Below are 144,179 nucleotides of genomic sequence, written 5' to 3'. Positions count from 1 at the left end.
ATAAAATATAATAAAGGGAGATAATAAAAAATGTGGCTCGACAGAGTTTCAGTTCTTGGTCACTGTACTTCCACTCAATGTCTTCTATCATTGTATGAAATATCAACTTAATCCCTTCATTAGTTTTCCAGTTAAGTTCCAGAGAAGCACTGTACCATATAACAAAGGGATATAATTCTAAAACGAAGACTGGCAGACTTATGGTTCATTTACACTGCACTGTCCCTAAGGTGATCTGTCTTTGTATGCAGTTTAAATAAATGCCCTTGCATACTTTTGGGAGTTATGCTTCTCCAGCCTTTGTGTGACTACATCAGTAATCAGAGTTAAAGTACAGATGACAAAAATCGACCACAGTTCGTTGTGTATTACAGCATACCGGAAATACACACACACAAACTATGTGCAGTTTCATGTGAAAAAAATATTCACTGCTATTAAATAAATAGTAACGATGAAATGGCTCAATGAATTGCTGGCCGAGGGTATTTAAAGCAGCATGCCTCCAGATCGTTCGAAAACAAAACAAAAAAATTTTTTTTAGATGTCTTAAAATAAATGCTATATTTCTTAAAAGGCTTTAAAACTTAATTACTGACAAACTTTCTGTTACGGAAACACTTGAGAATTTGCTGTTTTTACTACTTTTACGATGAAAATTGAAAAGCGTTTGTCACGCTTTTACTCCGGGTAAACTGTCTCGATTATAAATATCTATATTTCGAAGTCATTATTCACTACTTCAGTTATAGCGCTATTGGTTACAACGACGGGAAAATGTCATATTCTAACGTTCATAATATGATCAAATTTCAATTTGAAAGAAATATTATTTTTTAGGCAAATCTGGAAGCATGCTGCTTTAAAACTGACCTCACCGTGATAAATACCAGTATGTATACACACAGTAATACAAACCTATTAAGTATCCCGGAAAATTGTTTTCGAAAAGACTTATTTCAAATCCGAAACTTGCATCGAAAAATAAATGGCCCGTATTTTTTATATATGTATATTGTATTAATATTGGCTAATTGAATTATCATTAAATAATAAAGTTAAGATGTTCACATAGACGTTATCAGCTCCATCCATCATTTTTTGGTTCCGTCCTCGTGTTACACGTACAGTACGAATTTGGTTCCAAACTGTATTCACACTACTCGAGTTCTATATCAGAATGATAAGTACTCATGTATTTTCGGAGCATGTACATCCACGTAGAGAAATTCATGTCCAAGTCTGTCCTTACTTTTGTTATGTCCTTGTATTGTACATATAATTCTTTGACGTCAGAAAATCACGCAATTCACACTCCACATCAATCAAATATTCACTGTCTGGCAAATTTTTTAACATGTTTGAGAAGTCTACTTTCAAACTTGTCCTGTTCTTGAGATACGCTGTGAAGAATTCCATCCAAGTGTCTTCCGAAATTCCGAGATGTAATCTGCTTACACTTACTTCATTAACCGACACCTTGTGATGTGTCGGACACGCCTCGTTCAGCTCAACACTAAAGGAATTCGCCATTGTGTCAAATACTGCCGAGCTATTTTCCATCTTGAACATTAGAATGTAAGATGCAAACCTTTCACACGTTTATATAGCGCCTCAACTAAAAAAAAAATAGAAAAAGATATAAATCCGGTCTTGAAACATCGCCTTGCGGCATGCCAAACTCTTTTAAACGAATACAGTGGGGCACCGCCATGGAACTCAGTAACAAGTTTCCTTAACTAGTCTTTTTTCATTGTTCAGGATCACCCAAAGGTGGTACCCTACTCTGTTCACTTTTACACATGTCTCTTTTTCCAGTGGGGCACCGCCGTGGAGTGGTCGATGACAACATTTTGTCACTGGGCACAGTTTTGTATTTTCTTGTTGCTGAACAAACCAAGGCGGTATCCTGCTGTGTTTCCAGATAGTCTACTTGCATTTTTCTGTTTGCCCTTTCCGGACTTGCTTGCGTGCAAAATAGCCAAAATCCAGTCAGGCTAGTAATCCAAAAATGATCATTCCCGACAATCCAAAATAAATGGGGAAGTAATTGTTAGATACAACACTCCTAATGACTAAACTTCTTTTGTCTTTTTCATTGTTCATGATCAAGTGTTACCCTACTATGTTCACTTTTTCACATGTCTCGTTCGGTCTTGATTGCAACTCTCTTGCTCAGCAACCTGCGCTGTGTTGTTTTTTTTTTCTCATACTTTCACCGTCTCAATTTTAGCCTCATCACGCTCTCATGAGAGCATAATCACAAGCCTACCTTCTTGTACCATATTCTTGTTGTCATGTGAATCAATATCAGTGACAAATGAGCCCCCATTTCAAGGGAGTGGGGGCGGGTCTTTTTCCAGTCATTTTCTCCTCTTTTCCCGCACAAAAATCTCTCTCAAACACCCTACCTTTCCACACAAACATCCATTTCAATTAAACTTTTTTTTCTTTGGTAACTCTATGTTGGTATTTTATTCTATCTATATGGGCAAGATGATAAATATTTTTTCTATGTCAGAATCAAAACTGATTCCATTCGATTGATTGATAAGCTGCTTCCACGCGAAAATTGAAGCATTGCCACATACAGTTCACGCGTGATAGGCATGATTCCATTCGTTGAAAGTCGATTTAGCGTAGGAAGACATATTGTCTTAACTGTGTAACTACCGTATTTTAACAGCGAAATTCTCTTTGGTAATTTCTACTGTATAAGTAATATCACTCCAAATCCGTTTTCCAGCTGATATCGCAAATGCTTACGGCTGCTTTATTTTGTTAGCCAAGGACTAATTTCTTCAAACGCATTTGGCGTTTCAAATCTAAAGGCTTTCATCGAGTGTCCTCGGATTTTGCCTAACTAAAGCAAGCGGTTCTGGCGAACCCTTGCCAACAAACCAGTAAAACCCCTGATTACCGGTGAATCAAGCTTTTAAAGGCGTTTTTACACCTTCTTACAAACAAATAAAAACTGTCCATGTAACATTTCTGTGCTACTGATGAAATAGGACACTGAACTATGATATAGCGATCCGTATGAAGGAGAGCTTTTATTTTCGTAAGAGCACTTTTCTGGGTATTTATTGAACACCCCTCGAATATAATGAGATGTTTTATTTGACAATTTCGGATTTAGCACAGTATTGTTAATGAACCTAAGACAAACAGATCTCAGGCTTCTACTGTTGGTTGGGCCTTTGATGCACATCAAGTGACAGCTTGTTGTCTGAATTATTAATGCAAATTGCACCTGTTGCCAAAGGTTGCACTTTTTTTAAAATTATGGCAGTCACGGATATAATGCAAGTTTTTTAATCTGTTATGTAGGTGATGTCAATGAGGCTCAAAATCATCTGTTCATGCAAAGAGTAGGTTTATAGAGTGCATTCCTGCGTCGTCTGCTACACTTCTTGATCATATCAAAAATTGTTGCCTGTTGCGTTAAACAAGTTTATATGGTATCGAACAAGTTAATGCTATGTTAATATAATGGTACGTCAAATTTACAAGATAATATGGTCGGTAAACAAGACAGTATAGCAAATGGACAAAGTAACACAGAATTAAACAAGTTAATACTGCACGTAAACATAAAGCCATGCTCATTTGACAAGATAACATTGTCAGGAGATAAAACAGCAAAGTAAACATAATAACATGTTCTTTTGTCAAGATAACATGGCCAGCAGACAAGACAGTATAGCAAACGGACAAAATAACACAACTTTAAACAAGTTAATTCGGTAAGTTTATATCATGTATTGAAGCGTTAATTGACCCCCTACTTGACGTGAAAACAATAGACTTTTCGGCATATTTTATCTCGACATTGCGTTATCTCATGTATATATATGTATATCGTACGCATTGATTTACAGTCGTAGTAAGACGACATGCCTATATATAACGCGTTATGTTGCTAAAATATAAGTGAACTCGACTTATAACTAACATAGCTTTACTTCTATACAACAGACAGTCCCGGTGTTCTATAATAAATCATACAAGCTCTGATAACTTTTTCTTACGTAAATCAAACATCACGTGCAGTGACAGAGATTAAAAGCGTTTAGGGCAATTATTGTCAGGATCACTTTTCGTCCATTAATGAGACATTACCACGGAACTTGTAATTACCTACAAACAGTTTTACTGAAAGAAAAACGAATTGTTCATTATTGACATGTCATTTAACGCAGCTATTACAGAAGAAAATCTTCTACAGTTTCAGTCGAAAGGAAATATACCTCTGCCGGGAAACAACAAAACAAGCTGCTCTTATTCTTTCTATTTTTACAAGATACCATTCCACTAAAAGTACCATTAAGCCAGTTACAAATTGTAACACAAAACTACTCAAAGCGTAACTTAAAACGTTTACGTGATACAAGAATAAAAGTTTTTGGATTTGCGGCGTTTTTCAACAGTATTTCAGTTATCATACGATAGGCAACTAACCTAACCAGTGTTACTGATTTTCTGATTTCAATACCAGTACTAACTTACCTGTTATCCGCAGGTAACTGACATTTTCACACACGAATTAGAGGTAAAAGACGAACGATGTCTGACAAAAAGTCACATAGATCACACGTCTGTACTCTCCCCATTGAACTGTGTAATGTTAAAATGACATCCATCTCAACCCAGAAATGTCAAAGTGAGTATACGTTCTAAAGTATTTTTTTTATTGAAAACCAACCTACTCCCGACCATAATTCAAGCGTCACTTACTCTCTTCCCAACTCATAGGGAATGCACTCTGGTATTAAAGAAGCAGTGCTACTGGCCTCACCAGCTACTGGCCTCCCCAGTTAACCAAAGTAAGACTTCTTTGCATAAAGTTATCTCATGGGTAGTGTTGCTTCAATTGTTTGTATGTGATTTTTTTAATGTTCAAGCGTTTCCAGACACTGTTGAAATGTATTTCTATTTCCTAAGTTATCGCCCAATGTGTTATATGACTCGTTGACATTTAAGCTTGCTTTGGAAACATTTATTTTTGCATCACATACACGTGTCGCTTGGGAAATCATTGATAACACTTTCAACAGGCTGTATTTTAAAACTTTCATTTGACTCCTGTTTGTCATTATTTTAATAATGGAAAAAGTAGTTCTTTATTCCCATATGATTGTACTTCGCGTGTCTTCGTTACAACAGCTTTTACTTATAATTTTATTAGGTCAATAAATGGTCTATAACCTATACGAATAGACTTCTGAATTTTGCTCTAACATGGGATTGACCTGTCAAACAAATAACCGCTGTGCTCTGATCAAAGTATGAAATGCAAAATGGCACCACTAAAGTGATTATAGGAATAATATACGTTTCTTTTGAATTAACGGTCGCAAAAGTCAAACGGATTGTTAGTAAAATGTCAAAAGGGCTTCTGCAGACAAAACACAAACCATAAAACAAAAAATAGATGAGTAGTGTCGCTATTTTTGCACAAAAACGTGATAAGATGACTAAATGTTGTTTTTTATAAGGATATTCCGGTCAGTTTGTCGATACAGACAATATGATTGAAAAATCCATAACCGGGCTCAGAAATCAACAAGATCAATGTTTACAAACGACCGTTTTCGTTTCTCTTTTTTTACAAAATGGAAATCAACCATTTTACCTTTTCGTATCTCTTAAAATTCGGAAACAGGAACAAAACTGCAAGAACATTTATTTTCAGTAACGTATTGCTCTGCTTGCAATATCTATATGAAGTCTGTGTGAAATGGAATTAATACTTCCTCAAATCGTCAATACAATTTCTACAAATAAAGATTGCATAATCTATATGCAAAATTCAACAGACGTCATTTTTACTTAACGCCGAGAATTTTATAAGAGAGTAAACAAAAGAGTGAGTAAGCACATCAGCGGCTGGTTGGTAACTAATACAGCAAAAGATTGAATTAAATATTGAAAGACACGCCACAAAATAACTGTATTCTTTTGTATTTCCATTATACATAGAAAAATAAGGAAACTTCACAGGTCGCTCAACACGACAGAAACGAAAAATGTTGCAGGCTCGGTTTGATTGAGCCTGTTCATGGACGGTAGTGCATGCCTTGCATGAAGAAAATGGGAAATAACAAGTATGTAGATTAAAATTGACAGTGACATATGTAAGGCCAAGACAGTGCGTTTAATGTCTAAATATTGTGGCGAGATGCCTCTATCGGGATGTTTTTTTGATATAATTTAGTTACCGCATACCTTATAATTCGTACCTAGAATAGTTAAACCATATCATATTCGAACCGCCGATGATCCGTCATAATTCAATATTTTAGATGATAGACTTAAAGAAATAAACACTAATCTTTTATGAATTCCTATAAAAGAAAGTTTTATATACTGGTACGATAATTACGATGGTTGTAGGCTCTGACCACGGAAAATAAATAAATTAAGGACAAATTACGCACTTCGATGATCATTGTACTATGGAGCTTGATTTCGTCATAATCATTGAGCACTCATTAATTGCAGTTGGATAAAAGCTTATAAATACCGGGACAGCGCCACGAAAAGATCAGAACCTGCCTGGCTACCGAGGAGTCAACAACGTCAAAGTAAATATATTAAAGAATCTGCCCAGCTGCCTAGAGATACAAAATAAGACAAATAGGAAAATATTACCAAATACTATTAGGTTTTTGACGTCCTATCACAGAGTCCTTACTCAAAACATTGCGTTTCGTTTAAGGGCCACGGCGATAGGAACTTGATATCTGGTTGTATTTTGGTAAATTTATATATGGTACTCAGCTCAGGCATTGTTTGTTGTGAATCACCATACAACAAGATCCTATCCCCTAATTTTGAGTGCTCATCGTCATTTAAATTGAGACAGATTGATTCGCATTAATTATTTTACATTTAACCAATCTTTTTAAAAATCATTTGTTTCAATCAGTCGGCAAGGAAGCTCATAGGAAAATTTATACTATATTTTATATACTGAACTAAGCCGTGCATGCTACAATATACAGTGTAAGAAAGTTATTATTCTATGTTTATAAAACTATACTGAAAAGAGAACCACTGAATTAGTTTGCAGATGAAGTTGTGAAAACTCATTAATTCAGGGAGGGTCTAAACTGTCTACCTGTCATCTTGTGAAATAGCTGTATTATACCAATATTTTTCAGAGTGATTTGAACAATAGATAATATTTTTGTGTTAAACAGCCTTATTTCTCATATGTGTAATAGTAATGAAAAACTTTTCTGTGCATTTGTTGATTTTCAGAAGGCTTTTGATTTCGTTGTGAGAGACATTTTATGGTACAAACTTATTAGAACAGGAGTAAGAGGGAAAATTTTAAATGTTATTAAGTCTATGTATGAAAATGTAAAATCAAAAGTTAAACTCTCTAATAATGTCAGTGATATTTTTGAATGTCATTTAGGGGTCAGACAAGGTGAATGTCTTTCTCCTTTCCTTTTTAGCATGTTTTTAAACGACATAGAAGACACGTTCATAAACAAAGGTATAGAAGGTATTGATATTGGTACTATGAAACTCTGTCTTTTATTATATGCTGATGATATTATATTATTTTCTCAGTCTGCAGACGGTCTTCAGAACTCTTTAAATGTTTTGTATGATTATTGTTCTAAATGGAAGCTCACTGTTAATACGAAGAAAACAAAAATTATGATTTTTAGAAAAGGTGGTCGGTTGCCAGATAATTTAGCATTTACATATAATAATGAACAAATAGAAATTGTTAGCAAATTTAAATACCTAGGTGTTCTTTTTACGACAGGTGGTGCTTTTAACGAGATGGACAAAATGTTAGCAGGCCAAGCACTGAAAGCCACCTTTCAACTTAATAAGTATTTGTATAAGTTCACATATATCTCGCCAAAACATATATTGAATCTTTATGATAAATTAGTTACACCGGTTATGAATTATGCCTCAGAGATATGGGGTTTTAACAAGGGTACACATATTGAAAGAGCCCATCTTTGTTTCTGTAAAAAGTTGTTAGGAGTTAAAGTTTGTTGTCAAAATGCTTTTGTATATGGTGAAACTGGAAGAGTGACATATATTACGCACAGATATTTACACATTATAAAATACTGGTTAAAATTGTGTCAGTGCGAAGAGGTAAAATATGCACGACAGATGTATGTTCTATTAAAAAATGATATTGAATTACACCCTAATCATATAAATTGGGTACATAGCGTTAGAAATTTATTGTCAAGGTTAGGTTTTTATGAGGTGTGGTTAAACCAAGGTGTTGGGGACATCAATATATTTTTACAAACCTTGAAGGTTCGTCTTTATGATATATTTAAACAAAATTGGAACGACAGCTTACAGGGATCCTCTCGTGCCTTATTTTACAGAACAATAGCTACTTTTACTTTTCAGAAATATTTAAATGATGTCATTGTTGAAAAACATAGAATAAGTATGTCTCGACTAAGAATGTCATCACATAGACTAGAAATAGAAAGTGGCAGATGGAGAAAACCTGTAAGCGTACCTTTGGATCAAAGAAAATGTTTATTTTGTAATGTATTGGAGGATGAATACCATTTTATTATTGAGTGCTCTCTATATACAGATTTAAGGCATCAGTACATTAAAAGATACTATTGGTTTCATCCTAACTACACTGACGAGATAAAGAAACGCCTCATTCAAACTCGGTATACAATTTTTCGTTAACCGTGATTCAAAATTAGAAAAGAACAATTCCATTCGCAAATTAGATGCTTTACAAGAATTTATGGTCAATAAGAAATCATTTCATTGTCGCATTATGCTTAAATCTTGAATTTTAATAGCCCGGTCGGAGAAATTGCATTAGAAAAATCAGTAGCGCGTGTGCCCACCTCTGCTAGCAACCACAGCAGCAAGGCGACGCCTCATAGAGCCGCACCAGTTGCGTAACAGATACCGTGGGATTCTGGCCCACTCCTGGTGCAGCGCTGCTACCAGTTCCCGGACGTTTGCTGGCTCGGGTTGACGTTGGCGTAACCGCCGTCCGAGATAATCCCACGCGTGTTCAATCGGATTGCAGTCCGGTGAACACGCCGGCAAAGGTAAAACATTAATGTTTCTAGCCTGTAGAAAGTCCCTGGTGACGCGTGCAACGTGAGGTCGCGCGTTGTCGTGCTGATAGACTCATCCTTGACGTTGACGGAATAAAGGGACAACTACATGACGTAATATCTGGTCGATGTAACGCCTGGCTGTGAGATTACCTTGGCAAACGATGAGTTGGGACTTAAACCTATGGTTGATTGCTGCCCACACCATTACTCCACCTCCACCGTAACGATTGTGCTCCAAAACGCAATTGTTTGCGTAGCGTTCATGGCGTCGTCTATAGACACGGATACGTCCGTCGGCGTTCCACAAGTTGAAACGCGACTCGTCACTGAACACTACGTTCTGCCAACGCTGGCCGCGATGGTTGCGGGCCCAAATAAGACGTTGGTGACGGTGGCGTAACGTTAGAATTAGACCGCGGTAGGGCCTACGACAGGTAATTCCGCGTTCTCTGAGTCGATTTCTCACTGTATGTCGACTAATTGGACGTCCACGGTTACCTACAACTATACGTGACGTAGATTGCGCCGTCACAAATCTGTCACGTAAATGACGTTGACGTATATAATTATCCTGTCGTACTGACGTTACACGCGGTCTACCTGAACGTGGTCTATCGATAGATGTTCCCGTGTCTCTAACACGTAGAATAAGACGCACAGTTGTCGAACGAGAGACGTTAAAACGTCTAGCAACTTGTTCCTGCGTTCGCCCACATTCAAGCATAGCCAAAACCTGAGCCCTCTCTTCAGAATTCAGCCTCGGCATTACGAAAACTAATGTTTTTTTCAGAGAATAGCTGAAAATATGGTTGTGTGTCGTATTACACATGTACATGTGCAAAAATCGTTCAATCAAACCACATGGTTTACATGCACGGACTGCACGAGGAAATCATGACCAGGTACATGAAGTGAACAATTGGCTGAATGAAATCGCGCGAGTTTTTGTTCACTGTGTTTGTCGGTCAGAGTACATGTATATTTACTACATTTCACAACAATTAAAAGCGTTAGGAAAAAAATAACGCCAAATTTCAATGAGGCGTTTCTTTATCTCGTCAGTATATATCAAATTTATGGAACTAATCAAAACTGAAAATGTTAATGATTTAAGAAGACTTTCAGCGTATGTTTACAAGGCGTTTGAAAAGCGAAACTTGATTTTTAATTCAATGTAGCAGTCAGTAATATATGTTAAAAAGTCTCTATTATGATGTAACACTTGATATTTGTCATAATGTTAAATAATGCTCTCACAGTCTCTCCCTCTCTCAAAGATATAACATGCATTTGGTATGAAGTGTTCATCTTTTGATATATCTATTGTCATCTTGCTTACACATCTTATATAGTTGCATTGTTATTTCTTCTGTGATTATGTTATATTGATGCATGTACATGGGCCAGAATTGGCTTAATACATAATAAAGTTATATATTTGAACGAAGTTCATGAGGAAGGAAAAAGCAGGTCACTAGGTAGTGGTGGGTCTTTAAGCTAAATGTCTTTTTGATTGAAGAGGGGGAGGTCCATCTGCTCAAGAAATGTCATTCGACCCTGGTTTTACATTTAAAAAAGCATAAAATCATGTCCGAACAGCCCGTTATACATAATTTTTCTGCCGTTAAAACATGTCCAAATCCAGCGAAAACTTTCCAGTAGTTTTATGTATAAATATAACGTTTGCATTAAACTGATTTTACGAATGAAATCCTAAGTTTGACTGCAAATTTGTCAATTCTTTTAAAAGTTTAGTTAATAAGAAATACGACCAATACGACTGACAAAAAGTAGTCAATATTAAAATGTCTTGCAAGTTTAACTCGTAGTAAAATTTATCAAAAGAAGCTAAAAGGTGAATAAAACACAGTGTTATTGGATATTTGCATAACTGATAATTGAATTATATAAAGATGATTTTAGATAATACAAAAGAGGTGAAATGAATGAGACTAAAATGAAAAACTGTAATATAAAATTTCCATGTGTTTTTCCAACCGGGCAGTATCAGAATCATAAACCTTTTAAGCGCACTTAATGTCAATCACAGAAATAAGCTACCTACATAAACTAAATATGTAAGTATATGTCAATATGTTAGAAATATTTTTTTACTTAAATTTAAAGGATTGAGTCGACAAGTCTACCTTTTTGTATCCCTTAGAAGAATTATACATGAGTTGTTCATAGATCAATGAACACCATGTACATAATGTTTATTACTTTAATTAACCAGAACGGAAATAAACTGCTATATAAAATCATTAATTGGCAATCAATCTGTAGGTGAAAATTATTCTGTCTAATATAAGGTATTGTATCTTGTAAAATACGTTATATATTTCTTTAAAGTTACCAGCATATACAAAATAATAAACCTTACGTGACATTCAGGAGCCATAAAGTTGTAATATTATCTTTCCACTGTTACATTAGACAGAATATTCACCGAGAAAATAAACATGACAATAATTATACATTGTCAGGTTTTACGTTACATACACTTTATCTAAATCAAATATAATTTGGCATGTTTTTCCTAAAGGTGGCATTTCAAACAAGAAAAGCTGATTATGGCAAAATAATAGTCGTGACAACGTGACAGTATTTTTTTGTTGATTGTGTATATCTCTTGGGAAAAAACACAATTAAAATTAAACAGCTTTTAGTGCCGTTATAAATGGTCTAGAGTGTGAAACATGAGTGAAGTCCTGGCCGATGTTTGAATATAGGAAAGACATTTATGAATTCAAAGCATGAAACAATTCTTCGCATGCAAGTAAATTCTATGATTATTTTTGCACTGAGGTTTCTAACGGCTTTTATCAGAAAAAGTTCGAGTGTTAATTTTCCTTAATTCTATCGTAGCTTCTACGGCGTTTAATCTTAGTCTAATCATGTCTTTCATAGCGATGACCTAGTTGGCTTATAGCGTTTTTGCATTACCCGTCCGTCTGTCCGTCCGTTTCACTCTCATGCGTACTCCTCCTACAGATTCCATTCCACTGAAACAGAACACGGAATATATCATCATCAACAACGCATATTGTCGAAACTTTCATGTCGGATTGTTTTGCTTGTAGTTCTCGTCTTTTTTGGGACTTTGAAATTTTACAACTGCTCTACAACACTGTGTACTCAACCCATCCTACAGTTTCGATTAACTGAAATTAAAATTGATATACGTGGATGTGCTCGATTTATCGGAACCTTCATGTCCAAATACTAATTTTGGAATTACGGACAATTTACTACGTTAAACTGATATAACTACACACAGATTAACTGGTTATTGCATTAGATAGCAATGTTATGAGGTCGAGGCTGGCATGTGCTGGAACCTGCTTAAAACTGCATAATATTAAATCCTTATGATTAAACAGAAAGACGGAAAGAAAAAGCACTGAAATAGCAGCGACATTTGGAAAAGTAGCAATGAAGGAAAAATACAGAAACAGACTGACGCTCTGTAGGGGCTACAGATAAAGACAGTGATCTAGCGATGAGTGACATTTGAAATATACTAATTCCTTACTTTATGGTGTTAATAACGAGGATGTGACATTTGAGTGTTTTTAATGGTAAAGTGGATACTGTAAGCAGTAGCTGTGATCAGTTAGAAACAATTATGGAGGACAAACAAACTTCGCAAGCTTCGCGTGGCTTTATGATTCATAATAATTATGAACTATTGCAATCTATAAGTGGTCGCATAAAAGAGACTTTTTGAGAAGAAAATGGTAAGCTTTGAACATGATTTAAAGCAGTTGTTCGTGGCGCTTAATGACAAGAGATGCGAAGGTGGACGCTCGTGTGACGTGTTTGAAAGACAGCGTTGATGACGTTTGCGCTACATTGGATATTGGAAATACCGGGTGATAGAAAAGTGACATACTAGAATACATGAGTAAAACAAATAAAATACACAATAGACAAATACAAAGTGGGTACCATGCATCACTGAAGTAAATTCTACACGTGCAAAATTTTCAAAGTGATCTACCTACAGATTATATTTATTCACAGTTTCAGACTAGACACGAAACAGACTCTGTTTATCTTTGACCTCTAAGTGTGACCTTGACCTTTGAGCAAGGGGCCTTGGTCTTGCGCATGACATGTTGTCTCATTATGGTGAACATTTATGGCAAGTTATATCAAAATCCATTTATTGATGGCAGAGTTAGAGCCCGGAATTTACACGGACGTGCGGACGCACACACACACACACACGCACACGCACACGCACACACACCGACGGACATTGCGATTCGGGGGCATAAAAATGTATTCTTGTTAGCAGCTTAATGGACTATTCATGTGTATATAAAAAGGTATGTGGGATCATGGAGTCCATTCAATTGATGTGTGTAATTGGGTACCGCTTAAGCCGGTGCTAGGGGGCGTGAGAAGTGTTGCATTTTGTATTTATGTTCCTTTCTGGATTTCGAGATATTTAAATTTCTTACCATAAACAAAGGTGGGTTTCTCCTTAAAGGTGTTCACCTGTAGATCGTTCACTACAACAACAACAAAAAAGAGAAAAAACTTTATATATCAGGAAGTTATTGCTACAATGCCCTCATATATTTTACACGAAGGATTTGTAAAACTTATTTACTGACAGATAATATGTTGTGAAACCACATGCGAATTAGTTATAATTACAAAGTTTTTTTCACTTTCAAGAAAGCTTTAACTGTTAATGAAGACAACAATCCTACAAGTCATGCATCAATTCATTTAGCGAGTACTTGCCAACATTCAAGATTTTTCAAGATTTTATTTACAATAAATGCATAAGTCCCACTATAGCGGGAAACATCAGCAGTATGATATCATATATTTATATACATAATACATAATGGAAAACGGCTATATATTACATTTACAGACAATATATAAAGTGCATATAATTCGTACAAACGTATTTCAAACTTGAAACATATAAATGTATCATCTTAAGTATGTACAACATTTTACAGTGACAAAAACATGTTTACAATTTCACACTGGTCTAAGTAAAAAGGTTATCAAAGTTCTAAAGAAGAAAAAAAAAAGTCTTATTTGAAGTGTTGCGTAATCTTGTCACAGAAAATACTTAGTTTTTCAAGTTTCTTCATATTATTAGATGTTAACAAATTAATAAATTTAAACATACTTGGTCTATACCTACAGTAGTTATCTATATACTTTTTCCTTTCGGTTTCAAATGTTGGACAAACAAAAATATAATGAAATTCATCTCCTATATCTCTACAATAAATACATTTTCGGTCATGTGCCGGTATATTTTGCCATCGCCCCAGTTCAATCGGAAGCCGATGATTTCTTGTTAAAAATAGACACAACTTTTTAGATGAATAAAGAGGTAGTTTATCTATGTATGGACTTCTTGAGAAGTTACTCTTAATATATTTGTAGACATTTAAATCTGACGTATTGCTGATTTCGGATCTCCAGTTTTGTATATACATATCTTTTAGCTTTTGGTACGTTGCTTTTATAAGCCATTTACTACTGTTGAAACTTTGTATATACCAGATTCCAGAGAAACCAGTCTCAAATAGATATTGCTTTACATTTTCTATCCATAATGACTTCACTATATTTTTAGATTGTAATTCCCTTAAAACAATATATACTTTTGATGAAAGTTTTGTTGTGTCCTCATTATTTATATTATCAATAAGTCTGGCCCAGTAAGCTATAACTCTACTTTTGATATCAATTTTGAGTGGTAAAACACCTGTTTCTCCATATACCATGTATGACGGAGTAGACTTTTTCATGTTAAAGATATATTTATAAAATTTAAGCTGGACTTTCTCTAAAACATCAACATTTCCAAATCCCCAAATTTCACTTCCGTACAATAAAATTGGTTTAATTGTCTTTTCAAATAGTTCAATTTGTAGATCAAATGGTAGAGCCAACGACTTGATCTTTCTTAGTAATGCAAACATTGCTTTATTTGCTTGTTCGGCAATATTTATTTTTGATTTATAAAATGAACCACTCTTATTAAAATATATACCTAGATATTTGTATTCATTTACAATTTCCAAAACATTTTCTCCAATTGAGAATGATCTGTTACATTTTGAACGGCCTTTACTGAAAACAATGACTTTAGTTTTGTTTACATTTATGCTTAACTTCCAATAATCGCAGTATTCTTTGAATTTGTTTGAGGCTTTTTGAAGATCCTCTTCACTTTCACCGAAAATTACTGTGTCATCAGCGTAAAGTAGAATAAAAAGTTTTTAATAAACATGTGCTCCTTCGATATCTATATCTTTAGAAACTCCATTTACATCACTATTTTGTAAAAAACTTTCAAGATCATTCAAGAAAATTGAAAATAAAAAAGGTGACAAATTTTCCCCTTGACGCAAACCGACAAGGCAATCAAAAAAAGGTGTACATCCATCAGAGGTTATTACTCTTGACTTGATGTTATTATAAAGACTTTGTATAACATCAAAATATTTCCCATTTATGTTCTCTTGTCTCAATTTTTGCCAGAGTCCAACTCTCCACACAGAATCAAAAGCTTGTTTGAAATCAACGAAACAACAAAACAATTTTTTCCTGTTTGACTGTACGATATCAATTAGTCCTTTAAGGATAAAAATGTTATCAATGGTTGAATATTTCTTGCGAAAACCTGCTTGCGTTTCATGTATCAAGTTCGAACTATCTGCAAATTTCTTTAGTCTATGATTAATTATACATGTAAAAAGTTTTCCGAGACAACTCAAAAGTGATATTGGGCGATAATTTTCAGGTAATTTTGGATTTCCCTTATTCTTATATATTGGTTTTATATGGCCTATAGTCCAGCTTTCTGGAATAACCCCTTTATCTAAAACAATATTAAACAATTTCTTGTAAATGTTTAACATCGGACCAATGGAGTATTTAATTTGTTCATTTAAAATTTCATCTACCCCTGGTGACTTATTCCTTTTGAGAGTTTTTACAGCATCTAAAATTTCTTTTTCGGTTATTATACCATTGATTTCCCCATTTATTGTATCATTTATATTCACGTGATTGTCGTCTTCATTACTTTCACCGTCTTCGGCCATATTTTCATTCAATTTTTTGAAATAATTATAAAATTCGTGAAGAGGGGCTGTGTTATCTTGTTTAGCGGTTTTTCCATTTATAATCTGCCAATATCGTTTTGGGTCAGCATATTTTAATTTCCGTAACTTTTCAATCCTGCTTGCATTAAAACTATTGTTCGCCTTCCTTAACGTATTTTTGTATTGCTTACTCACAGACTTTAATAATTCTTTAAAATATGGAGTTTTATATTTGTTATAAGTTTTCCTAGTTCTATGATATTTATCTCTCGCGACTTTACACGATCTATCAAACCATGGAAAAATGTTCTTGACATTCCCGTATTTTCTTTTTTCTGCGTGATTAAACCAAAAGTACTTTTTGAGCATTCGTTAAACAATGTTGAAATATTCGATACGATTTCATCTAATTCGTTTTGTATTACAGTATTGTTTGCAACCATTTGGTCAAGCTTCATTTCAATTTCGGAAATTTTTAAAATATCAAGATTTTCAACAAATAGCTCTGACTTTTTACAATCCCACAACCTTGTTTTTGGCGCTAAAGGTTCACATCTTACAGCTGTGCTGCATGCACTACCCGACTTAGTTTTAATTGTAGCGTCTAGCGCACAATGTACATCAGAAAACAAACTACAAAACTCATGAACTTTAAAGTCAATGATGTTTTTAAAAACGTAAGATGATGACAAAAAATAATCCACTGTACTTGAATTCTTACAAGTTAATTTTGGATTTAAAGTATCGTCTCCAATTCTACCGTTCCATAGAAACATATTATTATTTTTACACAAGTCAATCAATTGATTTCCATAATGGTTAACAATAGTATCAGCACTGTTTCTTTTCAAAGGTACATCATATAAACAGAAATTTTTCATAACACAATTATTCTCGTTTTGTAGATCTTGTAAATCATACAAATCCGACATAAATGGGTCAACATTAATATAATCTGCAAGCTTACCACAACGTGCATTATAATCTCCAAACAACAGATAATGTTTGCTATTTAAGAAATATCTAAACATTTCGTTTTGAATCTCAAAAAATGGATCATTATTTGCAAATTTAGAGCCCGCGGGCGGTATATATACAATTCCACATTTCAAATCTTCGTCATTTGAATTATTATCCGAGCCGTATAATTCCTTAGATATAGTAAAACATTTTACTAGACAACATTCATTTTTGCCATCAACTCTGATATATTGAGCTATATTATCTTTAATTAAAAGTGCTATACCGCCTGATCGGTAATTTGTTAGCTTCTTTCTATTATACATATAAACAATGAAGCCAGGTACACAAATTGTATCAGTATCGTCTGTCTTGGTTTCCTGTAACCCTATGATATCATAATTGCTAATAAAAGAAACAAATTCAGGGCATCTTAACTTTGAGATAATTCCACAAACATTCAATGACAAAATTTTTAAATTGTTTTTAGCAAACACTCTGTCATGATTTCGGCAGTTAAAACTGTCTGTGTTATCATAACCGTTTCCCAATACCCGCTAATCCCTTTCACGGCTGACCTGTTGATCACCCTCCGCATTTGCACGTGGAGAACAGGATACATGATCATTATTACTGTCAATTGAGATGTATTGCGGGGGCGTAGGTATTGTGATTTGAGGCGATGGTTGGAGTTCAACACTTTGTTGATATGATGGAGACTTTTCTCGACTGTAATTGTCATTATTTAATAAAGATTGCGAATACTGAGAGTTAATTGTTTCTTGTGTTAGCTGACTAGCCAACAGTGTTTCATCCTCGCATTTGCTATCAATAATGTGTTGCTTCTTGAAGGTCGAGTCCTGCTCAAGAGGGGACGTGGCCTTCTTCTTCCCTGCATGTGTTTTGTGAGACGGTAACTCCCGTAGTGGCGTATTTACTTCTAGACCATCGAATCTGTTTTCCAAAGATATTTGAAACGATTTTTTGTTATTATTGTTCGATGCGCTCCTTATGCCATTTGTATCATACATTCTATTCTGGTTCGTTTCCCAATTGTTTGTATTTGTAAAATTAGAATTTCTGTATATTTTTGGTCTAGCACCATTGGCGTCTATGTTGTTTTTCTGTTGTTCGTACTGCATGGTTTCTGGATTATATAAGTTGTCATTTATGTATAGTTTGTCTCTGATCAGTCTAACTTTGTTGAATTTGTTTTGTCGAGCTCTTTTTGCAACTTCGTAAAGCATTTTACGTTTACTTTCTATTTCAGGCGGAAACTGTTCAGATACGCCAAATTTGGTGCCTGATAATTTTTCAGGTGCTGTCATCCTCACAAGTTCTCTGTCTTTGAAGAATGTGAATTTCACACATATAGGTCGGGGTCGAATATTTCTACTATTAAAGCGGCCGAGGCGATGAGCACGGTCCATTGGTATCTCTTTTTTAATTCCCATTTCAGTTTCGATAAAGGTTTGAACTTTTCCTTCGCAATTTTCTTTTTCTCCCTCTTCGTAAAACTTTTCAGACTCTGGTAGACCAAAAAATAGCAGATTTTCTCTCATGCTCCGCCATTTAACATCTGTAACATTTTCATCTGACTTTTTAATATGCTTCTCAATTTCTTCTTGGCTCTGTACTAAATCATTTAATCGTGTTTCTAAGTGCCTTATTCTTTTGTCTGTGTGATTGTTGTTTAATGATATGTCATCATACATATTGCTGTATAGTTGAACGGTTTCATCATAATCAGTTACTTTTGTTTGTAGAACTTTTATCTTGTTTTCAATATGATACACCTTTGTGTTTGTAATTGTGATGTTTTGTTTCAAACTTGCAACTTCCGACAAAAGACATTCCATTTTCTTTAACTTTTCATTTTGCGCAGACATAGTATTTTCAACTACTTGCCAGGCCTTTGTGTGATTATCAAGTATTGTTTGAATACTGTTAACTTGCTGGCATAAAGTTATTGCCCACGGCGGGATACCATTATCTGCCCCTGAACTGTTGTATGACTGTGTAAGCATGTGACGGTTTGAATTAAATTGCATCGAGCCTTGGTTAATTTGACCGTTATACTGTATCGGATTTATGTGGGGCATAAACGTTTGTCCTTGTTCTTGATCTGACTGATTAATGTTTACGTTATGAATACCCTGTTGAACATCTCCCTGGTTCACAAAATTTGTATTTATACTGTATAAGACTTCCCGAGATTGCCCTAGCATATCAGGTGTATTTGTTGTATTTAATGCCAATATTCTGTCTGCATCTTGTAGGCTTTGTACAGTGTTTTCCCCTACCTTTTGTGCTCCATTTTGTACTTTCCCTTGTTGTATATCATTCATATTTATGTGTCCAGTGCCTTTGTTTTGTCCTTTGTTTCTATTTCTTGTCGGCATTACGTTTACTTTACTGACGTTGAATTTGATGTTTCAATGTCATAACCAAATTGCATTTATTTTAGTTTACAAGTTCATACAAAAAAAAGTATATTCAAAAGCGTTGTAAGCTATATAAACTATACCAATTAACAGGATTTCACAAGTCTGTTTCCATTGTTCTGCACTATTCAATATTTTGAGACGAAATGTACGTAAATTTCAGCTTTTCTCCTTCACAATTTTAACTGTTGAAAATTCTTAAACATTTAATAATATTCCTCTCAGTTTTACATCACTTTTAAACTTTTAATCTATCCAATTTTTCAGTTTTTCACAGAGAGTAAAAATGTTCACGTTTAGCCGCCATTATGTCACGTGACTCAACGTCTTCAAAGCATTTAAGCTTCTTTATAAAGGCATACGATACGCAATTTGACACGTGAGTTCCTGTATAATAATACTAACACTTTTAAGTTCAATGACTGTGAAACAATTGTAACTGTCCACATATTTACACAGAAAAGGGAAGGCAGTTTTATATCTTTATTTACGTCTTATTCTTGCATACAACATATAATTACAGTGTACAATTACAACAAACTATTGCAAGACCATTCTATTAAAGAATTATAAGAGACTGCAAATGTAATATAATTTCTGTACATATCATATAAAATATTCAAAATATTTTACAGTTAAGATTTATGAATAACAAGACTCGACTTTTCACGGTGCTTGCCTCTGAATAAGAGCTTTGCCAGTAAAAGGGGCATACATCTCTCAAATTTCTAATCAGAACTATGGGAATTGTTTATTATGGTGTAACCTTTAATAGTAAACAAGTATTTAATTTTCAATTCAATAGCTTTGATAGCAACAGAGATCTTGGACATTAAGTAAGAGGTAAAGAAAAATCTAAGTTAAAAAAGGGGCATAACACTGAAATCAGAGTTTTGGGGATTATTTCTCCTTGGGTAGGTTTTGATAGTAGAAAAATATATGAAGTTCTAAGTCAAAAGCTTTCATAGCAACAAAGATACTTGACTTTATAAAACAAACTTAAAGAGGGGCATAAATCTTTCAAAATTCAAATCATAACTATGAGAATTGTCTCTCCTGGTGCAGACTGTGATAGATAATAACTATATAATTGTAAGTTCTGAGTCAATAGTTTTGATAGTAACAGAGATATTTATCAAAATCTTTAACCAACGGCACGCCAACAAGTATGCCAACACTGGTGTGAGTGCAATAGCTCTACATTTTCTTCGAAGAGTCGAGCTAAAAACTTTGTGTAAAAACCGAGAAGCTGGCATTAATCTGGGTCTTTCACTGGCCTAAAAACCGCCATAAAACGATTCAGTTACCTAAAAAACTGATAGGCCAAAACAACACTAATGTGTATCTGATAACAAACGGTTTAAAATAAAGTATTATAACAGATCAGATCTGTTGTAAACTGATTAATACCAGCCTCTCGTTAAAACATACTTTTACAACATTTAATCTTGTAAGATTGCAACAAACATGGTTTAAACAATTTATTGCATTACTAACGTAGCTTAACTATAAAAGTGGTATTTACATATCACATTATAGATATATTACAGTTAAAATTAACTAACATGAACCACAAAGCATCAAATTAAGATTTAGTGAATAATTGTACTGTTCAGTGCAAGACCCAGTCCCATCCACCAGAGAAAGAACAACACTGCCATGAATGGCAAAGCCAGCAATGACCGTGCCACGTCAGCCCCTAACATGACAAACCAATCCCACTCTGAACACATACAATCATTTGTTATCCTACATGCAAAATTATAAAGGACTTTAAATAATTCGCTAGATCACAGTTAATAATTGAACTTTTCAAAATTGAATATCGATCTTCAGTAATAGAAATTAACATATATTGATGTTTAATGGTGCATTAACTATACAGCATGTTGTTTCTGGTTTTTAAAATCATATAACAGGTTTTGGCACTTATTTTTATCATGTCTTCATCAGATAGTACAAATAACATTTTTTCTTCATCACCTAGGTTATTATAATTACTATTAACTTTACAGGCTTTGGTACATAGGTCAGTCTGGAAACTTTGATAGGCATTACAGTGAAATAAAACATGTATTTCATTTTCAACCCTATTCCTACAAAAAGGACAAAGACGCAGGTTTTCAGAAATATTCTCATATCTACCCGTTTCTAGTTTTAGAGGTGCAACACCACATCTAAACTTGGCAAATGCAGCTTTATGTTTAGCTGGAATAAAAGCACTAACATATCTTTCCGGTACAAAGTCATGTTTAAACATTTTATAGGTTCTCAGTTTATTTCTTCCTCTACCAGATGGACCAGAATCACAGTTAATAACTTCTTTCCATGATACAATAAACTTTTGCATGGAACATGTTACAACCCTATCACAAAAATATTTAGAAGAGGTTGTATTACAGTTAACAAGCATATCTGACAAATTTATATCATTCATATGTTTTCGTACTCTAAACTCCCAATTTTTACATCCAGAGTTACTCTTAGTATTAAAATAAGCAAAAATTTTATGATTAATTCTATCATTATCCATTATACTAATTCTATGCCAATGTTGCGCAACAGTCTTCCATTGTTTAACAACTGGAGGTTGTCAAGCAAGCTCCCCATACACAGCATTATTAGGTGTATAACGACCAACTCCCAAAACAAAGCGCATTGCTCGCAACTGTACAGCATTGATACATGAATAAGTTTGCGTTCCCCAAATAGAAGCCCCATATGAGATTACTGGCCAGACAGTGCTGTCATAAAGCTTAGTAAAACAACATATGGCATACCGCCAGCAGACTTATATTTAGCAATGAATAAACCGAGTGCTCTACCAGCACTTTGTGCAACACATTTGGCTGTGACATTAAAATCTAAACATTCATCCAGCAATAAACCAAGATATGTGTATTTGGTTGTTACTTGTAGACTATGATTGCCACAGATAAATTCAAATGAGGTTCTTTCAACTGACTGAGGTCTAAAATGAACAATTTGACTTTTTGAAGGATTAACCACCATACTATTTAAATCACACCAGGTACTCAAAATATTCAGCATAAATTGAAGGTCATCTTCTGTCTCTGCTATTAATACTATATCATCTGCATAAAACAGAATGCATATCTTGTCATTATCAACCATTATACCTTTATTTGCAGATTTTATAGACACAGCTAAGTCATTTACAAAGAGATTAAAAAGCAGAGGGGATAAAGAACAACCCTGTCTAAGACCACATTGTACATTGAACATATCAGTATATAATCCATTAATTCTAACACAAGAAGAAACACTACTATACAGTGAGTTCAGTGCTACAATCATTTTACCCCCAATACCAATATTTGAACTAGACAGTTTATTCCATAAAATACTTCTATCAATAAAATCGTAAGCCTTTTTAAAATCTATAAAAGCACAGAATGTGGACTGTTTCCGTTTCTTTCTAGTTTCAACAATGTTTGTTAACGAAGACAAGTGGTCAATAGTACTCCTCTTTTTTCGAAAACCATTCTGTTCGTCAACAATATTTTGTTAATTTCGGCCCATTTAGAAATTCTTTCATTTAAAATTGAACAGTAAAGTTTATACATTGAACAAGAGAGTGCAATGCCTCGATGTGAAAGAGGATGACGTGGATCTAAAGTACTAGACTTGGGGATAGGAGTAATAATAATCCTTCCCCATTCTGATGGTACAACACCAGTATCAAAAACAAAGACAAATATCAAACAGGGAATGCCACGTACCAAAATCGCAGCCTCCCCAAAACGAAACCTACAGCACGCAGACGTGCACACCACAAACACACACATACATACACGTGCACACACACAAAGCCAACACACGAGGACAAAACGAACAAACAAAGGAACACACACACACATACACGCGCACACACACAAAGCCTACACAAGAGGACAAAACGAACAAACAAAGGAACACAGTGGGGCACCGCCTTGGAACGGTCAGTGGCAAAAACACCACTGGGGAGCTTAAACCGGTTTATGATGCGCACCCACCCTTACCCCCACCATGTTCCAAAGACACGGGACAGTGTAAATAAAAAAACATATATTATAAAGCATATGAAGAAATGAAACACAACCATCATTATTCAGAACATCAACTGGTATAGAATCAATACCACAGGCTTTTCCTAATTTTGCTTTATTAACTGCTGTTTTGACTTCAATTAATGGAATACCAGCATTAAGAGAATCACTCTCAATTGTAGAATTATTACATTGTGGATTCAAAACATTATGTGCACCATCATTTCTTGATAAAAATAAACTACTAAATTCTTGTTTCCACTTCTTTAAAACTGTATCAACATTATTAGATACTAAACCATCATTATCTATAACTTCCATTGGTATTGGTTTCCTTTTATTTTGAGCAATACCTATTTTGCCTATGGATTTCCAGAACTCTTGCTGGTTATTTTCACATTCATACAAAAGTTCTGTTTGGACAGAGACCCAATATACCCGTTTACTTCTTTGAACTTCACGATCAAAGGCCCGTCTCGCTGTCATGAAAACAGACTTCAACCGTTTCTTAACAGACGCGTTATTACATTTCAACCAATCCCGTTCTGCCTTTGTCTGAGAAATCCATAGGTTAGATAGTGTTTCACTCCACCAGGGTTTTCCAACCCTTCTATTTTTAGTGTTAACCCCAGATAATATATTTACTGTTTTATGGTCTAATTTATCATACATTTCTGTTTTAATAACAGAACAAATGTCAGAATAGTCTGCATCAATATCGTGTTGATGACGTAAACTTTGTTCTAGTTTAAAAATTGCATCATGTAGTAGGCATGTTTAAATGCAGAAGCTTTGTGTTTGAAATTTATAGAAAAAAATGTGTCTGCCATGCCAGATTTTCAAATATAAATTAAATCATTAAATATAATTACTGTGAGAGAATCACAAAGTACTCTTGTTTAACTTTAATACGAAGTGTCCTAGTTTAAAACTATATGTCAGTAAGAGTGTGATGTTCCTTCCGATCATAAAAATAAATAACAAATGACGGACCGTGACTGTATTATAATGATATTACAGATTATAAATAAAATGACATATTCTACGAAAATATCATGAATTGAGGTACTAGTATGAAATGAAAGTTTCTAGTTAGAGTGCACAGAAGAAAAATGGACAACGCTATAATGCTGAAACTATCATCATAAGTATGTGATAGCCTGATACGAGCTTTCATTCCGATGCTTTTAAGAAAAAGACTTCGGACAAGATATGTGCATTTGACAACGAAATTGCAGTAATGGTAGCTCTGTATTTCTGAATAATAACATTATACAAGCCAACCAAGCCTAGCAAAATGACGTGTTTTGCTACACTTCAAACTATTCAGTAACTGACTGCATTTCCTACACTTGGCTGTCAAAACAAGTGTCAAAGGATACCAGAATTTACACAAAATGTATATAATGTCAACAATAACAAATAAAATCTACAGTACATAGTCCAATGAGTAATGACTTCAAGTTAGGGACTTCGAATTTTCAATTTTGTTTTTGTCATTAATGCAGGGTTTTTTTTATAGAGCGGTTCATTTGTTTCCACAATTGCGTGCAAAGATTAAATATTGTAAAACCTGTTCAAACAAGGCATATTAATGTAAATATAATGATCGTGATAAAGTGTGTCAAGTATAATCGCCAAATTCTTTGGTACATGAGTGTCTGCGCTATTGTGGTTTACGTTGTAGTGCGACTGTACATTATGTTTCCATTGTAAAGATTCATATATCTGTGGCTTTTTTACTCGAAATGTTTTATCTTTTACTTCATAGGATCCCATACGGTTGTTGAATTGAACTAATTGGTCCGGTTAACGTAAAAAGGAATGCTAAGAGTTCGAATATATCTATTTTTGTTCAAATGTAAGACGCGTTGCTGTCAAACTTAATAGCATTTTGTTTAGTCACTTCAATCCCTGAAAATGTTGAGATAGATGCAGATTACAGAATGATACTGCTTAACATTTCCCATCTTTTTTGCGAAAATCTATTTCTATAAATGAACCACACCTTAAGAAAACAAACATAGTGGCTTTGCGACCAGCATGGATCCAAACCAGACTGCGAGGTCAGGATTCATGTTGTTAGCTTTCAAAGCCTATTGCAATTAGAGAAACCGTTAGCGAACAGCATAGATCCTGACCAGACTGCGCAGGCTGGTCTGGATCCATGCTGGTCGCAAACGCACTATGTTGGTTTTCTCGTGGCGCGGCTCAAATATGAGTACGATGTTAAACAATATGTTACAGGGAGACATGTTTTAACCTTAATGAACTGCAATGACACAATTTCTATATAGACGAAAACTATGATTGTTTAATACAGACAAAGATATATAGTTGGTTATTTATCATAATTCTGTGACACTAAAAAGTGACAAAAAGATTTTGTGGAAGAACTCCTGACATTAATCGCAACTCGTGCCGCACAATTGACAAGATAGTGTACAGATAATATGAGCCGTGCCATGGGAAAACCATCATTGTGATTTTGCGACCAGCATGGATCCAGACCAGCCTGCGCAGTCTGGTCAGGATCTATGCTGTTCGCTAACGGCTTCTCTAATTGCAATAGGCTTTGAAAGCGAACAACATGAATCCTGACCTCGCAGTCTGGTCAACATTTTAAATAATACTGTGAATTTCCTGTACTCATTTGGGCGTCAATTTTCAATAATGTCTTTCGAAGTGTTTACAAACTAAATTATGTTTTCTGACCCACAATTTATTGAGCATATATGCTGTTATATACTTAGATGTACACAAATCAGGCGTATATAGTTGGTGTTCGGTTGTACGTAACCACTGGCACCAGACCAGAAAGGAAAAGAGTGATGATGTGCACATCTAAAATTACCCATATGTTTATTACCTATTGAATAGGAAAACATACTTTAAACCTTAATAGCCAATTCTTATTTTAAACGCGATGTTTGACAAATTTGTGCTCTGCATATTACAAAACTGATTGTTTATGCTGAATCATGCAAGTCATATTTTCCAAACTTACTTATCGCGCGTATTTTATGTTCTTGCACAAATACCTACTATTAACAACAACAGAGATCCGGCAGGGTGATGTGAAATGGCGTGTCAAGCCAGAAAGTATATGTCCAACAGGATATGCAACACGAAAGTGCAGTGTGAAATTTTAGATTACATAAATAGAGGAAAAGTACCATTGTTCGATTTTACATTCCTAAGACAGCTTTCATTCAAGTTTTATTGTATAACTGTGAATACTGAACATCCTATTGTTTGTTTGTTCTGTGTTTCGCCAATGTGCACGTGTTCGTGTTAGAAACAAATGAAGACTACAAATAGCTGATTCAACATATCGTACATGCAGTTCGCCAGCCAGTGAGTTGTCAGAGTATTTGATCTTAGGAATCGTAACCACTCAGCAAAATTTAGTTTGAAAGTGTCTATGTTCAGAAGGATGGAACTTTAAAAAAAGGATCCGAAAGTGTTATACAACAAGATTGTTTTCTTGTTGTCGTTTTTCTTTTTCGCGTGACAGCTAATTCAGCGTGTTGATGCTCACACGCTAAACACAGAGGAATTACAAAAATGATCTTTAAATCCTACTTTGCCAATATTAGATCCAGTGTTATGATATTACGGGCTATGAGAGGCGTTGCACATTTCATTACCTTTCATGAATGCTTGGTTGTGTTTCTTGCTTCCAAAGGATCTTAGATTCTATTAATTTTATTACATGATTTTCATATTAGGATTTCTTATCTATCACATTTTGGACATTAATTCAGCTTCCATTTATTAAAATAACTAGTCGGATACCTTTGATAAATTTTAGCATTGTAATATCCCCAAATGCTGATACTAAAGGACAACTAATTCGTTGTGATAATTTATCAAGTACCATTATTCAGATGACTAGAAAATTGACATTTTTCAGCGTTTACGGGTTTTGTATCACCTTTTTTTTTTCTATAGCATATCTGAACACCATTGTTTTATGGAAAGCAGTGTATGATGTTGTATCTCGGACGCCAAACCTTACAGGTATTTGTATAAGCATTTACGTCAACAGATTTATAACCACTAAGTGCTATTAGTTCAAGGGCGCTCACTTCTTAGCACATCTACTTGAACATAGGCCTACTTATTTGCGTGGCAATATATATTTGCTTTAGAAAAGCCATCAAAATAGAGTAAAAAGAAATTATCTTAATGGGCAATCTGTGACTGACATAAGAACTGATTAACGTTCAGTGATATGTTACAAATTTGTTTGTTAAAAAATATTGTCACAACGTCGTCAGTGTAATAATAGTTGCATGTTCTCATTACCTTAAAATTTATCAATGATATTTTTGCATACTTGATACGTTTAAAAGAACCAATAGTTTGTTGTTTCATGGAAAATTCCAGCACATTCATATATCAACAAGAATAAAAAAAAGATTCTGAAAAACAGAAAAATCCAAACCTTGAAATAATGATAACACGATGCAGACGTCTGGAAAACCATAGAGTACAAACAAGTTATTGATATTCATTTTGTCCGCATCAGATTAGCAGTAATCATTGAGGCATCACTATGAAAATTGATGACGTACAGTTTCTTAAATTGACATTTTTGTATTTTATATTTACAAAATGAGATAAATTTAGGTCAAACCCTACTACTTTTTTGTTAGTGGTTACATAGAATGAGTGCCTTTAGTGATGTAGCTTAGCGAAATGTTAGAAAACCCATGAAAAGACTTCAAGGAAATATAAACCGTAGAAATCGAAATTAAGCTTTTAAGCATTCGTTATTACGAACTAGTACATCGAAAATGATTTGATTGCTTTAAAGACAGAACATATTTAAATGCAAAACGTTTTGTAGATTTTTGTGGAAACCATACACAAATTCCAAAGAAAACTAAGGATCTCGACGTTTAATGATGTGAATGCTTAAGACCTAATTAGAGACTCAATGATAACAAGTTATACATCTTGCTGCAATCACAAATTAAAAGTAACTGACTTATCTATTTTTTTATTTTTTTTTGCAGACTGTAGACAGTTTGAAGTAAAAAGTCGTATGCACTGACACTTCTAAATGGCATAAAATGAAGTTTAAATGGTCATGGTATTTCTTTTTTAATCTAATATGAAAAAAGAAAACTTTTGCGCATTTGCAGACAAAAATAATCGCGCCCAATATGGGCAGAAGTAATGTCAAAATATTCATTTTCCTAGGTTTGATTGTCATAAATTGCATAAATCTTGTCTTCGTTTTGAGCAAAGTAATTTCTTTTACTTATTTTCATTTATCAGTATTTGCCGTATTCTTTGCTTAACTCAAAATATTTTAACATCATTTTGTTTATAAAATCTATAAGAATGTCCTTTTTCAAAAGTGTCACGCGCAAGCTAACTCGGTTTAATTCACGGATATAAATGAAACTATAATAAATACGAAATCGAGACCGTTCGTATATTCTTGATTGACAGATGATAAAACTATGCAAATGTTCAATCAATTAAAGATATTGTTGGATTTCACACAAAGTGACAGAACGCCAAAGCAGTTGCACAGGGTATAGCAGTTGCACAGGGTCACTTGATAGGAACGATGAAAGCTTCGAGATCTGAACTCCGGTGCTCAAAAATGACATCCTATATACTTCATTTACTGCCCTAACAAAATAACTTGTAGTAATTTGCTCGATGAGGAAAATCGAATTACCGTATTAATATATATCAGGATTTTTTTTTAATTTTCCCTGATACATTTTTTTATTTTGTTTGAGCCCCGATTGATTTGTAATGTCAAAGGTTTCAGTCTGAACTTATAAGGTAAAGATAATCGAATGTAATTTCAGAAGTACTGTGTTTTCATTCAGTTGTTGGTCAATATTGAAGCCACAAATATTGTAGAAATTTGAGAATAAAAAAAAGCAACATATTACTCAGATGGTGCGAAACCACAGTCAATCTCGGATGTATTTTAAAACTATTCCAATCCATACACTTTGACAGTGAGCAATAATCTACACTGACATATGTTATACTGTAATTAACAATATTATTTACAGTCAAAGAGCTGCAACGTCTGCAGTCACTTCCATTTAATACGCCCTAAGAACATATACTAATTTACAACCAAATGTACTTTACAGTGAATTACTTTTAAGTAAATGAGATGTGAAACCAAAATTTGTAGTCCTGTTTGGCGCCATATAACCTATACTGTGTTGGTGCGCCGTAAAACCCAAATAAATAAATAAATAAATCTTACAAACAAATTTGACGGCCTTTAAAAATACACATAGCCTATTAGATAAACCAAAATGCAACTTAAACGTCTAAAATACTCACAAACTAGCTGTCGCAACCATGACTACCCGCATACACTTTAAATCCATTTCCAGCATTTAGAATATTTCACAGTGACAGTAAGCTACTGTACACTACACAGAACATGTGACACTTAACAAGAAACTTACATCCACAATTTTGCTTAGACATACTCCAAATCTAAATAGTTTGTATCATTTAGTTCCACTTAAACATCGCAGCAAAAACATTTAAAGCATGTATTTCTTTATATCCTTGTGTTTAATCCCATTACGAATAAATGGTCAAGCAAGCACATGTACCTACCATCAATTACATTCAGCTTGCTTCTAATGACATAATCTGTTTAACAGTTTCCTTAAAACATTGTGATGTAAGGTGATCTATTCCTAGTATTGCTCTCATATACATTTGCGTGCTATATGCAATGTTTTTTTTTTTTTGTTTTTTTTTTTATACAATCTTGTATCTGTCTCATGTTTTGTATGAATACAAACTGAGAATTTGTTGAATAAAACTTGAAACCTGGGACTAGATTACTTCTCTTCCAAAGATCACTAAGTAACAAATTTGGAATCATCTACTGATACAGACAATTTTTTATGTCGTGAAATTTGAATTATTTGGAATAAATTACAACCTATATGACATTAAAGACCTCCTTTAAATGAAAATGTAGCTTTTTATGTCTGTCACACTGTCAAATTATCACAAGGAAGAAAAGTAGTTTCGGGAAAGGATTACGGACTTAAATCAGACATCAGCCACTTTTTCACACGATAAATTACAGAATGATAACATATTTAATTCAGTTGCTTCCTCTGTGCACTTCTTGCAGACATTAAGTAGTATAAAATACCTCTTTATTTGTAGTATTTAATTCATTACTATGAAAAGGAAATTCAATGCAAATGGCATTGTCCTTCTATTCCGAGACTTATACAACTTTAACAACTTCGCAAATATCACAGGAAGAAAAAAAGTTAAAACGAACTGCGAATGTATAGAACAATGTATATTGCTGCCACTGTTAGTAGCGTTTAAAGCTTCATACTCATGTTAATCATGTTCAGTAGGGGGCATCCGGGTAAATTCGGCGATTTTAACAGTTCGAGTTTGACAGGTTGCTGTGAAGCTAATTTTGATTCGCTGCTTAACAAACCCAAGCAGTAAGGAGACAGAATATCTACAAATGCGATATCCAATCATATTTAGGTTTGTAATCTGAAAATGTTGTCACACAATCGATTTCATTGGCCCTGCCCTCAGTCGGCATAACTCAGACGAGGTAGGAAAATTCGGACACATTGTAGGAATATTTCGGACATAATGAAATACGTAGGGATAAATCGGACACTAAAATTGTTTTTAAAAAAGTGAAATTCAAACATCTGAAAAATACAAAATGTTTAGATATTCATTATTATTTATATGCAGTCAAACCTGTCTATAAAGACCACCCTAGGGAGAGTCTTTATTAGGAGGTGGCATATTTTCACAGGTTAAAATGCACTGAAAATGCTGAAATGGGAAACAAAATATGCCGTCTTTAGAGCCAGGTGGACTCTGTTCAGAGGTGGTCTTTAACACAGGTTTGACTGTAACTGTTTTGGTCAAAATCAAAAAAACATAGTACAGGGAGTCTGCACTGTCCCTTAAAATTGCATGTTCGAATTTTTCCTGCTATAAGAAAACAGGTATTTTAACTCGGACACTTACACTTTTGCCTTATTTTAGAAATCCTTTGATTTTGGGGGAAACTACAGATATTATTGAGTTTTTAACATATTTATCTTCCATTCTGAATACAAAGTTAAAAGCAATACTATTATATTATACCCGATTCATAAATTGAAACCTCTTCGAAAAATTCCAGCCATTATATCTTTGTCGTTCGCAGAAAGAATGAGTACTACGTCATTACTTCAGTTGTTACGTTACATCCGATATTAAGATGTTTGGTGACTTAATTGTATTTTAACGGAGACATATATCAATTTCACAAAAGAGACATAAATTAGCCTTATCGGATGTGAGAAGATATAATTATAGATTTGACTTTAAAACTGTACGACTTATGCCGATGTCCGAATTTACCCGGACACCCTCTATATAAAGACATATTAGCAGTAATTTTCTTAAACAATGGGTTGTGTAAAAGAAGTTCAGAGGGAATGCAATAGCTAGAAAGAATGCCTCAGAATTACACATGACTTATGTACGACCAAAGCTGTCGGTAATTGAATACTTTGCTCAGTATTTGTTTTGAAATACCTTTTCGGAATTCATTTACAGAAATAGCAATATATATCACATATATCAAACTTTGTTTACTCAGCATTTTACGTTATCTGTGGGGTTTTGTAAAGCAAGCAAATGTTGCATTGTAAAGATGCTTCTGACCTTCTTTATACATATTTTTTTAATAATTTAGCAAATGTGATTTAACTTAGAATCATTTCCATTAACGACTTAATTAATCACTTTATAATAAAGAGGATGATAAAACGGGAGCTTTTAGAGAAAGCGAAAGGACCATAATATCTCCTAGTATTTGAGCCGTGCCATGAGAAAACCAACATAGTGGCTTTGCGACCAGCATGGATCCAGACCAGCCTGCGCATCTGCGCAGTCTGGTCAAGATCCATGCTGTTCGCTAACAGTTTCTCTTATTCCAATAGGCTTTAAAAGCGAACAGCATGGATCCTGTCCAGACTGCGCGGATGCGCAGGCTGGTCTGGATCCATGCTGGTCGCAAAGCCACTATGTTGGTTTTCACATGGCACGGCTCATTTGGTATTGTTTTATTTCCGGTCTTTTTTAATCGCGGGGTTCATTCTGTGTATCTCAACAATCGGATCTGCTTTAGTTTGCATAGCTGCGTTTGAATCATTTCATAGATATTATGACCATGCATCGCACAAGTTGGTAGTACATCTCTTCCGGAAAGCTGACACGTGAATCATCTAACTAACGCCGAGATTTCTTAAATCGTGACCGAAATAGCAACTTCGATGTCAGCTATAATTTGTTATGATTGCTGGAAATGAATAAAAGTTGAAACATTCTTAAAGTGAAATTATTTTTTCTTGAAACAAAATGCATTATTAAAATTATGGAATGATTCTCGTTACACTTCTGCAATACCCGCAATACAAAGGAAGCAAATTTATATATATATTAACCTGAAAATTGACAAGAAAGCTGAACTTACTTGAATTTATTTATTTATTTTTTTTTTTTTCGATGATGGTCAGGTTTCTACACGACTTTACAATACTATACACAAAATTAAATATACATGTACAAGGGAAGTATGAAAAAATCGTGGGTAAAAACGTTGCGTTTCTAGATATATACTGAGCATTGTATCAGGTATATCTGACTATGATAAAAATAAATAATAAATTGATATTATATTTAAATCGCGTCAAAATGTATATGTGTGTGTAATTAGAACTCCCATGTTCCATATAGTCTCGATACTTTCAATAATAAAATGCAGTAAAGTTTTAGTATTGTCAAGGATATGTTCGGTGCTAGACGAACTGAAAAACATTGTACAAGTTTAAGTTGAACATCTGTAATGTTTTGTTATGTAATGGTCTGGTAGGAAAATGCATGATACAACTTCGTTTAAAGCATTGTGTCAGTTTATAAAAAATACATGACAAGACAATGAATAACCCCCTATGGAAATGTCTGTTTTTAAAGATCTAGTGTCTATCAAATATTTCATTCTTTCGATTACAGTTGATCTGACCGCATTGATATTTATTCATACTATTACTGTTTTCTAGTCATATTTGCTATTGTTTTGTATGTATTAAATAGTTAATAATAATATGGCGGTTTGTTATTGAGAAATCCCTTCTCGACATACATTGCTCTTGAAGAGATATATGTGTAGTGCTGCACTGTATGCGTACTAACTTGTAAATTGAAGTATCGAAGCCGAACAGCGCAAGCACACACTGAACATACTGAGCAGTTTGACATATTAAAAGAAAGAACATAGTTCATGTTCCAGTTACTTTTGTTAGTTTGATTTTTCGTCGCAGCAGTATACAACCAACCTTAATAAAAAAAAAGATTGAAAAATCACTGTAATTAATTGTGATCCCTGTCGATATAAAAATAGTCCTATCTACGTATGTGTACTTTTATGTATGTAGTGATAATTAGCCCTAATTGACGTCATTGCTCATAAACGAAAGTACTTCTTTGTCAAATGTATCTCACAAGATGTAAAATCATGTATTTATTGTGTCGTATAATAGTTATTAACCTCTGTTTTTTTAGTTGTAATCATGTAACTTGAAGGAATTTATACCGTCTCTGTGCATTTGTGTGTGGTTTACGGCGTCTTTTACTACAAATATATTACCATTAGCTTATCTAGGTCACATAGTTGCGTCTCTGTATTGATCATGACAGAAAACTCAATGGAGTCCTTAGCAAGGTTTAAAAACATTAGATGGTCAACACAAACATCATTAATTTTAATTAATCATAAACAGGAATTTTGTTTTGTAATTGCTAAGAAACGTATTTAATTCTGTTTTCATGTTAACTTTGCAGTTACTTCAAAAACGAATTTATCACATGTTTGGCTAATAACGAAATGGTTAGAATGTGACCACGAATGTCTTTGTTTCAAGCTTGAAAGTAATACTACATTGAATCTCTCATGATAATGATAATTGAGCCACACTATGAGAAAACCAATATAGTACATTTGCGCAGTCTGGTCAGGATCCATGCTGTTTGCTTTCAAAGCCTATTGCAATTTGAGAAACCGTTAGCAAACAGCATGGATCCTGACCAGACTGCGCGAAGTGAAAAAGTAAGCTGTTGTGATCATCTTTTGTACGTCGTCCGTCGTCCGACCGTCCGTCCGTTCACATTTTTCTTGTGAATACGATAGAGACAACATTTATTATTTGATTTTGACAAAACTTGCACAAACTTATATATACCTATGATATCTCGGTTCCTTTCAAAAACCAACCATATCACCTTATTCGTCTTAGAGTTATAGTCCCAGAGATGGCAATAATTACTGATTTTAGCCTTGTGAACGCGATAAAGACCATTTTTTTTTTGTTTATTTTGACTAAACTTGCACACAACTTATATATCTATAAGATCTCGATTCCTTTCAAAAACAACCGCATTGCATCATTTGACTTGGAAATACGGCCCCTGAATTGGCAAAACAATACTGTTTTTATCATTTGTCAACACAATGGAGACTACATTTGTTATTTAATTTTTATTAAACTTATGAACGATCTCACTTCCTTTAATAACGGCCATATCGCGCCATTCGTCTCGGAGTTATGGCTGAAATGGCAAAATTTGCTTATTTTAGTCTTGTGAAGACAATAGAGAGAGACCATATTTATTATTTCATTTTGACCAAACTTGTATAGAAGTTATATATCTATAACATCTCGGTTCCTTGCGAAAACCAGCTATATAGCACCGTTTGTCCTGGAGTTATGGCCCTTAAAATGACAAAATTTGCTGACTTTAGCATTGTAAACATAACAGAGATCACATTGGTTATTTGATTTTGACCAAACTTGCATTGAAATATTATATCATTAAAATCTTGCTTTTTTTCCTCGAAGAGTAGCCACATCACACTATTTGTCTTAGAGTTAGGGCCCCTGAAATGGCAAATATCGCAAATTTAATAACATGTATAATGTAGTATTACTCATGTGAGCGATAGTGGGTCATGACGACCCTCTTGTTGATTAGAGGGATATTTCCGGTCAGGTTAATATCTTGGTACAGGTTTGTTATCTGGCAATTAAACTTGGCAAGAATAAAAGTTATCATGACCGGTCTGTTCATAGTACCATGGTACTACATGTACATATCACTTATAAATTTCCCATATCGGTTTTGGTTTTTTAAAAATTTCATTTTTACTAAATGCATATGCATATGTATGATTAAAGGGGAAGATGCACACCACATGCAATCCCTGTTCAACTTTTATAATCGGTAAATCGCTGGTTGTATCGCTTCAATAACAAATAAAATACACTAAAATCAAGATCAAGGCATTCTCAGCTAACATAGAAGTCTTGTAAAAGCTTGTTTCCGTAGAACACCGGGTATATATACATTTATAGCGACTAGCTTGACTATTCTTAGACTGCTCATGGCTAGTGTTCTGATCCTGATGTCGTCGGCGTCCGCGGGTTCGCTGCAAGATAGGTTTTTCGTTTTCGTTTTGTTTATCTTTGTCAATTCGCATTTTCTTGCCAGTCCTGGTGTCTGCATTCGGGTCGGAATTTCCAGAGATATTGTGTTTCTCATCCACCCAGTTAAGACTTTACGTGTATCGGTGCGTTTTACCAGACCCGTAAACGAACGTACGAGTGTAAACTCGTATATGAGCCAGGGTATAATTTCAATTGAAATTAATGGGAAGAACTAACCATCGGCTAGAGTGTCAAGGGACGAACGTTCGAGACCGGGTGAAAGCTACTCGTATCTGTTGCGATTTTCGCCTATCGGTGCTGTTTCAAGCTGGGAAGTTGTCTGTTACTAACAAAGATACTGTTTACTGATTTTAATATTATTGACATTTTATTATCATTATCATCATCATCATCTTCATAATCATCATCATCATCTTGGACTGGTCCGTTGTAGGATCAATGGTAAGATTATAACTGCCCTAAACTGTATTACCTAAATACTGTTGAAAACAGGCGCTCTGAATCCAACAAAAAACATAATATTCATCAAAATCCATTCTACAGGGTGCCAAACTTTGAGACGTTTGCAGTAATAAGTGAAATATGATCACTACAGATTGTCACTAAATGGTGGTTATTTGTACCAAAGTATTTGGAAATCTGACTAAAGCGAGTTATGATCTGGACACAAACGTATATATTACAACAAAATAACAAAACAAATCTTAGTTCAAAGCTGTGACCTTGATCTTGGATATAGCAACATGGATCATGATCGCAACAAACCTTCTATCCATGCTGATCATTTGTACCAAATAATTTGAAATCTAATTATGCATGGGCAAGTTATACCAAGGACAAGAACCTATATATAACTGCACGAACGCACAAACTCCGCTATTTCACGGCGGGATTATAATAAAAGAAGGCCTATTACCTCTGAGGCGGGCTCAGTGGGGTGAGGGTAATAAAAAATAAAGTGTAATTTCTTAAAATCTCATAGACATTAGTCCGCAGCACAAGATCGGCCCCTAGACTTAAGGCTAACGACTCCGTCCATGACAAGTTATATATAATTTGTCCCACGACATAGCAACTTCTGTTTGTCACCCAACTTGAAACAGCTCTGGATAACGAAAGATAGCTACATATGTTGACGCCACCGGGTTCGAGCCAGTGACCTGAGCCTGTAGGTCTACATTTCAGCTAGTCGAGGTAACAGTAGAAGTAGCTGAAGTTGTAATCATATTATAGTGGTAGTGGCAGTGGATGCAGAAATGATAATAAGAATTGAGCCACGTCACGGGAAAATTGGCATTCGGACATTTTCGTGAATTTCCGGAAAGTCTATATTCAGGCTGACCTGTGCAATTTATGCATCTTAATTAGGGTCAGAAAATTCCATTCAGGTAGAATAAGCCTTCCTTGAAATAACAGCGAACGGTGTGTTCCCGTGATCAGACTGCGTGGATGTGCAGGCTGATCTGGGCCTGATTTGGGCCCACAATGGTTGCAAAGCCTCGAAGATTCCCGAAAGCCCATTTTCTCATGATGCGGCTCAAATAATTTATGACGTCGATGACGACGAACTTGTGATGGTGCTTATGGCAGTCATTTAATGATGTTGCGATGGCAACCGACTGATTGAACATTTGCAATATAAAACTCAACATGATACATATGTGCTTCTCATGTCAACCCCCATGTTGGACAAACACATTAGTAACACATTTTACCTGTTACGAATGAGATCGCATACGTACGAAATCTGTTACAAATGTGATCTGTTACGAATGTGGTCCTACACGGCACGTATAGCTAAAACTAATAGGACCAGATCATTTGTTATACAGCCAGCCAAATATGGTTAATGAGACACTGGTACAGATTTGTACTGTCGTGAGTCTGTATATGAAAGTTTGAGATCACATTATTTGTATTATACAATAGTTGTTCTTCTATATATTCTTCTTTGATATTATTATAAAAGTGACGGACATCAAACTTGGATTTTAGTGTTGGTAACCGTGAATAATCTGATCCTTCAATTTACCGTTAAAGTCTTCTGTTTAGCGGCAAATGTCAATATTCAAAGAATAAAACTTTATTATCTCTCATATGTAACAGCTTAATAACTTAACTAGCTCGATTATTCAAAGAATATACAGAGCTTGCGTCGGCGTCGGCGTACCGATTTGGTTAAGCTCTTGTAAGTAAGCTGGTATCTCAGTAAAAATTTATACCCCCTTTTCAACTTTTATATCCATTCAATTGACAAGGATCAAAACAATTTCGTTGTGGTAAAAATGCTACATATTTTCCAGATAGAACTAAATATTTACTGAACATTAAAAATTACCACTTAACGGTAGATTGTAGCTAACTTATTCACCCGGACACATATTTCCTCTCGTAATGTCCAATGTCAGTGTGAATTTGAATATAAGTTTTTAGTAATACAACCATCTTAGAAAACTGTTCATTCTAATGCTTAAAGAAAAACGTTGTTCTTGTTAAATAACTCAGAATATACTATGTTTTCATATGTTTATTTCTTTAACATATGTTTGATATGTTTTTGGACCATGAATGTTGTTCGCAGGGCCACGATGGAATACCTCTGTTTGCATGACAAGCAGTTATATGATGTTGTATGTCAACGAATCGATGGCCGTATGGTGCAATGAGTTCAAGGGTGCTATATTACTCAGTGAACCTACTTGAAAGTAATTATGTTCATTAAATGTGGTATTTGCTTTAAAGAATACATCGAAACACAGGAAGGTAGAGATTAACTTAATGGATGAAATCTAAATACATTTAGAAGCTTTTAGTGCAAACGAGATTTTACTTAGTACGATCTAGAGTCGGTGAAGGTTACAATCGAGCACCTAATAAAGTTTTATTGACGTGTTCATAACAGTTATCTTTGGAATGACTGGAAATGTACTAAAAGCTCTACATTTTAATATGGTGAAAATATATCTTCAAAACACAAATATTTTATAAACGAACAACATCTTTACCGACAGTCTACCTGACCATTACATTTTCTGCCGTACTGTCTACTTTTGAAAAGAATACCATTTGCAAAGAAATGAAGATAAACAGATGCTGAAATCTATGTTCAACTCAGTTATTTGAAATTTTAGCACTGGGACATTATTGCAAATGCATCGAAATGAAGATATTAAACAGTTCTTTAAAAATGCTTAAGTTTTGAAGGCGCTGAACTGTCCGAAAGCTTGGCCCCTTTATAGCCCTTTTCCGGAATTCAATGTATATATAAGAAAACTGATAGTTGTTGCGTTGTGTAATATATAGTTTTATAGCTGATAAATTTTCATGTGAAACAACCCTTTCCTTCTATGATTTGGTGTTGTTTAAATTTTTTATCTCAAAATGTAAGGCTAAGTCTTTACAAATCTAATCTGCCAGATTTTGAAGCGCAATTAAAGATTTACGTTTACAATTCGTAAATGGTAATCCAGAAGCGACAATGTTTTTTAAAAGAGACAACATCAACGTACACTTCGCATAATATTATCACTTCAATACTCTTTATTCACCTATAGCGGAAATAAATTATGTATAGCATATTTGATTTCGATAACCTGAAAATATGATATGAAGCCGCATACATATAACAAGGACTGTATTGATAGGAACTACCTTTGTTCTAATATATGTCTTTTATTAAGTCGGCATAAAATCTAACGCTTTACTTCTGGATCTGTAAACTCCTCAGACATTTCATAAAAACAGTAGTTTCCTTTTTTTTGTATTTTGCTGATCTGGATTAAACCATCATATCTACTTAAGTACAAGTAGATATATTTGTGTATATCATGACACCAATTACCCCTAAGTGTACTTCCGATATTTGATTACGTTCAAACAAGCATACGTGCGTGCGAACACATCATTTCAACTTTACAAGGACGGAAGAATCAAGCCAGCTAATTTCGAGACTGATATAGACAAACTTTCCTCATCTAACTAATTTTAAATAAAGGAATTTATGTTCTCTTGAGAAATAAATCTATGTTATTTTTCAGTAGGTACGCATGAGCTATAATTTCTGCTTCTGTTACTCTAATCCAGTCCATATAATATAACGTGCCTCGATTAATCACTTTCACGCAGAGTGGTTCACGGGTGGGTCGTTTTGATCAATTTTATATTTCAAACCGGTTCATTCCTCACAAATAACTAAGCAGGCAAGTCAACACTTCATGTATAAAATAAACCACCCTCCTCACCTAACAATTTTTGGAAAAAATTCTGCTCTCGTGTATATATTTTTCAGCGCCAGTACACCAGGTCATGCCACATACTGCCACAACGGTATACAGTGCCTTTTATGGATATAAGACAATTATTCCTTCCAAGAAGTCAAACGTTCGCCACCATGTATATGAAGGCTTCTTATGGATTGTATTGCTCATGCATAATGAAAGTGCTTCAATCTACGAAATTCAGCGTTTTTTCCCCAGTTTATTTAAGTATTTATCGTATATTTATTTGTCCAAATGTTAAGACCTGGCATCATGTCCAATTTCATTTAATACCAGAAAAACGAATGTTATAGATCAGAAGTCGGGGGGTGGAGACACCTTTCTGTTTGCAGCATTTGGACATCACTACCTCCCCCCTCCGCCCTTCAAATTAAGATAAATAACTAAAAGATGAGGGTAAAAAAGATATATAAAAAGGAGTTAGGGGTTAGGCCAGCCGGCTCGCAGTTACTCGACTTCCCTTTGAAATAGTCCTGTTAACAAAATGAAATAGATTCAGCGAAAACTTTAAGGTTGTGTAACAAAAGAAACTTTTTGTTTTTATTCAGTAAAGAAAATATTTTATTTTGTAGAATATGGAAATTATGTTGTAATCAAGTAAACACGCGGGCAGCAGCGGACTTGTTTATTTTGCTGCAAAATATCATCTTCTTATGAGCAAAAGAAAAAAATAATCATTTTAAAGACTTAAGTTTTAATTGTAGTCGTGACTTTGTTCACTTCGTGGCTGATATATTGCTGCATAAACATGCAAAAATATGGTATCTATTTGGCAGTTTTATTCTAATTATATATTCTCTGCACATGCACCGATTCATTTTTTTGTTTCCTTAAAATCCATTATCATGATGTTGAGAATTCGTTGAGCATCTTGGCCTCGGAATTTCGGCAGCTGGATTTGCTAGCAGAATTTGCAATTTGCCTTCTCCTTCCATTGTCTAGTACATGTATACTTATCATAAATTTAGAGCTTCAGCATCATAGCGTGCCTATTTTGTTTCTATGCATTTTTGGCTAGAAATCTATCATTTCATGCTTCATTTCATGATACTTCTATCTCATACAATATGCCATGAATATTTCATTAATTTCTGTAATTGATATTATAATAATAAAAGTCACGGCCTTATCCCATTCAATCAGCATTTGTTATTTATTGTCAATAGTCAGAAGCGACAGACTGCTCTTACTGATATATGGTTAAAATCTAGGTCAGTTCTCGTCATGGTTAAAACAACATGTCTCTCAGAGTGCGGGCGAGTCTGTCGCTTCTTATTTTCATGTCCTACGGATAAAATAAATAACTACCTCTACAACAAATAGGACAAAATTTTCACCAGACGCCGCAAAAGACGACTTTCTGACAAATTTGTCTCAATATCAGCAAGAAGTATCTTTAAAAAAGATGCACGGCCGCATTTGTCAATGCACACTTTAAGCTACTAAACGTGCTTCTACATACGATCGAGTATTTATAAAGCTTTTTAAAGTAAAATGTTCATGTTTATATGAAGAACATATTTTACAGAACGCATATTTTACATCATAATTATATTGATCTAATATCAAGACTAAAAAGGAGGAGCCGAAAAGTGGGGGATGAAATGACTAATTTGAAATGGTCAAGAGATATGAAATATGATCAAAATGGGTGCGAGTTGACTGTAAATCGCTTATGAAAAATCACTCCAAATCAGAGTGGCGGAATTGTTTCACTACCGAGGGGATTCAGGTTTATGACGCAAGATATACAGCTCAGAGCCCCTGCATACCCCTTAAACATACCCCTTAAACATCCCCATAAACATACTATCTATTCCATTCGAAAACATGTGGAATTTTTCATCCACCGATAAAAACGTACAGTTTTAATCAGCTGTTAAGTGACCTTCATCCCGGATATTTACAGGAAGTAAAAGTGAAATCAATACCGGCCTGCGGCCAGACAAATAAAAACAGATATGAACAAGCAAATTCGATGAATTGGTATCCCCCGCCGAAAGGGTTTGTGGTGAGGAATGGCAAAAAGATATATCCAGCAAAAAGTGAAAGGATGTTAATAAGAAGCAAATAATTTCATTAGTCAAAATCAATTTAACAGAAAACAAATGTTTAATTAAAGAGTATATAATAAATGTATGATACTTTGATCCTGACTAAAGAATTTATTTTGAATGGGATATGCTTACTGTAATAAGCTTAGCTTTTAAAATTAAATGCAGTTAATTGAAATTTGAGCTTGAAGTTTAACTGGAACGAAATATTGTCTCGAGTGGTTTGGCACCAGGTGTTGCTGTTTAACATGTACATTTGAACTTAAAAGGACATTTTCCTTAAGAGAACACAGGTAAGATATCTTGAACATGGCTGAGGCAAGGTTTGTGCGGTCCACAACTAACATGTTGAAGGTTTGAACATTTAAAAAAAAAAAAAAAAAGGAATGGAATATATATATGTAATATACATATATGTATAATATTTATTTTTTTAGGGGGTGGGGGTGCAGGGGAACAGGACGAGGAAACAAAATTTCACATGCTGATTATAAATATTGATTGAAAATTAAACATGAAAAAAAAAGGGTGAAGTTGGTGGGGGTGGGGGGGGGGGGAGAGGATGCATGATCAGTGGTGGGCATGACTGTTGGAGAAGTGAGGTGGGGAATGGTACAACTTGGGAAGGTTTGAAAAAAATCTAAAATAAGAACGAAAATTTTTAAAAAAATTTTTTTTTTGGGTGGGGTGGGGGTTGAGAGGGGGAGGGGGTGTGACCAAGGCAAGTGGTGACCAGGGTGTGGTGCGCAACTTCACATGTTTATAATAAATGTTCATATAAAGAATGAAAGAAATTTAATGATATTCTGCCAAATGGTAAGTTTGTTATGTACAAATAAATTATGTGGATTTTTAGACAATTAAAGGGCAATAACTCTGAAGTTACAAAAGAAATCCGTACAAAACTGTCTGTGCACAACCACATTATAGTGCTCTAAATTCTGTTAAAGTTTCATAGTTCTCGGTAAAATATATCAAAAGTTACGATGCAGAAATTGCCATATCTATAGATCTATAGTACCCTATATAGTTAACACTAGAAATTTCTAAGGGCCATAACTCTGGTGTTACTTGGCAATCTGTCGAAACTTGATGGGCCCCATAACCTCATAGTGGTGAACATGTAATATGAAGTTTGTTTGAAAAAATCTAAAATAAGGAATTTTTTTTTTTTTTTTTTTTTTTTTTGTGGGGGGGGGGTCGTGGGGAGGTGTGTGATCAAGGTAAGGGGGTGACCAGGTGTGGGTACACAACTTCACATGTTTACAATAAATGTTCATGGAAAAGAATGAAAGAAATTTAATGAAAATTCTACCAAATGGTAAGTTTGTTAATGTACAAATATGTGATTTTATACATTAAAGGGCAATAACTCTTAATTTACAAAATAAATCTGAATGAAATTGTGAGTACACAACCACATTATGGTGATCTAAATTCTGTTTAAGTTTCATAGTTCTAAGTCAAATATATCAAAAGTTATGATGCAGAAATTGCCATATTTATAGTACCCTATATAGTTAATACTAAAAACTTCTAAGGGCCATAACTCTGGTGTTACTCGGGCAATCTGACTGAAACTTGACGGGCCGCAAGAACTCATAGTGGTGAACATGTATATGAAGTTTTAAATAAATACTCCCAACCATTTCCTAGATATGGCTCCGGACGGACGGAAAGACGGAAGGACGGACGGACGGACGGACGGAAAGACGGACGGAAGGACGGACGGACGGACGGACGGACAACGCCAAAACTATATCCCTCCGACTTTCGTCGGGGGATAAAAAGACGAATAGGATGCAGTTTGTAATGAAACATCCATAAAAGTCTTATTTTTGCTGGATTAGGAATACTTTTCGTATCTCCCTTGTTTCTTAAGTTTGTAATCAATCAGCATTTTTCTTAATTCTTCATGTATCTCAGTTTTTCGGAAAGATAAGATAAAAACTTACCATTTTGTGACAGGAAAGGCCGTACCGGCGACAGTAACCATCAGAACAAATCAACACCCTTTACAATATTTACAAATTTATTTACAAAAGATGATTATTAACAATGAATAGATATGAAAAGAAAAAAAAAACTGATTATAAGAAAGAAAAAAAAAGAAAGTTCAGTATCTCTAGATACAAAAGTTCTTATAGTTCCATTTCTAATCTGACGTGGTACAGTTCTTTAATTTAATTGCGAACTTTAAGTAGCACAAACAAAACGTAGCTCAAAATTCAGTCCCTTTAAACCGTGAATACGTTGATTCCGTGTTGGCTCCCTATGGTGGTAGGTGATTGCATCCCTGAGCTGACTTCAGAGGATAACAAAATCATCGTCTTTTTTTGGGTTTACGGCAAAACCATGGGACGAAACGCTCGCGCTGGGAATATCACATCCAGGCGAGTGAAGACAAGTGAACCTCGGCATTGTATTTCCGGTTATGACGTCACCAGGAAAATCGTCTGGGGGAAGAACTAAAAATATATAACATATGGTAAGCACCATGCAAAACAAATAAGTCAGGGCATAAAACTGCTCCTTTGGGAACCACCATCCCCTCCGAGGCTCCCATAAATAAAAACGTGCTATTTAAATACAAAACATATGTGCTACTAAGTTCAAACGTCACATGATTAAAATAGTCACTTATTACTTCCATTATTACAAAGATTACTTACTTAAAAGACTAAAGTTAAAGTATGAAAAGATATGAAAAGTATATGATGAAAACATTATAGTAATGGAAATGATAAACGCAGCTATTATTTACAACTACAAATTAACAAAATTCAATGTAATCAAACGTTATATGATAGTTGGCATCCATATAAACTAATGCCATACACTAAAACGGACATTGTATGTATATGCAATAGACTGGCACAAAATTTAAACAAATTACAATAACATATTACATACATGGTACTAGACTTGCCATATAGATTTATACTAACAATACAATGCAGTAATGGCGTTCCATAATTAACAAATGTTTGACATAAGTTTTTAAAACAGTGCTTTACAATTACATTTATACCAAATTTCAGTAAAAATCTAACATCTTATATAAACGAAACGTTTAGACCCCTCTTTTCTAAATAATTTACAAAGTCTGAAAAATTAATAAATCATCCTGACATACCGAAACTAGCTGAAAATCATATGCCGAAAAGTAAATTTACAGAATTCGTAGAATGAACAAAAATTTACCAATAAAAAATCGTAATGCAAAAATCATACAAAAATCTAACAAATAAATTTCTCCCTCGATCGAGCATAAATTTCTAGCAAGAAAATTTAATCAGACATGATTCGTCTATAAAGTCGGAAGGGGGTGTGCGCAAGGCAATGTAGTCCAGTCTTTAAAGGGTAATGTCCCGCCAAATACAAATTTCATGGATTCACGGCTAACCCGTGGACTCCGACTATTTGTGTTTCCACGGGATTCACGAATAGCCGGGGAATCTAACTCTTGGCGCGGATTTAAATTGACAATTTGGGGCCCATTATAGTGGTTTGGGGATAAAAACATAAATTACTGAAGTTTATAAAATATCAACTTTCTTATTACTGAACAGAATTTAATGAAATTTACATGGCATTTAAGTTGAATACAGAAAATATGAGAGGTATTTTTGGCGTGAAATCTGACATTTACCTCATAATTCAAAAATTTACAAAAGATGATGCAATACCTGCATTTACACTACAGATAAAAAAAGGGCCCCGTATGTCAATTTTGTGACACACGTCCCCCTTAAAAAGAAAATTTATAATTTTCTTAGATGAAACAAAAATGACATACTGAAAATAGCAAACACAAAAAAAAACACACTGTCACTATCTGTACACCTTTATAATATAGCCACCTGTCTACACTCTACTTAAATAATCTCCCGCCTACATTTTCTCTACCAGGAATTGCTCTAATACTGATCCTATATGGCTGCAATGCCAATGCCATCTCATCACCTGGAGTTGCTAAGTTTCGTTTTATTTCAAATAAGTGAGCGGCTGATGATCTGTCTCTAATACAAAGTCTTTACCGAACAAAAAAAAAACCGGTGAAACTTAGCTACTGCCCATACTATCGTTTAAAACACTCCTTCTCTATCACTGAGTACTTTTGCTCCCTAGGTAGCAATTTTCTACTAGCATACGCTACAGGAAATTTTTTCTCCATCACTTTCCTAAAGCAATACGAGCCTAAACCTACATCTGAAGCATTACTCTCAATATAAAAGTCTGATCTAATCTGGCAACTTCAAATAGGCGGACCCTTTAAAGCTAGCTTCAAATCTGGAAAGCCTTTTCTTGACTTTCACCCCACTCTACAAGTTTTGGCTGACCCTTTTTCGTCAAATCTGTGAGTGGAACTGCAATGGCGGCAAATTTGAGATTAACTTAAAAAATATCATAAAAATACACATACAAAATAAATATCTGTAAATACATTGAGAACTTGTCTAACAAGTTACTACTTCCTGTTATATTCTACGGGTAACTCTGGTTTTACCTCTACATCTTTGTACGTTTCTGTTACCCTGCTTTATAGGACACAAAACTATATCCTTTTCTACCTACTCGAAAACTCATCACTACTTTCATTCGGATCTAATCTGTCATAATCTCTCTGTCCTCCTCTACACTAGCTGCTCCAACCTTACTTAAAATACCCTTATCTGGTAAAACTTACTATCATCCTTCCTTTCACAGTACTGTTTCAGCTGTTTGCATGAAACGTTTTCAACTTTCCGTCTACATCTATCCTGTAATCTAGTCTATTACTACCTCTACTACTACGTAAGGCCCCTTCCCAAATGTAACAACAACTTATTATGTTTCGAGGTAACAAATACAAGTACCTTACTACCTGCCTTAAACCTCCTATCTCTAGCCTTCCTATTGTAAATATTTCTTGTATCTACACACTTTTTGCTAACTGTTGCTGACTATCTTACACGATCCTCCAAATTTTCTTGCAAATCCATAACATACTGGTAAGTGGTTTTAACCTCATCATTCTCCGTTTACCAGCCCATAACTGTTTTTAGCACAGTTATCGTCCACGGATTTTTTCTGCCGTAAAGTAACTCAAAGGGAGAAAATCCCAAACTTTCTTGCGGAACTTCACGGTAAGCAAACAACATAGCATTCAAATACCTATCCCAATCTCTAGGTCTCCATACACATACGCTTCAACATTTGCTTCAAACTACCGTTAAAACTTCTCTACTAAACCGTTACACATAGGGTGATACGGTGTTGTAGTTAACTGCCTTAATGCAATAACCTACTAATTCTGCCTAAGGCTGACGTAAACCTGCGATCCACAATCGGTAAGCATTTCCTCTGGCACTCCTAATCTACTGTCCATATCTACTATGCCTCTGCTACTCTCTCAGTTTCAATAACTGGGTAGTTGCTATGGCTTCTGATATCTAATAGCATAACACCATAGTCAAAATGTACCTGTTTTTCCTATCAGTCATAGGTTCGATCGGACCAACGATATCGACAGCAACTCTCTTAAACGGAGTATCAATCAAAGGCATTTTTCCTAACGGAACTTTACTTACTCTACCCTTAGCTATAGTACGTTGACAAATACTACATGACTGACAGTACCTCCTAACCTCTCCCAAATTACCCCTGGCCAGTAAAATTCACCAAATACCCTATCACTAGTTTTCCTTATACCTAAATGGCCTGACAGTAACGAATCATGTGCAAACTTTCATTACAGTTTCTCCTCAAGACATTTAGGTACAATCAACTGTCTACTTTTGTCTAAATTCAGGGCGGTATAACTCTCTATATAAAAAATCTATTCCTAATTCAAACCTAACGGGAACCTTTACCTCTACACTGCTTAATCGTACCTTTCTCAGCCTTCTTTCTACAAAAATCTAAAGTGCTTTTTTGTGTTGCTTTTCTAAGAATTCCTCTCTAGATACATCTAAATCTGGAGACGGAACTTTAAGCTTTACTTGCTTCTTAACTTTGGCTTGCGCCCTAGTTTCTACTGCTGACGCTAAACTACAAAAACTGAGTTCTACAGCTCCCTCTACATTACCAATTATAAATCATGGTAGGATTATCTACAACCAACGCCTTACTGTACCTTGAAATACGGAAAATCAATATCTATTCTAGCTACTCTAGCCTATGTTCACTCCCATCTATGTACTTACATTAGGGGTTTTTCTCTAAAAACTGACTTGCTTCTACTTCCGTTTCACATCACACATTTTACAACCTGTACCCCGCATTAGCATTACACCCCCCTACCATTACAATCCGGGGTTTTGTAGGACATACTTACCTAAGCTACCTAACTCCCCTCACCTTAGTTCCTAAAACTATTCCACCTCCTACCTACTGACTACTCCTATCTCTATCTCTATTTCTTCCTCTACCCCTACTCCTAGATCGGTCACGGCCTCTACCTCTATTTTCCTTACTTTCTATTCTCCCCTTTACTACTTTCCTGTTTTTTCTCTCTACCTCTAACTCTGCGCTGCATTGGCACTATTACCGCCGTACTTTCCACTCCTACAGTAATATGAGCTATGTCCTATAAAGACCACAAATTAGTACACTTCAGTACACCAAAGGGTTGATACCTCTACCTCTATTTGCAACATTGCTACTACCCCCTATTACTAGTGCCTACATTACGTCTAATAGGATAAAAGTCTCTGGGGGTATTTCATATGGTTTATAGTTCCGGTCCTTATTGGTTCGACTCCCGACATACTTCGGGCCTCCACGAGTCTTTGCAAAAAAAAATCTGCATCTCTGCTACATCCCTAGCTTAACCAACCCTTTTTTACCTACTCAAATTCGGTATAACTCTCTATTACATACATCTAACAAAAATTTGGGCCTAAGTATAAAATCTAATAATCCTTCGTAACGTTTTCTCTAAACCCTTTCTCAATCTAAGCAAACCAATCTAAAATAATTACTTATCTGGCTAGAAACATCACAAAGGTCTCATTATCCCGAGGCTTTTCAGTTCTAAAACTTTTTCTTATAGCCATCGTCAGTGAGTTTTGGACACTGACGTAGCAAAGCGGCTTTCAGTTATATAATCCTTCTATCTTCCAACGGAAGCCCATCAAAAACCTCTCTTGCCGTACCCTAAGAAGGAACGGTAAATTAAGTGACCATATTCTTTAACCCAATCCTTCGCAACAGCGTACGTTTCGTACACATTCAAGTACCATCCATGGGAATCAATTTCTCCTAAAGGGAGACATCTTAACCTTACTTTTTCTTAAATCATCTTTCTAAGTCTGTCTTAAACTTATGCTCTGTTTTCTAATTTCTACTTTCTGCTTCCTCCTTTCTGTTTCTAACTTCCTAGCTAAACATTAATTCTCCTTTTTCCATTTCAACTTATCCTGTTCTAATTACGTCCGTATTCTAACTATTAATTCTAACTTACGTTCATATTCTATCTTTTCTTTCGCAACCTAGCTTCTAACCAACCTATCTTTCCTCTTCTAATTTACTATGGGCTTTCAAAACGCGTTCCCTAGCCTGCTCTTCCTTAACAAAGTTCGTAACTCCTCTCCCTTCATAACCTAACTCCTTTCCTACCTTCGTTAACTCTACTACACTAGTCATGTTAATTACACTAGTTAACACTATATAACACTACGCACAAACAGCTCCTAAACAACCTGAGACACTAAATAAACAATCGTGAGGGGGAATACTGACTACACTATTTTCCACTAAGGCCCTTAAACAGTTACCCACGAAGCCAAAAACAAAATACTTAACACTGTATATACTACACAAAACGTCCTCACTAAAAAAATTTAATACACTAAGTTGGGGCAACAGTACTAGTGTCAACAAGGTTTTGCATAGGCAACATCAACAAAGTACCAGTGACAGTAGGCTGTAACAATTCCTAGCCTTATCAAAAAAATCAATAAACTGTAACTGGTGTTACCACTTTAAGTGTAAAAAATAAAAATAAATCAACGTGTTTTTATCCTAGGATAAAGTTAGGTATAACACAAACTGTGTAGGCACTAAAACTTAAAAGTAGTAAAAGTAAAATTGGGAAGTAAACAAGCGTTGCTAACCCACACACAAATTAAAAAGATACTGTATCCCGGTAAGTATACAGTACACTTAATTTAAAAATAGGATCACTGGGAGAAGTAGGGCGACCCCACCAGTAAGAGTGAGTAGATAACTCTCCTTGTCAAGGCGGTCACTCTCAGCACAGATATATGATGGCTTAATCATAGAGTGACACAAAACCCAAAAAAAATAAAAGGAACGAACTCACCCCAGAATCCAAGTGTCGTAAGCAACTGTCTATCAGTCTGTGACCACTAAAGCTGGTTAGCTGAAGCTATGGATCTGTCTGTCTTGTCTGAGGTAGACGTCACTCTGAAAAATAAATAAAACTATTTTTTGTGTACCAATAAACAAAACAGAGGAATCTTACAAATTTTTGCTGCAGTTAAATGGGTGTTAATAATTTTTCGAATAGCTACTGTGTCTGGTCGACCAATTCCCACTTCTGACACCATTGTGACAGAAAGGCCGTACCGGCGACAGTAACCATCAGAACAAATCAACACCCTTTTCAATATTTACAAAATTTTTTTACAAAGATGATTATTAACAATGAATAGATATGAAAAGAAAAAAAAACTGATTATAAGAAAGAAAAAAAAGAAAGTTCAGTATCTCTAGATACAAAAGTTCTTATAGTTCCATTTCTAATCTGACGTGGTACAGTTCTTTAATTTAATTGCGAACTTTAAGTAGCACAAACAAAAACGTAGCTCAAATTCAGTCCCTTTAAACCGTGAATACGTTGATTCCGTGTTGGCTCCCTATGGTGGTAGGGGATTGCATCCCTAGCTGACTTCAGAGGATAACAAAAAATCATCGTCTTTGCGGTTTACGGCACAACATGGGGCGTAAGCTCTGCGCTGGGAAAAATCACCTCCAGGCGAGTGAAGACAAGTGAACCTCGGGCATTGTACTTCCGGGTTATGACGTCACCAGGAAAATCGTCTGGCGGAAGAAGCTAAAATATAAACATATGGTAAGCACATAGCAAAACAAATAAGTCAGGGGATAAAACGCTCCTTTTGGGGACACCATACCCCGTAGGCTCCCATAAATAATACGTGTACTATACAAAACATATGTGCTACTAAATTCAAACGTCACATGATTAAAATACGTCACTTTTACTTCCATTTTTACAAAGATTCTTACTTAAAAGACTAAAGTTAAAGTAAGAAAAAGATATGAAAAGTATATGAGAAACATTATAGTAATGGAAATGATAAACTGCAGCTTTATTTACAACTACAAATTAAAAAATTCAATGTAAATCAAACGTTATATGATAGTTGGGATCCATATAAAATCTAATGCCATACACTAAAACGGACATTGTATGTATATGCAATGACTGGCACACAATTACAAATTACAATAACATATTACTACCCTGGACTAGACTTGCCATATAGATTTATACATAACAATACAATGCAGTAATGGCGTTCCATAATCAACAAAAAGTTTGACATAAGTTTTTGAAACAGTGCTTTACAATTATCACTATACAAATTTCAGTAAAAATCTAACATCTTATATAAACGAAACGTTTAGACTCCTCTTTCTAAATAAATTTTCAAAAGTCTGAAAAATTTAATAAATCAATCCTGACATAAACCCAAACTAGCTGAAAATCATATGCCGAAAAGTAAATGTTACAGAATTCTTAGAATGAACAAAAATTTACCAAATAAAAATCGTAATGCAAAATCATACAAAAATCTAACAAATAAATTTCTTTACCTCGATCGAGCATAAAATTTCTAGCAAGAAAATTTTAAACAGACATAGATTCGTCTATAAAGTCGGAAGGTGGTTGCGCAAGGCATATCTATCCAGTCTATTTAAAGGGTAATGTCCCGCCAAATACTAAATTTCATGGGATTCACGGCTAAGCCGTGGACTCGACTATTTGTGTTCCACGGATCACGATATAGCCGGGGAAACTAACTACTTTGGCGCGGATTTAAATTGACAATTTGAGGCCCCCTTATAGTGGTTTTGGGGATAAAAACATAAATTACTGAAGTTTATAAAATATCAACTTTCTTATTACTGTACAGAATTTAATGAAATTTAAATGGACATTTGTTATGAAATACAGAAAAATGAGAGGTATTTTATGCGTGAAAACTGACATTTACCTCAATAACTCAAAAATTTACAAAAAGATGATGCAATACCTGCATTTACACTACAGATAAAATAAGGCCCGTATGTCAATTTGTGACACATTTACTAGGAGGGGTACTTTGATAGTCTTTCAATTTTCACATCTTTGTACATATTTTGACAATGTACATGTATGAAAAAAGTAATCCACTGTAGATGTAATGACACATGAAACAGGTCATGAGTTTTGAAATTATGTTGCGTTTTGATGAAAAAAGCAACCATCTTGCAGATAACTCCAGATCTTTTGCTGTCAAAAAGCTGCGCGGTTCATCGCGGAGGAGATCTCAGATATTTGTTGCAATAGTTGAAGGGCGTTTTGTAGTATTTTAAAGCAAAGCATTTGGCTTCGTAAGATATGCTAGAGTGGTAAAACTAGCTTAAAGAAAGACGGACATATATGCGATGAAAGAAAGATATTTTCAAATATCAAAATATCGTAACAGGTAATGAAACATGGATTTCACTCTACGAGCGTTAGGTGAAAATGGCAACAGGCCTCAAATTGCAAATGTGTTATATACGCTTTATTTTATTTTATTTTATTTCGATACAGGTGGTATGATAGCCCAAGTTTCTGCCCCTGAGCACAAGACTGGCACTGTGCTCATTTTACGCCGAAAATGTAAATCCAGGAGTGATGTGTCACTACACGGAGGTCCGTCGGGGTGCATAGTTTGAGGATGTGTCACTACACGGAGGTCTGCCGGGGTGCGTGGTTTGAGGATGTTTTACAATGCCCAAGCTCATGTCCCACAGTCGTGCAAGAATATCTGACTTCCGAGGGTCTTTAAACTTTAAATCCTTAATTCCTTAAGTGCTTCTTTATTTATATGCACTTAGAACTCTCTCGCATTCACCCCTCGACTTATATTACTAGTTGTCCCAAATTTCATTCATGGATCTCTATACTCATCCAGAAATAGGGTGCATGCATACAAATATTCAGCACGTGCGAGCCAAACGGATATATGCTGCTGAGGTCAAATTAAGCTACTAGTAGTTTCACGAAATTTTCACAGCATGTAGACAGGACATACCCTAACGTTTTGACAAATTAAATCAAAGAAAAATAGTTATATAACACTTTACACATTCATCTCCAAATCACAACATAACATTAAGGATTTCATTATTTTTCGGCATGGCATTTTACACAAAACTATAATAAAATGATAAAATTTGGAATTCCATTGAATGCACCAATTATACTTTTATAGTAAGTTAAAGTAGTTTTTGAGTTCCGTGTTTATTATCATACCTGGAAATTATATAGGTCACTAGCACTGTGTGTAATCTGGTTTTAAACTTGTGTCATTTTATACTGTATCAATTCAGAAACAAAATTAAAGTCTCTGTACACACGTATTTTCATTTAATATCGGCCCGCCTCGGCGGGACGATATTACGATAGGAATTCTATATGAAAATCTACGATAAAGTCCGAAAATCTTGCGTGTCATCTAATAAATCTGAGTCGGAGAATTGTGCCTTTTTGACTAAGGTCTTCTAAACCAAATCCAGATGTGCAAGGTTGGGGTACTAGCGTACCCTTTTCTAAATCACGCTCATTACCGATTTCTGGATTTAGGTCCCGATTAAGTTCCTTTCTCAAGTTTTTATCAATTTCAGTTATCAAAAATGGTGTTTGCGAATGCAGCCGCCAGTCTGGTTTGTCGTGCTGGCATAGTTTCAGTTGTTGTATCTCCCAATGTTTCTGGCTTTGTATTGCTTGGGTTTAGCTGCTTTTCCTGACACTTTGGCTTTCTACTTACCAGATGGTGATTCCACAGGAAACCATGCTTTACTGTTTGGAGTCATGTTTTCTGAAAGAGTTACAATGTTAATTTTTATAAGTAGCATTCAAAGCAAAAATGTGTGGAAGTGCGAGCTCATGTTTTTATCTTTATGAAACCTTCCACAAGACTACGATAAAAAAGCTAGAAAAAGGCCCAATATGATCCAGGTAGAATACATCAGTCAAATTATGAATATATGGAGCTTCATGTCAGATTATAAAGATTCCTATTGTCCTTGGAGAGATATTGTTTTCTTTTTTAAACCAAATTTTTGCACAGTTAATATCTCTGTTTTGTGTAAGCAAGAAGAAAGTGTTTTCAACAAAATATACTCAAACGCATAAGAAAGTGTGCACTCAGATTTTCGAAAACTGAAGTAGATTATGTTGCCCGAAGTAGATTATTTTGTCCAAAAGTATGTCATGTTTGGTACCAAAATTTATTGCAGTTTATGGCCAATTTGAGGTGATTCGATTATTTTCAAAATTTTGTCAGATGATTGAAAACCTGTCTGTTCCTCAAACATATTTTTGTTTAAATATCGTGTGTGACCACCTCTACTATTTATTCAAGCATTGATATGGCAACGCTTAGGCCTAACGTAACAGTAGAATGACGTCACGAGGAAATTTATTCCATTCTTGAGTAGCGGTTGTCACCCGAGGTCTGCTGAATCTATGGCGTACGGTACAGCAACACGACAAGTTTGCTGAAATTGCTGGTGTAAAATAATTATGACATTACTTTGGGACTCAAAAGTTCTGCTGACGTAAATAACGTTGTCACCCCGTTGAAGCATTATAAATGCTTAAATTCGCTGAGTTTCACTAAGTCGTGGCATTTTATTACAGCACAGATTTGAAACTAATGTGCTTTTCCTTTCACCAAAGGTATAAGAAAATTGACAAAACACATTTTTGTAGACATTGTACATTTCCTATGGGCAGCACGTGCAAATCGTGCACAAGTCCACTATCACTAGTTATCTTGATTCCACCGAGTTTTTATCGTAAAATTGAAGGATGATCAGTAGTACATGCCTCGAGCAAAGTATGTTGCATATTGTAGACGGATACCTCATTTAGAGCTGAGAAAATTCAAATTTAAGGTGATGTCACTTTTTGAATTTCCGATGAATAACAAAAAAAAAAAAACAGAATATTCAGTTATTTTCAAAAACCGTTATATTATAATTCAACCAAATAGTTTCCTTTGTCTACCAGAAAGGAACAATTCTTATATCTTAATATTGAGATTTTATACCTTTATAACAGACAATAAACTAAAACAATAGAAATTCGTATGTGACTACGGTGAGCTAAACAAAGCAATTTCAAGCACAAATATTAATGTGAAATGTAAAGTAAGTTACACACTACAATATCCGACCAAGATACTTTCAAAAACAATGCATTTGCAGAATAGAGAGATAAAACTAATTTGACAGCTCGTGAAAACTAATGACACATTTTGACAGGTATATGATGACTCATGACCTAATTAATTATTTTCTGTTATTTCTAACTTCCAGTTTGATTTTCATAAAATGGGTATTCTATATTGTAGCTTACAACTCATACATTAAAACAATAAAAGAATATATTGTTACCTCACTGTCGTTTTGTCTCTCCATCTCTCGTACGAATTCCTATTGTTTCAGTCATTTGTCAGTAATTAGAGCAACTCACAGTGTTGCAATCATACAAAACACATCCCTTATTTTCACATAGATATTGAGGATTTATCTAATGAGCACATGTATTGGAAACACAATTTCAATACCGACTGTGTATTGTAATATTGCTAAACTATCTCAGCCGTGACGTGTCCTTAAAAAGTGCACACTTTCTTTTGCGTTTGAGTATATTTACATTCGCCCTATTCTTTTCCATTGAAAATTATGACGTTCATTTCGTATGAACAGCAAGCAAAAGGAAAGGCGCGAAAGTTTACATCATCGCTGCTTAGTGATAACCGACCGCTGTTTTGACTTCGTCTGCGTATAGTCAGGGAGAACGTTCCTTATATGACGTCGTAGTTGTTCCGTCTGGTGAACGTCTGGCGAAGCTGATTTTAATGTTAAATATCACAAAGTATGTGCAATTTATAATATTAGCTTGATTACAAATGGAAATGAAATATAATATAAACATAAGAAACACGGGGGAGGAACTGTTACACGAGACTCGGTTGTGGAGGATATCATGTTACAGCTTTAGGATGCTACTGTTACAGTATTCCTGGATAACGTTACAGCATTCGCAGGATAATAATAGCTGTCGGTGTTTTGTTTGCCAAAGAAATGGTAAAGATTTATCTCTTTTTTGCAAAAATAAAAGTTGTATTTCTAGATCAATGATATGCACGTCTGTTGAGACATGGCTTAACCAGCGAAACACAGTATATTGGTGTCAGTCAAGCGTTTTATTACAAAAATCGAAATTTTGATGGAAAATTATCTAAAAGAAATTGATTAAAAGATATTCCAACCGTATTTCATGCTCATTTGCATTGATTAAAACCCTCTACAGGCATGGACTTATAATACGAGGTAGAAAAAATACTGTTGGTCTAATTTTTCGTAGTTTTATAGAATGTTGCAGTTTAGCAGGATATGTTACAGTTGTGGGATGCTGCTTCTGAATGTGTTACAGATTTAGGATGATACCTTTTTTTCATCTTCAGGATTCTGTTGCTAGATGTAAATACTGTTAAACAACATTTATTTTGTCATTTGAGGCAGTCAGACATGTACTAAAGAGGCGTTGCTGTAACGACGTTTAAAAACACAGGAAAGAAAAGCTAGAACATTCCACCTAACGGGAGAAGATGTCGGTTGTGATATGTCAAGAATCACATATGATGAACAGTTGATAATGCAAGTTATGCAGAGCAAATCTTCTATCCCTCCTTCATGCAAATTGACCGATCATTTGAATAATCTCTAAATACATCGGTTGTTAAATGTTTTCATAACCTCAAAATAAATCACCGGAGATGATATCGAAAAATGTTCTAAGTGTTTCTTTATTTATATTCACATAGATTACTTTCGTTCTAATCTAAGAAGACAGCGAGTTACTATGGTTATAAGGTAACTCCTAATTTTCGGACAACCCGAATTTAATGCGCTCGTGCTCGCGTTTACATAATGCCAGATGATGGGCATTGCAGTCCTGAGACATGCCTTCGAATGGTACACAGTCCTGAAAAGCCCTTGACACCGGCATACATACAAAGACAAATACGCATATATTTGTAGATAAAAATCCTGAAACATTATACATTTTAACTATGAGTTGCGTATAAAATCCTCTGTTAAATGATATAGGCTCCATACTGTGACCAAACAAATTAAATGCTTCAGATTAGCCAATTTAATTGTGCACGCTTGCCAGATCTTCATTGCGCATGCATATCTGCTAGTAGGCAGCTACGCGCCTGCAAGCAGACTATGATTCGATGGTTGAATCTTTTGTTGTTTGAAATAAAGTTTTATTGCACATGTGCGAGTTGTCGTTAGAAAAGCCAATTAATTTCTTAAGTTCTCCGTTACCGATTCCGAGAGGATATTTTCTTTTAAGCATATTAGTAATTGAAATCGTTGTTAAAGACACGCATTTCCAAGCTCTTCTGAAGCTAGGACATATCGTTTGCTAGCATAGTACACATGTAGCATAAACAGGTATACTATTTATAAAAGATCAGCCTGTTAAAGTGCAAACGACGATTCAATGCAAATTGGTGATTATGGTATTATATGCATTGGATATAAAACACTAGCTTTCCGCTGAAAATGTTTATATCATTTTATTATATATAGATGTTGATTTAGAATTTTAAAATTAGAAAAAATGCACTTGGTATAATATATTTGTTATATCTGAAAAAAAAAAAATCCCGTATAATTCATGATATCTAAATTTTATTTACTATCCTGGTATTGTATATTGTCAAAATGTATTCCAAAAAGTATCATCCTAAATCTGTAACACATCCAGAAGAAGCACCCCACAACTGTAACATATCCAGCTAAACTGTAACATTTTATAAAACCACGAAAAAATAAACCCACAGTGATTTTTCTACCTCGTATCATAAGTGCATGCCTACAGAGGATTTTTATCGATGCTAATGAGCATAAAGTATGGTTGAAATATATTTTAATCAGCTTCTTTTAGATAATGTTCTATCAAAATTTCGAATTTTGTCATTAAACGCTTGATAGACATCTTTATACTGTGTTTCGCTGGTTAAACCATTTCTCAACAGACGTACATACCATTGATCTAGAAAAACAACTTTTACTTTTGCAAAAAAGAGATAAATCTTTACCATTTCTTTGGCAAACAAAACACCGACAGCGATTATTATCCTGCGTATCTAGGAATACTGTAACACTAGCATCCTAAATCTGTAACATGATATCCTCCACAACCCAGTCTCGTGTAACAGTTCCTCCCCCGTGAGAAATGAAACTTTTTTTTTTCGCTGTCCATGCGAAATGAACGACAGAATAGATCGGCAAATCCATGAATCGCGCTACGAAATTTGCGTCTTGTATTTCTGGTAAATGTTTTGTATTGTGAAAAAGTAAGCATCTGCAATATCTAGATAATGTCTGAAGCTCTATGATTTTCTTGTAACTCCAAAAAATGCCGGACATGGAATCATAATATGAGCCGCACCATGAGAAAACCTGCATAACAATGATAGCTATAACTACGGTCTGGTTTTTCCTTTGTCAGTCATGTCACATTAATCAGTTTTATTCTTCTTTGTTTCCTATGTTGCTAGAGCATCATAGATTGTATATTTTACACTAAATAAACAAAGTATAGGGTCTCCATGGTTACTGGATCATCATATGAGCCGCACCATGAGAAAACCAAAATAGTGCATTTGCGACAAGCATGGATCCGGACCAGACTGCGCATCCATTCGCGCAGTCTGGTCAGGGTCCATCCTGTTCGCTTTCAAAGCCTATTGCAATTAGAGAAACCGTTAAGGCCCATCTAGACGGTACTCCTTGCTGTATAAACCTGAGGTGTACTTTTTTTAAGGAGTACAACTTGTACATCTACACAGCAAATCATGGTTTATGCAACTCATTATACGTTATTTAATTTCCCTCCAACATTCCTTTTGCACAATGTAAATACTTGAAGAAAACCTTTTGTTGTATGTTTGTTTAGTAATAATTTGTGTTACTGTTAAGCAAATTAGAAGGAATAATTTGATAGGAAGACAATGAATGAGGTCGGGATAGCCAGGAGGGATAAATTTGGTGCTTATAATGCACTGTTACTTGAACTTGATGCTGAAGATCCGACAGCATTTAAAAACTTTATACGCATGGACAGACCTTCATTTCTTGAACTGTTGGAATTAGTCACACCCCTTATCAGAAGTGCTCTTTGTCTGCAGTCTTTCTTGGAATAATTAGGATTTCTTATATTCCATAATTCTTCTTCCCTATGATAATATTCAGTTATTTTTTCTGTGTCTGCGATGCTCCAACTAGCCGACATTTTTGTATATAATCACAAACAAATTCATAAATTGTACACTTTCATACTCTCAATACTTCTGGAATGTCATACAACAACACTTTAATTCGCTTTAATTCAATGTACCTGGTAAAATAAACAAAATCGGCACAGCCAAGGTTTACAGAAATAGAACATGCTCTATTCTAAAAATTTGCTGTATACTCCCAGAGAGGTTTATAAAACAGTGTAGTAGACCCCATCTACACGGTAAACTTTGATGTATAGATCAAGGTTTATACATCAAGGAGTACCGTCTAGATGGGCCTTTAGCGAACAGCATGGATCCTGCCCTGGTCTAGATCCATGCTAGTCGCAAATGCACTATGTTGGTTTTCTCATGTTGCTGCTCATATGATGATCCAGTAGCCATGGAGATCCTATACTTTGGTTATTTAGTGTAAAATTTACAATCTATGATGCTCTAGCAATATAAGAAACACAGAACTGTAAAATTGATTAATGTGGCATGACTGACAAAGGAAAAACCAGAACATAGTTATAGATATCATTATTATGCAGGGATGAAAATAGCATTGACTATAGCAATGAAACCGAGCCTGTAAATACCACCCTTACTACAGCAACATGACTGATATCACATACAATGTAGTAATAGTGTAGCTGATATAACATATTAATATTGTAGCTCTATATATAGGAAAACTGGACGTGAAATATTTTAGTATTTTATGCCTTTCAACGGCCAGATGTTTATTTGCAGATGTTTGTTAATTAAGCACTAAAGCACTGTGATGGATAAGCAACATTGGACATTGTGGGTCACTAGATATATACAACAGATCGGACAGATTATACACAAATTAGTTTGACTTAAACAATGCAAGGGAAATAAACTCTGCAATCTGTTTTTTATTATAATCAAAAGTTATTGTACTTACCTTGCACTTTGTTGTGTTGTGGCAAAAAAAATGGTAAGTATAAATTATGATCAAGTTCTCTTCATACCCTTTCATTGTCAAGAATTATGATATAACAGTGTTATAGGTTTTAATTAACTAAATCTGAATCTTCTCCGTTACATGTTTGAAACTGTCAGATACATTGCAATTTTGTAAACAAAGAAAGCTGTAGAAATGAATCGATCGAACACACACACATTTCAAATCTTGCACTCTTCTTCAGCAATGTTTAATACTTAAACATCGATGGAAATGCTGTTCTTCCTTAATAGCGAAGATCGAGTGGACGAAATGATATATTAATATCTATAGATACACTAACCGTATTATGAGACTATAAAGTATCAAATCTAAAAGCAATCCAAAAGCAAAGAATATGACTTTCGAAGGTGTCGGAAAGAAGCCTGACCTGGAGCCAGAATTTTTATTTCAGTTTATTCTTTTAATATGTTGTTTTTGTGTTTTGTTTTTAAATCCCAGACCCTAGCCTCCCCCCCCCCCCCCACCACCACTACACACACATCATCCCTACTGCCCCCCCCCACCCCCAACAACCACACACACACACACACACACAAACACACACACACACACACCATACCCATTATCAAATGAACGACCCTTGTTTTAAAACATCATGACCATCTAAAGTTTCAGAAAATTGAATATTATGGAGGCAGGTATTTCGAGGTGGATGACTTCATTTACATGCTTATACATATTTACTGACAAATAACCTTTACATAAGTCACTATAATTCTTGTAATATGTGAAAGCAAGGTAAACATTACGTAAATCCACAAAAATGTTTAAAGCCGCAGTTTTGTTTAACTTTCATGGAAACATGGAAGTCATTTGACTGTATAGTTTTTCTCAAAGCTTATAGATCTAACTCCGTAATATGCAAATGTTTACATGATTATATGACAACATTACACGGTGTCAAATAAAAGACAAGTAGCCTTTCTCTGTAACTACCAGATTAAATATGGACCAAGAATACTCACTGGCTACATGACATTGGATGGAATATATAAAAAACTTATACAAGTGTGATATATAATCAGTTGATCCCAAACAAGAGGGGGAATGTTTGAATGCAAATTGCTATTGCCTGATAGCATCTCGGGCTTTGATAAGGAAATAAAACTTAATCTTAAATGTCATATAATAGTGCATTTAATATTAGTTATGTCCTTTAAGCATTTTTTCAGCGGTCATTCATAAAAACCTCAGATTATAGTTGAATAACTTCCTGTCAATGAGGAAACGAAACGCAATAGATGCAATGTATTAATATCCGCCGGACAATATTTCATATCTCTTAAGTAAAGTGTCATTATTTTCTGAAATTAAAAACAAACAAATGAAAACAGGAAAATAAGGCTTATTTTATCTAAGAAAGTAAGTTCAAACATTATTCTCATGTTATACCATTTATTCTAGCGTCGCAAAATTAATGCTGAATGAAAATTTATATGTTACAAACTTTTTGTTTTATGCATCTTAATCAAGGCCGCTTTTCAAAATGACATAATTTACTAACTTTGTCAATTCCCATTGCGGCTGTGAAATATATTACTTTCTGTACTTGATTTACACAGTGTCTAATCGTTACTTTGAAAAACCGGATCAGTAACGTAATATGATCTCGGATCAAATGGAGCGGTTTTGGTAAGACAATTGTCTTTTCCAGTTATTTGGAAATTATTGTCAAGGTGTTCTGAACATTATGGAAAACTCGTAAGTAGTAGCTTTCCTGCAAATCTAAGCACTTTTCTCAAATACTTTAGGAAACCATACCAAAATAGCAGGTAAACAATGCCATGTCTCAGAAAATGCGTTATTTCCAGTACGTTCTCTGATAAACATACAATATTACCAACTGCTTGTTGTCACTCATATATTCATGTAACACTTTAATGCTACAAAAGATTAATTAAATGACTTGGAAGGCCGATATAAAGCAATTCATGACTGAACTGATCAGTAACGCAGGAGCCAAAGGATCAGCGGCTGCAAAATGCAGTAACGCAGGAGATTCGGACTTTTCTTCTGTCTTCGTTTTCATCAATTTCCAAGGAAACGTACCTTTATTCACTTAATTTATCTATCAGAAACTTTGACAACTATTGTCTCCTGATAACGTTCTTGCCTAAATAGGAATTTATTGTTATTCTTTTTTTCCATATAGTTAATCATTCTCCTGATGAAACCTCGTGTATTACATGAACTATTGATTTAAGGGCAGGTATTCGGTAGCACTGTGGTCAAAATGCTTTAAACAGAACAAGGCATGCATGTACTACATCCTGTTGTCTATATATTTTCTATGTAAAGTAAAAAAAATTATGTACAGATAGCTTGCCCCATTTCATATTATATGCACGATGGCGAGAAAGCCATTTCCGAGAGATTTTTCCTAAGATCAACATTAAAATACTGTGACTTCGAACTACTTTTCATACTAGAGTGTAAATTTATTTCTCACCTCAGCACATCTAATAATGCGTTTCTACCAATATGTTAACTTTTTGGAGGTGAGTTGAAAAGAAAAACGTGTTAATGATACCCTCATGGCAGCGCTATAATTACCAGAACTATAGGAGTTCTAAATGTAAGCAAAGAAAGAGGGTGAGTCGTTGCATTATTCTTTCATTATTATGGCTTCATGTGCTACATATGCTATCAAACAAAATCAACAAAATGAAACCTGAAGAGACATATTAAAAGGCACAAAGACAAACTTCGCCAGTGTAACAGATGTAATAAATCATTCTACTGTGCTGGCGAGCTGATGTAAACCTTCATGGAACAGGGAACCCAATGGTATTTCTAAAGTGTGGAATGTTTTGTTTATTACAAACTATAAGAATCTTTCACTGGTTGTAGGTGCAGATGGGAATATCCGGCCTCGAGGGTAACTGTTTAGGCGGTAACGTGGCTCCCTGCCGAGTTACCGCCTAAACAGTTACCCGGGAGCCGATATTTCCATCTGCACCTATAACCAGTGACAGAATCTTTTTCTTGCATACCGATATCAAGAAATAAAAATAAAATCAATTGAACGGCTTTCTTTTTAGAATTATTTGTTATAGCAGTGTATTTAAACAAAGTGCGGGAAAGCAACGTCCGTAAACAGGAAGTACGTCATGACGTTTCAAAACAAATAACAATGTTTAGTTTCGGTTTTGTTTTATCAGTTACAGCGTAACGTTATGAATTTTTGATAAAATAACGTGATTTGAATCGAGAAATATACTATCAGCAACCAATAGGAACTGTCAAGGTATTGAATTTTTATTCCATTTTTAAAAATAAAATATAAATTACTACATAAATCTTCTACATATATGTAGTTCGTAATTCATCATTTATACAGCACGAGAGTCATCTTACACCCCGGGGTGTAAGCTGGATTTTTCCAGCACCGGTAAAAATACTGGAAATCCCCGTCTGGTATGCAAGAAAATATAAGCGGCATGCCTCCAGTTCGTCCGACAACAAAAAAAAATATTTTTTTTAGATCTTGAAATAAATGCTATATTTCTTAAGAAGGCTTCAAAACTTAATTACTGACAAATTTTATGTTACGGAAACACATAAAAATTTGCTGTTTTACTACTTATTACGATGAAAATCCAAAAGCGTTTGTCTCGATTATAAATATCTATGTTTTGTAGTCATTATTCACTACTTCAGCTATAGCGCTATTGGTTACGACGACAGGAAAATGTCTTTATTGCCGCGGCGGTCCGGGGTTCGATTCCCGACGCGGTCATCTTTTTCTCTTGATTTGGAATTTTTTAAATATTTTAGAAACAAAAATTCATATTCTAATCTTCATAATATGACCAAAACTTCAATTTGAAAGAAAGATTATTTTTAGCCAAATCTGGAAGCATGCTGCTTTAAGAATCAGTACTCATTCTTAGGTAAGTTGGAGCCGTCCTGTTTGTTCAAACTCATCTTTTTAATTTTCATATGCTTCAATTTAGTAGCAACATATGGTGACGTGACTCTTACCAGAGTGGAGCATTAAACATCTTTTTTGATCATGTTGTTCTTCGTGTTGCCACTACGCATCACTGTTTTGATAGATGAATAAAGTGAATAAAGGTAAGTTTCCCTTGTAAATTAGAGAAAACGAACACAAAAGAAAACTCAGAAGCTCCTATATCACTGCATTTTGCAGTCGCTGATCCTGTGTCTCCTGCATTACTGAACAGCACGGTCATGAATGTCCTTATATTGGTCTTCCAAGAAATATAAGTGGAAGTTGTGTTTTTGTCGAATAACGTACTGAAATTAATTTTTTTCTGATCGTTGCATTGTTTTCCTGCTTATTTTGCATGGTTTTTCAAAGTAATTGAGAAAAGTGCTTAGATTTGCTGGAAAATAAATAGCAACGAGTATTTCATAATATACGGAGCATATCGTGTGCTATATGCCGTCCTTGACAACAAATTCTAATAACAGAAAGATATTTTTCTTACCCAAAATCACCAAAACAGCTCCATTTGATCCGAGATCATGCGTTACTGATCCGGTTTTTTAAAGTAACGATCGGACACGGTGATATAGGAAGTTAAAAGTCAATATCAAGTTTTGATATTAGAAAAATGACAATGCCTTTGACATACGAAAGTTAATGTGTATTTTAGGGACGGATCAGCTATGGATTAGAAGAAACTGTATCATACATAACTCCTTTGGATTTTGATCAAATAACATCGATTATAAATCCGGCTTTTGTGTATATACAAGATGTTCTCCCAAATCAAACAAAAGATTAATAAATATAATATTATGGAATTTTGGCATCGTAAATAGCAGAATTCACTCATCATGTGTTCGTCTAATTTCTTGCACACCAGACGGGGATTTCCGGTATTTTTACCGGTGCTGGAAAAATCCAGATGACTCTCGTGCTTTAAATGACGATTACGAACTACATATATGCAGAAGATTTATGTAGTTATTTATATTTTATTTCAAAAAACGGAATAACAATCCAATACCTTGACAGTTCCTCTTTGTTCCTGATAGTATATTTCTCGATTCAAAACACGTTATTTTATAAAAAAAAACCATAACGTTACGCTGTAACTGATAAAACAAAACCGGAACTAAACATTGTTATTTGTCTTTGAAACGTCATGACGTCTTTCCTTTTTACGGACGTTGCTTTCCCGCGCTTTGTTTAAATACGCTGCTATAAGAAATAGTTCTAAAAAGAAAGCCGTTCGATTGATTTTATTTTTATTATTATTTCTTGATATCGGTATGCAAGAAAAAGATTCTGTCACTGGTTATAGGTGCAGATGGGAATATCCGGCTCTCGGGTAACTGTTTAGGCGGTAGCTCGGCTGGAGCCTCGTTACCGCCTAAACAGTTACCCTTGAGGCCGGAAATTCTCATCTGCACCTACAACCAGTGAAAGAATCTTATAATACTATATATAGTAACATTACTAAAATAAGTATATAGAGGATATTTGTTTGTTTTGAGTGAATATGGAATATATCTCACTGAGAAGTGAGAAAAATTTCAAATATTTTCACGAGCGCGTAGCGCGAGTGGAAATGTGAAAATTTTCTCACTTCGAGGTGAGATATATTCTATATTCACGACAACAAACAAATTTTCTTTTTATTTTATGCTCAATTACGTTGAGATTTGCATTTTGCAACTATTTTAATCTCAACGCGGCAAATAACGACAGTTTACAATTAGAAGGTTTTGATACAATGTTTCGTAAAGACAACACCTCTTATTCTGGGGGATATCTAGTCTACCTTTCATCTTTTTTGAGACCAAAAAGAATATTAGAATTAGAAAATATATTACCTGAATATCTTTGGATAGAAATTAAAGATCGTAACAATACTTTCCTTATTGGCACTATTTACAGACATCCTCATTATACTGTTGATTTTTGGGACAGACTGGCTGTATGTATTGATAAAGCTACTTAAATATCAAATAACATTGTTCTTGTTGGAGATGTAAATGAAAATCAACTTAGTGACACCAATACAAAATTTAACGACTTGCTCATGATATATAACATGACTAATTTTATTACAGAGGCAACTCGCGTCTCAGATAACTCTAGTACCTTAATCGATCCTATAGCCGTTTCAAATGGCATTTCGGTGTTCCAGGCTGGTATTTTGAACACAGAAAATTACATAAGCGATCATTACGGTACATATGTACATTTTGAAATTAACCGTCAACGTAATATACCTTTTAAAAGAAAAGTATGGAATTATAAACGCGCCGATTTTGAAATGTTTAATAATCTGGTACAAACAACTGATTGGTCCTTTTTATACGACGATACTCTTAATAACGCTTGCGACTCCTTTGTTAGTAAATTTCTAGAATTAGCAAGAACATGTATACCGTCATCTTTTGTTACTGTCCGTCCTAACGACAAGCCTTGGTACAATTCAAAGATACGTAAAACCTCGCGACAACGTGATCGACTGAAAACCACCGCAATTCGTTCCGGAAAAGATTCTGATTGGCACAAATATAAATGTACACGCAAAAAAGTAAATAATATGATAAAACATACAAAAGAGCTATTTTATAGTAATATAGAATTTACCTTGAATGACCTCACCAACACAGATCCGCGTCAATATTGGAAAATTGTTAAAATGTTAGTCAAAGAAAACTCAAAAGGAAGTAACATTATCCCAACCCTTGTAAATAATGACCAAAGATTTTCTGTGTCTGATACTGAAAAGGCAAATACTCTGAATAATTATTTTGTGTCTATTTCAAATTTAGATGATTCGAATGTTTCTCTTCCATCTTTCATTGCCAAGACAGACTCTTTGCTAAATGATATAACAATTTCAGAACAAGATATATTTGATGTTATTTCTAACCTGCAATTAAACAAAGCATCTGGACCCGACGAAATAAGCCATCGTATGTTAAAAGGAACAGCATCCACAGTTAAAAAACCACTTACTATTTTATTTTAACAGGTCCGTACAAGAAGGCATTTACCCAAACTGTTGGAAACAAGCTAATGTTATGCCACTTTTCAAAAAAGGAGGAAGTAACACCCAATCTAACTATAGACCAATCTCTTTAATCAATTGTGTAGGTAAAGTCATGGAACATGTTATTTTTAAATACATGCACAATTTTTTAATGTCAAACAATTTAATATACAAAAGTCAGTCAGGGTTTCTACCAGGACACTCCACAGTTTTTCAACTCATAGATATTTATAACCAAATCTGCAAATCTTTTGACGAAAAAAAAGCAACATGTATAGTCTTTTGTGATATATCAAAAGCATTTGATAGAGTTTGGCATAAGGGTCTTATTTTTAAACTTAGACAACATGGCTTTTCAGGCAAACTAATTGACTGGATTACTCACTATCTTTCAAATCGCAGCCAAAAAGTTTCGTTAATTCCTCTTTCTCAGACTCTAAAGAACTTAAAGCTGGCGTTCCCCAAGGCTCCGTGTTAGGTCCTCTTCTCTTTCTAATATACGTTAACGACATCGCAGATTCACTTATAAGTACGACACGATTATTTGCAGATGATAGTTCTCTAGCCGCTTCGTCTTCCGATATACACGAAATTGAACTTTCTCTAAATTCTGACCTTATAAACATATCAGAATGGTCAAAACAATGGCTGGTTACATTTAATCCTACAAAAACAGAAGCTATGTTCTTTTCCCTCGCGCGTAGACAATGTCCTAATCTATTGTTTGAAAATACTCAGTTAAATTTTGTCGAACATCACAAAAATCTTGGCATAACACTCTCTAAAGATGGATCTTGGCACGAACATATATCTAATATTGTAAAGTCTGCAGCAAAAATTCTAGGATCTATGAGAGCGCTGAAATTTACACTTAGAAGGCACACCTTAAACAAAATCTATATAGCTTACTTGAGACCAGTTCTAGAATATGCCTCTGTTGTTTGGGATAACTGTGCAAATCATGAAAAAGGTCAATTAGAAAAGATTCAACTTGAAGCAGCGCGTATTGTTACGGTATTAACCCGTTCAGTATCAATAGAAATACTTCTTAACGAAATTGGATGGGTTTCTCTTTCTGACCGCAGAAAAATACAAAAATTAATTTTAATATACAAAGGAAAAAATGATGATCTTCCAACATATTTACTAGATTTATTTCCATCAATCGTGAATGACTCAAACCAGTACAATTTAAGAAACAATGCCGATTTTGAAATTTTAGCTAGGCGTATTGAAATTTACTCCCAGTCTACTATTCCCTCTGCAATAAAATTATGGAATGATCTGAACATTGAAACTCGTCAGCTACCAACTCTTTCGGCTTTCAAAAGTAAACTTAAAGAAATTTTCAAGCCTCCACAATTCCCTACTTTTTACTTAATTGGTGACAGACGATACTCTGTGTTTCACGCTAGGATACGAAACAAGTGCAATAATCTAAACGCCGACTTGTTTAATAATCACATCAGAGAAAATCCAAACTGCGACTGTGGATTCGAAACGGAAGACGCAGAACACTACTTCTTTAAATGCACTCGTTTTTCACATCAAAGAAGAGAACTTTTTACTAAAACAAGATTATTTCATCCATTAAGTGTCAATAAGCTATTATATGGCAATGATAATATTTCTATAGAAGATAACACTACTCTTTTCACAGAAGTTCAAAACTATATCAAACATACAAGACGTTTCGACAGTACATAATGTATTTCTTATGTCCTCTTGTCATTATTACGTTACTTTGGGACAGGGTGTTTGTGATTACTGGCTCTCGGGGATATAGAGCAGCATATATTTCTTTTTCTTTTCTTCTCTAGCTCATCTATAATGATTACAACCATAACTTGACTAATACTAAAATTTATTAATTATCATTGTGTAATTATCATAAATACTATTATTATTATCATTTTGTTACTACATCATCGTGTAATTATTATCATAAATACTATTATTGTTATCATCTTGTTACTACATTGATATCATCGTCATAATATTTCCCTTCTTCTTCTTTTTCTTCTCCTTCATCTTTTTATCTTTGTAGTTATTAACACTATCATATATCTTTATAAAAGGAATGCTTAATTAAACTAATACACTCGTTCATTTTTCATTTGCTATTAATGTTACGCACTTGGGAAGGGCTGACTTCTAATGTTGCAATAACTTGTAGCCCAACCCATTTGCTTTTGTTACTTATTATGTATATGTGCTATGTATTATGTGTTCAGAAGCAATAAAATATTATTAAATCAACGCGGGAAACAGACACGCGTAAACAGACATGGCGTCAGACGTGCTGTGACGTTATAAAGACGCATACAACATAAAGTTCCATTTTATTTTATTTTTTGCTGCATAACGTTATGAAATTCTCTTTAAGTAAAATAATTTGAATCGAGAAATAAACTATAAAGAACAAAGTGCGACTACAATTTTCATCCTGTTTTAAGCAAATAATTTAAAATTTATACACAATGTAATGAGGGGTGGAGCTATATCTCTCACAGTGTGAAAATATAGATTTCATATTTTCACAGTGTGAGTGATGAAATATGAAAATATTTAACTGATAGAATGCAGTATTTAATTAGTTAGCATAAAATAAATCATGTGCATCAATATCAAACAAGGAGAAAAACAACAGTTGCATCATGTTGAGTAACACTATTGTTCATTCTTGCATAAAAAGAACTTGTTTCACTCTAGCCGCCAATGTATTAACGGCAGAAAAATCATGTATAAACAAGGCAATTCACGTGCTGTCAATACATGGTTTTTTTAATGCTTGCCAGGTACGTATATGTATTTCTGCGCAGATGAACATCTGGTATCTAAGTCTTGTTTCTTCGTAAATAACCTTTTTTTTGTAGCATAAAGGATGGAATGTTTTGCTGTATCAGTTATTAACAGTTATCTGAACACACTGCACACTCCCCTACAGAGTCAGCATTATACTGTTTACTCAGTTTTTAACTCAGCCTTCAATTTTGTCGATAACAGTGAATTTATTGAATCGGGTGTAACGTGTGCGCTTGTTTGTTTTTTAGGAATCAAAGCAATGTTTTTGGGAAGTATCAGTCGGTATGTTTTTATTTAAGTTTTCACAGAATTCGTACCAATCTTGAAAGCTTGTCGTACTTATCCTTATACAAAATAAGTGTTCGTACTTTTAAAATAATTCAGATGTAAAACCATTATCCTTAAAATTGTGTCCCTGTTTACCGAATGTTTAAGTAATATGCAAAATTTTGGATATTATCATGTTTGTAATAAAGAGAAACAAAAAAAAAAAAAAAAAAAAAATAAAAACAACAACAACAATTGTTTAAAAGCATTCAATACATGTTTTTGTTAGTGTTGTTGATTTGTGGGCCCGGGTTACGGATATCTAAAACATGTTTACCTTTCTAAAGAATAACAGAAGGTCAGAGACCACCAATCCAAAAAAGTACAGGGAACTTACTGGGAATGAGGTAAGTGTATACCTGGGAATAAGGTAGCGTCTGTGTGTTCTGACTGGTCAGTCATGTAAACAAACCCAAGAAGTGATTATTGTTTTCAAAATGAAATATTTTTACTGCAGTAATAGTATTTCTTTATTCATTTTGACAAAATTTGCCACATTTTATGTGTATTGAAAATAAATTTCATCAAATGAATTTCTCCCGCCATGACAACGATGTAAACCGGGGGTCATCTCATTCACACGAAAATTACTTAAATAACGTATCACTATTCATAATGTTTTTCGTCCGATATTTTGGTGGAACTAAGATAGTTCTTGAAATAAATGTGATTTGATATACGTGTTTCGATTTATGGAAGGCCGTACACACCATAATGTTATAATGGAGATCTATGGGAAAACAATTGGTGTTCTCTAACCAGAATGGTAATTAAAAATTGTACTGGAATCGTAAAGTCATCACATATGAAAACAATACATTTAGTCTTCATGACATGCTTTTTAAGCAAAAATGAAGACAATACACTTTTTTACATTAACGTCTGCAGAAGTCCTTGTGATATGTTTTGTCGCAGGCTTCTGCAGAAAACGTGTATAATTCCTATAATGCCTCAATCGATCGTATATATTATCAGTTTGTTTTTACATAAAACGATTCATAAATGTAAACGCTGTAAGAAATACTAAACCATTGATTGTAATTCATAGAAAAAAAGAAACTTGATAATTATCTCCTGTACAATATGCTATGTTATGATAACTAATTAAAGTATGTGATATGCACCGATGCCAAACAAGGAAAAAAAGATAGTTGCATCTTGTTTAGTCGTTCAACAGTTACTTTATTAAATTAAAGGAACGATAGTTCTGACAAACATTGTCCTTGATAAACCGTCACAGAAATAACGGGCGCAATCTCACAAGGTGGATTTTATCTATGAAAATCTACGGTGTCCCGTTAGGGCCATCGTGCTATCTCTTTCGCCCCAGGTACGCGCGATACCACGACAAATCGATGACACGACGGTGATGACACGACAGCTCGATAGCACGATGACGATGAGTGAAGGCACGATGACGAAGACTCGAAGGTTTGATGACAAAGACGCGTTAATACGATGACACGATGACGATGGAGCGATGCTACGACAGCACGACGACTAGACGCGATATTTCTTCGCGTCTTCGTCACCGTGCCTCCGCTCCGTCATCATCGTGCTATCGTACTGTCGTGTCATCACTATCGCGTTTTTGCTGTCGTGTTTTCGCCTTCCTGACTGACATGCGCAAATAAAGGTAAACAATGGAAGAAACCATTTATTAAGGTCACAAAATGAGCTTAAACATCATAAATTTTTTTGCTCGGGGCATAACTAGATAACCATGAAAGGCACTGACTTCAAACTTTGCATGTAGGTAGGTGACGATGTGATGATGTGCAGGGCACATAAACCGGATCTGTAGGCAAGGTCACTTATTGAGTGCAAAGGTCAAATCTGTCTGTAACAGCAATGTATGGATTTAGCGTCACAATATCTTCTGCGTGGATTTAGCGTCACAATACCTTGTGCGTAATGCGTAATTACTCTCCTTTGAGACTGCGCCGCCATTTATATTGCGTTAGGCGAAAAGAGAAAATCTCCGAATTGAAATGCGTTTTTATCGAGTTAAATAGGCCCAAAGAGGTATAATATTGTTTCAATATTATGAGTCTTAATATGGATTTGTAATTTTTTAGTGTAAGATTATTTTTTGAGAATTAGCTGGAAAACTGAAATTTATCATGCGGATACCCTTTGGCTTTACTACTTACATAGGAGTAAATGAATGTATTTTCAGTTCGACGTGAACTGAGGAATAAAGAATTATATAAGAAGATATTCTTGGTTCTCTGTGCGGCCTTTGGGTTTACTCGTTTCACTACTGGTTGGGAACCATTTTCCGGACACATTTTAATATTTCGGTTTTATTATTCACTAAAAAAAATATTTGACATAAATGAAGCCCACACTGCACAAACTTCAGCTCCTGCCGCATCCAATGTTGTAATCAGCATCGCGTTGTGGCGTAAAATATGGGTTCCATGGGTCCCCAAATGCAGTCACTTAAAGAAGTTATTTTCCCCGTCAGGTAAACCAGTTTCCAGACAAATATTTTGACGGTGTTTTGCAGTCAATTTGATATCAAAATAAGTAATTAAATTATTTCTACACATTTCTTTATCATTCATCTCTTCAAAATTGCCCTTGAAACATATCCCGACTTTCAATAGCAGCTACGAAAGCAAACCGAGGTTGACTATGAAAAACTCGAATTTCGTCTAACACGAATTCTTGATAATTCCGATAAATATAGAATAAAATTAGTGCAAAAATCGATAGCCCTGCATCTTATGTAACTTTTACCGTGAAATTTAAAGTAGAACATGTTATCAGCAGACAATCATTATGTAGTTTAATTATTTCTTCCCCACTTGATACCTCGGCTAGTGTGAACTACTGCGCATGCGCAATGCAATTTTCATGCCCCGTTACGACAGAAAATTGTTTTGTAAACGCAGATGAGTTATCATCAAAACCCAAACATTATACATCCTTATAATACAGTGGTTTGTTGTAGACATGAAGAACAAACATCTTAATGATCTAGATGAAACAATTACATGAATAACAACGAAATTAAGCGGATATTACATGTGTCTGAAAACTGGTCCTGTCAGGAAAATGGTTCCCAACCAGTACGACATGCGTGTGCGGCCGTCATACTGTCCGTCATATTTCGTGGTCGGCGCATAACTTATAAACCATTCAAGGTATTGGCTTGAAGGTAGGTAGTGATGAGACAATGTGTAGAGACCCCACCCAAGTTATGCTCTAGACACGAAATATGATGAGCAGATTTGACCTTGCTGTGGCCTCGATCTTTGACCTACCTCCCTGGTTGATTTACTCTACATATCGACTTATCACAACCTACCTATATCCGAATGGCGAACAGCTATTACCTTAATCTTTGATCTACAAACCTACGTGATGTGCTTTGCACACCGACACATCACTACCTACATACATGCCAAGTTTGAGGTCAATATTTTGCATGGTTATATATGTTCCAGACAAAATTTGATAGACGGTTTTGACCATTAAGCTCAACTTGTGACCTTGACCTTAAACCTACGGAGCTGATTCAAACGCTCTGCACGTCTTCATATCGCCATGTACCTAAATGTTAACTTTCAATCAAAACCTTAAATGTTTAAAAAGTTATTATGTATCTATTCCCTTTTCTGTGCTCAGCAGCATCTGTATGTCCATGTATGTGTACCCAGACACAAAAGTGCCCCTAATACAGGAATAAATGCATTCTTTCATTGTTTACCTTTGTTTGCGCATGTCAGACAGGAAGGCGATGATACTAAAACGATAACAAGATGGTGATGATATGACATTACGATAGCACGATGATGGTGGAGCGAAGGCACGATGAAGAAGAAGCAGCGTGATATCGCGTCTTTGTCATCGTGCTTTCGTAGAAACGCTCCATCATCATCATTGTGTCATCGTACCATCGCGTCTTCGTCATGAAGGCGATAACACGACAGCGATGAAACGATCGTGATGACACTACAGTACGATAGCACGATGATGAGGGAGAGAAGGCACAATGACGAAGACGCGAAGAAATATCGCGTCTTCGTCATCGTGCTGTCGTTGCATCGCCATCGTTTTATCGTACTAACGCATCTTCACAATTATACCTTCGCGTCTTCGTCATCGTGCCTGCCCTCCATCACCATCGTGCTATCGTACTGTCGTGTCACCACCATCGTGTCATCGTAGGCATAACGCGTACCTGAGGAGACAGCGATAGCACGATCTATAGCCCTAACGGACACCGTAAGATCAGAGTACATCATGTCATGATTCAGACAGTGCATATATAAACGACTGTGATCAGATTTCATTGTATGGAATCCCATGTGCCTCAATCGATCCTACACATTGCGCTTACAACTATTCATAAAACGTGAAACACTGTAAAAAGTAAACGATTGATTTTCATTCATTGAAAAGAACAAAGCAAATAAAATATCTCTTGTACAATATCGTTATATTTTTGCTGAAGTTAGCAAGGTCAAAATCAGTGGAAATAGAATGTTAAAAGCTACATGGTTCATTTTTCATGTAAACAAATATTAGAATGCAGTTTGTGGGGTAAAGTTTATGGCATGACAAAATAGCCGAAGTCTGGTAGATTTTATTGTTGGATAATGTTTAAATGACTTGTTCCAAGAGAAAGGACGATTCTTTCTTTAACTGTTCTACTTAACCAAGGTAAGGATACTTCATTATAGTTTTACACTGAGAAATGCAATAATCATTCTGCTGACTTTTCTTCTTTCTTGGTTGAAGCTGTTTCATATTGCATTACATCTATCTCTTTTCAAATGAATGGACCATTGTAAGATCGTATATGCCATGTTTATGTTGTAATTTTTGTAATTACAATAGCAACGTAAATGTATTTCTATCACTATTTTGGAGACGACATTTTAGGCCCAGATCGCGTTTGCCGAAATACATATCAAAATACATATAAAATCTTTTGTTAAATAGGAGAAATTTCAATATTATATCTACTGTCTGATGCATGTTAAGATAAAATGTATTTCTATCTGCTGTCGCCATTTCGAATACGACATGTAATTTTGTTTTGGTCTTGTATAAAAGCAATACCTTGCCCCCCCCCCCCGCCCCCCGCCCCTGAGATATTTCCAAATCATTTTGAGGGGATAACACTCGATTATATGTGTGACTACATTTTGCCAACATCTGTCGCTTCTGCATGTTTATCCAACGCAGTCTGTCATCAATGGTTTGTTTGAGCAGGTAACATAACCCTGAACAATGTCCCATTGCTAACTGATGTAAGATATAATCTGTAAAGCATCAAAATACAAAGAGAAGACAAAATCGATCATCGTACAGGAACATTAATTAATATGGAGAATTATATTTAATATTTCATAACTAATTTTAACTACTAGTATTCATTATACTACTCGATAATAAGATATTAATTTATTGCTGGGCGCTATGATATTTGCATATACAGTCAAACCCGACCGCAAAAGCCTCCCTTGGGGACTGAAAATGCTGGTCTTTGTAAAACGGTGTTTTCAATACCGGTAGTGTGTTAATTTTTGTAAGCAGGTTTTGTGTATCTGGAGATTGTCTGCAACGCGGGTTCGGCTGTATTTGTTAATGGGATTAAGCATAGAGAAATAATGAGAAAATGTTAAAGACAAAGCTCAAGCTAAGATGCATGGAATCAACAAAGCGATTGTGCAGAAAACTACTATAATAAGCGCAAAATATACTAGACCTAATTGGAAAATTTAGACTCTAGTTACTAATGATAATGCATAGGTATAGAAAAAGGAAAGTAATGTGTTTAAAATATATTTGAACTTTGAATGATGATGATAATGATAATAATAATAATGATAACGAGATAATGAGAAAACGTCAAGGGAAATTGTAAAGGCATATCCTGTTTTCATGATGTAACAAGTCTGTTGGGCTTGAGTAATCGTTTTACCCAGAAATATTTAGTCTGTTGGCTACTAAACTATGTGTTTTTCTGTTATTGAATCTATTTGAAAATGTTGGGCTTTTAACCGTCACATTATTGCGAGACTACTATAGTATGTTTAAACATTGAAATTTCAACAGAATATATTTTATTGAACTATTGACTATATCATGTTCAATTTTCTTGGTAAGCAGGTGAAGGTCAAGATGCAACAGTCTCCTGTGAACGGCATTTCGTTCTGTCCAAAAGAATACAGCTTTAAGACAGCATCAGTTGCCGCAGATTCTCCAGAATGCTCGGAAATTGGAACGTTTGTACCATTTTCTTTGAACAACGCATTTTTTATGGCAGTAATATGCTTACTTGAATTACATATGTTATTACATGTATCTTAAATGAAAACGGCCTGTTTGTTGAATTTCTTTGAACTTATTTTGAGCTCTGCATTTTTTTTAATATATGATATATACTATGTAAAGTTTGCAGCAAAGAACATGCTAAATACTTTTCATGTTAAAAGTTTAAAAAACTAGATGCTTGTACATCAGCTCCTGATATTTTTATTATAAATCTACTTAAGCATTCATCAAAAAGTAGAATTTCTTAACGGAGGCGTTCTCAATGGTTGCAAATTTTATTGTGACGCGTTTCAGTATTTATAGATTACATGTCTGATCGAACCAATAGTACATTATACTACAGTACCAATAGTACTACTACTGTACCAATAGTACATTATACTACAGTACCAATAGTACTACTACTGTACCAATAGTACATTATACTACTGTACGAGAATAAAACTGAATTTATCGAGACTCTCCCCGACTTCAGGTCCATAATGAAAGACGAAGGCGGAAGCGCTGTAGATGCAGCAATTGCAGCTGTGTTATGTTCAGGGGTATATAACGCACATAGCTGTGGTATTGGAGGTGGAGCTATCATAACATACTATAACAGGTTGCATTCTTATATCTTAAATATTTAAGTAAATGTGCATCTTTCAAAACTCCGACTTTAACGACCAGGAAAGAATCACGTCCGCGTAACTTAGTTCAGTTAGTGTTTTAATAGTTTTGTTTAGAAACTTGACAATATATCAAAATTAAATGGTTGTATCACATTTTAGACCATATGATTTACACAATGAAATATCTAACAAATAAACGTATAAAGGGACAATTTAGTTCTCAAAGTCTTTAACAATCTAAGTATTCATTGTTATTGTAAATAACTTATATTGATTGTATGTGATCTGCTGAAATATTCAAAAACACATATAGGGCGTTTGTTCGATAGATTTTTATGTATTTTAATTTCAAAGTATTCTAAATTTGGAGCATAAGAATTTATCTGTCTGTTATAGATCAACGAGAGAGGTGCACACTATCATTGGGAGAGAACAGGCTCCATCGGGGTTACGAGCCGACATGTTCATTGACGATCCTCTATCTCAAAGACTTGGTTAGTTTCATACGAACATTCAGTTCACTGTTCAAGATGATAAAAGTAGACTAACACGATATAGATATACGTACTATTCAGGAGTCCATTAAGGCTTAAATATGTCTGTTATATATATTTTCTGTTTGTACAAAAACAATCTAACATGTATATATAGGTACTTCTGGTTACTGTAATCTAAAGAATCTAGTTAAAGCTACCCAGTGCACAGAAGCACTAAATTATTAGCATTCCCCGTGTTGGTTCATATATTATTCAAATGTTTTCTTATTGTTTGATTTCTTTTAGCATTGTTTAGTTTTAAAGACACTTGGCAAAATATAAAGATATATATGAGATTAATATAAATAATTCTCATAATAGTTTAAACATCCAATTTATGCAATGACTATAACGGATTAAAAAATAGCCAACTTATTTTCACAATACTCCAACTGAAATTGACTATCATATTTCTTTGAGTGGTACAAAACTAGTTTTGAAAAATATAAAGTACCGCATATGCCAATTTTCTTTATTACTTTCATCTGTCAATCAAACGAAAACAGCGTATTATAATTTGATTCGCGTTTTATTGAATCTGTTCTAATAATTCTGTCATGTACTGAAAAGAATATTAGAATAGTTATAATGACCAGTGATCAACATTTAGATACAAATACTGTTTACAATTTTCCAAGGTTAACGATACTGTTTACAATATTCCAAGGTTAACGATACTGTTTACAATTTTCCAAGGTTAACGATACTGTTTACAAATTTCCAAGGTTAACGATTTTGCTAAATAATACATACTTGGACAACAAAACAAGAACACAAAGAACTACCGCCTTAAAATATTGTCGGCAGTAGCTCAAATTATTATCTCGCTAAAATGTCATATATGTCGTTAGCACCCTTGTGTTTTTTTTCTGCTTTATTCATCAACGTATTTCTTTCCTCTGTAAAAGATGATATTACGAAACTATCATCAATACCTTAAATATAACACATTTATATTTCAAAAGGCGGATTGTCGATATGCATACCTGGAGAAATTTTGAGTTTATATGAGGCTTGGACTTTGGGTGGCCGATTACCATGGAAACAGTTATTTCAACCAGCAATAAATTTATGTAGGAAAGGAGTCGTAGTTCGAGCAGCTCTTGCAAATGCAATTAAAGAACTGGAAGAGGAAGACATGGCTGACTTAAAAGAAAGGACTCATGAATTCATGTGAGTACCTCTTTTCGTTATTTGTTGTAAAGTCTGCACTGGTGATAAACATTATTACCACAATCTTAAAGATAAAATTCTAACAGGATGTGTAGCATTAATTATGTAACTGTCGGTACGTTTATTGTACAATCTCGCAAAGCATACATATGTTTTTGACAACACAGAAAATGACGACTTCCGCTTTTCCCGGAAGTAAAGAAAATGAAACTACACAGGCCTATCTTGAAAACGATTCGTAAATACCTAGACTTAAGCCCAACATGTCTGGCGGAATAAAAACACAAATAACACAGGAGTCCGTAACAGAGCAAGAGAATGATATTCTATCTGCACATACAACCAGTGAAAAGCAAATTCCTTGCACAAAGTTTACTACAAATATTAGGAAAAATAATCGTTGTAAGAGTAGATCTATTTTCGTGAAAGAAGTGAGTCAGCTTAGGTTAACATTCATAAATATGGGTCATCCTATATCCTGGATGTCTGGTATGCAATAGATAAATTATCTTCTACTCTTCAATATTAAGCATAAACAGACGACGAGTATGTTTGATTTTTGTTATTGTTAAACTTCAGAGTCTTCTTGACAAACCCGGAGACTGGAGAACTGTACAAACAGGGTGACACGATGTACAGACCAATTCTAGCTAAAACACTGGAGAAAATAGCAAATGAAGGCCCATATTGTTTCTACAAAGGCAGTCTGGCGGATGACATAATTTCTGATATAACAGATCAAAGTAAATAGACATTTATTTTATTTCTGAATATAATATAATCTGAGAGATGATATATCTGCAAATCAATGTTTACTACTATATTGTAACATTTAACTCTGAGCGGCATAATTGATAGCTATAACATCAGACTGAATTCTTGTGTGGTTAGTTTAATTTACATTTTATGTTATCATGGGTTGCATGCACTTTATATACATATTTTCTGGATATTTTAATACCGAAACAAATGAGGGATGAAAAATGCATTTTATACCATGTTTGATACAGAACAGAACAGAATTTTATTAAAGACTTGTACATGGTACATCGTCATGCATAATAAACAACATATTTTGATAATACAATGTCACGTTAACATGATCTTTCAAACATATGATAATTATGAATAAGATAATAATTAAACAACAAAAAGTAATGCTTAATGATGGAGGATGAACAGTTATAATATAACATTCATAATATATTTATAATAATTCTATCAAAAGTAGGCTTAAATGTGTTGTTAAAGTTGCTAATAGAAGACGCATATGTTAATATTAATTGTTAGCATTCATAATCATATTTCTAGTTTTAACAGATTCTTTAATATACTTTGCAAGATTTAATAGTATACTCTTTTTATTTGTAGTAATAAGTTCAATGAATTTGTACATCGATGGTCTATTATAATAATACTTCTTAATGTATTTTCTTCTAATATCTATATAACATGGGCATATTAAAATGAAATGATATTCATCTTCAATATCTATAGTGTTACAACATAAACAGTATCGTTCATTACGTGGTATTCTATTTTGTCCGTATCGACCAGTTTGAATTCTAAGAGTATGTGCAGATATTCTTATTCTTGTAACAAAAAATCTATAACTTTTAGGTAATAAATCTAAGTAACATCTATATGTGAGAGTTGTTATACAATTTTTATAAAGATCTAACACGGCACTATTTTCAACAGATGCAAACCACTCTTGCATGTAATTATCAATAAGTCTTTGTTTAAAAATCTTTGGAAACATTTTACAATCTATCAAACTAGTATTATTGAAATATTCAGAAAAGCCATACATATCTAATACGTTTTTAACATTCGATACCCAGTTCTTTTTACCTATATTACAATCAGATACACCTAGTTCATAGACTTTCCTTAATATAATATTATCAGTATTTATTAATTTGCACCAATATTTTATTATTCTCACATATCTATCAATATATAGAGGGTGCCTACCTAACTCACCATAAACACTTGCATTACAAGTGCTACTTCTAACATTTAAGATTCTTTTACAAAATTTAATATGTACACGCTCAATATCTTTTGACTTATTGTGGCCCCATACTTCAGAACAGTATGACAAAATAGAGCCTACAAAAGAATCAAACAACTGACATAATAACTTTGGTTTAAAATCAAAATCTTTACAGTTATACAATAAAACGTTTAAAGCCTTTAATGCTTTACCAATCAAATGTTCTTGGTTTAACACAAAACTCCCTGTATAGTTAAAAACTGTACCAAGATAATTAAAATAATCTACAACTTCTATCGGTTGGTTATTGTAAAACCATCTTTCTCTAGCGAAAGTAATTCCCCTTTTCCTAAATACAACAGTTTTAGTTTTCATAACATTAACTTCTAATCCCCATTGTATACAATATGTGTGTAATAACTCAAGACTATTCTGCAGATCTTCCGGAGTTTTACCCATAATTTCCATATCATCGGCAAAAAGTAATAGAATTAATACAATGTCGTCAATCAATAAACCAGAACTAAAATTGCCTTGTAAGTACAATTCAAGGTCTTCTACGAAGAGAGAAAAGAGTATAGGCGAAATTACCTCCCCTTGACGTAAGCCTATTGCATACTGGAAAAAATCAGAATATGAATTACAGCATCTTACGCATGATTTTACTTTATCATACATATCCTTTATAATGCGCAGAATTTTTCCTTGAATGCCACACTTGTACATTTTCAACCATAGTGAATTTCTACAAATACTATCAAAACAGGATTTTAAATCAATAAATCCTACATATAAGCGTTTGTTATTATTTAGGTAATGTTGTATAACAGAGTGCAGAATAAATACAGCATCAACAGTAGACTTTCCTTTTCTAAAACCGAATTGGCAATCAGAAATTACTGAATAATTGTTACAAAATGTTTCAATTCTATTACTTAATATTGTAGTAAATAACTTAGACATACAACTAACTAGAGTTATTCCCCTATAATTATTTACAACTTTGGGGTCACCTTTTTTAAATACCGGTACAATAATACCCTCTGTCCATTTGTCTGGGAAAAAACCAGACTCTAAAATAGCATTAAACACATCACAAAGATGTGAACACAATACGTCTATAGATTCAATAAAATACTCGTTTAAAAGACAGTCTGAACCTGCAGCTTTGTTTAACTTAAGCGACTTTACAGCCTTCTGTATTTCTTCACATGTAATGGGGACATTCAATTCTTCATAACTACAGTCCGAAGAATTAAAATCATGTTCATTACAAAAAGCTTTACATTCATCATTTTGGGACTGAAATACATTGTTCGACAAATTTTCGAAATAATTTTTAAATTCATCTAAAGATATATCATCTTTTGTACCAGTATATTTATTTTTCTTAAAATGTTTCCAGAATTGCTTGGGATTACAAAACCGTAATCGTTCGATTTCAGAGTATTTCATTTTAATATAAGCTTTCTTTTTTCTACGAATTCAATCTTTATATTCCTTTTTACATCGACAAAAATATTGCCTACTGGCTAAATTTTTACAACTATTAAAAGCACTCAATGCATCTAAGTATGTATTTTTTAATAATCTACAATCAGCATCAAACCAGTCTGCATCACTTACAGAGTAACTATCTGCAAATGTAACACGCTTTTTACTTATATAAGTTTTGGAAAAAAGTGGATCTGCTACTTCACTAATCAGACTTGTAAAACTATTTAACATAGTATTAATGGACATGCGATCATTTTTATCAATATCGCTCATAAGGCGATTAAGGTCAGGTAATTTTGCAATCAGACCTACCCGGAAGGTATTTTGTAGGTCATTTACCCATTTATATCTAGTACTAACACTTTCTTCTAGAACAGGTGTGCTATAATTTGTGTATAATGAAAAAGTAACGGGAGCGTGATCACTCCATTCGTTTATACTTTGTATACAAAAAGAACTTATATTTGAAAAATTAATTTCATTGGTTATAACATAGTCAATAACGGACGCCCCGTTTTGCGAAACATATGTATACATTCCAGTATTACAATCACTACCTAATCTCCCGTTGACTAAGCGGAGGTTATTTGATCGACACAGGTCAATTAATTTAACTCCATGGGTATTACAGGTCTTATCCATTGAGGCCCGGTCTATGTACTTGTCGGGAACATAACAGTCATCATCGAATGACTGATTTATACGATCACAAATAATAAAATCATGTTTATCACCCACTCGGCTATTAAAATCGCCTGCTAAATATACCGATTCTAGGGTTTCATAAAGACTAACATCATTTTCAAGGCAGTCAAACAGATCAACATTTACTGTATTGTAAGCCGGGGAATCTTCTCCCCAGAGGTACACACCACATATATAAATATCGTTTTCTGTATGAAAAAAAGTTTTATCTAGTTTAATCCAAAGTAGAGTGTCATATTTATTTTCAACAATAGAAATGCCATCAGCAATTGACTCCCTATAATATAATGCAATTCCACCACTCGGTCTTTTTGCTCTACGATGCTAGAATTTTCTATAAAGATTATGAGTTACATAATCAGATAGAGCAATATTACTGTCTTTGGTAGCAAAAGTTTCATACAGAAAAATAATGTCATGTTTTGATAATATATCTACAAGCTCAATACTGTCTCTTTTGGCTTTACCTAGCCCATTTATAATCCAGGAAAGGATCTTAAGTTCATCCCCAGCGAACTCCTAGTCTCTGACAGGTTTACCGTCGATGTAAAGGGTGTCGTAGGATATCCATAAGGTCTTACCTTGTTCCCGGGCTGCTTTCATCTTTGGGACGAGTTTCTTTCTCTTGTCGACAACTTCTTTTGGGAGTTGTTCGTTTACAAAGTATGATGTACCAGATAGGGCCTTCCACTGTTTACGTACTAATTCCTTCTCTTTGTATAACTCCGTCGCTATTTAATTTGGTGTAAAGTATATGTAATTAATTTTTATCAATCGGGTTAACACTTGAGGACGAGAAAGTTAAAATCTTAAAATAATACCATGATTAGCAAATATGTTCTCGTTAAAAAGTCTTCAGAAATGTACATTTATATAATTAATAAAATCTATAAAAAGATCCTTTGGAAGCATAGAATGCAACCAAAAAAGAATAATACCAGACTCAGTTTGATTGAGTCTGTTCATGAGAGGTTAACACTGCTTATCAGTAATAGCACAACACATCACACAAATAGAAATAACTCGATATTATCCAGATATTGTCAATTTTATTGAGGTCATCAAAGCATCGAAACCCCGCCACATTATTGTGACACAGGCAGTATATAGCCGTTGCGCAGTGATATCTGATATTGTTTTGTATTTTTTTTATTGGAAAGTAGGATAAAAAGATATAATTGGACTTATTATGACACTATATACCCTAGACTATAAGTATGCCTTTAATTAGTCTGTATGTCCTGTCATCATCTTTTATTTCTAATGTCATAACTAATTATGAAATCACATCTTTTTTTTTTGTAATTTATCATAAATAAATTGATACAGTATTGGGAGTATAAAACATAAATGAGGTTTATGAAACATGGATTTTCAAATCATTGATTCTTTCTACTGGTGGAGACGTTTAAAAGAGAGAGATTAACCCGTAATGAATAATTTATACAAATATGCTCAGCCTTTATGGAAACAATATTCACATTTTTCTGTTTGTGTCTCATATCACACTAAAATGTCACGGGGGACTTTTATGTGTTATGGGTTCTGTATGAGGAAGTCTGGAAATATATATATAATATATTTATTGCTATACAATGCCTATCAATCTATCTATTAGATAATGGCGGACAACAATAACAAAGGGGTTTACGTAAAACATTACATACGATTTCCCATTAAAAACATAATACAGCTGCAGTATAAAACAATGTATGACTTAACTAAGACATTACATATATAGTGTGTATTACATATTATATGAACGTACCTGGAAATATATATATAATATATTTATTGCTATACAATGCCTATCAATCTATCTATTAGATAATGCCGGACAACAATAACAAAGGGGTTCACGGGAAGGGTTATGTGACGTTATAGGATTAGTATGGTACGGCATACGTCAGTAGATTATTGTATTGGGATGTATAGGTCGTAGAGGAGAATGCATCATAAAATATTGGAATATAATATATAAATTGTATTGATACTATAGACCTTTGACAATTCTTATTTTATGACCTATGACATTATTCCCTCCTTTGTGAAAATGTCGTCCTCGACATTGTATTTCAAAATTCAATACGGCACGTCCTGTAAAAGAACATAATTAATTATAATACAATTTCACTTTAAATGAAATCTGATCTGCATATCATATAAGTCCTAAACATAAACATTAGGACACAATTTTACTGTTTACAGTAAAATCCAAACAATGATATGAAGATTAAACATTTATTTATAATAACAGAATTCATACTTGATTAAGTATAAATTGATGAAATTGTACAAATGGTATGGAATGGAATGGAATGAAATGAAATGGAATGGAATGGAATGAATGAATGAATGAATATATGCAAATGAACTAATGTATTTGACTGCATATGTAGCGTGAACTAAAAACTATTTCCATTACTGCGACAGAAGTATCTTATATAAAGTTACTCTAATACTGGTATATTAGCATGTTATTTCCAATATCATTTATAACAGTCAAGTTCAAGCACAGCTAACTCAATGTCGCGTCGTATCCAAACGATAAACATACATAATATTGTTGTAGGTAGATTTAATAACATCAGATCGGTAAAAACACTGAACAAAATGTCTTTTTCTTAAAAACATGATAGATGATTGTGCATTTACAACTGTCTCTGCATATCATTTAAATGTTAGAAGCCTTGCCGTTCTACTTGTTTGGTTTCCTCCAGTCGTCTCCTGAATATCGTTCCGGTTTTCGACGAATACGTGTCGGCCTACGAATAGGACTTTCATCACGACTGCTGTCAAGGTTCCGTTGAACGGTTGAAGATCCATGGCTTTCTTCTCCGTGATCTGAGTCGTGAGAAAGATCAACATCACGGAAAGCCGATCCTTCTAAATGTTCCGGATCCTCATCTGATGATGGCTCAAACACTGAGGAATCAGGCAAGTATTCTGATGGTTCCAGCGGAACTGGTAAAGACATGAAGGGAAGCAACATGTTTCTATGAAGAAGCTTCACCTTTGCTCTAGGTACACCTTCTGCTTCCACTTCAAAAACAGGGACGTCAGGATTTGGTTGGGACTTAACCAGGTAAGTATTTTCTTCCCATTTGTCTGAAAGTTTATGTTTCTCTTGGAAACCAACTTTCTTAACCAACACTCTGTCACCAGGAAGAATTCTGTTGTGACGAACATTTTTGTCGTAATGTTGTTTGTAACGGCGGCTATATTTCTTTGTTTCTTGTTCGGCTTTTTGATAAGCAAACTTGAGACGAGATCGTAGTTTATCTATATAATCGTCATGACTTCTCGATCCTTCGTCCATAGGAAGACCAAGGAAGGCATCGATGGCTAGACGAGGATGCCTGCCGAACATCAGATAGTATGGTGAACAGTTTGTGGTATTGTGAACTGCAGCATTGTAGGCATGCGTCATTGTGGAGACTTGATCCTTCCAGTTCTGTTTCTTATGCTCAGGCAATGCTCCTAACATGTTTAGTAGTGTTTTATTGTATCTTTCGGTAGTTCCGTTACTCATCGGGTGGTATGGAATCGTTCTGCTTTTCTTTATTCCTGTTAGTTGACATAATTTAGAGATGATCTTTGACTCGAAGTTTTGACCTCTGTCACTATGGAGGCGGGCTGGAAATCCATAGTGAATGAAGAAATTTTCATAGAGTGCTTTGGCTGTTGTCGTTGCCTTTTGGTTTCTTGTTGGAATTGCCTGAGCGTATTTAGTAAAGTGATCTGTTATCACCAAAATATTCTCATAGCCACCTTTTGATTTTTCTAGGGAGAGGTAATCTATGCATACTAGTTCCATAGGACTTGAAGATGTGATTGGAACCATTTCTGCGGCTTTGGTAGGTAAAGTCTTTCTCCTTATACATCGCCCACAATGCTGTATACTGTTCCTTATGTATTTATCCATGCCTGGCTAAAAGAATCGCTGTTTTATCAAGGATAAAGTGCGGTCACGACCTTGATGGCCTAGATCGTCATGGTAAGCCTGGAAGATGATATGGCGTATTAGTTCAGGTACAACAAGTTGATCGTATTCACAACCATTTACAATCCTTTGTGGAACAAAATACCATCTTTCACGAGAAGTTTGTGACGCATGGATAATATCTCTCTCAGCTTTATTTGTCTGCACTTTGAGACTTGACGCTTTGACAGAATTTAATGGCCGATAAACAAATCATCTTCTTTTGATTGAGCTTTGATCCAATCTTGTTGTGTCAAAGCAGTACTTCCCAAAAATGCAGGAGGAATATCTTCACATTGGGATACTTCAATTCTGTTTGATGAAGATGGATCTGCGACCACTAAACTGTAAACGACTGGGGATTCGTCAGAAGATGTTTCGATAGCTGATGAAACTGCTTTGAGTATGTCAGGAAATACAAGAACCTGTTCATCTCCTTCATTGTACATGTATTTCCGTGATAGGCCATCGGCATCAGCATTTAGTTTTCCGCTTCTGTAACGAATTTGGCATTTATAGTTTTCTAATTCTGCCATCCATCTATGACCGGTGGCATCAAGTTTAGCACTGGAGAAGACATACACCAACGGGTTATTGTCGGTTAACACGTCGAATGTAGAGCCATATAAATAATCATGGAATTTGTCCACAACCGCCCATTTAAGTGCTAAATATTCCAGTTTATGTGCCGGATAGTTACGTTCCGATGGTTTTAGGCTTCTACTAGCATATGCTATAACGCGATCGTATCCATCTTGCTCTTGGTAAAGGACTGCTCCAAGACCAGTTCCAGAAGCGTCCGTGTGAAGCTTAAACAGCTTACTGTAGTCAGCATATGCTAGTATAGGTGGATGTGTTAATGCGTCAATAAGGTTGTCGGATGCTTGTTGTTGTGTTGGTCCCCAAACAAACGGTGTTTTCTTCACTTTATGGCTCTTTGTCTGCTTCTTGCTCTTTTTGGTGGTAGAAGATCCGACTAGAAGATCGTTAAGAGGTCTTGCTTTGCTAGCATAGTTCTTGATGAAGCGTCGATAATAGCCAGTGAAACCAAGGAATGCTCTAACATCTTTGACTGATGATGGTATTGGCCACGACTTGACTGCAGTTATCTTTTCTGGATCAGTCTCAATTCCGTTTTCAGACACAACATGACCTAAATATGTGACTTTTGATTGAAAGAATTCACATTTTGATGCCTTTAACTTCAGGTTGTGTTCTTCTAGACGTGTGAAAACAGCATCAAGGCGTCAGAGATGTTCTTCGAAAGTTTTTGAAAATATTATGACGTCATCCAGATATATTAGGCAGTCTCGAAGATTCATTTCACCCATGCAACGTTCCATCACACGCTGGAAAGTCGCTGGTGCGTTGCAGAGTCCAAACGGCATCCGGTTGAATTCGTAAAAGCCAAGTGTACCAACTTGAAATGCAGTTTTATGTTTGTCCTTTTCACTTATTTCTATCTGCCAGTATCCGCTTCTAAGATCCAATTTTGTGAAATATTTTGCGCCAGACAATAGATGGAGTGTGTCTTCAACGCGAGGAATGCCATAAGCATCTTTTATTGTCAAACTATTGAGCTTCCGGTAATCTAGGCAGAAGCGAATTGTGCCGTCTTTCTTGCGGACTACAACTATATTTGATGAATATGGACTTTCACTATTTCGGATGGCTCCAGCTTCGAGCATTTCTTTCAAATGTTCTCGGACTTCTTGAAACAATGACGGTGGTATGCGACGATGGGGTTCTTTAAATGGTTTGTCCGTTTCAAGTTTAATGTCATGTTTTGACAGATTGCAGGAGCCTAAATCAGTGACGCTTTTCGAGAAAATATGATCCCATTTACTTAAAAATGTACTGACTTCTTTAATCTACATGTTTAACATGTTTCTTATTTTCTTTTTCAGATGCTGCTTGCTGCTGGACTTGAGCCTTTGACGGAGGACTGATGGGAGCTGACCTGAGAACATCAACTTCGTGTAGTTCACAGATATTAGCTTTCTCTGGAATGGTTATAACTTTAGCTGACATATTAAATATTTTAACAGGAACCCTTGATGTTTTTCCTTGTTCTTTCAGCTTGACGACTCTGGGGCATACATTGACTTTACTAGAATATCCATTGTCTGATGGTTCAGTAACAACTGCTTCACATGATCTCATATTTCTCACAAAACCTGACACTACAGTCGATTCATATGGTTGTAAAGCGACTGATTTTGTAGTTTTCGCAATACCTGCTCTAGTTGTACAAATTGAAGTAAATGCATTGCTCCATGCTTCTGGTATATCACTTTCATCTTTTAGCTCTAATCTTGCTTGTCTAATAACATTTGTGCCAATAACTAATGGAACTTTTCTGTTGTAATCAGTCATAGACACTACTAAAGCGGGAACAGAAAACGCAGTGTCTGTTAGGCATGGTATTTTAACATCTATCTCAACATATCCTCTGTATGGAAGTTTCTCTCCGCTAGCACTGGTTATTTCTAAACCAAAGTCTTGTAATGGACGTAGTTGAGGTACAGGGTCTAAGGACTTGTAAAAATCTACTGCTATTGTAGTTACCATTGAGCCGGTATCTATAAGTCCAACTGTTCTATTTCCTTCAACTTCAATTTCGTTTTCATTACACGATCCTACTATTCTTTCGTACAATTCATTCCTAGGGCTTTGTTCATGGGAGTCTCTGGTCTGCCCTGCTACAGAGACATCTACCCGTTTAAAGGTTTGTCCTTCTTGTAGGTCTCTTTGTCTTTCTTATCAGACTTTTCAGATTTCTGTTCAGACTTCTCTTTCGGGGTTCTTTCATTTTCTGATTGAAGTTTGTTTCTATTTCTATTTTGATGCGATGGACTTCGATATCCTCTACCTCTGTACCGTGCACTATAACCAGCATTTCCTCTGAATCTGGCTCTACCTCTTGACTGCGAGTAACCACTGTTGTATCTTTTCTCCTCTGAATTCTGACGTCTTTTCAACTCCTTTACCTCCTCTTCCAATGCTTTCATTTTCTCTAGTATCATGTCTAATTTCGAGTCTGTTTCTGAAGTCCTTATCGGTTGGTGTATTTTCGGCTGTGTTGTTTTATCTTCTGTTATTTCACCTGGACTTGCTTCTTTCCTATTTTCTTTTCCTGTATCTATTTCAACTTCCTCTAATCTTGCCTTTTTCCTTAACTTCTCGAAAGAATCGCTAGACTCATAAGTCACTCTTGTCGCATTCTTCAATCTTTCTGAAAATAATCCTCTCCAAAATCTCTCTTTTAGTTTGCCATCTTTTCTAGATTCATCAACTTCTTCTTTATCAACGGCTTGATAGAAAAGTGTTTCAATTCTGATTCCCCAATCTGTACAAGATCATTTGATGACTGTTTTGCTGAATAGAAATCATGAATAAGAGAATCTCCGCTCTTTACATTTCCATATACGGATTCTATTTTTCTTAGAATTTTCTCTTGCAGAAGCACCAGGCTGTAAGGTAAGTAAAACTCTTCTAGTCTTTCTTTGAGAGAATTCCGAACTAACTGGGCAATCAGGTAATCTGGGTATAATCCTGATTTCAATAAACAAGATACTTCTAACTTCCATTCCTCGAACTGATTGCCTTCAAATGATGGTAAGTATGGTTTTCCGAGGATAGTCTTCTCAAGCTTTGCAAACACATCTGTTTCACTTGGAATCTTGTTTTCTTTCTCAACACTGGAGGTTTTCTTTTTCTCTTCTTTTTCATGTATTCTCTTTTGTATCTCCTCTTCTTCTTTGTTCAGTTCTCTCAATCTTTCCTTCATCCGCTGATCTTCTAATTCTTCACAACTCTTTTCTGTAATTCTTCTTTTGCATTTTCTTTCTATCTATATCTTTCTCTCTTATTTTGAGTCTTTCAATACGAGCCATAATTTCTCTTTCTTCTTGTCTCTGTTTCTCTCTTTTCTTCTCCTGTTCTGTCTTTTCTCTTTCTTTCTTTTCTTTATAGATCTTTAATACTTGTCGTATTTTCTCTTCCCTTTCCGTCTTTTCCTTCAATAACTTTCTATCTCTTTCTAATGTTTCTTCCCTTAACTGTCTATCTATCTCGTCTTTTTGTTTCTGTAACTCCTCTAATCTATTCGGTTCTGTTTTTACTTTAACATTTTGTCTTGTCTGACTATTCTGTTTCTCTAACATGCCTCTATCTATATCGTTAACATTTCTAAGAACACTTTCATCTGCTCTTTGTTTATATGTTTTATGACTTGATGGCTGTGAAGGTCCTTTGGTACTTATACCAATCGTTGATTCTGTCTGAAACCTTTCAACATATCCTCTACCTTTATTCTCTTCTCCTCTTGTCAACTGTCTATTATTTACTTCCTCTAATTCTTTTCCTAACTCTTTCCATCTCTCCAACAATTCAGCCTGTGTGTAATTCACTTTTGTTGCTTTCGAGTATTGATCTATTTCAACATCTTGTTTCTTAGCGGACATTTCTATTGCTATTTCTTCTTCTAGATTTGCAATATCTTCTTCTATTCTACTCCTCTGTTGGTTTCTACTGTATCCTGTCTGTACATTGTCGTTAAGCATATCTCTATCTATTACAGGATTTTCTGGTTTTTGAGTCATTTTATGACTTATGTTGTTTGATACAGTTTCATTTGGCACTTGATCTTTTTCAACATATTTATTTGTTTCAGCTTCAGTATTCTGATAATGGATTTGTTCAGGGTATACTTTGAAAGTATCTCCAATTTCACTGGTAGATATTTCTTTTTGTATAGTAAAGTCTCTTGAATCAGTATGTTCATCTTTATCATTTACAAAACCATCCTCATGTCTGAAGGACTGTAACATTATATCAAGCCTTTCAATTTCGCCTGATAAATTGATTTCTTTCTCTTGATTTTCTACACCTGAAAGACTCTTTGCAATACTTGCTTCTTCGTGTGTTGAATTACAAAGTGCTTCTCCTTCTTCAAAATCTAATTCATCTACAATTGCTAAATCATCCAGGGGTAAACCGTGTTCGCTCAAATACTCATATATACTTTCTTCTTCATTTGGGTTTATATCCTCTTTAACTTCTCTGTCGACTCGCAAGTCTCTCCTTTGTTGTATTAACAATTCTCTTTGCATTTGAAGGTTTTTCAACCTCTCTTGTTTAAGCATTTTCTCCCTTTCCTTTACTTCTTCCTCCTTTCTAATGGCTTCTTCTAGAAGTGCTTGTTTCCTTCTCCTTTCTAGCGTAAGTCTGCGTAAATCATACAGCCATCTCTTATATATTCTAAGTTCACAACAACCTTTCACAATGTCACTATCAATTTCACCAAACCAACCGATCACTATACTGTTATACACGTTTTCTTTTTTACGCTTGTTTGTGTTCACTTTAGTTGCTACTGATTATGCAAAATATCACATCACATTCAGTGTACTTATATGACTTCACACAATATTCTGTTCAAAACTTGTTGATATATTATAGATTCATAGATTCCGGTAACTCCAACATTTGATATTTCACTTATGTTCCTTTTTCAAAGTGACATATTAAAGTTTTCTCATAACTTCATACAGCAACACTTATATGCTCACTTTGATCAATTCACTTTCTATCCACTTGTTTTTATTTTCAGCCTGTACTAATTGCTTTATGTTCACTTTTCAATTTCACTTCAATTCAGTTTCATTCAGTACTAAGTGATCAATGATCAATAATATTTCCTTTCACTTTGCAAAGCCTATTTATTGTACATTGAGCTTTCACTTTCATTCAGTCTTCAATTTATTCTACTTCTATACACATTTTATTCACTGTATGCACTTTCAGCACTGCACTAATATTTCATACATTAGTTTTCAAGTTTTTGCTGTTTCTTTTCAACCTTTCAAATTTCACCTATAAAACACTTTTCAGCACTATACTAATATTGGCCTATCATTTTCCAAGTTTCACTTATAAATGCTATTTATTCACTGTATGTACTTTCAGCACTGCACTAATATTTCACAAATTAGTCTCCAAGTTTCAAATATTCCTTTTCAACTTCTCAAGTTCCACTCATAAATAATTTTTATTTATTGCATTTAAATTCAGTACTGTACTAATATTTCACATTTCAAATATTTCTTTTCAACTTCTCAGTTTACAATTCCTTTCATTCAATGAGATTTATTTTCTTCAAAATAGCAGTTTTCAAGTATTCAACTGAAGTCTATTTCATTTCAAAACCCTTTCAACATTTCATTCACTTTCAGGATTTTCAGTTTCAATGTTGTGGTTTGAGTATGAAATATATATGTGAAAACCTTGTATGTATGTATGTATGTATGAATGAATGTATGCATCAAGTGTAAATATCACAACTTTGATTATTGTTTATTTTTGAAATTTGAAATTATGTATGTTTTGTTTTCTTGAAGTGTACAGATACGTGTGTGAATTAGAGAGAAAAAACTCCTAGGATCCTTACAATATGTCCTATATAACCCTATGAAAATATCAAAAGATATTCTTCATAGAGAAATATAACAGTTATTATAAAATTAATACAGAATATATACTTCTGTATATATTTAGTACACAAAAAAAAGCAAAAAAAGATATTTTCTCCGACTGAGATTCGAACGCGCGACCTTTCGCTTCGCAGTCCGACGCACTATCCGCTGAGCTACGCAGGCTGTGTTATATACACTTGATAAATATCGACCGCATTAACGCGCCCAGATTTATCGAGTGCAATCAAATATCTATCACAAATTTCCAATAATGTGACTATATTAAAGAACAATGTCCCGACTGATATCGAAAGCAATGTTCTAAATTATTTATCTTCTTATAAGATATTTTTCTCTGAATTCAATCAAAAAATAATATCTTCAGAAAATAATAAACCTGTCTTGTACGAAAACTCCGTGTTCAAAATACCGCTGTGATCACATATTTGTACGCGCCGGTAATGAATTTATTATCATACAATATAATTAAATTATATCGTATGATACTACTGTATTGCTTGAGATAATACCTTGATACACACAGAAAATAAATATTAAAAAATATTGACACACAAAAAACTTTCAAGGCCCGAGCTGGAATCGAACCAACACCTACTGTACCTCAAATCTGTTCTCAACTTTTCTGGACAACGCTCTAACCGACTACGCTATGGGGGCTTATGGATTATACACCAATAACTATAGGATTTATCGATAATATTGGAAAGGTAGTGTTTTGAAAGGCAGGTGTTAGACGTTTTATTGTGCCAGTGTACCTTTGCAAAAATTTATCAGCCGCCAACAAAAACTATAACACTTAGCAGATATTCTAACTAAATTTTCAACTATAAGCATCAAATGCTATACTATAGTGTTTATTCACACAGTCACATGAGGGTACAACCACCTGTCAAATTTTGACAGCCTAGTGTCAAAATCAAGTACGTTTGTAAAATTATAATATCTCAACTAAAACTTCTTACCAGTTGCAGTATATCCATCAATATGTAATCCATAAAAATATTTCTAATCCAGATTTATACACTACACACTGAATTCAAAAGTTTCAATGTCATTGTTTATGTCACACCTGTCAAAGTATCAAACTTTGAAAATCACAATGTCTCCATGGCACGAATCCATTCTATATCCGTTGACGACGACTGTGAGGGCTCCATCGACGAATAAGGCCGTCAAGTACGACGACGGAACGACAAATGCTGCAGCTGCTTACTTCTTAGTTCGGGTACCCAACGATTCAAATCCGTGCGCACGAGTCAATGTTTACAAATATAGGGAATTCCGTATTATCCGGTATATGGTTGTGACGTCACTAGTCTATATATGATCTGGGGAAATCCAGGTAAACACAGGTGTAGGGGGAAAACCCAAAGCTAACCTGTCCTTTTCCAAGTCTAGAATAGTCCATAATCTTGATAAGTCATAGTATCGTAGACTTTGCTCATACTCCTTTCTTGAGCGCCAAATGTCACGGGGGACTTTTATGTGTTATGGGTTCTGTATGAGGAAGTCTGGAAATATATATATAATATATTTATTGCTATACAATGCCTATCAATCTATCTATTAGATAATGGCGGACAACAATAACAAAGGGGTTTACGTAAAACATTACATACGATTTCCCATTAAAAACATAATACAGCTGCAGTATAAAACAATGTATGACTTAACTAAGACATTACATATATAGTGTGTATTACATATTATATGAACGTACCTGGAAATATATATATAATATATTTATTGCTATACAATGCCTATCAATCTATCTATTAGATAATGGCGGACAACAATAACAAAGGGGTTCACGGGAAGGGTTATGTGACGTTATAGGATTAATATGGTACGGCATACGTCAGTAGATTATTGTATTGGGATGTATAGGTCGTAGAGGAGAATGCATCATAAAATATTGGAATATAATATATAAATTGTATTGATACTATAGACCTTTGACAATTCTTATTTTATGACCTATGACAAAAATTTGGTAAACTATATCGAGCAATAAATGTTTAGATATACCTTCATGAAACATTTATCATAAAGAGGAAACACGCGTCTCTTGAAATACAATAAAGAAACTTTTTCCAGAAAACTGGACGGAACGAAAAGATCATCATGGTATACAGACAATGAATAGAGAAGTGGCGCATAATGACGGATTGAAAGAGATAGATTTATCAGTTTTATTTGCTCGTTAGAGCCTATTCGTAACTTTCTTTGCAGTTATTTTGCTGAGATAACGTGAGAAATTTTGTTTGATTTATAGGCAGCTTTTTCATTATGAATTAATAGTGTCACAAAATCTATCATGGAATCTTAGGTCATAGATCACTGCTACTATTTAGGATCTCAATTTAGATGATTTTACAGTGTGTTTGTTTTTTCCTTCATCATTATCCCTATTCTTTTAATATGCATTCAATATTTGCAAAAACGTTTCAAAAAGAAACAAGTTACAGGCATTTAAAGTTAGTCCAGTACAGGTTTTTTTTCAGTTTTATAAAGAAGACGACCAGGTATTTAGTGTATTTATGCCTTAAGGAATCAGGATGACCCTGGAGCATTCATGAATGAATCCGCTTTACAAAGTTGAGCTTTAAAGAATGTTACTGGTATTACTTAATTCCTGTTAAAACGCTAAGTTGTGGTAATATCCGACTCGATGGTAACTGTTTTGGCCGTAGCAAAAGCTTTTGCTAAACCAGTGAAAAATTCCTATAATATTTTGACTATGGAATATTATTTCAGATGGAATAATGTCTAAGGAAGATCTGGCTAAGTACAAAGCCCCCAGAAAACCGCCTATTTCTCTAAAGCTACATGACGACCTGACCGTCTATTCTCCGCCGCTTCCTACTGCTGGCGTTGTGTATCAGTATATACTGAATTTGTTGAAAGGTAGGTAGACCCGCTCTGATTGCCGCTAGGAGAATTTGCATTAAAATCTATGAAAATATTTACTGGAAAGCATTTGATCAATATGTTTTAAATCATCAAAAAATAATGTTCGTTTTATATCGCAATCATTATAAAGCAGTTAACTAATTATTATTTTCATTAATACAATAACACAACAAAACAAAATTGTTTGTTTGGCGTAGGCAGGAAACAAAATACCATTAAGTGTACTACTCCAATGCTAATCTCGGTTGCAACACTTGGTAAGACTTAGATATCTTTAGAAGGTTTTTCTTCCTGCTTTCGAAATATGAAAGATACCTTTAGCTGTTAGAAGGCTCTTACGACTTAAGAGCGTAACAAAAATTAAAGAGGATAGAATTATATGATTAAAAATACTAAGGGCCAGAGGCGGGATTCGAACACGGGTCGCAAGGGTGGAAGTCCAATGTTCTTACCACTGAGCCAAAGAGCCGACCCCCTGACGCAATTGTCAGGGATTGGTTTTAAACTTACAAGCTCTGCGTAAGCGACCGTAACATTCCCCCTCTTGAAAGGATGCATCATTTATGATGACGTGTAAACCATTTTGACATAGAAAGTGCCATTTCGGCTCGAGATAAAGTCCATTTCGCGGACGAGCGCTCATCTAACGTCTTAAGAGCGTATTAGAAATTGAAGAGGATAGAATTCTCTGACGAAAATCCCAAGGCGGTATTCGAACGCAGGTCGAACGGATTGTAGTCCAAAGCTGTAGCAACTGAGCCAAAGAGTCGAATTGTAAACAGATTATTTCTTTAATGCATACAGTATTCTTAACATGCTGTATTAGTAAAAAAAATGAAGTAAAAAGAACTAATTTATACTTCACTGTGTATCAACACACTGGATATCCGGCTATCCTGACGCCCGCTGGAAATGTAACCCAGCTGTAAATCGGTAGGTAAAGTTTTTCATTTATTTCTATTTAAACGAAGCCAATTCTTGCAAATCAACTTGACAGTTTTGTCAAGGAATGACCATGGCTTACATTTACAATTTCTGGGCCAGAAACGATCGTTTTGTTTTGAAATATTCGCTAACAAATTCTTCAGTTTGAAAAATCGAGCAAAAATACAAAGTTTCGCGCAAATTGTTTTGTTTATGAACAACCTGTGAAAACATTTATCATCTGGTTTAACAGATGTGTCCTTTCGGAACACCTGTGTGAAGTTTCCGGGTTCTACGTTATTCTTGAAAAAGTATATTAGCCGTTAAATAGGCATGGTCGAGAAAAAAAGACGGCCGCTCTATTTGAAATAGGCAGTCGTTGAAGTCAGCTGTCGGCTATCGAGAATACAGCTGTATAAAAATACAAAAACTGTCTTGTAGACATGTTATATGCCCCGTAGTGTCTCTTTTTTATGTATATTTTGTATCTGTTTAGTCTGTCTGTGTTTTTTTGCGATTTCTTTCGTCTTTCATTTGTGTAAAATGTGTATACCTGCAGTCAGTAAACAGTTTGTATATACTTATGTATGGTCCTTATTGCCATGTCGAGTAATTTTGGTTGATTTCATTATCATTGTCCTTTTGGTTTAGGGTCTAGAAGTTGCTTTGTTTCTTTCGTCCGTCCGTCCGCCCGCAGTGTCTTGTCCGGGCTCTCATTCTACATGCATGGACTGATTTTTCAGTACTGATTTTTAAACTTCAAACCTGTGTTACCGATGATACAAATATTAGTGATGCCCATTCATTAATGACCACCTCCAATGTCAGTATAACAAATAAATCTTTAACACAGAGCTATAAATAAGTATTTTGTGTCAGACTGGCAATTCCTACATGCATAGACAAAATTTCAAATATATTGTGTCGTATAGTAGAACTTTTATTTTCATGCGGCTTTATTTGATAGCTGACTGTGTAAGATCGTAAACAAGCAAAGAAGAGTTCCGATCTACCTTGTTAGATGTTGATTAAAGCTACATGTGGCTGCCATGTTAAGAAATAACTGCTTAACAGTCATGTGACATTTTGCAAAGTTCTGCTTATTTAGATTTGAAACAATCGTTTGCCTTTATACATCAACAACTTGCAGTTTTAGACCATGAATAAACTGGTATTTGTTGAAAAGGTATTTATGAATAAAACAAAATGGCAGATTTACATTAGGAGCAATTAAATAATTATGTATGAGCAAATAAGTTTATACACCTATCAAGCACCGCAGTAAGAACACTTTTCAAAACAAGAACGGGCATTTGAGATTCATTAAAGATACTGAATTCTTCAAACGAAATTCAAAGGACTGACGACCAGAAGCAATTATTTGCACTTGCAAAACCCGAGGTGAAAATACTTTCTGTAGTAGCCCGGAGGCACCTGTAGTGGTTTTCCTCCACCATCAAAAGCTGGCAAAATGGCAATATGTATCATATTGCTTCGGTGTAACTGCAAAAAAAATATATGGTTGGCTTTCGCATGGCGGAAAAATCGCAAGAACGCGTGAACTAGGTTAAAATTCAGCCCGGGTGTGAAGGAATAAAGTCCTAAAGCCTCTTGAAATGAAAGTACCATTTTTATCACTGCGAGTCAAATCACTGCGAGTAATACTTTTTACATACAAAAGTATTCAAAATCATCGGAGTTAATGGATAGTCTATAAATGTTAACATCCGAGTTCAACGACAGCACTAGAGGCCGTTTTCGACAGACTTTTTTTTCGACCATGCCTATTTAACGGCTAATATACTTTTTCAGGAATAACGTAGAACCCGGAAACTTTACACAGGTATTCCGAAAGGACACATCTGTTAAACCAGATAATGAAAGTTTTCACAGGTTGTTCATAAACAAAACAATTTGCGCAAAACTTTGGATTTTTGCTCGATTTTTCAAACTGAAGAAATTGTTAGCGAATATCTCAAAATGTAAGGATCGTATTTGGCCCAGAAATTGTAAATGTAAGCCATGGTCATTCCTTGACAAAACTGTCAAGTTGATTTGCAAGAATTGGCTTCGTTTAAATAGAAATAAATGAAAAGCTTTACCTACCGATTTACAGCTGGGTTACATTTCGAGCTGGGTTACATTTCCAGCGGGCGTCAGGATAGCCGGTTATCCAGTGTGTATCAAGTGCATTTACAATACCATGTTTCACAGATTGTTCAACAAATTTCCTTTGTTTTGGTGTTGTATCTGAAACTGTAAGTTAATTGCCATACATTATTAATTAACGATTTAAGAAGACTGATTACAGAAGTCAAATTTTTAAGGTTTCAATTTTGATGGTTCGAGCGTTTCGACAGTTGAAAAGTCTATAACCACCTGCCATAGAATAACTGAAGCATTCAAACACGCTGCCGCTCTCCGTTTTCGGCTTGGAGACATTGATAGTTGTACCTCGGATGAAATTAAGAAGTCTATCAACCGGGTGATCTTATTAATATTTTTATCGTTTTGCGTTCAAAGAACACACAGTATAATTACAAATTTTTCACCTTGTAATATCAGTTCTTTCTAGTTTCTAGCCTATAAGACCTACTTCGTTTAGGAAAAGCTTATATATTTTTAGCAAAGACGTTTTATCAACGATTAGATATAGTATAATCTGAATTCAGTTACCTTTAATTTCCTAAAATATCATATCAAATGTTGTATTCTATAAACTAGATTTTGGAGAATGCGAGTGATGAAACTTATATACAATGTAAACGTGCTCAAATAATCGATACAAAAACATTTGATAAGGAATACTATGATCCTTTCAATATTGGGGACCAACACGAAGACTATGGTACTTCACATATCTCAGTACTGGGACCAGATGGCGATGCTGTTTCGGTGACAAGTACAATCAGTCTTTAGTAAGTATTCTTTTTGTGCAGTTTGTTCGTATGTAGCATACATTAATTCAAGGTAAAGTGAAGGACCAATAGTTATGGGATATTTCATAACAATGATGGATAATACTGTACAGTAAAGAAATAAGTAAATGCTGAAAATAAACCTTTGTTCTTAATTTACTTTTATTTTTGAAGAAATGCAACTAGTTAATTAGGTATTACTAAGTAGTTTATACATTATAACCAGTACAACAAGTTAACTGACTTTGTATCTCGCTTTACCATATGAGATTTTATTTGCATCGGTTTCGTTCTTTCATACCAAAACTGGTTTAATACCATTTTCACAAAGGTATGGTCAATTGACGTTAGTGAAAACATCTCATATTAACCATAGGTGACAAGCAAATGACCTTCGACATAGTTTCATATGTTAAAACATTAAAGGACACCTTACACCTACCACTTCTCTTTATAGTACTGTGCTCTGTTGTGCGAAGAAGACAGGATTTATTTTGAATATAGTTTATTTTTTCAAAGTTTGTATTGTCCCTTATGTAGGTAGCATTATATCTTGTTCTCATCGACACACTGTAGTGGTTCCACATACAGATATTGCAGTTGTCAGATGCGTTCATGAAATTATTGAGATGAGATTGATACATATTTGTGAAATTCTTGAAAACTGTTTCTTGTATTTATGTTTTCAAAACATTCTCCAGAACACAGACAATATTTCGGTCAAGTTTATTCTATAGAGCACCTTTGAACGTGTACATGGGAATGAAAAGAGTGCTTTATAAATGTGGCATAAAAACGATAATAACAATAATATTAATAATAATAAATGTCGGAGAATATGTGACAAAAATTCATACTATTGATTTGATTAAAAGAGATAGGTGTTTAACACTTCAGATGAATAAGTTGTGAAGAAGTCAAATTGAGATGACAAACACTACCTAACTTCATTTAAACCATCATCTGGCCGCGAAATATATCTAGTATTATCTAAAACGAGGGATACATGAGAAATTTTATTATGATTTAATGTAACCCTCCCAACCCCACCCCGACTTCCCGACCCGTCGAAAAAATAATAAGACACAATTTTTTTTTAAACCCAAAATATGTCATTAAACAAGAGCTTTTCTCAGTTTGTTGAGTTTGTTGTAATTAAACATATACTTAAGAATACAACTGTATTTAATTATGGCTATGAACTAAGATATAACGCGGTGAGGGAAGAGACGTAGACCGTGAGTAGCTGATATAAATACGTCTACTATTACGCTGCGCATGCGCTATGATTCTTTCTGATTATTACAAAAATGTCAATGGACAATCATATACAAAGACAAGCGACGCATGCACATATAAAAGTTATATAAACAATGTGCATTTGTTCTAACTGGACATGTTTACGTCGAATGTACTAAATATACCTCCACCAGACATGGGATGGCGTTTAGTATACTATAAGTAGACTATGTTCACTGAGTAGCAAACATGCCTATTTCTGCGTAAACAATTGTTTGAAAATACGTAGCCCAAAACCAACATATCAAAATCAATCATCAAAGTGAAGAGATTCATTTGCTACAATTAATTAGTTTTAAAAGGTAATTGATACAGTCGTGATCATAATGGCTTATTTAAGATAATCAAACATCTTCTAAGAGGCAAAGGCGATGTTGCAAGTCCCTTCGGACTCTCTTTAGGAGAAATTTGACAGATCTTTAAGATGATTTGCATCAACAGAATTGAAAACATCACGAGATGTATTATCAAAAACAGGCTGAATTTAAGTCTGTAACAAATTTAAGAGGTTAGACGAATTATACAAAAGTTTCGGTATGAATTCTGTAAAATTCCTTCCCATGATAACGACATGTCTTTTAAAGAAATTTTGTATGACACATCACAAACACACAAAAATACATCAATGGAATTAGAGCATGTTCAAAATGAGTCAATGAATGCATATAAAGCTCGATCTATACTTCAATACTTTCAAAAGGCACATCTTTATCGCAAATCCTTTGTTTATTTCAAAGTTTTGGCGAAAGCAATAGGTGCGTGTCTACAGTGGAATTAAGGAAGAGCAAATTTATCAGGGATTAAAAGCTACATAAATAGAGAATATTAGGTTACTGTCTGATAAATTTTTTTTTTTTTCAGACAGTAATCTAATATTCTATTTATCCTACCTGTTCAGAAAACTGGGAAAAAGTCGTTGGATAGAGCAACAGCGTGCAGACTTGACGTCATATAATATGACGTTTGCTAGTGTAATTCAGTTTGTGGAAAATTGGAAAAATGCAATAACTTTTTTGTTTCTGGATAAAAACTTTTGATTTTACCACTTATTTTCTTAGTTAGAATATTTTCAACACAATGATGTCAGTTTCAATGAAAAATTCGAAAAAAAAATGTTTTCAAAATTTCCGGCTGAAGTGCTGTAAAAGTGAAAAATATCAATAACTTTTTTGTTTCAGGATAAAAACCTTTGATTTGACTCAACAATACTCAAACGGTGACGCCACCAAAGCTCTTATAATTTACCTTCATACCTCATACCAGATTATTGTAGCATGTAGTTGAGAGCTATCCCTAACACCTACATTGATAATATTCTGTATGGCCAAACTAGGACAACTGGGATGTCTTGTTATTTTATCACCACGGTACTGAAGGCTTTTTATTTGTTATATATTTAAGGACACGCCACGGCTGAGATAGTTTAGCATTATTGCAATACACTATCTGTATTGAAATTGTGTTTCAAATACATGTGCTAATTAGATAAATCCTCAGTATCTATGTGAAAAAAGGGATGTGTTTTGTATGATTGCAACACTGTGAGTTGCTCTAATTAGTGGCAAATGACTGAAACAATAGGAATTCGTACGTGACTTGGATAGACAAAACGACAGTGACGTAACAATATATTCTTTTATTGCTTTAATTTATGAGTTGTAAGGTACAATATAGAATATCCATTTCATGAAAATCAAACTGGAGAGATAGGGCATAAAATTGGCCCAATTTGGTGACACACTTTGCATTTGTTACAAGAATAACATCAAGTAACAAGATGTAACATTAAGTAACATGTAAAGACGTTTAAGTTGTGTTCAATAGCATGCAGATAGTCGCCTACAAAAAGACGCCTCTTTTCAAACACACGTAACATAAGTAACATCCATGTAACAGCCTTGTAACATCCTTGTTACATCTATATAACACTACTGAAGACGTTTTACGGCCAAATTTAAGAAATGAGGTGTAACATGTGTAACATTTTGACTAGAAATAGACGCCTCTTCTCAGACACACGTAACATAAGTAACATCCATGTAACAGCCTTGTAACATCCTTGTTACATCTATATAACACTACTGAAGACGTTTTGCGGCCAAATTTATGAAATGAGGTGTAACATGTGTAACATTTGTAACATTTTGCCTACAAAAAGACGCCTCTTCTTAGACACACGTAACATAAGTAACATCCATGTAACAGCCTTGTAACATCCTTGTTACATCTATATAACACTACTAAATACGTTTTTCGGCCAAATTTAAGAAATGAGGTGTAACATGTGTAACATTTTGACTACAAAAAGGCGCCTCTTCTCAGACACACGTAACATAAGTAACATCCATGTAACAGCCTTGTAACATCCTTGTTACATCTATATAACACTACTAAAGACGTTTTACGGCCAAATTTAAGAATTGGGGTGTAACATCCGTAACATTTTGACTAGAAAAACACGCCACTTCTTAGACACACGTTACATAAGTAACATCCATGTAACATCCGTGTAACATCTTTGTTACATCAATATAACACTACTAAATACGTTTTTCAGTCAAATTTATGAAATGAGGTGTAACATGTGTAACATTTTGACTAGAAATGGACGCCACTTCTCAGACACACGTAACATAAGTAACATCCATGTAACATCCTTGTAACATCCTTGTTACATCTATATAACACTACCAAATACGTTTTTCGGCCAAATTTAAGAAATGAGGTGTAACATGTGTAACATTTTGACTTCAAAAAGGCGCCTCTTCTCAGACACACGTAACATAAGTAACATCCATGTAACAGCCTTGTAACATCCTTGTTACATCTATATAACACTACTAAAGACGTTTTACGGCCAAATTTAAGAATTGGGGTGTAACATGTGTAACATTTTGACTACAAAAAGGCGCCTCTTCTCAGACACACGTAACATAAGTAACATCCATGTAACAGCCTTGTAACATCCTTGTTACATCTATATAACACTACTAAAGACGTTTTACGGCCAAATTTAAGAATTGGGGTGTAACATGTATAACATTTTGACTACAAAAAGGCGCCTCTTCTCAGACACACGTAACATAAGTAACGTCCATGTAACAGCCTTGTAACATCCATGTTACATAAATATAACACTACTAAAGTCGTTTTACGGCCAAATTTAAGAGATGAGGTGTAACATGTGTAACATTTTGACTACAAAAAGGCGCCTCTTCTCAGACACACGTAACATAAGTAACATCCATGTAACAGCCTTGTAACATCCTTGTTACATCTATATAACACTACTAAAGACGTTTTACGGCCAAATTTAAGAATTGGGGTGTAACATGCGTAACATTTTGACTAGAAAAACACGCCACTTCTTAGACACACGTTACATAAGTAACATCCATGTAACATCCGTGTAACATCTTTGTTACATCAATATAACACTACTAAATACGTTTTTCAGTTAAATTTAAGAAATGAGGTGTAACATGTGTAACATTTTGACTAGAAATAGACGCTACTTCTCAGACACACGTAGCATAAGTAACATCCATTTAACATCCTTGTAACATCCTTGTAACATCTATATAACACTACCAAAGACGTTTTTCGGCCAAATTTAAGAAATGAGGTGTAACATGTGTAACATTTTGACTACAAAAAGGCGCCTCTTCTCAGACACACGTAACATAAGTAACATCCATGTAACAGCCTTGTAACATCCTTGTTACATCTATATAACACTACTAAAGACGTTTTACGGCCAAATTTAAGAATTGGGGTGTAACATGTGTAACATTTTGACTACAAAAAGGCGCCTCTTCTCAGACACACGTAACATAAGTAACATCCATGTAACAGCCTTGTAACATCCTTGTTACATCTATATAACACTACTAAAGACGTTTTTCGGCCAAATTTAAGAAATGAGGTGTAACATGTGTAACATTTTGACTTCAAAAAGGCGCCTCTTCTCAGACACACGTAACATAAGTAACATCCATGTAACAGCCTTGTAACATCCTTGTTACATAAATATAACACTACTAAAGTCGTTTTACGGCCAAATTTAAGAAATGAGGTGTAACATGTGTAACATTTTGACTACAAAAAGGCGCCTCTTCTCAGACACACGTAACATAAGTAACATCCATGTAACAGCCTTGTAACATCCTTGTTACATCTATATAACACTACTAAAGACGTTTTTCGGCCAAATTTAAGAATTGGGGTGTAACATGCGTAACATTTTGACTAGAAAAACACGCCACTTCTTAGACACACGTTACATAAGTAACATCCATGTAACATCCGTGTAACATCTTTGTTACATCAATATAACACTACTAAATACGTTTTTCAGTCAAATTTAAGATATGAGGTGTAACATGTGTAACATTTTGACTACAAAAAGGCGCATCTTCTCAGACACACGTAACATAAGTAACATCCATGTAACAGCCTTGTAACATCCTTGTTACATCTATATAACACTATTAAAGACGTTTTACGGCCAAATTTAAGAATTGGGGTGTAACATGTGTAACATTTTGACTACAAAAAGGTGCCTCTTCTCAGACACATGTAACATAAGTAACATCCATGTAACAGCCTTGCAACATCCTTGTTACATCTATATAACACTACTAAAGACGTTTTTCGGCCAAATTTTAGAAATGAGGCGTAACATGTGTAACATTTTGACTAGAAATAGGCGCCACTTTTCAGACACACGTAACATAAGTAACATCCATGTAACATCCTTGTAACATCCTTGTTACATCTATATAACACTACTAAAGACGTTTTACGGCCACATTTAAGAAATGAGATGTAACATGTGTAACATTTTGACTTCAAAAAGGCGCCTCTTCTCAGACATACGTAACATAAGTAACATCCATGTAACATCCTTGCAACATCCTTGTTACATCTATATAACACTACTAAAGACGTTTTTCAGTCAAATTTATGAAATGAGGTGTAACATGTGTAACATTTTGACTTCAAAAAGGCGCCTCTTCTCAGACACACGTAACATAAGTAACATCCATGTAACAGCCTTGTAACATCCTTGTTACATCTATATAATACTACTGAAGTCGTTTTACGACCAATTTAAGAAATGAGGTGTAACATGTGTAACATTTTGACTACAAAAAGGCGCCTCTTCTCAGACACACGTAACAAAAGTAACATCCATGTAACAACCTTGTAACATCCTTGTTACATCTATATAATACTACTAAAGTCGTTTTACGGCCAAATTTAAGAAATGAGGTGTAACATGTGTAACATTTTGACTTCAAAAAGGCGCCTCTTCTCAGACACACGTAACATAAGTAACATCCATGTAACAGCCCTGTAACATCCTTGTTACATCTATATAACACTACTAAAGACGTTTTACGGCCAAATTTAAGAATTGGGGTGTAACATGTGTAACATTTTGACTACAAAAAGGCGCCTCTTCTCAGACACACGTAACATAAGTAACATCCATGTAACAGCCTTGTAACATCCTTGTTACATCTATATAACACTACTAAAGACGTTTTACGGCCAAATTTAAGAAATGAGGTGTAACATGTGTAACATTTTGACTACAAAAAGGCGCCTCTTCTCAGACAAACGTAACATAAGTAACATCCATGTAACAGCCTTGTAACATCATTGTTACATCTATATAACACTACTAAAGACGTTTTTCGGCGAAATTTAAGAAATGAGGTGTAACATGTGTAACATTTTGACTACAAAAAGGCGCCTCTTCTCAGACACACGTAACATAAGTAACATCCATGTAACATCCTTAGCTAGGGGATTTTTGAAGTTGGTCAAGAGTTTTGCATGGATTTTAATTCTTTGGGGAATATTGATAGGGGCACCATAGGAGCGTTTCTGTGAAATTTAGTGTATGTCTGCCCAGTTGTTTTGAAATGTACAATGGGGTCACCAAGAGATCATTCCTACAAAATGTCTTTTAAATCCGGCTAACAGTTTCTGACAAGGGATTTTCAAAGTTTTTCCTTTCGGTTGCCATGGCAAGCAGTGGTCTGCGTGGAATTAAATTCTTTGGACACTTTAGAAAGGGGGCCACCCATGCAAGTATCATTCCTTAGAAGTTTGGTGTAAATCTGCCCAGTGGTTCTGAAGATTTTGTTACAAATTGTTGACTCACGACGGACATCAAGCAGTCACAAAAGCTCACCTTGTCACTACGTGACAGGTAAGCTAAAAATGGTGCGAGGGGGCTGGGGGGAAGAGAAAGATATGCGTAATATTTTGACTACAATTTGACGCCTTTCCTCAGAATGGCGAGATACTTCCAATAGCTGGCACTTAATAGCAATTTTTTAAAAACTTTTACCGTACCGTTTTTTATAAATTTATGGTATTTCCTCAAGCTCAAGTAGAGACACATTGCAAAGTGTTTGCCTTTATCCAAAACGTTTGCAGAGAATTCATTATACCATTATTTTTTATGAAAGAAACATCAAACTATTGGTAAACAATTATAAAACTTAAAATAAAACCTGTCAATATAATTTTTTTCTAGGGTGTCTCGAGTAAACGGATTTAATGAGACAGAATTCTAACTCCAACATTGAAATATTAAGGTCGAATCCTGCGGGTCAGCTTTGAATTTTGCTCACTTTATTCAAAAATAACCTTGGGGCAGAAGTAAAACCTACCTACATTTCTTCCACAATATGTAATCTAAAGAATTAAGGCAAAATAGAGAACTTTTACCGCATGTAACTCAGTATTTTTAAAGATGTCTAACTCTACCCTTTCTGTTTCAGAGGTAAATTCACTTTGAACAGCAAGAAAACGCTTATCAAATGAATATTTTCCATTTTTGTATAATAAAATCAATAACAGTCTTGAAAGAAGTTAAAACTTACTAGAAAGAAAGGAAAATAAGGGGGGGGGGGGGGAATTGGTCCCAGTGGTGCTTGAACCTACGCCCCCCTGAAAACTGCAGTCAAAGTAGGTTTATAGTAGGAATTGAATACTTTTCAAAAAGGAGGTACTCTATTATGGGCCTAATACCTTAACACGATCTTCAGGATCGAATGTAAAACATGTTTTTATCACGTGTCACAGTCAAAGAAATATGTTGCATTTCGTATCTGTTAATATAATGAGACTTATATGGTATTAACATTATTCAAACTCTATATCGCGTTATGTGAACGTTTGCATGTATGCATGTTTATTTTATGCTAACTAATGCAATACCGTATTCTATCAGTTAAATATTTTCATATCTCATCGCTCACACTGAAAATATGAAATCTATATTTTCACACTGTGAGAGATATGAGCTCCGCCCCTCATACATTGTATATGAATTTTAAATTATTTGCTTAAAACAGGATGACAATTACAGTCGCACTTTGTTCTTTATAATATATTTCTCGATTCAAATTATTTTGACTTAAAGAAAATTTCATACCGTTATGCATCAAAATATAAAAGAAAATGGAACTTTATGTTGCATGCGTCTTTATAACGTCACACCACGTCTGACGTCATGTCTGTTTACGCGCGTCTGTTTCCCGCGTTGAGATTAAAACAGTTGCAAAATGGATTTCTCAACGTAATTGAGCATAAAATAAAAAGAAAATGTGATTGTTTTTCGTGAATATGAAATATATCTCACCTCGAAGTGAGAATTTTTTTTTCACATTTTCACTTGCGCTACGCGCTCGTGAAAATATTTCAAATTTTCTCACTTCTCAGTGAGATAGGGCCCCTATATTCCATATTCACTCAAAACAAACAAATATCCTCTATTTCTTTTTGTCAGGACTTACCATTTATATATCAATCTTATACACTATTTAATTAATAAATATATGATTTTATCAAAAACGGTGTAAATATCAGATTGAAATCAATGAAAATTTAATGTTCATGCCTCGCGCGGTGTCTTAAAAAATATTTTTAGTGTTTTGTTGTTGTTTGTGTGTGTGTGTGTTTTTTGTGTTTTTATTTTTTATTTTATTTTTTTTCTGTAAATGACAAGTTTGAAAAGGCAATGGTTCGAGATAATATGACTATAATGTTACAAATGATTTAGTTATATTCCACGGAGTAATAAAAAGTAAAGGTGCTAAAACCCAAATAACCACTATATCAACTTTGTGTACATAATTATATTTTATGATCGGATCAAACGATTAAATGTGATAAATATTTTGCAGCAAATATGACACGTATTTTTACATATGGATAACGCTTCAATACTTTCATTCAGTAGATTAATAAATGCATGTTATAATGCTTTTCATTCGACGACCTGTCGGCGTTAATCTCTGGCTTATGCAAATAATGGTAATCGAAAAAAAAAACACGAGCTAAATGTATAGGATATTCAGTGCTGAGGACAATCTAGTATTTTACATATTAGATATCGTACTTGTGCCGAGGACAGTCTAGTATTTTACATATCGGATCGTTTTAGGCTTATATCGTACTTAAAACATTGTTTTTATAACATGGCCATTAAAAAAGTACGTATAAACCATTGACGTATAATATTCTTAAATTAATTCGGTTTTTATTCACTTTACCGCATTTAATAACAGTTTCTACATGATTATGAAATACCCTGTAGATCTCATGACCATTCTACGCACGTTTTTCTCATAATGCACGATTGCGTTTTTCCCGGATTTCTCGCCTTCGTAATATTGGACTTTCTTTAGCCCGGGATTCTCGTGATGATATTTACACATGTACGGAATAAGCAGTATTATTCTCACGAGTGGCAGCGGGAGGAAAGAAATTTTGTGACATTTTAGGAAAAAAACTGGATTTATTTTAATTCATGGCAAGGGTTAAGTGGTTCTATTCTTTTTATTTATACGACTATACCCCCAGCAGAGCTTTTGTAAAAGTGTCTTCTTACGGTTGTAAGCGGACACTTTATAAATAGAAGTGTCCTGTATTAAAGACCTGCTCCCGTCTTACCTTTTAACCTTAAACTATCACTGAAAATGAAAATCCTGACTATACACAGTGCCGCATGTCAAAATAGAGTCTATTTTATATTAAATTCTAGATAAAATACCTGTAGTTTTGCGTGCAGAAATGAGGCACGTGGCCGTTAACTGTTACCTATTGTAATCATGGGTTGCATACACACAATAGAATTTGAATAGCCGCGGAGCAGATCCTTAACGCACTCTATCAGTTAACTACCTGCACGTGAAAATCGTGAACAAAGTCATAAACTGTGCCTGATGTAAGAATGTCCCTTTTCAAGAAGAATTAATTTTTGACTATCTTCTGTTGAAGATATCAATAATCTAAAATTGCAATGCAAAAAAAGCTTTTTAAACAACATAAGAAAGAATATTAGTTTCAACTTATAAACAGAACGGCAATGATAGCTTTAGACCGCACTGCAATACCTGACAAATTAAAAATTAAGTGAGCCGCGCCATGTGAAAACTACGGTGCTCCGTTCAGGTCAGTGACTGCTCCTTGTGAAGGCGAAGGTACAATTGTACGATGACGAAGAGCGATAGTACGATGACGATAACACGACAGTCCAATGGTGGAGCGCGTTTTAACTGGTTAATGCACGACGCATAGTGGCGAGGCGGAAGCTGAAAACTAAGGAAAACTTGCTTTCAATATCAATTTTATTTATGCACTCGAAGCTACTCTTATTTAAGTGCCTGAGGCACCCAAAGGGTAAATATATTTAATGTAGTCCCAACTGGAGTACTGAAAAATATATCTGGTATCATTCACTTTGAATTTATTAGAATTTTTTTCACTATACTCTCAGTATTTCATAAAAAATAGCATAAAATTAAATAAAATATACGAGTACAAAATTAAAAGATATTGCGACAAAACTAAGGTTATGTAAGCAGTGTAAGTAATGTGTCCCTTAATTGCAGTTGTTTTTCTTTTCCGAGAATGAACAAATTTGAGCAAATGCTTCACACTGGCTTCAAACACAAGAAATGAAGGCAATTTGTTCTACGTAGGGTGCTATAAAAGTTTATATTTTGAAAAGAACATCCTGTTTTTTCAACTGTTTTTTTTTTTTAATACGGATGTAATACTCAAATAAACATGAACTGTAACTGTCAATACCCACAACAAAAATATGAGCTGCATCATGAGAAAACCAACATAGTGGTTTTGCGACCAGCATGGATCCAGACCAACCTGCACAGTCTGGTCAGGATCCATGTTGTTCGCTTTCAAAGTCAACTGCAATTAGACGAACTGTTATCGAACAGCATGGATCTTGACCAGACTACGCGGATGCGCAGGCTGGTCTTGATCCATGCTGGTCGCAAACGCACTATGTTGGTTTTCTCATGGCGCGGCTCATATCATTTACAGGGGTTTACATGAACATTCAGAAACGTTTAAGCATTTCTTAGTTTTTTCTATGTACAGATGTACGGATAAATTCGGAAAATGTGGATTGTGACATAACAAAAAATGTATGAGGATGCAATGATTCACTTAACTTTCGTAAATCGTAAATTATTATTGCTATTATTTTTATGCTCCCCGAAGAGGGAGCATACAGTTGCCACTTTGTCCGTCCTTCCGTCCGTCCGTCCGAAGTATGACTTGAAAAGTATTAACAGCATTTTATTGAATTTTTACATAAGCACAGAGGCCATTGAGACAAAGAGCAGTGTCGAAGTACCATAACTCTACCTTAACTAGCTTTTGAATCATCTCCCTTTATTATACAAAATAATGCTTGTCCGGAGCATTACTTGCAATGTATTAATGGCATGTCATTGAAACTTCACAAAATGATAAAGGCCATTGACAGTACGGCCTCAAAGAACTATTGTGATTTGTCTTACACGCCTGGTAATCTCCAGAATAATAGCCTTTCGGTTATGTAAAGCCAAAGTAGTGTTGTTTTTGGTTGCGGGTTTATCCCGCTACCAAAGTTACAAATGTATTTTTGACAATCATATAGCTGGTTTTTAATTTATGGTAATATTAGGAAGAAAACGTAAGAATTCCTTACCTGTGTCACTGTTTTTACGTGAAAACCGTCATAACCGGAAATCACAGCAAAGGCATTTTCATACATAACCGAAAGGTTATGATTCTGGAGATTACCGGGCGTGTCTTATAAAACTGCTTTTAAACAGAGAGGAATAAATTCTTGCACAATTTTTGAACCTGGAAACGTGAACAATATTGCGGAAATTGTTGCTCTAGGAAGTTGTCGTTTAGGGAGTAAGACTACGTTGACGCATGCAAAAAATGTATAATGCTATTTTTAAAATTTTGTGATTTTGTACATATTTATTAGGCATCTAGATCTATATATAATAAATAAAGTTTTTATATTAATTTTCCTTTCTATTATCAGTACCGTGTTATTATATTGGACTGCTTTCATTTGATTACAATATTTTTATAGGTATTTCTATACTCGTGCATCACTGGAGTCCAATATTTATAGGTTATTTGCTTTGTATCGGGTCCAATATTTATAGGTTATTTGCTTTGTATCTGGTAATGATTACCCGATACAAAGCAAATAACCTATAAATATTGGATTCCACGTGGAAAATACTGTAATAAGTCCCATTGAAAGCAGTCCAATATTTATAGGTTATTTACTTTGTATGTGGATATATGCACGAGTTCTGCAGCGGTAATATTGCGCGACTTTAGGAGCGCAATATTATCCGCGAAAGAACGAGTGCATATATCCACATACAAAGTTGATAACCTTTTTATTACATACCCACAATCAAATAATTATTTTATGTCTAAATTATCGGTTTGTAACGAAAGACAAAGAAAAATACGAAAAGAATTTCGGAGAAAATGTAATAAACAAATCAAACTGACGCGCATAAATATTTTCCGCAAAAATGACGTCAACTTGTTGTCGCAACGTGCGCGTGGACGCCATGGACGTCACGCGATTCTTTCCATTACAACGTTAAGAAAACATTCCACGTCCGATATGAAAGCGTTCCACGTCATGATATGGAAAAATATTGCACGATAGCAGTCCATTGAAACCCAATGGAAAATAATTTTAGGTATGTAATAATATACAGTACAGCGAGTACAAATGAATAACGTAATGACAATGTTTTAAAGGTACAGTTCGATTAATAGGTCATACGTGTTTACACGTTTTCAACCCAAAATTTCTCTACTTGCAAAATGACCTTTCTACTTTTTGATTATGTTTTGTTTTAGCTTGAGCTCACATGTTACTTATACAAGACACACTTAAATATTGAACCCTGTGTTAAGGTTACAAAACGCAATTTTTAATGTTTACAAACATGATGATGATGTTTACGAAAATAAACTGTACAGTTTTTACAATGTAAGGTAAATGGCCAGCGAATAAGAAATAAGAAAGCCGAAAATCACTGCATGATAATGCAGTGGACCGTCGCAAAGCCACGCCCCGCCAGGTCGATTTAAAGGAAATTCCTATAGTTTTTATGCGCATCTTTCTGCGCAGCTGAAGTGGAATCAACATTTGTTGAAACATGTGACAGATAATCTTAAATATGAATAATCTTAAATAGAATAACTTTTAATAGACACTGAATTAACTTTCTATTGATAAGATAATATCCCCACTCAGATTATTTAATATTCAATTATAAATAAAACAAGGCAGTCTGAAAGACAGCTAAATCCCCCGCCACTGCTATGGATAGTGAAAGGGTAAAACCTTTGATTTTAGCTGTGACCTTGACCTTGAACTGACATGGCTGACTCATGAATTCTGCACAACGTCTTGATGAGGTGATCATTTGACCAAAGTTTCATGAAAATCCTTCAAGGGGTTTAGGAGATACAGAGCTGAAACCTTTGACCTTCAGTTGTGACCCTGACCTTGAGTTGACATGGCTGACTCATGAGTTCTTGATGAGGTGATCATTTGACCCAAGTTTGATGAAAATCCTTCAAGGGGTTAAGGAGATACAGAGTGGACACCAAATGGAAGGCTCAAACCTTCGACCCTTAGTTGTGACCTTGACCTTGAGCTGGCATGGTTGACTCATAATTTCTGCACATCGTTCTGATGAGGTAATCATTTGACCCAAGTTTTATAAAATTCCTTTAAGGGATTTAGGAGATATAGAGCGGACACGAAATGGAAGGCTCAAACCTTTGACCTTCAGTTGTGACCTTGACCTTGAGCCAACATGGCTGACTCATAAGTTCTGCACATCGCCTTGATGAGGTGATTGTTTGACCCAAGTTTGATGAAAATCCTTCAAGGGGTTTAGGAGATATAGAGCGGACACAAAATGGAAGGTTCAAACCTTTGACCCTAAGTTGTGACCTTGACCTTGAGCCGGCATGGCTGACTCATGGGTTCTGCACATCGTCTTGATGAGGTGATCATTTGACCCAAGTTTTATAAAATTCCCTAAGTTGTGACCTTGACCTTGAGCCGGCATGGCTGACTCATGGGTTCTGCACATCGTCTTGATGAGGTGATCATTTGACCAAAGTTTTATAAAATTCCTTCAAGGGGTTTAAGAGATATAGAGCGGACACAAAATGGAAGGCTCAAACCTTTGACCTTGAGTTGTGACCTTGACCTTGAGCCGGCATGGCTGACTCATGGGTTCTGCACATCGTCTTGATGAGGTGATCATTTGACCCAAGTTTTATAAAATTCCTTCAAGGGGTTTAAGAGATATAGAGCGGACACAAAATGGAAGGCTCAAACCTTTGACCTTGAGTTGTGACCTTGACCTTGAGCCGGCATGGCTGACTCATGGGTTCTGCACATCGTCTTGATGGGGTGATCATTTGACCTAAGTTTTATAAAATTCCTTCAAGGGGTTTAGGAGATATAGAGCGGACACAAAATGGCAGGCTCAAACCTTTGACCTTGAGTTGTGACCTTGACCTTGAACCGACAAGGCTGACTCATGGGTTCTGCACATCGTCTTGATGAGGTGATCATTTGACCCAAGTTTTATAAAATTCCTTCAAGGGGTTTAAGAGATATAGAGCGGACACAAAATGGAAGGCTCAAACCTTTGACCTTGAGTTGTGACCTTGACCTTGAGCCGGCATGGCTGACTCATGGGTTCTGCACATCGTCTTGATGAGGTGATCATTTGACCCAAGTTTTATAAAATTCCTTCAAGGGGTTTAAGAGATATAGAGCGGACACAAAATGGAAGGCTCAGACCTTTGACCTTGAGTTGTGACCTTGACCTTGAGCTGGCATGGCTGACTCATGGGTTCTGCACATCGTCTTGATGAGGTGATCATTTGACCTAAGTTTTATAAAATTCCTTCAAGGGGTTTAGGAGATATAGAGCGGACACAAAATGGCAGGCTCAAACCTTTGACCTTGAGTTGTGACCTTGACCTTGAACCGACAAGGCTGACTCATGGGTTCTGCACATCGTCTTGATGAGGTGATCATTTGACCCAAGTTTCATGAAAATCCTTCAAGGGGTTTAGGAGATATGGACCGGACACGATTTTGTTACGGACGGAAGGACGGAAAGACGGAAGGACGGACGGAAAGACGGAAGGACGGACGGACGGAAGGACGGACGCAGACCATTCCTATAATCCCTCCGCCACGGCGGGGGATTAAAAAATATTTTTTTTGGTACGATGGTGAAAATGCGATGGTGCGATGATGAAAACACGATGGTACGATCATACGATGGTGAAAAACGCGATGGTACGATGATGAAAAATGCGATATTACATCGACATTTCACCATTGTACCATCCCACCATCGCTTTTCATCATCGTGTCATCGCGTTATCACCATCGTACCATCGTTGTTTCACCATCGTGCCATCGCGTTTTTGTCATCGTACCATCGCGCATCGCGGTTCTGTATTAAATAAAAAGTTACGATTGTCCAAACGGAACACCGTATAACAGGGTTTTTGACTGATTTCGTTATATACGTATTTTATACCATAGTCATATTTGTAATACTATGTCATTACAATAATTGATACAAATAAAAAGAAATCTTGTTTCGTATTTCCTTTTTGTCAACCTTTTTCAATGAAAAATACTACGGTGCCCCTAAAGTGACATGTTACACACTTTTTTTCCAATTAGGTAATGTGAGACTTTTTTTATTTCGTTTAAACGAAATGATTTCGTTTAAACGAAATGATTTCGTTTAAACGAAATAAATAAGTTATTTCGTTTAAACGAAATGATTTCGTTTAAACGAAATAATCATTTCGTTTAAACGAAATAACTTATTTCGTTTAAACGAAATCATTATTTCGTTTAAACGAAATCATTTCGTTTAAACGAAATAGAAAAAAGTCTCACATTACCTAATTGGAAAAAATGTGTGTAACATGTCACTTTAGGGGCACCGTAAAATACCCATAGTGAAGAACATATTTTTTAAATTTTCTAAAAACTATTTCATAGATGTTTTTCCCTGTTTTTCGTGTATATGAATGATTGTATAGTGAACATAAAATTGGCTAAAAATATTTGGGTCACAAGGCTAAATTTTATGTTAAGACCGCTTGAATACAACACCTGCTTGGACGAAAAATGGCGCGAACCAGACCAAATGGATTACATGTATTATGCTAGAACACTATTATGTTGTCGTCATGCATATTTTGGTTGGTATTTATAATAAAGCAGAAAATTATGAAAATGTTGAAAAATCGCTGGCAGTTTCAGCAATAGTGGGTTTGTTCAAAACTGGCAACTTTTCACAAAAACAAGCCTGGTGACCCATTGGTTTTATTTGTTCATTGTTTTCCGCACATATTTTCCAAACAACTTTGATATTACTTTCAGTAATTTTGAACACGTGAGTGTCTGCGTGCATATCTTGAGTCGAGGGTGATCAAATTTCGAAATCCTAATTTTGTTTTCTTTCTTCAGCTTTTTGTATTTTTTTTTTTTTTTATTGAAGGGGTCATGCTAAACTCGGCTAAGACATGCAAAGACACAAAGGTGCGGTTAGTAATGTTCGAACCCGTTTCGGCTTCTTCTAACTTAGGTACTAGCTTGGTCTTTCCAACAACGTATCATTTAATATGAAATGAAAATATTATAGTCAGACATAGCTCGCCTATATATCTATTACACTAACTTAAAGAAAAAAAACAACATATTTTCACCAAAATAGTACGTTTTAAGAGGTTCCCACGACGGAACAGTCAACGGCAAAAATATACACATTGCGTATCTTTTTGGACAATGCATTGAATAAGGTTTAAAAGTTATTTCAATAATATATCCTTGTGTCTTTTTATATTCTACAATAATTTTGAAATTAATGAGACTTTTTACGTACTTAAAAGTTATGGTATTACAGCTATAGGGTTTTTGAAACCTGAAAAGACTGAATTACGTACAGACGAAGAACAAATGTATAAACTAACATTTATATATTATTATTTTCTATCAAAGGAAATGTTTACTGTATCTTTTTTTATACCTAATAATCAACTTATAGGCATTTATTCCTTATTAAACGGCTAAAATTTTACGTCAAAAAGACGAAAATTTCAGCAAATGATTCCGACGGCAACTGTCGGGGAATTATTTTTATCCATTAATTATATATTTGTTTAAACGTTAGTCCCCAGCACCTGTTAAAAAAGTTTAGTCTGATAGTGCTAATCCAAACAGTTTTTTATATCAAAATTGAATTTAAAAAAATTAAATGTGAAAAAAAGCGTCCAAAATTACTGTTAAACGCATCCTAATAGCAATTCTACCGAATCGTACAGAACGGACACGACTTACACAACAATTTATTTCCATAGAAATAATAGTTATGCACCAAAGCATGTTACTTCTCAGTCTTGGATTGATGTTAAACCAGATTTTTATGACAAAAAATGTGTCATTTTTCGCACCACCACACAGGGAAACGCCTCCAAAAAGAAATTTTTTATTGTGATAGCTGATTGGTCAATAACGATGTCAATTAAGAAAGCTAATTGGTTCCGCCTACCTTTATGACCACGACTGCCGAACCACAAAACACAGCCACAGTTTTAATATGGCCAGCATTCACGCTAAAGGACCGAGTTACCGGAATACATGACCTTATAATTTTTTGCGATTGATTGAAGTTGAACAGGCACTCCCCTTAAATTATAAAAACAGACAAAAAGCTAATAAAACGAATAAAGGCAGTCATAAAACAGTATTTTCATGCACAATTTTTCTGAATTGTAAACTCAAGACAATGAATATCCTTTGCTTTTGTAACATATAATTTAATCTACATGCATATGTTGAATAAAAAACTTTTAAACCAACCATCATTGCTATGAGTTTTGTAATTGCAAACTATGAACATTTGTTAGTAACACCTAAGAACAATCCGCTAATCAGGTCACATTGAACGCATTTTGCGGTATTGAACTTGGACATATCCCATCTCCTGTCATATAGTCCAAATTTATATAATGCAATTCTTGTTAATTGACCCCGTCATACTTAGATATTGTATGTTATAAAAACAATATTTGAAATTTCAACAAGATTAAATCAGGATAAATTTTACGGTCACTACCCAATTTTTAACAAGCCACGAAAATAACTTTAAAACAAACCTCGTTAAAAAGTCAAAATCAAAACATGTTTAACTACAGGTATCTATTCTAAATTATGAAAATAAAAATTATTTTGTGTTTTACATCATATCATTTTCAGGCGATATATTAGAATAGAATTTTACCAGTGGCGAGTAACCGGATTTGGTGTAGATGAGAAATTAATTTAGTGCAGAGCAACTAGGGGTTCGGGGTAATGCCCCCACCCTGAAAATTTTTGAAACAATGTATCCATCTGGAGCATTCTGACGTGCTTTTATTTGGTATTAGGGGGGGGGGAAAGGGGGGGTCAGGTTTTGTGACAAAATCAACACAAATAACAGCTATAATAGTAATGTTTATCAGAAATGTTCAGATATAAACTATTTTTTGCGCATACATGAAATTTCTAACCCGATTTTCTTGGATTTTTTTACCTGTACTATAACAATATAAAGCTCGTGCAAACTTTGTTGATTTTAATATGTGCGGGCATAGCGAGCGAGAAAAGAATGCATTTTTTTTTTCACCCAGAACAAAATACAAATTACCTATGCGACAGAGAAAAAATTGCATATTATATATTTTTCACCCAGAACAGAATACAAATTACGTACTCGAGCGTAGCGAGCCAGAAAATGCATATTTTCACCCAGAACCATAGATAAATTATTTATGCGAGCGAAGTCGAGCGAGAAAAAGTGCATATATTAAATAATTCATCCAGAACAAAAGACACTTATGTACGCTCGCGTAGCAAGTAAGAAAAATCCGTATATTTTTGCACTATTTTACCAGACCAAAAGAGAAGTTACACTTTGCCCAGGCGATTTATTAGTGGCGGGATAGGGGGGAGAGGGGGGGGGGGGGAGAAGGAAACGCCGTGGCACTCCATGAACCAGGTAGTTGTTTCCTGCAAAACTTGTGTGTGAGATCATACAATGAATTTTTATTCATTGTTTTATATCTTTTAACAATATTGATATACACAAGCACTTTCAAAAATGCATTTAATCCTTTTTGAATCTCTTTGTGACTGTCCTTGCTAATTTGTAATAATAAATTATTTAACCTGATATTTTGATCAATTCTAAATAAATGTGTCATAAAATCACCTTTTAAATAATAATTATACCTTCAGATATATGTTTGAGTATGTGTCTAGTATATTCCCAATTCTAAAATAGGGTATTATAACATTAGCTTGGATCTGAGATGCAGTATTCGCTCGAGCGGTTTTGCCACTCGGATCTCCACGAGGCGCGCAAGCGCCGATGTGAATCCGACCCTTGCAATCCACGAGAGCCAAAATACAAAGTTCCAGATCCAGCTACTGTTATAATGACCCTTTTATTATATACCTTTACCAATTTTGATTCTTTTTTTTTTTCTTGAACGAAATCTTCAATGTTTATTAATATCAAATGGAACTTTGTGAAGTTTTTATGTGCGCTATTTATAGAACTGTGTAAGGTTATGCATATTAATGAAAAAAGTCCGGCAGCATACAATACGGAAGGTACACTACGGAATTTTTGTCTGTCTGTTCATATTTAATTGTGAAATACAAGCCGAATTTTTACAGAATTTATGTAGGTATGTAATAATTCTATTTATTGTTTCTTTTTAAGCCAATACACACCACAACTAGACCTTCATCAGAATCTTTTCCGAACGATACTGAAGAAAATAATTTTACGACAAATTTTTGTTATTACTGTATTTTATGTCTTTGTGTATGATACGTGCCTCTGTTAAGATTCAGCATAATTTATAACAATTTTGTTTATTGTTATTACTTTTTAGATAAAGATCCCCTAAAATCACCGTTCAAATATAAATATACATGTCTGCCTTCAAATGCATGTCTTTGTATCCATCTTTGTGTGTCATTGCATGTTTCGAAAAAGGTCGAAGTCTAGACCAAGTCTTTATATTTTAATAATTCTAATTATTGTTTTAAAAAACAATACACACCACAATATTACACCAGAACGATACTTAAAACATTTTTACCGTAGACATTTTGCTATATTTTGTGTCTTTGTGTACGATACATGTCTAACATTAAGTTCAACATAGTTTGTTACAATTTCATTTATTTTTATTATTTTTTTTTTGGATAAAGTTCCCTTAAAATAACCGTTCAAACATAAATAAACATGTTTGCCTTCAAGTGTATGTTTTGTGTCTGCCTTTTTATGTTTTGTCGAAGTCTAATTCAATTCTAGCCGTTTATAAAGTTTATAATAAAATTAACAAATGAGCCGCGCCATGAGAAAATCCGCATAGTGCGTTTGCGAATGCATGAATCTCAAAGCCTATTGCAATTAGAGAAACTGTAAGCGAACAGCATGAATCTTATCCAGACCAGCCTGCGCATCCGCGCAGTCTTGTTAAGTCCGGTCTGCTGATGCGCAGGCTAGTCTGGACCCATGCTGGTCGCAAAGCCACTATGTTGGTTGTCTCAATGCGCGGCTCAAATGTTTAGCTAAAACTTATAAAAAAATACTTATGGTTTCCTGACATTAAGTTTCTTGCTGATTATTCCAAAGGACTCCTGCACTTGGAGAGTAAACACGGGAGGGGAATACATATGTTGGATTCTCTCCCGTGGTAAAGAACCAGTCAGACAACGATGCAATGCACAAATTTATACCAGTGCCGCCTTCGCAAATGCTCTGTAGCGAAAAAAACTTAAATCTAACGTATTAACGGTCCTTTTTAGGACAACACAACTGTCCTTTTCAGGATCACAAATTGTCAAGAACGAAATATCATCGGTTATTGTCATACATATATTATGTGTTTATCCTATATGCATTGTATAATGTTTTATGCAATAATTTGTAAAGGGGGGGGTCGCAGTTAGGTGTCCGCGCAAAATGTTTTTTGATTTTCTTTATGTTTTATGACAATACACCTACATGTATTAAGTTTCATTCACAAGTGTTACTGTTATCAGTTTTTACTTAATTTTATAGAAATTCACATTTAAAGTGGGTGGGGTAATTTGACATGTAACCAGCCAGGAACAAAATCTCCGCCGCGTTTTTAAAAATGGTTCAAACTTTTTACCTGGAACTTTCGTGATAAAATAACTATGCAATGGACATTTACACAACATGTTGCGTTTTAAATTGTCTTGGATACTTTTTTCAACACAGAGCCACAAAGTGGCCTAATCAAATTTACTGATTTTCAATGGACGAACTTCACCAAAAATCTAAAACATTTTTTATTAGTTGAGATATTTAGGTGTTATTTTCAGCAGATATTGTAAGCTTAATAAACATTAAAATGACAATATATCAGTTACACTCTGATTATTATTGGAAGAGTGGTACACTCTCAAACTAGGGAAAAGTGGGTGGGGTAAATAACATGCGAAGCTAACATTCGAAGCACACAACTATAGGAATAATAATTTTGCAGTTCAAGAAATGGCCTCAGATTATCTGCTTCTATCTTAATTATGCCTCTATGAGTGGTAGGGGCATATAGATTTGGTATTGTCCGTGCATGTGAGCGTCCGTCCGTCGCACGAAGTTCTTGACGCATCTAGCTGAAAAAGTGTTTGATATAAATCGATGAAAAATTGCATGAGTCTTTATCGTGATATGTACTTGCGTACCTTCTATTTTTTTGTCTGGCTCCGCCCCTTATTTCCAGAGTTATGGCCCCTGACATAGTCAAAAACACATATTTTCACCTTGTGACACGCCTAACTCAGAAAGTATTTGATATAGAATGTGTCTGTAGGACACATGGTGTGCCCCCACTTGTACATTTGTCAAAAATAAGGGGCAATAATTCATTGATTCATGTTTGCAGTTTTAAGGGGATATAGCCTCAACAAACATTTTATACAAAGGATTCATCATTCTAGGCCATATACCTCTTGAACTATGAGCATCACAAACAAAACATCCACTATTTTGGCTATTTCAAGGGCAATTACTCTGTAATAAGCGCTAAGGTTCTCAAGAAGAATGCCAAGTGTGCAAGGTCACATCATAATCAAGACTCATGCAGTGCTTCATGAATTTACATCAAACTTTCTGAGCTAGGCACGTCATTAGGTAAAAATGTGCATTTTGAACCATTTCAGGGGCCATAACTCTGGAAATAGGAGCCAGATGACAAATGGAGGTTCACAAGTTCATATCATGATAAAGACTCATGCATGGTTTCATCAATTTATATGTAATTACTTTCTGAGCTAGGCGCACAACAAGGTGAAAATGTGCATTTTTGACTATTTCAGGGGCCATAACTCTAGAAATAGGGGGCAGAGTCAGGCGAAAAATAGGAGATGCTCAAATTCATATCACAATAATGATTCATGCAAGGTTTCCTCCAATTTATATGAAATACTTTTTGCGCTATACCACATCACAACGTGAAAATGTGCATTTTTGACTATTTCATGGTGGCCAAAACTCTGGAAAAGGGGTTTTGTAGAGACCGTAGAAAAATAAAAAGTGCGCAAGTTCATATCATGGTTAAGATTCATGCAAGGTTTCATCAATCTATATCAAATACTTTCTGAGCTAGGCGTGTCACAAGGTGAAAATATGTGTTTTTGACTATGTCAGGGGGGGCCATAATTCTGGAAGGAAGGGGCGGAGCCAGACAAAAATAAAAGGTACGCAAGTACATATCACGATAAAAACTCATGCAATTTTTCACCAATTAATATCAAATACTTTTTGAGCTAGGTGCGTCAAAAACTTCGGGCGACGGACGGACGCTCAGACACACGGATGCACGACAAGACCAAATCTATATGCCCCTACCACCTCATACGGCATAATTAAGATAGAAGTAGATAATCTGAGGCCATTTCTTGAACTGCAAAATTATTATTCCTATAGTTGTGTTGCTTCGAATGTTTAGCTTTGCATGTTTATTTACCCCACCCACTTTTCCCTAGTTTGAGAGTGTACCACTATTCCAAATCTTAATCAGAGTGTACTGATATATTGTCATTTTAATATTTATTAAGCTTACAATATCTGCTGAAAATAACACCTAAATATCTCAACTAATAAAACATGTTTTAGATTTTTGGTGAAGTTCGTCCATTGAAAATCAGTAAATTTGATTAGGCCACTTTGTGGCTCTGTGTTGAAAAAAGTATTCAAGAGAATTTAAAACGCAACATGTTGTGTAAATGTCCATTGCATAGTTATTTTATCACGAAAGTTCCAGTAAAAAGTTTGAACCATTTTTAAAACGCGGCGGAGATTTTGTTCCTGGCTGGTTACATGTCAAATTACCCCACCCACTTTAAATGTGAATTTCTATAAAATTAAGTAAAAACTGATAACAGTAACACTTGTGAATGAAACTTAATACATGCAGGTATATTGTCATAAAATATAGAGAAAATCAAAAAACATTTTGCGCAGACACCTAACTGCGACCCCCCCCCCCCCTTTGTTGTTGTTCTTGTTGTTGTTTATTCTCAGGTTCATATAAACAGATTAATAAAGGGTGTTATTAATAATAAAAATAATTATAAAGTTTGTACTTTTATATTTTTTTAGATTTATTTATTTATTCATTGATTTTTAAACCAATACACACCATAATAACTTCAGAATCTTTTTCGAACGGTACTGTAGAAAATAATTTTACGGTAACTTCCTGTTATTACTGTAATTTATATCTTTTGTGTGCGTTACATGTCTTTTGTTATGATTCAGAATAATGTGTTACAATTTTATTTATTTTTATTAGATAAATATTTCCTAAAATCACCGTTAAAACATCAATATACCAGTCCACATTCAGATATATGGCTTGGTGATCGTCTTTGCATGTCTTCGTGTGTCTTGTACGATACATGTCCCTGTTAAAATTCAAAATAATTTGTAACAATTTTATTTATTTTTATTTACTTAAAATAACTTTTGCCTAAAATCACCGTTTTAACGTTAATATACCAGTGTGACCGGTTTTGCATGTCTTTTTCTGCCGATACTCACTTCTGTTGAGATTCTACAGACTTTTGTACAACATTAATATACCTATACACATTTACATATACATGTATGTCTTGGTGACTGTATTTGCATGCCTTAGCATGTCTTTGTGTGTCTTTGCATGTCTTAGCAGTGTTTAGCATGACAGATTCTGATAGATCCATCAGTTACCTTAACCTACACTTGGGGAAGGGCCGTCGCTGATGTTGGAATAAAATGTGACCTATCCCTTTTGCTTCTGATTTCAATGTATACATTTTAAAATAATGCGTGCGTTTATTTGTATTAAAACATGTTTTGATTCGTTTGCAATAAAATATGGTTAAGCTAAACTAAACACGCGTGAGTATGCATTGTATGAATTATGGAAAGGGCTTAGAAATGACACTCTGTTCTGAAATACATGTTTGCTCTTTAGTGGTGCTTTAACATGATATTTACAGGTTTGTGCCTCGACGCGGTACTCACCAAAGAACTAAAATTATTTTAGATTTTAACTACTGAATCCTACTGAGTCCTGTTTATCTCATGTGACATAAATGTCGCGCGTCGTGCCTCCCGTCATATGTAGATGAACATGGGGACTGAACAAACAAATGAAACCCTGCTTATAAGTTGAAAATGCATTACATAATGTAAATGGCCAAAGGCAAGTACTTTGCTGATTTGCCAATAAAATTTGAACTTTGAACTTTGATTGTTATGTATCGTGGTTTGTTTAGGACAAACATATTTTTTTAAATTAATTTCGCTCGAGCGCTCGTTAATGTATCGTGCGCACTAGATAAGACTTCGAGCGCTCGAGATAATTTGTAAAGCGACCTTCACTTTTCACAAATCATACAGTATGAACAGTCTGAGTAAAATGGTACCATGAAGCATCTTTTGCGTTAAATTGATTTGACAAAACCATTTAGAGAAAATAAGTTACGCTCAGGGCGGGCATGCCTTTTACCATATCAAAATGCCGTAAACACCAAACAAAGAACAGACATTGTTTGCAATTATTCTAAAATTGAACAAGCAGTTTTAACAAAGCAGTTTGGCAGAATGTGCCTTTCTATGAAACTTGATTAAGTTGGCTCCACTACGAACTGGCTTATTAATCTAGAAATCTAATATGTACATATGTATACAGTGTATACTTTGAACATCTTCTAGTCTAAAGAGCTTGACTGTTCGATTTCAGAATGAATTTTACCCGTTAGCAGTTAATTGAACACTGGTTATTTTTTCTATATGTATTGGCAAAAAATTATGTCATGCGAACGTTTAACTAAAACTGCTCACACTTTCGATTTGTGCAAAAACATGGCCGTTATAGGACGGAATTTGTTTCATATTTACTTTTATCTGTAAGACCCAGGTGATCGATCTAGGCCTAACATAGCAGTTTTATTAAAAGATTATGTCGGGCGCTCATTATCTTATCTCGAGCGCACAGCATCTGATCTCGAGAGCACAATACCTTGTCTAGAGAGAATGACATCTTATCTCATAGCATGACATCTTATCGCGAGGGCACGACATCTTATGTCGAGTGTGCGATATCTTATCGCAGCCGAGTGCATTTTATCCCGAGTGCGTGACATCTTATTTAGATCACACAACATCTTATATCGAGAGCAAAGAATCTGATCTCGAGGGCACGACATCTTATCTCCATCGCTCAACATCTTATTTCGACCATACGTCATCTTACATCGAACGCACGACTTATTATCTCGATCGCACAATATCTTGTATCGAGCTCACAGCATCGATCGCTAGACATCTTATCTTGACCATACGACATTGTATATCGAACGCACGACTTATCACCTCGTTCGCACGATATTTTATTTCGAGCTCACGATATTTTATTTCGATCAGATGAAATATTATTTTGATCGCTTCAGATAATTTTGAGAAGAAAAAATATGTGTGTCCTAAATATACCAACGTATTTTGATGTAGGTGTCAAAAAACTAACACTAAACATTTGTATCAAGATCAACTTCCCCATATATACCAAATATATACATAAAAACGAGTGATCTTCTATCAAAGTCATGTGTTAGACAGGTAAATGTATTTCTAATAGGAAAATGTATGATTTGAGCATAAAAAACTTGCCCCTAAGGTCGACGCCCGATTTTTTACAAACAATTAATCGAAAGTTCATGCACATGCGAGTATAGAACTTGTATGAATTAGACGACACTATGGACAGGGGGAAATCTCAAAGTAAGTTTCTTAAATTCCCAAATCATAAAATTAAATTCTTTAATTTTAAAACTTTTACAAAAAACAAAAATCATACAAAAAAAAAATAATCTATTTCACGTCAAGAAATTGATCAGATTGCACCAGGGTTTGTAGGTGTGATCTATACCCCATCACACATACGCGGGGATAGCTACGTCAGCACGGATAGAAACGTAGAAACCTTATCGAGGGTACCTGAGACATACTTTAAGGTGTCGGCCCGTAAATTTCTCCTTCTTTGCTGAAGAAAAACAAGCACTTTTGGCATGGATGTGAATTTCACAACAAAATGCAGCATTGCATCGTATTTCTAAGAGAAATAAAACCCCCGTCAATATTCACAGAAAAACACCACCAAACGTTTAACTTTTAGTACACAAAAAGTATCTAGTCCTTTTTAAAAATTCCCACTGACATCTGCATGGCCCCCATCGGGTGTGTTTTTTACCTTCCGCCAAAATGAATCTAAAAACACACATAAAACAACTTTTTAAGAATCAAAATAAAAAAAAAATGTACACAGTATCAAAAAAATACTTTTGGGAAAAAACATGTCAAAGTAGGGAAGGTTAAATTGGGAACTTCAAAATTTCAAAAAAAATACTTTCTAGGATAAAACGACCCAAAGCTTCTATACCGGGGGCCCTAATCTTATAAAATTTTTAATTGGGCCAAAATTTTTCCCAAAAAATCTTGTAACTTGGGTTTTTTGCGAAAAAGTTACAAGACTTGTCCGAAAAGAAAATTTTGTCCCGCAAAAAACTTTCAAACATTGACCTACTTTGGGGAAAAAATTGGTGGGAAAACCGGGAATTTTGAAGAAAAAAAGGCCTTACAAATTTGCCTTTCCTTCGAAAATTTCAATTAGATTTTCATGAATAAACTGGATACCCCTATTTAAAAGTTATAGTATTTTTTTTGAAAACTTAGCTTATTTTTTTTTGAAAATTAAGTATAAAAAAGGTATTTATTTAAAAATAGCAATTTTTAGTAAAAAATGCTATTTACCCACTCAATTGCAAAAAAAATAAAACTTTTATGATTGAAAGCCCAAAAACCCCAAGCAAGCCCAATATGTGATATATTTATGACAATAGGGAAAGTAAAACAATAAATCCCCAAACAGCCTATCTTAAAATGAATTATTTCTCGGCAACCGAAAAATGCCGAACGCAAATGCAAACCGATCCGCGCCATCTTGGAAGCGGGCAAGTGCGGAAGGTCAAGAACTCCAACTGGACCAAACAGCTCAGGGTACCCCTGAAACTGTCAAGCGTTACTGACTTTTTAGGCTACAGTTTGAAAAGGACTTAGGACCAGAGGGCAATACCCCGGGTGGAACATTAATCGTTTACCGAAAATACCCGTCATTCTGGGGTGTTACACGGGGAATCACGTTTTCTGCCCCCGACTTAATATTTTTGGTCTGGTTTAGGAAAGCTCGATGGTTGCATTCAAAATTTTTCCTTCTGCATGGGGAATTAAAATCGCTAAATGAAAAAAGAAAGATTGAAAAACCGGGTGCGGCCTTCTTGAAAACACCCTGGTGTGGTGTATGTTTAAGTTGATCGGAACCCTTTAGAAAAAAGTGACTAAATTCACGATTGGGCCACTATCATTTCTTTTTATTCTGAAAAACAAATGTTTGGAACTTTACAGGGAAATCTGTCATTAAACACTGCAACTGAATAAATTTTTACTATAGTTGCTGAAAAAGGGAAAAAATATTAAAAAAATATTTCCCCCAACCCCCTTTTACACGACAACAAAGTTCTGAAATGCACATTTTAAAAGAACGAAACACATAAATGCTAAAAAAAACAAAAACAAAAAAAAGAAAAAAAGTCCCAAAGGAAAATCCCATCTAAAAAAGAAGTAGAATAAACGAGCAAAATGAAATACAAAAAACCGTCAAGTTGTGTTTCCATCGGTCCAGGCAAAACATTTAAGGAAAATGCACGAGGCCGACCCGGAAAAACAGCCCCGTTAAATATTTCTTAGTAACACACCCTCGTTGTAAACCCGAAAAACAAATCGAATAAACATCCCATTAAGCAGGTATCTGACGCGGCCCATGCGGGTGAAGTGAAAATCGGAATATGTTTTAAACTGAAAAAAAAAATGAATAAATAAATAATACACAAACAACAACAACAAAAACTATTTATCACACTGAACACCTCCATGTAATTCCCCCTTTTAATACAAACCCTTTGTCGGGAAAAAAAAACTTTTTAAACTTAAAAATGCCGCAAATGCCTCGGCACACCGGTAAGCAAAGTCCTTCAAAGCCAAAATCCAGGGCACATTGGATTTGATGAAAAGAGGGAAAAAAAATTTTTTCGGTAATATTAGTTATCGCTCATCGCAAAGGGGGCGAACATTCACGCAAATTTTTTTATATCATATATGAGACGCCTGCTGACTGGGTTTAAATCATTAATAACACCGGACCGGTTTTGAGACCCGCCCCCACAAGAATCATCTCCCGACTCCTTTACGAAACCGCTATACCTCATTTATAAACCCCCTCCGGTCCAAAATGTACAGCTTCCCCCAAAATACGACATGTCTCCACGGTCTACTGCGCACTTTGTAAAAGTTCCAAATATCTTAAAATCTCGGAAAAGAACCTAACGAAATGAATTTTTTTTTTAAAAAAAAAAGAAATTTAATTATATTTTTTCTTAAAATTTAAAATGAAAAACTATAGTCTTCTTTTTTTTGCCTTTTTTAAACTTCCCCTTTTTCAGTGTCTTTGCACTTAGAGAAGATGACAAATCAAAAGGGACAATTTACTCAAATTTCAAAAAAAATTAACTATGAATTTTTAAAAATTAATAAATTAAAATTTTACAAACCCCTTTAAATTCCCCTTTTGCCACGAAATTTTTTATTTTTAACTACTGTGGTGAAGTTTTTATGACTGTAAAACCCCATGGTTGTGAGATTTCCACTTTTGAAATTTTCCCTAAGGGGGGCCCCGGTACAATTTCTCCTTTTTTGTGTATATTAAAAAAAACATTTTGGACATGGATTGGTGAATTTTACAACAAAATTTCAGCATTGACAGCTCTTAAATTTTTGAAGATAATACTATCCCCGTCAATATTCTAGAAAAAAACCCCCCATCAACGGAACTTTTTTGCTACACATCAAAGTACTAGTCCATGTTTAAATTTCCCACGAATCTTCTGGCCACCCTTTTGGTGTAGTTTTTTTTAAACCTTCCCACAGAATTAATCCTGAAAAAAACACATAAAACAACTTTAAAAAATCAGAAATGACAAAAAAGTACACAGATCAATAAAAAATTGGAATTTAACTTCAAAGTGGGATAGCGTTAAAATTTGGGGAACTTTAAAATTTCAAAAAAACTACTTTCTAGGAACAAAACCCGGGAAAATACTTCTATACCGTGGTGACACCTTAAATCATTCCGTACCAATCCACACGGTTCAGGTACGGATCGATACGGCAGAAATACGTCTTCAGTAGTGTTATGTAGATGTTACAAGGATGTAACATTGATGTTACATGGATGTTACTTATGTTACATGTGTCTAGGAATTGGCGTCTTTTCGTAGTCTAAATGTTACACATGTTACACCTCATTTCTTAAATTTGGTCTAAATACGTCTTAAGTAGTGTTATATAGATGTAACAAGGATGTAACAAGGTTGTTATATGGATGTTACTTATGTTACGTGTGTCTGAGAAGAGGCGTTTTTTTGTAGTTGAAATGTTACACATGTTAACCTCGTTTCTTAAATTTGGCCGAAATACGTCTTTAGTAGTGTTATATAGATGTAACAAGGATGTTACAAGGCAGTTACACGGATGTTACTTATGTTACGTGTGTCTGAGAAGAGGCGTTTTTTTGTAGTTAAAATGTTACACATGTTAACCTCGTTTCTTAAATTTGGCCGAATTACGTCTTTAGTAGTGTTATATAGATGTAACAAGGATGTTACAAGGCTGTTACACGGATGTTACTTATGTTACGTGTGTCTGAGAAGAGGCGTTTTTTTGTAGTTAAAATGTTACACATGTTAACCTCGTTTCTTATATTTGGCCGAAATACGTCTTTAGTAGTGTTATATAGATGTAACAAGGATGTTACAAGGCTGTTACACGGATGTTACTTATGTTACGTGTGTCTGAGAAGAGGCGCTTTTTTGTAGTTAAAATGTTACACATGTTAACCTCGTTTCTTAAATTTGGCCGAAATAGTCTTTAGTAGTGTTATATAGATGTAACAAGGATGTTACAAGGCTGTTACACGGATGTTACTTATGTTACGTGTGTCTGAGAAGAGGCGTTTTTATGTAGTTAAAATGTTACACATGTTAACCTCATTTCTTAAATTTGGCCGAAATACGTCTTTAGTAGAGTTATATAGATGTAACAAAGATGTTACAAGGCTGTTACATGGATGTTACTTATGTAACGTGTGTCTGAGAAGAGGCGTTTTTTTGAAGTTAAAATGTTACACATGCTACACCTCATTTCTTAAATTTGGCCGAAATACGTCTTCAGTAGTGTTATATAGATGTAACAAGAATGTTACAAGGATGTTACTTATGTTACGTGTGTCTGAGAAGAGGCGTCATTTTGTAGTTAAAATGTTACACATGTTACACCTCATTTCTAAAATTTGGCCGAAATACGTCTTCAGTAGTGTTATATAGATGTAACAAGGATGTTACAAGGCTGTTACACGGATGTTACTTATGTTACGTGTGTCTGAGAAGAGGCGTCATTTTGTAGTTAAAATGTTACACATGTTACACCTCATTTCTTAAATTTAGCCGAAAAACGTCTTCAGTAGTGTTATATAGATGTAACAAGGATGTTACAAGGATGTTACTTATGTTACGTGTTTCTGAGAAGAGGCGTCTATTTGTAGTCAAAATGTTACACATGTTACACCTCATTTCTTAAATTTGGCCGAAATACGTCTTCAGTAGTGTTATATAGATGTAACAAGAATGTTACAAGGATGTTACATGGATGTTACTTATGTTACGTGTGTCTGAGAAGAGGCGTCATTTTGTAGTTAAAATGTTACACATGTTACACCTCATTTCTTAAATTTGGCCGGAAAACGTCTTCAGTAGTGTTATATAGATGTAACAAGGATGTTACAAGGATGTTACTTATGTTACGTGTTTCTGAGAAGAGGCGTCTATTTGTAGTCAAAATGTTACACATGTTACACCTCATTTCTTAAATTTGGCCGAAATACGTCTTCAGTAGTGTTATATAGATGTAACAAGAATGTTACAAGGATGTTACATGGATGTTACTTATGTTACGTGTTTCTGACAAGATGCGTCTTTTTGTAGTTAAAATGTTACAGATGTTACACCTCATTTCTTAAATTTGGCCGAAATACATCTTCAGTAGTGTTATATAGATGTAACAAGGATGTTACAAGGATGTTGCATGTGTGTTACTTATGTTACGCGTGTCTAAGTATAGGCGGCTTTTTTCGTCAAAATGTTACACATGTTACACCTCATATTTTAAATTTGGCCGAAAAATGTCTTTATAAATGTTATATAGAGGTAACAAGGATGTTACAAGGATGTTACATGGATGTTACTTATGTGACGTGTGTCTGAGAAAAGGCCCCAATTTGTAGTCAAAATGTTACACATGTTACACCTCATTTCTTAAATTCGGCCGAAATACGTCTTCAGTAGTGTTATATAGATGTAACAAGAATGTTACAAGGAAGTTATATGGATGTTACATGGATGTTACTTATGTTACGTGTGTCTGAGAAGAGGCGTCTTTTTGTAGTTAAAATGTTACACATGTTACACCTCATTTCTTAAATTTAGCCGAAAAACGTCTACAGTAGTGTTATATAGATGTAACAAGGATGTTACAAGGATGTTACATTGATGTTACTTATGTTACGGGTGTCTGAGAAGTGGCGTCATTTTGTAGCCGAAATGTTACACATGTTACACCTCATTTCTTAAAATGGCCGAAAAACGTCTTTTTTAATGTTATTTAGATGTAACAAGGATGTTACAAGGATGTTACATGGATGATACTTATGTTACGTGTGTCTGAGAAGAGGCGTTTTTTGTAGTTAAAATGTTACATGTTACACCTCATTTCTTAAATTTAGCCGAAAAACGTCTCCAGTAGTGTTATATAGATGTAACAAGGATGTTACAAGGATGTTACATTGATGTTACTTATGTTACGGGTGTCTGAGAAGTGGCGTCATTTTGTAGCCGAAATGTTACACATATTACACCTCATTTCTTAAAATGGCCGAAAAACTTCTTTTTTTAATGTTATTTAGAGGTAACAAGGATGTTACAAGGCTGTTACATGGGTGTTACTTTTGTTACATGTGTCTGAAAAGAGTCGTCTATTTGTAGTCAAAATGTTACACATGTTACACCCTATTTCTTAAATTCGGCCAAAATACGTCTTTAGTAGTGTTATATAGATGTAACAAGGATGTTACATGAGTGTTACTTATGTTACGTGTGTCTGAGAAGGAGCGTCTTTTTGTAGTCCATTTCTTAAATCAATCAGAAGTGGGGCATTAAAAGATATCACATGATCTTATTTATGTTACTTAATGTTACGTTATGTTACTTGAAGTTATGCTTGTAACAAATGCAACGTTTGTCACGAAATTGCGCCAATTTTGTGCTCTAGGTGAAACTGGAAGTTAGAAATACCAGAAAACAAGAGCTGTCTCCATAGGATGACACATGCCCCCGATGGCACTTTGAATGAATAGTTATGGCCGATGTTAGAGTTTAGGACCATTGAGCTACGGACCTGGGTCTTGCTCGCGACACGTCGTCTTACTGTGCCACACATTCATGCGTAGTTATGTTAAAATCCATGCATGAATGACAAAGATATGGACCGGACATGTCCATCATTGCACTATCATGAAATATGACCTTTAACGTCTAAGTGTGACCTTGACTTTTGAGCTACGGACCTGGGTCTTGCGCGCGACACGTCGTCTTACTGTGGTACACATTCATGCCCAATAATTTTAAAATCCATGCATGAGTGACAAAGATATGGACCGGACACGCCCATCAATGCACTATCATGAAATATGACCTTTAACATCTAGGTGTGACCTTGACCTTTGAGCTACAGACCTGGGTCTTGCGCGCGACACGTCGTCTTACTGTGCCACACATTTATGCGTAGTTACTTGAAAATCCATCCATGGATGACAAAGATATGGACCGGACACGCCCATCAATGCACTATCATGAAAAATGACCTTTAACGTCTAAGTGTGACCTTGACCTTTGAGCTACGGACCACGGTCTTGCGCGCGACACGTCGTCTTACTGTGGTACACATTCATGCCAAGTTATTTGAAAATCCATCCATGGATGACAAAGATATGGACCGGACACGAAAATTGCGGACAGACCGACAGACGGTTCAAAAACTATATGCCTCCCTTCGGGGGCATAAAAAATTAATGAAGTCATGAGTCGTCATATACCTGTCAAAATTTCACGAGCTGTCAAAATTATTTTTATCTCTCTATTCTGCAAATGCATTGTTTTTGTAAGTATCTTGGTCGGATATTGTAGTGTGTAACTTACTTTACATTCCACATTAATAGCTGTGCTTGAAATTGCTTTGTTGAGCTCATCGAAGTCACGTATGAATTTCTATTGTTTTAGCTTATTGTCTGTTATAAGGGTACCAAATATCAATATTAAAATAAGAATTGTTCCTTTCTGGTGGACAAAGTAAACTATTTGGTTGAATCATAACATAACGGTTTTTGGAAAGAACTGAATATTCTTTGTTTTTTTGTTATTCACCGGAAATTCAAAACGTGACATCATCTTAATGTAAATTCTAACACGATCCGCAGCAATTGCTATATAAACATATAGCGAAATCGCCTATACATGAATCTACGATAAAATATGGTTGGCTGTTACATTTCACCCCCTTATGATTGTAACATAAGAGATTCTACTTCATTTCCATTACATACGAATTATTTCAGGGCCAAACGGTTGAAAACAGCATTTCAAAAACATAAATATAATAAAAAGTCATACTGACCTATGTGTAGGTCCGTAAAACACGCTCTGATCTGTACGAGCGAATTCAATTAGCTTAATTATGATTCAGCAGTGACGTCATAAAATGTATGACATAAAGTATGACGTCATAATGATGTGACGTCATATAAAAGTTAATCTCGTCACTCGTAATACAGGGTCAACTCGCTTATTTTGATGATTCTTTTCATAATTAGTTTGCGAGCTGTTAGATTACTAAATTATATATACTTTTCAAAATTCTGATAAAAAATAAACAAATATATATACGTTCCATTGGCTATGCAACACTTTCTAACCATAGGGGGTAAATTGTAACAGCATATGACCCGAATGACGTATTACGCTGAAAATGTAGTACATACTGTAAAATGCGAATTATTTGCGTTGTTAGAATCGAAATAATAAATATGTTCCAATAATTTTATCAATTAATAAAACATGGGCAGTCGTTTGGATGCGAATAATTAAATCACTCGTGCTGCGCACTCGTGATTTAATTATTACGCATCCAGACTCCTGCCCATATTTTATTAACTGATAAAATATAGGAACAGATTTATTATTTCTTAAGTACAAAGTTCAAACCAACATACTTGTCCATAAAGTTTACATAATACATAATAGAAGTGCACAAGCCGATTAGCAATCCAAGATCAAAGAAAACGACCACAGATTTGCGTACACTGCTCACAAACAATAAAACTATATCGGAATCAAATTGGAGATACCAGTACACTCTCTGCAAAAAGCCAGTTTCCATCTATTTTGCGAGCTGATCGAGAATTATAAATGTGTTTACAGTCAACCGTTTTAAATGTGAACTCATTGGTATTTAAGCGTGTGTTCTGAAAAGCTCATATATGAAAAGTGCGCTATACAAATATGGTATATCATTAAAAATAAATGCTTTCAACCATACGGAACTGCATGTTTTTTAGAAAATATCAAAAATATTACAGGTATTATTTTAAAATGCTTTATGATTGACAGTTTGTTCTCATTTTATTCCTACAGTTTTGGCTCAAAGGTTGTTGGGACTAGAACTGGAATTGTCTTCAACGATGTACTAAGGAATTTTTCCTTACCAGATGTTGAAAATAGTTTTCATCGTCCTCCCTCAAAATCAAATTTATTAGGACCACTGCGGCGCCCTTTATCACAAATGTGTCCGAGCATAATTGTCGATAAAAATGGCGACGTAAAATTAGTGATTGGTGCTTCCGGTTCAACTCGTATACCAACGTCGATGGCACTGGTAATATATAATATATGTTTTATTTAAATACTAATATTTTGATTTGTTGATTAATTAATTAGTTCTCCGTGAAAAAAAAAGATACGCTTTATAATGTTAACATGAAATGACGAATATCTAGCATATGTAAGAAATAAACAATCTATGTGTGCGTGTTTAATCTGCACGCTAGTATGCAAACTTTATCCAAACGGGAATTACAGCTCATTTAATTGGGTCAACAGTATTGTTGTACTTATAAAATAGACTTGCCAGGTTTATAGGTTGGACAGAGCTACAGATATGTATTGTATTTTGCCATCGAAATATCTCTATAAAATGCTTCTTCCCCTTCCGTTTGGATCCGTCCATGTTTACAAACACGTTTGTTTATTTTATGGACTGTACTAGACCGCGGTATATTTAAAGTTTATGTTTACAGATTCGTTTCTTCTTACGTCACATTGTTTTAATCGATCTAGTGTTGTACACGTTTGAAGTTATAGATTTTTAAAGTCGTCAACAATTGGGAGTTGTTGAAATAAAATGCGCCTTAACGTTGTGCAAAAAGGTTAACTTTCCTACGGGTACGTCGGTAAAATCCACGTTTCTCATATAACGACCAGACGTATGTTGAAATCTTGCCCTCTTGCATGTTCCAATTCACGTGATATCATAGCTACGTGAGGTCCTTAGAAAGTGTGAAAACAAATGTCATATGGGCGTTGAATGCAGAGGCAATGTAAGCGTTTACTAATTTACTCAGCTATGATAAGTAACTGGTTGATCATCTAATTTACTGTAAGACTTTTTTTGTAAAATCAGGCGATATAAAGTCATACCAATATTGAACAATTTAAATGTCTAATGCAGGTAACTATGGAAACTTTATGGTTCAACTGGGGTATCAAAGAAGCAATAGATTATCCTCGTTTTCATCATCAGCTGTACCCACCAGCAATATTTCATGAGCAAGACTTTCCGAAGGTATATACTTTAAAATACATCTAGAGCTATTTATGAATCTCAGTTTCAGGGAACATTTCTTTTTCCATTTTTGTTTTTCAAATCACATCCCGAAACAGGCGATGATAGTTAGTCTTCATGGCGAATTCCGTATCACCGAGGATTAAAACTTCATGTGCCTATTCTTTGATGATTTTAGTTATAATCTAATTGTAACACTATAACATTGGTAATATTTTACAATAATTATTTATGTTTATGTGTGTATTTTGTCTAGTTTTAAACAAAAGTAATCTTGTTTAAAATATTGTTTGTCATCTTCGACAAATACTCGTTGTGATAAGACAGGTTTGTATGCATTGTAGAAATGATTTACAACACAAGCGTTTATAAATTTAGTTAAAAAGCGACGAAGATGTTATAGGTCATGTGTTTGATATATGTGCGAAGGCGATAGTTTTATCTTCTTGCAAGCCGCGGTTATGCAATATTTTGACGTAACGTATGATCTGTACAATTTGCAATAGTGTAAATTACTGAATAAAAATAAAAACTCGAAATAGATATATCCAGTTCATTTGGAGCATTTCTTGGACACTTATCGACATTAACGCCTTCTCAATAGTTTTGCAATATCTTTCATATTTACGAATTTCTCCTGTAAGTAAAACAATTAATTATAATACCTCATTCAAATTTCAAATAACTTAGAAGAAATGATATATTTTCTTCCCTTTTAAAGTCTCAGCCCAATTTTAAACTGTGACAGAAATACAGATATACATGTATGTCTATAATAACCAAATTAATATCTAAGAAGAAAATTAAATGTGTCTTGATATTTGATCATATATCAGGGAAAAAATCCTATCTACCACTTTATATCTTTATAAACGATGTTTGCACACTTATTAGAAAGCAAAGCATTACAGTGTTGTTTCTGTGAAGTCTTAAAAAATTGGTTGCCGTCCTAAAATGAATAAAATGATATCATTTCATAATTGGATTTTGTTGACATTTCTATATGCTATCAAAACAAAACAAACATATTTTTCTAAACGTATAAGCAATTTCATAAATGTACAACTTGCACTATGAAAACTTTTCCAACAATATCAAGGGAGCGTTAGAAGTCATAAATCTAAGAAAAGGGAATTGCACGTAAATGTGTTACTCTGTCGTTGATACTTTCCTGTAAGATAAATATACAGCTACTAAGTATTTCTGTCGATTTGTAGACTTCGGTTATTTCGATTTCCTGATGGAGACATGACATATATATCAAAATTTCAGTGGTATTCGTGTATCCAATTTAAGTATGATTAACTACGGAAAATTGATCTATGGAATTCGCTTAAGGTTTAGCAGTATATCACAAAACAACAGATTTTTTTAGTAAATGAACAGCATCTTGACACACAACTTATCTGTCCAATATATGTTTTACTGTTCTGTCCCAAAGAGTTGGATACTTAAAATATTCTTAATGAGTTGTCCCCCTTTAAATAAAAATGTCATTTGTAAAGAAATACATGTAAACAATTGTCTAAAACGATGTTTTACCAAGTTATGTAAAGTTTAATCACTCGCACGATCTTGCAAATGCATCAAAACGAAGACATGTAACAGCTTTTAAAAAATGGTGAGTTTTTAAAGGCGCTAAACTGTCCAGAAGTGTGGCCCCTTCATGCTGTCCCTTTTTGGAGTTCGATACATGTATCAGTAAACTGACAATGGTTTTGTAGAATAATATAAATATTTTATACGCTGTTAAATTTTCATGTAAAACAATGCTTTCTTTCTATGATTTGATGACGTTCGAACTTTTTTTCTCCGAAACATGGACCTATACCTTAAAAGAAACAAACGTTATTGACTTCATCCTTAACAATATGGTTATTTACAGCCACGACAGAATAGTGTAATATACCACTGAGTTTGTCTTACAAAATTTAATTAACTGACATGTAGAATATTCGTTTAGTACCAAAATGTCTGGGTGAAATTAATGCTTGATTAAGTGAGACAAATACCAACTACTGTTTTCATTTTTTGTTGTGATTAAATTCTTCTATATTTTGAAGGATTCTTGTGAAATTGTTCATATACTTGCAAGGAGCTGATCGATGGTCTAAAAGGAATTGGTCATGAGATGTCCAACACGGAATACAAAAACTACCCGTCGGTAGTGCAGTGCATTCTTAAGACAGGGGACAAAATTACTGCTTACAGTGATTACAGGAAAAAGGGAATACCGAACGGATATTAAATCATATAAAAGCTACTTCAAAGACGTGAGCTGTACTTCATAACAGACATTAACTTTACAGAAGAAGTAAGATCGGACAATTTCATGGAGTGTTATTCTTTCAATGCACAATTTCTCTTTCATGAAATAAACTGTCAAGGATGTGTTACCTAAACTGTAATTGATTTAAGACAAACAATCGAAATTACATATCTGGTATAACTTTTCGATCATCTGGCATACAAGAATACAAGCTAATACAACTGAGGAACCGCACGTGGTCTATATTAGTCAAAATAACTATTTTGCAGCCTTGTTGGGACCATTTTCTTTCTTTTTCTTCTTTTTCTGAGGCCGATATGGGTAACCCGTTTATTTCTTCACTTAAATAAACAGTCTTTGTTCTTTAAAATCTGTGAAGATCTCTCTCTCTCTCTCTCTCTCTCTCTCTCTCTCCACTTATCCCGGAAAATTCTTAACGTTAAAAAAATTGGTTCCTACATTCTTAAATAATACACAATACAAAAGTGTCCGTTTTATGATACAATGACGCTCGATTCATTAAGATATATTTAATTTCCTTCAGTAACAATGTCGAAATTAAAACATCAAAACGTCTATTGAGGTACAGAAATTAATGAATATTTACTCAAGTTTTCTAATAAATAATAAATGAAAGAGTATGCAAATTATGTACCCAAACTGTAACTGAATTAGAGTATCGATTTCTATGTGTTGTGATAAATATAGAGACAAAAGACGTAAATATCTGGGCAATGTTTCTTGGACCTCTTTAAATAAATTTGTTTCTGGTACGTCAAGTATGAAAAAGAAACATCTCTTAAATATTTTTAAATTGATAAAAGAAGCCATGCTTCAACGCAACAATACCCTGTCAAATATTACTGTATCCTAGTAAAAGTATTATTTATGTGTACAGTCATGTATATATTATTATGATTTTGTAAAATTGTGTCTTTGCCATATTTCTATTACAATGTAAATGGCCAAAGGCAAGTAATTTGCTGATTTGCCAATATAATTTGAACTTCTAATATCTTTGAAACAAAATGACTAAATGATCATGCTCAAAAACACAAATTTCTGCTTTACATTTTCTAGGAAACTTCTGCTGTATAAAAGAAGAGTGTTATTGTCATGGAGATCAAATTTCATCTGAAATGAACCAATTTGCTTGTGATTATCCGTAGAGTGCTTAAATCAGCTAGAAATTATGATGTCGATCGTAGTGTTCCCTAAAGTATGGGAAATGCCTCACAATGTTAAATTGATGGAATTCTTTTGATGTGTTCAAAAGGTATAATCTGAAAACACTTTCTCTAAAAGATATTTAAAATCTAAAACTAATGGCTTCTCAGTTTGTAAAAACATATCTCTTTTCTAAAGATAGGACGATAAGATAAGAAACATAGGGTTGTTTTGACCATTGAGCACATTTTGCACCCGCTCCTGTTATACACAGCTCAGGATGTGTATTTACTCAATAAAAATCTCACATGTTCTGAACTTGAAAAAGAAAAACCAACTTTTTATCCGGAAGTAGACCACCCGAAGGTAATTCTTTAAGTCCAATCCATGTTTAAAGAACCCAAAAGGATGCCATACAACCTTTAATGTGTTACGTCCGTTGATAGGCATACGAGGATTAAGGTAGTTTCATTTTCGGAGTTTTTCAAGTACTCACATCACTTAACACGATTACAGAGTGTAAAATGATAACAAATGATCCAAGCAAAACTTTTGTCCTCCTAGTTTTCAAAAGAACGCAATTGCTCAATATTTATGAAACTGATTGTTTGTTTTGCAAATTCTGTTCAAAAGCCTTATCTATTGCGTGTCTTTCTCCATACAAAAAGCAGGGATGGACACATTTCAGATAAAATGCTACATACCAGATTAGGTGTATGTTATAAAGCATGCAAATAAAAGCGAATGAGATTCATTTGTGGTCATTTTGTAGTCTGATTTCCCTTTAAATAAAGCCAAATAAAAAAGACCAAAAACGCTTTCTGTAAGGTCTGTAGGACATAGATTAACCTTACCCTGCTAATTTTTTATAATGAACTTGTCGATTAAATGTTAAAAGGGGTGCTTACTAACTGAATGGCGGACAAAGCAGATCTTGATCGGACTGCATAGATTTACAGGCTAATCATGTTCTGCTCTAGCCGCAAAGGCAGAATCAAGCGTGCCCGGCATGATACGTGTTAACGAATTAAAGTACTTTCGTTTTAGATTTTCGACAGTCAGTTATTATATAGAAAAAAAAGCATTTCTACGAAATATATTTTGCAGGTATTTGCAAATTTTCATTACACTGTCTTTTGAGGTGCTTTCTTGACAGCTTTGAAGTTGTTATTTGAATTCATTTTCATTAAAGAAGAATACAAGGCAATGAGGAATGTCTAGTCTCTCTATCGATTGAGTTAAATCAATTCCCTAAAGATTGGATTGTCTCCCTTAAATTAGCAGAGACCAAAATTAATAATTTCTTCTCTGTATATTTTGCATGCCTTGGGTAATACATTGCAATAAAGCTTGCAGATTATTCCATTGAAAGCAACATAACCTTCTGTTTTAGATTTTTGTCATCTTCGTTATAAATCTTGCTGCTTTACAGATTCATATAGAAAGGATATTTGTGTAAAAACATAAAAAACTTTCTGTAACAAACATAAACGCATTAGATTAGGTTAGGATATTACGGAATTCATGCTTTCATGTAAGAGAAAAAAATGAAAACATTTGATAAATTCCTTTCCCTTTTTCTGCCAAAAATAACGACGGATAAACATTCGAAGCCGATGTTTACTTCATGTACGAGCCGTTTACAAAAGCAAAACATGTAAAGTAATTTTCATCCTCGTGAAAAACGAGACTAATATGAAGATACATGTATTCCTTTTTCCCATATTCCTTTTTAAACTTTCATGTATCATCATCTTATAGCATAGTTCTTTTGTCACTTATATGCCTGGAGGTTCGCGTTTTTAAACATGATAATATTGCCATTCAAAACAAAGTCCCCTACCTAATTTTCTCTACTCTGCAGTATAACATAATGAACTGATATCCGTCAATGATGTATAAACAATATTGTACTTTATATAAAATATGTTATAACAAATACTAGGATTAAAATTTGCATATATAAAAACCTATAGTTGTTTTCATATGGAATTCTTTTGGCAGATTATTAAAACGTTGTCATATAAGTTATTTATAGTAACAAAGTAACAACAA

The 144,179-nt window shown here is 34.6% G+C and overlaps 1 protein-coding gene across 3 annotated transcripts; it reads left to right on the top strand.

Annotated features, from left to right (window-relative positions):
• The first annotated feature begins 62,341 nt into the window (after positions 1-62,341).
• Positions 62,342-143,840, top strand: LOC128545891 (glutathione hydrolase 1 proenzyme-like). 3 transcript variants are annotated; one of them, XM_053520406.1, is made up of 12 exons: positions 62,342-62,474; positions 77,357-77,472; positions 77,997-78,122; positions 78,529-78,626; positions 79,634-79,841; positions 80,421-80,584; positions 97,279-97,428; positions 100,686-100,843; positions 101,083-101,276; positions 137,482-137,722; positions 138,575-138,688; positions 140,784-143,840. In XM_053520406.1, exons 2-12 carry the CDS (start codon positions 77,369-77,371, stop codon positions 140,934-140,936), a joined length of 1,710 nt encoding a protein of 569 aa, XP_053376381.1. In that variant the 5' UTR covers positions 62,342-62,474; positions 77,357-77,368; the 3' UTR covers positions 140,937-143,840. The 3 variants fall into 3 exon arrangements, with proteins under 3 accessions (XP_053376381.1, XP_053376383.1, XP_053376382.1); XM_053520408.1 differs by having other exon boundaries at positions 140,752-140,925; XM_053520407.1 differs by lacking the exon at positions 62,342-62,474 and adding an exon at positions 75,731-75,901.
• Positions 143,841-144,179: the final 339 nt, after the last annotated feature.

This window comes from Mercenaria mercenaria, chromosome 12 (assembly GCF_021730395.1).
Source record: "Mercenaria mercenaria strain notata chromosome 12, MADL_Memer_1, whole genome shotgun sequence".
NCBI classification, from domain to species: domain Eukaryota; kingdom Metazoa; phylum Mollusca; class Bivalvia; order Venerida; family Veneridae; genus Mercenaria; species Mercenaria mercenaria.
The sequence above is the reverse complement of the archived record's forward strand: the minus strand, read 5'-3'. Positions and strand labels throughout refer to the sequence as shown.

Bases quoted from the DNA above. Each gene is read 5' to 3' on its own strand.
- LOC128545891 (XM_053520406.1), top strand. From the start codon at position 77,369: ATGCAACAGTCTCCTGTGAACGGCATTTCGTTCTGTCCAAAAGAATAC. The intron at 78,123-78,528 runs GTTGCATTCTTA...TGTCTGTTATAG, and splicing joins ATCATAACATACTATAACAG to ATCAACGAGAGAGGTGCACA. The intron at 80,585-97,278 runs GTAAATAGACAT...ATATTATTTCAG, and splicing joins TTCTGATATAACAGATCAAA to ATGGAATAATGTCTAAGGAA.